The 121,896-nt window shown below is 43.5% G+C and overlaps 1 protein-coding gene across 2 annotated transcripts; it reads left to right on the plus strand.

The window, feature by feature from the left end:
* Positions 1-57,544: 57,544 nt before the first annotated feature.
* AHNAK (AHNAK nucleoprotein) lies at positions 57,545-118,188 on the plus strand. Of its 2 annotated transcripts, XM_077287526.1 has the most exons (6): positions 57,545-57,617; positions 86,309-86,386; positions 92,030-92,180; positions 99,234-99,421; positions 100,089-109,455; positions 109,804-118,188. In XM_077287526.1, exons 3-6 carry the CDS (start codon positions 92,030-92,032, stop codon positions 117,636-117,638), a joined length of 17,541 nt encoding a protein of 5,846 aa, XP_077143641.1. In that variant the 5' UTR covers positions 57,545-57,617; positions 86,309-86,386; the 3' UTR covers positions 117,639-118,188. The 2 variants fall into 2 exon arrangements, with proteins under 2 accessions (XP_077143641.1, XP_077143640.1); XM_077287525.1 differs by having other exon boundaries at positions 100,089-118,188.
* The last annotated feature ends 3,708 nt before the right edge of the window (positions 118,189-121,896 follow it).

Genomic DNA, 121,896 nt, shown 5'->3' on the forward strand with positions numbered 1-121,896 from the left:
GACTGAGGCAGAGGAGTCAGGAGTTAAAGAGGAGGTGGAGCTGGGCTGCTGGGGACTTTGCAGCGATGTAGAATTGTAGTTCTAATGATGACTCATGCAGGGAAAAGAGACTTCCTGTTTCTACATAGAGCTTAGAAGGATTCAGCGAGTCAGTTTTAATCACGTGATGTTATAGACCTAATGGAAAAGAGAAGAATTAACTGGGTAGAAAGGCTACTGTATGATATCTCTGGAAAGTGATGAATTATCTCTATACTATTGCATGCATACTTTTCTCACTAATTTGTTTGACTTTGTAAGAAAAAACTTATACTAAATCCAGATTCAAATATAATCTGGAAATATATGAAAAATACAGAAAAATATGCATTGTTAATAAACACCAAAACAAAGCTCATTGTGGTCCGATACAGAAGTAAAACTTTACAAGCCACCTGTTTCCTGCTGAATGGATCTGTGGTGGAAAACATATGCGGGCTTGGAAATATGCCCAAGCACGGAGCATCAAACAGGCAGTTATTGTCTTTTATGTTCTAGTCTGATAACAAGGTCCCATGGAATTCCTAAATGATTGTACCTATAGGAGAATCTGTTCACCAGTTCTCATAAATCCACCAAAAAGCAAAGTACAAACGCACATAAATAATTTCAGCAAAGCTTCCAAATGTGCTGCCAAACAGCAGAAAACGTAAATCAGGAGTTTGAACTTTACTTCACACCAAATATTGTTATTTATCAGTCATGTAATACGATATCCCTTTGTATTCTGCATCTCATCTCATAAAAGAGGATGAAGCTGCTTAAAAAGGGGATACTCTTCTAAAAGAGAACAGAGCTGCTTATAAAGGGTTAATCTCTTTAAATGGACATGACTAATTGCAAAGAGTTAATCAGAGTTTTTCACTTTATACACATAGGCCCCAAAGGAGACACAATGAACAGAGGCTATGACGGGTTTTACCTCTGTAGCTGTTTCTTCTAGCCTCCTACTTCTCCTTCCCTAGCTGCTCCAAAACATATAGGAATCCATACTACATTGGGCTGCACTTTGGCTCTGTGTAGCTTTATATAGCTGGAGTTCTGGGTTCAAATCCCACAAAGGTCAAGGAGTTTGAGTGGGTTCCCTCCAGGTTCTCCAGTTTCCTTCCACACTCCAAAGACATACTGATAGGGAATTCATACTGTGAGCTCCAATGGAGGCAGTGATGACGATGTCTGTAAAAAGCTGTGGAAATTAAAGACGCTATATAAGCGAGTAAAATGCATACATATTGCTTCCGATATGTTATAACTACATCCAACATGAAGTAAGAAAACTGCACACATTTGCTTTTATAGTATCTCACGGTTCAGAGTCAGGAAGTCTCACAGAGCTGAAAAAATAGTGAAACAACGGAGAGCCCGACTTCAGCCTCCCTTTAGTAAAAGTCAGCATTACAGAGGATATTTTTACTTTTTCTAATGATATGTATTTGAGAAATGGTTCATATTTTGCTCTCCTTTCTTATGTAAGGATGGGACAGGTCCTCCTTAAAGAAGCCCTCCTCCCATGAAAATTTTTATCCTCTTGCAGTTATCATATTATACAGCACTGTGTACTTACAATTGCTAATTTTGCATTCTACCCAATTAATTCTTCTATTTTTTATTAGGTCTATGACATCATGTGAGTAAAGACTGAGGAGCTGAATCCTTCTGAGCTCTATGTAGAAACAGGAATGAAAAAAAATTTCCTTTTCAGCTCTTGACTTTTGCAGTGACTTATGACTCATACAGGGAAAACTGACCTCCTGTTTCTACATAGAGCTTAGTAGGATTCAGCTAGTCAGTCTTTAATCACATGATGTCATAGACCTAATGGGAAAGAGAAGAATTAGCTGGGTAGAAAGGCAAAATGAGCAATTGTAAGTACACAGTGCTATATCATGTGATGATTGCTATATATTAAGAGGATAAAAAATTGTGATGGGAGGAGGAGGGCTTCTTTATCTATGCACTTATAATATGCACAACCATACGCTACACAGTAATGGTTTATTAATTTTCTATTTTGAGAACCAGAAGAACAGAACCAAATAGAGCAACAATGTCAGATTTTGTCTGTTGATTGCAAAGTCACTTGACCCTCATATGACTGTTTTGAAGTAAGAAGTGTTGTCTTAGAATCAGGTCTCTTCCTATATCTTATAGTTAAATGCTGCAGGGTTGTGTGACTTCTTTCAACTCAACTGAATGGTTATGATGCCGCAGAGCGCAGGGACAAAAGTTAGGGGTAGTTATTTTCCTGCAGCCGGATACTTTGGCAAGCACAATTAAATCCACTAATACATAAATACACTGCTCAAAAAAATAGAGGGAACACTTAAGCAACAGAATATAACTCCAAGTAAATCAAACTTCTGTGAAATCAAACTGTCCACTTAGGAAGCAACACTGATTGACAATCAATTTCACATGCTATTGTGCAAATGATATAGACAACAGATGGAAATTATTGGCAATTATTAAGACACCCTCAATAAAGGAGTGGTTCTGCAGGTGGGGACCACAGACCACATCTCATTACCAATGCTTTCTGGCTGACGTTTTGGTCATTTTTGAATGTTTGTTGTGCTTTCACACTCGTGGTAGCAAGAGACGGACTCTACAACCCACACAAGTGGCTCAGGTAGTGCAGCTCATCCAGGATGGCACATCAATGCGAGCCGTGGCAAGAAGGTTTGCTGTGTCTGTCAGCGTAGTATCCAGAGGCTGGAGGCACTACTAGGAGACAGGCCAGTACACCAGGAGACGTGGAGGGGGCCATAGGAGGGCAACAACTCAGCACCAGGACCGCTACCTCAGCCTTTGTGCAAGGAGGAACAGGAGGAGCACTGCCAGAGCCCTGCAAAATGACCTCCAGCAAGCCACAAATGTGCATGTGTCTACACAAATGGTTAGAAACTGACTCCATGAGGATGGTCTGAGTGCCCGACACACAGATGGGGGTTGTGCTCACAGCCCAACACTGTGCAGGACACTTGGCATTTGCCACAGAACACCAGGTTTGGCAAATTCGCCACTGGAGCCCTGTGCTCTTCACAGATGAAAGCAGGTTCACATTGAGCACAAGTGACAGATGTGACAGAGTCTGGAGATGCCGTGGAGAGCGATCTGCTGCCGGCAACATCCTTCAGCATGACCGGTTTGGCAGTGGGTCAGTAACGGTGTGGGGTGGCATTTCTTTGGAGGGCAGTACAGCCCTCCATGTGCTCACCAGAGGTAGCCTGACTGCCATTAGGTACCGAGATGAGATCCTCAGACCCCTTGTGAGACCATATGCTGGTGCGGTTCGCCCTGGGTTCCTGCTAATGCAGGACAATGCCAGACCTCATGTGGCTGGAGTGTGTCAGCAGTTCCTGCAAGATGAAGGCATTGAAGCTATGGACTGGCCCGCCCTTTCCCCAGACCTGAATCCGATTGAGCACATTTGGGACATCATGTCTCGCTCCATCCACCAACGTCACAACGTCACAATTGCACCACAGACTGTCCAGGAGTTGGCGGATGCTTTAGTCCAGGTCTGGGAGGAGATCCTTCAGGAGAACATCTGCCATCTCATCATGAGCATGCCCAGGCATTGTAGGAAGATCATACAGGCACGTGGAGGCCACACACACTACTGAGCATCATTTCCTTGTCTTGAGGCATTTCCACTGAAGTTGGATCAGCCTGTAATTTGATTTTCCACTTTGATTTTGAGTATCATTCCAAATCTAGGCCTCCATGGGATATTCATTTTGATTTACGTTGATACTTGTTATGTTTTATTGTTCTGAACACATTCCACTATGCAATGAATAAAAATTTGCAACTGGAATGTTTCATTCAGTGATATCTAGGAATATGGGATTTTTAGTGTTCCCTTTATTTTTTTGAGCAGTGTATATTCATAGAGCCATTGACTCATCATGTTCCTATCTTCAGGAGTGTGGCGCTCCTCTGGTCCCGGCTTCCTGCTGCCAGGGGTCAGTGCTCTCCTGAAGACAGAACTGCGGACCCAAACTGTGCATTCTCCAATGCTGCAAGCTGAGGATGCATTGCCTCTGCAGCATGGGAGAGGCGCACTGACATCAAAGCTGGCCAAATCCAGCAATCTGGCTAGCTTCAGAGCAGCACTTACAAACTGCATAGCAAATAGCTTGCAAGCGCACTCTCTTTGCATAGGAGACCGGCCACCTGCAAGAGGTAAATTGCAAGGGTGCTTGTTTGTACACGCATTTTCCAATTTTACCTATTTGTTAAAATGAGACAACCTCTTTAATTTGATAATTGTAATTGTGCATAACTAAGCAATCAGTGTCATTCAGTTCTCACAATCTAACATTAACCCTTTGCCAAATAAGCTCTGCTCCGCCAGACACACCCGATTCCTTCACTCACATTATGAAAAGGGAAAGTAGACTCCAATGAAGAACTTGTTATACCAGTCCTGTAATCTAGAAGAAATCTGCACTAATTTTGTACCATATTATGTGTCATTGTGAAAGGCGCCAATGTCCAATACTCACGGCATAAACTCCACAATTCAACTTTATAAACTAGCAAAAAAAAACAAAAACAAGCTGGAGGAAAAAACTATGGCACAGAATGGAGGGATGACACTTTTATATTGCTCTTGTAGGACTAGAATTACTGTCCTAAATGGCAAATGAAAATTCCATATAATGGCCACACTATACTGCCATTCTGTGATCAAATACTACAATGCCTAAATACCGTAACCAAATATTTACCAAAATAGTGCAATTTAATGTGCAAATAGAAGTACCGATCAGTGTGCAAATAATTGTCGTATAATGCCTAAATTGTGACTAGAGTCCCGCGGACCCCATGATAAATATTGGACCTGGCCCCCCATCATCACCACCAGCTGGTCAGATGTGCGAGCCATTGAGGCATTGCTAGAGTCTATAAAGTTATAAGTTTGCATCCTCATAAAGGTTTACAAATAACATATACAGTATATAAATCGTACAGAAAAAAAAACTATAAGATAAGATCGGCACCAAATAGCAATATTATCACTATACTGTCACCCAAGAAAACCCAGTTTGCCGAGACCAATAATAATAATAATATCACAATACAAGGTGCATATAATACCGCAATACCATAATAATATATTACCAGCGTATACAGTTCTACACAAGCACTCGGCACACTGGACTCTTCTCTGATTGTGGTCACTCATTTTCCCTTTTCTTCTCCGTCTGACCCAGAACGCTATAACTTCTTCCTGCCACGACAAGTCCATGCAACAGTTACAGCACAGACCTATACATCTCATTGCTTTACTAACACTATGGCCTTTTATCCTAACCTCTGAGCAAACTCTTTAGTACCATAGCCATGCATAGTGCCCTACACAGTAATAATTCATCATGCTGGTGGCTTACACAGTAAAAGTGACCCTGAACAGTAAAGGTACCGTCACACTAAGCGACGCTGCAGCGATAGCGACAGCGATGCCGATCGCTGCAGCGTCGCTGTTTGGTCGCTGGAGAGCTGTCACACAGACCGCTCTCCAGCGACCAACGATGCCGAGGTCCCCGGGTAACCAGGGTAAACATCGGGTTGCTAAGCGCAGGGCCGCGCTTAGTAACCCGATGTTTACCCTGGTTACCAGCGTAAAATGTAAAAAAAACAAACAGTACATACTTACATGCGTCCCCCGGCGTCCGCTTCCTGCAATGACTGAGCGCCGGCAGTAGCAGGGCACAGCGGTGACGTGTGCTTTCACTTTCACTTTACTGCGCTCAGTCAGTGTGGGAAGCGGACGCCGGGGGACGCATGTAAGTATGTACTGTTTGTTTTTTTTACATTTTACGCTGGTAACCAGGGTAAACATCGGGTTACTAAGCGCGGCCCTGCGCTTAGTAACCCGATGTTTACCCTGGTTACCAGTGTAAAATATCGCTGGTATCATTGCTTTTGCTGTCAAACACGGCGATACACGGCGACCTAGCGACCAAATAAAGTTCAGACCTTCTAGCAGCGACCAGCAATTTCACAGCGGGATCCAGATCGCTGCTGCGTGTCAAATACAGCGATATCGCTACCTAGGACGCTGCAACGTCACAGATCGCTGGCTATATCGCTGCGACGTTGCTTAGTGTGACGGTACCTTTATAGTGGCCACACATAGGAATAATTCCTTCTGTGTCTCCCCATAGAGTAATATTGCCCCCTTTGTACTCCAGACATTAAGAGTGTAACCTTTGGGCCCCATTGTCGAGTGATAATGACCTTTTTGTTCACCCATACAGAAGTAGTCCTTCTATGCCCCTCAAAATGTAATGTTAGTAATAGTTCCCCAACAAAGTAGTCCTCTTTGGTAGTATCTCACATTTAGTGCCCCACTTTATTAGTAGTCCGCTCATTCAATAGTGCTCTTTATTACTCTTTGGTCCAATAATGGTGCCCCAAACAGTAGCGTTCCTCGTTAGTCTCCTATCTATTAAAAGTGCCACTGTAATACCCCAGGTAACCGGTTGTTACAGTGATGTTGCCTTCCTTTCGGGGAGGGTAATATCATGCTTGGAGGCAAAGGGGATTTCCTTTACCAGGTAAACACCTACAAGCAACACATTCCAAATCCAGGCCAGAAGGGGGAGCTCTGAACCCGGATTCAGGGGAGCTTCCCTCAGATAGATATATCCTGGTCTGGAGGAGGAGTTAGTTATTCAGAGACAGTGGAAAAGAGAGGAGTGAGAGCAGAGAGTGGGGCCGTGCAGCCACGTGTGAGCTGCAGCTCCAGGAATGGAAGATAACCTGAAGGGTTGGAATGTTAGTGAACATCTGAGGAAAGAAGCACAGGAGAAGAAAGGAGCTTAGAGGGGAACTGTGACCGGGCACCCTCAGAGCCGAAGCGCAGGAACCGGGCATCGGGAGCCAGAGGTTGTTTTGAACTCTAGGTCGCACAGCAGAACCGGAGGACAAAAGACTTTATGTAATTTGTCCGCACCCACTCCTGAAGGTGCAGCAGTACACGAAGAGCCCGGGTTGTGATAGAGACCCTATAAAAAGGCTTGCACTGCCCACCATAAGGGTATCTGTCCCAGGACAGGAGAGAGAGGACTTCACCAGAAAGCCACAGGCAGCAAAGACCTCGCATATGAGCGTGAGTAGGAAGGCTTAAGGACCTCACCTGGGAGAGGGATCCACCTTTGCCTCCAGGCCGGCTGCACCATATCACCACCTCTTACTGGTTCCCTGGACTGTGACCTGCTACCACCAGTAAACCAGGTAAAGATGTTACAAACTTGTGTCCTCCGTTTATTTGCCGGCATTCACCACCCTTGCCATACACACCGGGAGCCCTGGGGACCCCACTTCACCTGTGGGAAGTGTCACCATCTTGCTGCCGTACCATCACCCCCAGAGGACCCCTTTAAGCAGCGTCGGTCCCCTCTGACCAAGAACCACAGGTGGCGTCACGACCTTTTACCGCTTTACCAATCCCTTTAAAGACTACCCCTTGTACTTGGGCACCCAGGGCCACGGACCGGGTCGCTGCTACCGTGACCACCCATTTAATTGCGACCGGACCAGGTACCGAGTACCCCTAGGCCCTGGCGGGCGACTCACCACCACTCATTGTCCTTCCTCCAACTATAGGAGGGAAATCAGACAGCCGTATAAATCGGACTGAGATTGGACCAGACTGGCCGGCGGTTCTCCCCACCAGAAAGTGGCAGCTACATAGAAATATATGAATCAGCCATGTTCAGGTCGGGAGACCTGCAGGCCAATCCTTGCATGCAGTCCAATCTAGGTCCAAATCTAGGTCCAAATCCAAGTCCAATCAAAGTTTCTACTTTGCAATTATAACATTGAAAATAACATCTGAATCACACCTTTCCCTGTTCGCTTGATAAGGTGCAGGATCTATTCTTATAGCTGGTGGCACGATATATTGATGGAGAGACTGCCCCAGGCCGATGGCTCTCTGCTCCACCATAGTCTTCAACTAGATTTGTATCCTGAGGACACATAGGCTGTTGAAGTAGTGTTGGCCAACATTTGGCAACCCTCCCCACCGACCCTCGCTGCACCCACTGCAACCATGACCATTACTCTGCTGAGACTGACAGTATATCATGAAGGAGTTAATACTAAAGTCCCCGATGGTCCAGGGCATTAAAGGTTTACATACTGAATTTTGAGGTTCTTGAGGGCCCCTAGGATTCATGGACCAAATTCAACTGCATAGTTTCCTACCTTCTTAAAACTAGTCATTTGATAAGGGTCTACATGTTTGCTTGTCTAAATGCAGAAAAAAATATTTTATGACTCTATTACCCCGGACAAAACAGGAATTGGTTTTAAACCTGGTTTCTCCAGTAAGAAAGCTCCATCATGGCACCAGCAGAATTCTAGGAAGGTAGATCATAATTTCACGAGACAGGGGCCCTCCTAAAAATGATTGGTGTCTGGAAAATCTTACAATTTCAGGGAAACTGTATGACCATCTAATTTCTATAGGTTCCTCTCAATTTGATACTAGGGAAAAAATACTGGGCATGTTGTACTTCAATGTCTGATCCTTCTGCTTCAGCAGGAGTTAAGCCGTCATGAGAGGTTTGTTATAGTCTCCGCATTGAAAATACATGCGTGCTCGGACAAACGGAGTGTGCATGTGTAGTGGGGAGGAAGGCGTTGGGTGAAATAGATGATGGCAAAATAAGCGACCTTAAGTGTACGAGCAACATTTCCCACAAATAGAGCAGATTGTTGAGACTCCTCTGGGAAAATGCACATTCCATATCTTATCAGAGGATTTCTAAACTGGCATGTGACAGGACATTTAGCGTTGCAAGATGACAGATCCTCTTGAAAGGACAAAGTAGCACTTTGTAAGGACATCCCTTCTTAGAGCTTTTTCAAAGTCTATGAAATTCATGGATGATACGTCTCTTAATTTGCAATGAAAAAGCTTATTTCAGGTAATCTGCATGTGAGGCTCACCTAGTGAGGTGGATTCTCTAAGCCTCATGTCCAGGTGGGCACATCATAACATGGACCCCGGGCACTCATGGGGCAAGCAGGAAGACACAATGACAGCAAGGACTTGGCACCCTCATGTATCTGAGGAGCAGCAGGACAGATGAAGTGGAACCCAGCAGGGATAGAAGGACACTATGCACAGATCGTTGAGCACACCAAACAGAGGTCTAAAATCTCAATGCCAAGACACAGGAATGTATCTAAATGGGCCTTAAATAGATTTAGTGGGATGATGTCATTGATTCACGCCGGGCAACCTGCAAAACAAGACGTGGAGCACAACAGAGGGCAGCGGACCCAGGGGAAGGAAGCAGAGCTCGGGATACCTGGGACAGGTGCATAGTTTCTTATACATTTAACCTCTTAAAGGTGTTGTTTGATTAAAAAAAACAAGGGATGTGTAGAAAATAGTTAAATGATGTATACATAATACTTATTCTAATCCCATTGACTCCAGCTCAGGCCACTCTCGTGGTCTCTGGTGGGGGGGTCAAGGAATAGATAGAGTTCTGTTCTTTAGCGACCTGACTATTGAAGTTCATAGTTGGCTGCAGCAGTTAGGTGACAGGTGGTACCTGGTGGAGCCCACATCAAAGGGAGGGAGTCCGACGTGGGCGTACTATTACGCCCAACGTCAGAAAGGGGTTAAAGGGGACTTATGCGCATGGCTTACATATGGAATTATATTATTATATAGGTGCTAGCCCTCCAATAAAAATGATACCATTTTTGTAGAGATCTAATGTGCTAGTCATGAGAAATGTAGCATAGAAGCCATATGCAAATTAGGATGGAAGTGCATTGTGGGCGTGACCATGCACTTAGAAGAAGCCATCTGCATGCACTGACACGTCCCAGTGCACTTTATTTTATGGTTTCTGCAGTATATTTCTCATGACTAGCACATCGGAACTCTACGAAAAGTTATCCTTTTTATTAGAGGACAGCCATGCCTTTACTTCCATCTGTAAAAATGTGCTGACAGCTTTGAAAATGTCGCGGAGCTATTAGTCATGTACTTGGAGTGGAAACAGTTAAGAATTTTCCATGCAGGACATAAAGAATCTGGCCGTGCAATGACGAGGAAGCTGGCTGTGTTATGAACAGGAAGCCAAAGTTGTTAAAGAAAGACTTGAAGGAGTGTTCCTATATCAACATCATTTTACAGCTGACATCCAGCAAGGAGCTGGGCATATACTGTACCTTTATTTATCCATCGCGCTGAGTTACAGCAGGTATTACAACACTTTTTTCATAAAGGATTGCAATCATCTTCGGGTCAGTTCACACTTGGTGCAAAATTTAAAACTTTTTCAACTTAAAGTTGCGGCGTGTTTGCATCTAAAGCCCAAATGTATTCTCTGCCCTTACGTATATGTTTTCCTGTGCATTTGTGATGCAGAAAAACAACAAAGGACACAATAGGACTTTTATGCACATAACTAACTCATAGGCCGGGATCACACACAGAGAGATACGGCCGAGTCTCGCAGGTTAAAACCAAGCTCTGGCACCGGCACTCCAGAGCGGAGTGCAGCGCCCCAGAGTCCTGGTCGTTGCAGTACTGTGGCTCCGCCACTATGGGGAGCTATGGTGCATCTGATGGCACTGAAGGAGTTCATCTGATCAGGTATCACAGACACCAATACATTTCACAGCCGGGCCTCCGGGGGGAGCTAAGGGTGCTATTCATTAGGCCACTCCCCACCATAGTGGGTAAACTGGGGGTCAGGCAGGAAGTTAGATCAGAAAGCTGACTGGGTTGGAACCAGGCAACACCTTGTGGCAGAGGGTGTTGTAGGGGAACATACAGTAGGGTCTCTGTCAGGGGTGGGATCCTGACAGAGGCTTGGCAACGAGAACGAACGTAACGGGACCGTGCCTGCTCCGGGTAGCGGCGGTGCCCAAGAAAGGATTAGAAGAGAGATAGATTGTGCTGAGTGAGAAACGGGATCACACAAGGGAGAAATACCAGTAGGAGTCGTGCTGTAAGACCGAAGCAACATCCTACTGAGGCGCACTACCGGTGGCCGGAACGCCGAGGGAGTAGAATAACATTCAGCTTCAAGCAATACTCCAAACAGCGGCAGGGCAGTCAGTCTCAGGCGGGCTGTCTAACTCAAATCACCTATGAAGTCTTGGGAGGCAATTGTGGGAGAGGGGCGTCTCTAGGGTCCCGGAAGAACTCCAGGCCTACCCGTCAAACGGGTGCCGTTCCTACCCGAACCTCAGGGAGGGACGGAGGATTAGCAGAACATCATCTAGTCGAGTTGTGAGGGAACATCAGAAACAGACACAACAGTTGTGGGGTACTTTCCGTAAGCACAGCAGGGAAGGACTACAACACATAGCGCTAGGGGGAAGGCACAGATTTCCTCCTGTGAAGAGAACTCTGGAAGTGTCATTGGACCGGCCGGACTTGCGCAGCCTGGTGAGCCGTATTCTGGATTGAGGACCCAGAGATCTTCAGTAAAGAGGTAAAGAGACTGCAACCTGGTGTCCTCATTATTTACCGCGACCTGCACCCCACAACTGCACCGTTACAACACCACTTATTGCACCGGACGTCCCCCACTGACAGGGCCACGGACCGGGTCTAGCCACCGTGACAACCCCAGGACTGAGATCCCAGAGGCCCGGCTCCGGGTACCCCTCGGCCCTGCGGCGGTGTGGGGGCGCTCCAACTTGGCGTCACGAACAGGATCTACTTAAGCCTGAAGAATCAGGTCATGTGTGCCTTGGAACTGTGATTTACTGTGCTTGGACTGTACTTTATTGCAAAGACTGTGTGCTGCGCCACTTGCCGCCAAAATCCGCCGCCATTGCAGCGCTGAGGAGAGCGCAGGAAGAGAAGAGGGGCGTGGAGTGGGCGTAAACAAGCTGGAGAGCGCGAACAACAATGGCCGCCCAGTCTAAATATTGTTGTGTCCTGAGGACGTGTCCGTCAGCAGTCGAGACCCGCCTCTTGATTTTCTATGCTGGGCGGAAACCGAAGAAACGAGACTATGACTCAGATGAGGTGGAACTGGAGACCAGGAAAGGCCTGCAGAAAAGAATGGCCCCGCATCAACCCCCGTCACCAGCGGATTATTCTGATATGCCCCCGCTGGAAGATTTGGACCCTTGGGAGCTGCCGATGGGGCACCCTGTGCCTGAATGGACTCCGGTCCGTACGCCTTCCCCAGGAGAGGAGAGCAGCGCCGGAGGAGGTACCGTGAGCGAAGGTACCCAATGCCGCGACTCCCGGGAAGGCCACCTCACCTCTGCGCACGACCCGGTCACTGCTGCGACCAGTGGCGCCCTGATGTCCCCGCCGTCTGGCACCAATGCACCGGGGGGGCATGACCTCAGGCCCTTCCCATGGCAGGAATATCGGAACCACCTGATCGCAGAGTTCCAGCGAGAAGTGGAGCAAGAGGCGCGAGGTGAGCTGCTGGAGGGCTCCCTGCCGAAGTGGGGCGTTGTGGTCGTCTACCTGCCCCAGACGGGAAAGGGCTTCGTGCAGGAGATCGGGACAGCCCTGAGAGTCCGCATCACCCGGGAAGAAGTGGAGCCCTGCCTGTGTGGAGACGGCGCCAAGTCCTCCCTGAAGCCGGGGGATGTGGTCACCTACCGCCGGCATCTAAAGGGGAGCGGCTGGTGGGCCCGGGATATGCAACGCTGCACCGCTGTTCTGGCGGTATCCCGTACCGAGGGGGAGGAGCTCGCCGCTGAAGCCGCTGCTGCCGCCGCTGCTGCTGCCAGCATCATCCATCGGCCCACACAGACCCTCATTGCAGCGCACGACCTGGTCGTGCAGAAGACCCGAACCCACGGGGTGCACCTGGCTGCGGGAGTGAACTTGGAGTCCGACCAGCCTGGGCCGCAGAGGGCCACCTGCCAGGTGAAGCCTCGGTGGGGGTTACCGAAAAATGAGTAAGCATGATCGCTTTAAAAGTGTAAATAGTTCTTCTTTTAACTGTTTGTTTACTGTTGCTGCTAAACCCGTTCAGGGTTAATTCCTTATGGATCCCTATTGTTTTTGGTTATTTTCTATTTTTCTACGTTACTTCAAAAACTGTGAAATCATGGACCGTGCATGATACGAACTTTTCCTTGTAAATAGTTCACACCTTATTAAAGGCGCTCCCTACTGGTTTTACTTAAAGAAGGACTCTTTGCGAAGATACCGCACTGGAACCTTTGCTGAGTATGGACTGGTAGCTTGAGAAGATACGCTACCTCATAGAGACTTGGTCCCCTCTTAAAGGGGATGTTCATTTGTTACGCTTAAACTGTGATATTGCTTTAAGACAGGAAGCAATAATGTCTTGACCAGAGAAAAGTGATGATAATGTTGTACGAGAAAGTTATATGTGTTTAATTAGTTAAATGTGAAGAAATACTGACGATGTGCTCTGAGAAGTAAAAGGTGAAAGAAAGAAGAAGGATGCAGTGGACCCGTAGGGATAGACGTGGTGTCCAGCATGCATGATAGAAAGAAAGATAATGAGAAGGCTTAATGTTCAGAAGAAAATGCTTGATAATGTTGATAGATAGTTAGGATAGAAGGTAAACCCTGAGTCCTCATAGGAGTCATGTAGAGATGGCTCAGTGCTCTTAAACTGAAAGTAATGTTATGTTCTATACTGTGTATAGTAGTTGAAAAGGCAGTAGGCCCTGGCTGAACGGGGCGGTCCTGTAACAGAAAGGAGAGGCAGTAGGTCTGGTGCCGATAGGACAGGCGGTCCTGCAGATTCAAAGAAGGAGAATGAAAAAAGTTAATTTACCTTATAATGTGATTATAGGAAGGTCTTTGGTGGATACAGAGTGTATGTCCTTAAAGGCAATGTTAAATTATTGTCCAACAATTTTGCACTTAGTAGAATACCCGGTTGGGTAACAGGAGTTAATTATAGCCTGTAATTTATAATGTTTAACCATGTTTTGTAACGTTCAAGTGTCCTCACCTCCCATAAAGGGAAGCTTGTTCAAGTATACTTATTGTTATTGCACTCAACCAAACTGTATGTCTTTTTGCTAAACTTGTATTGTTGTTTTCTTCCCAGTCCCGGAGTACTGTGTTTAACCAGGGGGGAGTGCAGCGCCCCAGAGTCCTGGTCGTTGCAGTACTGTGGCTCCGCCACTATGGGGAGCTATGGTGTGTCCGATGGCACTGAAGGAGTTCATCTGATCAGGTATCACAGACACCAATACATTTCACAGCCGGGCCTCCGGGGGGAGCTAAGGGTGCTATTCATTAGGCCACTCCCCACCATAGTGGGTAAACTGGGGGTCAGGCAGGAAGTTAGATCAGAAAGCTGACTGGGTTGGAACCAGGCAACACCTTGTGGCAGAGGGTGTTGTAGGGGAAGATACAGTAGGGTCTCTGTCAGGGGTGGGATCCTGACAGAGGCTTGGCAACGAGAACGAACGTAACGGGACCGTGCCTGCTCCGGGTAGCGGCGGTGCCCAAGAAAGGATTAGAAGAGAGATAGATTGTGCTGAGTGAGAAACGGGATCACGCAAGGGAGAAATACCAGTAGGAGTCGTGCTGTAAGACCGAAGCAACATCCTACTGAGGCGCACTACCGGTGGCCGGAACGCCGAGGGAGTAGAATAACATTCAGCTTCAAGCAATACTCCAAACAGCGGCAGGACAGTCAGTCTCAGGCGGGCTGTCTAACTCAAATCACCTATGAAGTCTTGGGAGGCAATTGTGGGAGAGGGGCGTCTCTAGGGTCCCGGAAGAACTCCAGGCCTACCCGTCAAACGGGTGCCGTTCCTACCCGAACCTCAGGGAGGGACGGAGGATTAGCAGAACATCATCTAGTCGAGTTGTGAGGGAACATCAGAAACAGACACAACAGTTGTGGGGTACTTTCCGTAAGCACAGCAGGGAAGGACTACAACACATAGCGCTAGGGGGAAGGCACAGATTTCCTCCTGTGAAGAGAACTCTGGAAGTGTCATTGGACCGGCCGGACTTGCGCAGCCTGGTGAGCCGTATTCTGGATTGAGGACCCAGAGATCTTCAGTAAAGAGGTAAAGAGACTGCAACCTGGTGTCCTCATTATTTACCGCGACCTGCACCCCACAACTGCACCGTTACAACACCACTTATTGCACCGGACGTCCCCCACTGACAGACAGGGCCACGGACCGGGTCTAGCCACCGTGACAACCCCAGGACTGAGATCCCAGAGGCCTGGCTCCGGGTACCCCTCGGCCCTGCGGCAGTGTGGGGGCGCTCCAGGAGCGTGCGGCCGCAGAGTAATACATGGAGCTGCACGCTCCACTCCAGAGTGCCGGTGCCAGAGCTTGTTTTTAACCTGCGAGACTCGGCCGTATCTCGCTGTGTGTGATCCCGGCCATACATGTGCAGCGCCCCCACTGCCGCAGGGCTGAGGGGTACCCGGTACCGGGCCTCTGAGTCTCTGCTCTGGGGTTGTCACGGTGGCTAGGCCCGGTCCGTGACCCTGCTGAGGGGCGCACAATAAAAGGTGATGGTATGGTGCTGATGTTATGGTGCGGTGTAGTGCCGGTCGCGGTCAATAACGAGGACACCAGGTTGCAGTCTCTTTACCTCTTTGCTGAAGGCTTCTGAGTCCTCAATCCGGAATACGGTTAACCGGGCTGCGCAAGTCCGGCCGGTCCGATGGCACCTCCACAGTTCCCTTTGCAGGTGGAAATCTGTGCCTACCTTCCTGCGCTTGTGTGTTGTGGTCCTCCCCTGCTGTGCTTACGGGATAGTCCCCACAACTGTTGTGTCTGTTTCTCGTGTTCCCTCACAACTCGATTCTGATGTTCTCCATCTACGTCCCCCTGATCTTACGGTTAGGACGCACCCGTATGACGGGGAGGCTCGGAGCTCTTCCGGGACTCCAGCGTCGCCCCACTCCTGTTGTTACCCCCCTGTGTCTTCCTGGGTCTGGGTGAGACAGCCCGCCTGTAACTGACTGTCCTGCCGTAGGTTTGAAGTTTGGCTTGGAGCTCTATACTTCCTCGGCGTTCCGGCCACCGGTTATGCGCCTCAATAGGATGTTGCCTCGTCTTACAGCACGACTCCTACTGGTATTCTTCTTGTTGCGTTGATCTCGTTTCTCACTCAGCACAATATACCTCGCTTCTTATCCTTTCTTGGGGTACCGCCGCTATATCGTGCAGGCGCGGTCCCGTTACGTTCTCTCTGTTTGCCAGGCCTCTGTCAGGATCCCACCCCTGACAGGGACCCCTCCGAATCTTCCCCTACAACACCCTCTGCCACAAGGTGTTGCCTGGTTCCAACCCAGTCAGCTTTCTCTCTAACTTCCTGCCTAACCCCCAGTTTTACCAGATTGTGAGGAGTGGCCTAATAAATAGAACCCTTAGCTCCCCCTGGAGGCCAGACTGTGAAATGTATTGGTGTCTGTGATACCTGGTCAGATGAACTCCTTCAGTGCCATCAGACGTACCATAGCCCCCCTTAGCGGCGGAGCAACAGTACTGCAACGACCAGGACTCTGGGGCGCTGCACATGGATAACAGGAATAATTAATCCTACTACACGGAGAAGTCGCACCCAAACCCTACTGGTCCCTGTACAGACTAGCCGCACAACTAAAAACACCACCTCGGATCTGGCTCCCTAAAAAGGCCATCAGCTGTTTTGCACTGATACAGCACAGGAAGAATAATGGAGGAGAGAGCTGATGGCCAGCACCCTCTTCCATGATTGCATCCATAATGCAGATACAATGGAAAGTGTGATGCCAGGTGGGGGAGCCCACTGTTGACGCTGGTACTGGACCCTCCAACTCACAGGCCCTATTGCGACGGCTTGGTCTGCCGCTATTAGCAGAACATCACTGACCCCAATGTAAAATCTAGAAAAAAGGCCCGAACTATCAAGGGTCTTTAATATTGTTGGTCTTGTCATATGGGTTAAAGAGATCTTTTTGGCTTAGCAATGCTCTAGGGAATTGGTGGAACAGCATCCCCTCCATACATTGCAATTACACCTCTGGGGGCAGGGGTTGCAGTTGCACCCAGGCCTTCCAGACTTTCATTTCCCCATGTGAGATAGTCAATACTATTAAAGACCCATGATAGTTTGGGAACTTGTTGGAGATTTTGCGTTAGGGTCCACGAGCTTCAAGTTTCGCCATTGGTTACATCTCACAAGACTTGATAGTTGGATTGAAGTGGTTATCTGGAAAACACATTTTGTCATCCACCTTACTAGAGAAGATGTGGATCCATTGAGTTGCTCAAGGACTAAACACCGGAGTCAAGTCTAAGAATTCCCTGGTATTTACAGTAAAACTCGAAACAGAGATCTAGATTTCATTGTGAGGAACCCTAAAGTAATCTCTTTTAGCAATAGTTGATGGGAAACTGAGAAGATGTCAACAGAATCAGCAGTCAGAGGATTCAAAAGCCTATAGTTCAGAACCAGAGGGGATTATTCACAACAATAGAAAAGCCAGGGGGCCGGGACTGGCAGCGTTCAGGCAACAATGGTAGACAGGCGGCAGGTCAGGACGCGTAGGACAGGAGGATGCAGTTAGATGACAAGTCCAGTCATAGCTGGGAATATGAATCAGGAGAACATCTTAGTAGCTTGTGGTACAAAATTGATGTCTGTTCAGGCACAGGAAGATAAGACTGCTGGGCATTGGCTAGAGAGAAATTTGGAGCTTGATGACCCAATCTGAGGGTCACCACATGCAAACATGGTGGAAAGCAGCCGAGGACCAAGGAGAGAAGAGATGGACTGATGGACATCAGGGATGGAGACTACAGTTAAGAGCAGGACAACAGGGCAGATGGCAGGACAGAGAGTCAGTATTGTGAGAGTAGGCTGAATTAGGCACTGAAGGGGTTGTAGCACGACAATAATAAAATTTGGATTGGCCATTATTGTGGGTGCCAGGTGTTTGTCTTCACAAAATAGGTAGGAGTTATGGAGTTTTCTTCACGTCACTAACGCAAAATCGTAGCAAAAATCTGTACCTGCCCAAAGATTCTGCTTATAATAGAGGTACGAAAGTCTTAGACCCACAACAGTCACACATACTATCACTCTGTTTTCCTTGAAAACAATTAGAACACCCTCCCCAGGAGGAGGATAGCCAACCTGCCCAATTTTTCCAAGAGCTGATGTTTTGTTTAACCTGCCCTCGGTGTGCACACACATACATGGATGTCTCCCTTGCAGTCAAAAATGTCACGCATTACGATTGTAAGATATGCTTCTTCAAGCAATATATCTTCTATGGTGTGTGCACACGGCACTTTGAACATCTGCAGCAGCAGATTTGCCCCATATTTTATTTTTGTATTTCATCTTTCCATGACAAAGTTGAAATCCATGGTTAAACCGTCAGCGTAAATCAACATGCTACAAGTTTTAAATCTGCAGCGCCAGTCAACTTCCGCTTTGGATTCTCATCACCGTAAAAGATACATTTTTCAAAATCTTAATCCACATTGCTCATATTATAACATTCATCAGTTTTTATGCCCCCCAAAATCCCAGGGTTTAAGTGTGAGCCAACAATTAAAGTAACGAGAGTGTGAAGAGTAGTGATGAGCGAATATACTCGTTACTCGAGATTTCTTGAGCATGCTCGGGTGTCCGCCGAGTATTTTTTAGTGCTCGGAGATTTAGTTTTTCTTGCCGCAGCTGAATGATTTACATCTGTTAGCCAGCATAAGTACATGTGGGGATTCCCTAGCAACCAGGCAACCCTCACATGTACTTATGCTGGCTAACAGATGTAAATCATTCAGCTACAGCAAGAAAAATTAAATCTCCGAGCACTAAAAAATACTCTTAGGACCCCCGAGCGTGCTCAAGAAATCTTGAGGAATGAGTATATTCGCTCATCACTAGTGAAGAGGACTGGAGCAGCGCTGGAAACGGGAGAAGACGGCGATCAGCAAGTATACTGTATGAACACACTTAAACTATAGTGCACACATTTACACAGGTTTAGCTGATAAAAAAAAGTATTAGAAATACTTTTTTCAGGGGGGAGGCTCATTTTTAGTATGCCCATGTGTCCTAAAAGGACATCCAGAGAGGGGTTGTCATCATGGGAAAAACGCTTTAGGAACCTTAAATAAGATCATAAGTTCTAGATTTTTTGGAGGAACGCTCTCTGTATATTATCAGCTGTGATAATATTTAAATTATTTCTTTGATATGCTTTTTAATGGTAAAGAGGGAAATCGGAAAAACCATGGGTTAAAAAGATTTCCTAAAGGTTCCAGTTTAGATCCAATGTAAAGAATATATTAGGGAATTACACACACAGCAGACAGCTGTAGCCTGGGACAAACTATGACATCAAGAGTCTCTGGAGTCCTAAAGATGATGTCATTTTTTCTACTAAGGCTGTAAATTGGATTTACAGTGATAGATTTTACCCTATTGTCAGCAGGATGAAATTGTAGCTGTCGGTAAATGAGAAAACAGTGCACATACTGCTTTATCCCAGTGTTATCCCATCTTTAATTATCCGTAACCCAAATTGGTAAAACGTGAAGCAGGTTACTGTGACCAAAAGCTGAAATGATAGAACAGTATTTATTGCAGCTACTAGGGAGGGGAGGAAACTCTACACATATTATGCAACTTCTATTTCCCATTTTGGAAAAGTAAAAAACAAAAAATTAGAGGAACTCCATTTTCAACAACTCAATTTTTTCCTCCATTAAGGAGAAAAGTTTTAAAATGCATTTACAGTGACCATAGGTAATTCTTCACCTTTCTCTGCCTTGCTAATATTAGTGCCTGGATATAAGATCGTTATTGCAATATGCTAAAAAAAAGAAAGGACGGCACCTCCAAAAATCATACAAAGGTCTAATGTCGCTAGGCAAAAATATACATAACTGAACATGAGGTTCTTAGTTTAACATTCCGATCAGACTGTATGAAGCCCACTGCCACGTCACAACAAACCTCGTAGTGGGTCCCTACCGCCGTAACAGAGCGGAGCCGCGTGACGACCATCGCCACAGCGGCAATGCACAGGCAGGGCAGACGGCCTGGTGTCTTCAGACCGCACCGCGCCACCAGCACAAAACCACAGCAACAATGGCCAACACACAGCACCAGCCCCAAATGAAAGGAGTCCCCATCGCCCCCACTGAGTCTTTTACAGTCTTCTCCAAGGGGACATGGTTCACAGGGTAATAATAGAAAGGAGCCTACAGACCCGCCCTAGAGGATCCTGAGAGCTACGCCCCCTTTAGAAAAGACCATTAAAAACTAGCAGTGAGTAAAAAGGCTCATATCATTATGAACATTGTAGCAGACTTAAAAAAAAAAAACTTTGGAAAACTAGTGAGCTAGCGGAAAAATCTGTAATAGGGTCCCCTACTGAATTTTCAGGTTTCCTGCCCTTTCTGCCTTTTCTCCGCCTGCTGCCTGTCTCTAGGTCACTCATGTTTCAGTCACCTGTCAGTCAGAGACATGGAATAGAGAGAGAAGCAGGAGAGCTGCAAGTGCACTATCCCTCCCATTGCACTTGCAGCTCATTAGCATACAATTTCAACTATTGATTTCTCTAAAACAGTATTGATTTCTCTAAAACAGTAAGACAGATTGCTACAAGAATGGTGAGGATGTACTCAGCATTAAAGAGCCTGTATATATGCCATTAGTTTGGGGTATGAAATCCTGATGACATATTGTCTTTAAGCTTTTGTCAGACCGAAAGGACAGATTCTTTGTAAAATTTCCATAGCAGATATTCAGCATCAAAATTTGAAGAGGCAAAATCCAAAACAAATCTTGTGGATTTTTGTTGTGGATTTTGTTGTAGAAATGCTGCTGATTTATTCCAGGTTTCACCCTTGAAATCTGCGGCAAAAATCTGCAGCATAAATTCCACATAAAGTCTATGAGGATGGCCAATTTCTGCTGCAAATGTTCTCCTCACCATGTGCATAATATTTTGTAAAATCGCATCCCCAATGTCTAGAGCTGTCACTTGTGCACATAACCTAAACATGTCCAGTCCGGCACCGCCAATGCCAGAAGACCGCTCTACTGCTATGGGTCCTGTGAGCTGAGGAAGCAACCCAGAACCAAACTGCCTCTTTGTTTGCCTGGTGCACCCATCTCTCCCTTCTCCTGTCATTCTCCATCTATGTACGACAGATGTTGGGAACACTGGACCCTGTTCCCTACCCGGCAGGTCACAGATGATTTATACGGCAGATAAGCACCGGTAACTGCTGCGACTGGAGCAAGCTCTGATCGCTGCAGTTTAATCCCTTAGCTGCCGTGGTGAACAGCCACCATGGCATCTAGGTGGTTAGATGAGGGAGAGAGTCTTCGGGCACACCATCAGGGCCGGACTGGCCATCTGGCAATTCTGGCAAATGCCAGATGGGCTGGTCCAGTCGAGGGTCGCATTGTCTGCTATGCTGTTAACAGTATTAGTGTCCTCAGGGTGCAGTTGAAATGGAGCATCAGGGATAGGAACAACATGGGCCTATGTGCTTTCAATTACCAGGGCTGAATTTTACTCCCAGTCCGTTCCTGGTCACCATCAATAGGTCTCCATAACAAGATTGTGGGAATTTATTGACAACTAGAGGCCCATGGAGGGAGGTTCAAATTCAGACCTTCGCTATGGGATCTCCTAAATTTCTATGTATGCCTCTGCCTTGTAGGGTATATCTTCAAAGTAGGGGCAAACCTTGGCTGTGTATTATTAAAGTGCCTTCTTATCAAAAAAGTGCCTCGTCTGTCAATAATTATAGAGCCCCATGACCAACCACATGACATGACTCAACGATGATGACGGACGATAAGGCTGGGCGGTCATCTGACTCCTTCATGTTCTACAGATCACTACCAAAATAATGCCCTAACTCCAACTTTATTATAGCTACTTAGAGGCACCGCAGCAATGTATTAATACGCCGGGAATAAATAATTAGGTCACCGTGACCCGGGCTCGCTTCACATCTACGTTCCTGCAGATGTGTTGGAGACAGAAGAGGGATTTGCCTGGTGCCATCGGATGACTGGGGATGCCCTCAGAATAGGAGATCCGAAATGTGTCATAACATGTTGTTCCTGCAAAATGTTTGTGATTAGGCACATGACGGAGGTCGAATTAGGAAGAAATTGTTCTGGACGGAGCTAGGCCTGACCGGCGGCCGCAGGGTTGGTGGTGTGCAGAGATCACACGCTGAGGCCTGACTCATGTACACACAGCGTGTTACCGGGTAACATCATAGCACCATCCCCCAGCTGTGGGACAAGAGGTTCCCCACCATGATGTATCATAGAGGACTGGGGATTCCTGAGCGCACACACATATACAGACGCACACACCCTCTGTGCAGCTGGTAACCATGGACACCGCTCAAAATACGGCAAAATACTTCCTGGCTAAACAGAGATACAAAAGCAAAAATAAAAAAAGGGCTAAAGATGACACTAACAAGCTCAGATACCTGGTAACATAGCAACACTGTCACCAGATCAAAGCGCTTTCTCCGCTTTATAGTGAATGTAAGCAAACAGCTGCAGCGTTCTCTCTCTCAACGCTCACAACTGTAGAAAGTTCTTTATCTGGTTCAGCTCGCAGGAAGCCAAGGATGGCTTCTGTTTCCTCCCTAGCATTCGCTCAGTTCCACGTGAAATATTCTGTGGGTACTGTATCTGATGATTAGATTGTAAAATGTGTCTCATGACAGTGTCACGTTATAGCCAACTCCTCCGGGTAACACAACATTTCTGCTCAGGGTATTGAAACATCCATATTTGTACTGGCACTATAGAGGTATTAAAGGGCTTGTCCAGGACTTTAATATTGATGGCCTATTCTTAGGATAGGTCATCAATGTCTAATCGGTGCTGTTCCTGCCGATCTGCTGTACCCGGCGTCGGCAGCAGATGGAACTGCACTGGTGTCGACAGAATAGGCAACCAGATTGTGCACATCCACCACCTGTTTATTTGAACAGAGGGGGGGGATATGTAGTACCCGGCAGCTGCCATCATACATTTGACAGAGTTGTGCAGCTTCACCACTGAGCAGTCCGACTGCTGCCAACATCAGGAACAGCTGGTCGATTGGGATGCCGGGTGTCACACCTTCACCGATCAGACATTGATGACCTATCCTACTTTCCTAAGGATATGCCATCAATGTTATAGTCTTGGACAATCACTTTAATACTGGTGGTACTTCAGGGGGGCATAGTTTGTCTTTAGGGAGATATCAGTGAGTATTATTACTGGTTTAGAGCGTGTAATATCTGCCCTGCCCCAAGAGCTGGCAACCTAAACTACACCACTGCCTGGATCAGTGGGACAATGTTGCATCAATCGCACATTCACATTTTAAACTGAAGCCATGATGCAGATATGACCAAATTCTAGGCGGTCGGGCTGGACTAAGCGGTGGGTGACAAATAATTTGGGCAATCTGTTCAATTGCACAGGGGCACAGAAGGTAAGGGGGCCACTTCTATCTCCAAAAAAGGTGGAATTGTGCATTTTAGATGTTATTAGACTGCAATTCCCCCTAATCGTTCTGTGTCCAGCACTGGGGTGATCGGTGTGGAAGCAGAGAGCACAGGAAACATTCTTCCATTTGTATAATTTATAGACCCTAATAATAGACCCTAAAATAAATATTAAAATCCCCCAAAACAAAAACAGACCCCAGATAAGAACCCAAAATCAAATATGGACCTTAGACCAGACCTCTCCGTAAACAAACCCCATATAGGACCCACACTTATCGGGACCCCCAATCCTTACTCACCCTTTATAAAGACCCCACACTAGACCCCTGATAATGCAATACACAACATGTTCCTTATTACCCATCCTCTACTTCCACAGAGGCCCAACCACAGCAATGTAGAGTGTGTGGTGCTAGGATCTGACCCTTAGATAAACCATATCTAACTTTTCATTAAAAAAACAACAAAAAAGAGGCTTTAACCCAAACTATTGTAGAAAAGTATAAACTTTATATTTCGGTAAACAATAGAACACCTATATTACAGAAAATATTATAATAAAGAATATATCTACAAGGAGGGGAAAATCACGGCTACGATGGACCAAGCCTTCTGTATTTTTAGGATTGTCCATTGTAGGCATGTTTGTTCCTTTTTGTAGATATAACTTGGATCCTAATTTATTCTTTATTATATGTGTATTATAATTCAGTTCCACTTGTATAAAACAGTTTGGACAAATAAACCTGGAACCCCATCCCTGGGCCCCCCAAAATCATCAATAACGTAAATATTGTTGTATTATGTTTTCTTTGTCGCAGTGGGAATTTTCCCATTTGACCATTTTTTTAATGTAGAGAAGTAGGAAAATGTTCAAAGCAGCAGAGTAGTGTTTATTCATGACCTCTTTGGATTCGTCCCACTAAAAAAGGGTCCTGATGACAGTATACGCAGGGGGTAACACAGAGCAATATACTGACTGCCCAATATAAGGAAAGACCACCACTTGGAAAAGTGTTAGGTGTGTTGGAGGACATAAAAAGAACACAGAAATTGAGCTTGACTTAAGTTGGTACACATGCAGCACATAAACGCATGTTCACATTGGCCACAAAACATATAAAACCTAGAAGAGAAAAAATGAGCAAAAACCCTGCTGTAAAAAAGTAAAAAGCAAAAAGTGCATTTAAATAACACAGATTTTTTAGCAATACTGTTTTTGATCAAAAATATAATAAAAGCCATCCCACCATGACAAGGTAACTCTGATCAGTATGGTCCTACACTATCTAATATTAAAACCTTACCATGTGTCAATGTTGACCTCAGTGTGAATAAGGGCAGACAACAGGCAACACCAGCCTGGGGGAGCTTTATATACAATCTCTAGCTCAGGAAAGGGAGGCCACACCCCGGCTTGCACAGAATGTAATAATACAAAGAAAAAACACAAAAATTGAGCTTCACTTGAGTTGGTACACATGTAGCACATAAAAGCATGTTCACATTGGGCCATAAAACATTATGCATTCTGTGCAAGCTGGGGTGTGGCCTCCCTTTCCTGAGCTGAAGATTGTATCTAAAGCTCCCCCAGGCTAGTGTTCTACTGGTTGGGCCCAGTCCTGTTGTCTGCCCTAATTCACACTGAGGTCAACATTGACACATGGTAAGGTTTTAATATTAGACAGTGGAGGACCATCCCGATCAGACTTACCTTGTCGTGGTGGGATGGCTTTTATGCTATTTTTGATCAAAATCAGTTTTACTAAAAACTGTTATTTAAATGCACTTTTTGCTTTTTACTTATTTACAGCAGGGTTTTTGCTCTTTGTAGGTTCTATTGGAGGGCATGTACAATCTCAGCCAGCAAGTCAACCTAGTGTTAGAATAGTATTAATGGAGAATGTGATGAAACTATTTGCTCCGAATTACTATATTATCCAATAACGAAGCGCAGCTATAGTACGTATAGATATTTCCAGGCAAAGGTGCACAGAAACCTCAGGATGCGCTTATGTCATTGCTTACTGTGTAATTGCACTAACATACCTGTCTATAATAGAATCACCCAGTTATGTAATATAATCATAGGTAATGCTGTAGGCTGTAATGTAATGATGCGAATGTTGGTCATATAATGGGCTACTGTTTCAGCTAAAGCTCATACTGTAATTGCCATAATTTGTCCCGGTCATGAGAAAATCTATGTCATTAGCCATGTTAGGTAACCTCAACAACTCAAGGATGTAACATCACATGTCTGACATAGGAGAGAAAGCAAACGGCTATTTGTAAGGGGGACCAAGAGAATATTAAAAATAAAGAATATATATATATATATATATATATATATATATATATATATATATATATTAGCTATTGAACTGTTCTAGCATTTTTATTGGTGCATTTTTGTGCTGTGTTAAAGGGAACCTGTCACCAGGAATAACGCTGTTAACCTGCAGATATGGGGTTAATCTGCAGGTTAACGGCGCTACGATGCTGTCCGGCGCCTCCCTCCATCATGAGCTGCACAGCTCCACCAATGGAATAGTGGCCATGGCAGGGTACTGCACACGTGCTATTGAACTGAATAGTTGGTGGATGTGCAGCACCTGGCCGCCGTCACTATACAATCGACAGAGCTGTGGATAAGGATAAGCTCCGTAACAGAAGTTCCAGCCTCCACGGGGAATGGATGATCGGCGGGGGTGCTGGGTTTTGTACCCCCACTGATCACACATTGATGACTTATCCTAAGGATATGAATATCAATGACTAACAAGAAATTCATACAGCACCAATAATATTCCCAGGCTTGGAACATACTAGCCCTATCAATCAAGTAATTTTATAAGGGGTGGAGTACTCCGAAAACTTTATATACCAAAGAACAACTAATGGAGTGACCGAAAACCAACAAAATAAAATGAATTTGTTTTGAGAAAATATTAAAAGCATCAAATATACGATTAAAAATGGTTTAAAAAATGAAGAACAAGATGAACTCCAACAACCCATAGTACATCAGGGAAAAAGCGATTCATATTAAATTCATGGTAATAGTTATATGGACCCAACCTCCGAAAAGTCCATAAAGAATAAATGATGCACAAATCAGTATCTAATACATAGCTTACCCATGGTTTCCCTTTTGAGACTATTTCTGATTGTATTCTGTATATAGTGTTTTTTGTGAATCTTCCCGATACTTGTCCTGTGTAAACAGGTTGCTGATCACCGAATGAATGAGAAAAATGCTTGTTCGTCGGGTGAAATGATCTTTTGTGCTGCTCAAAAAAAAATCGTCGTTCTCAGCAGCGCATCACCGATGTGAACAGGATGAGCAATGACAGTCTATGCGCACTGAACAGTATATGACAGATGGTTCAGCGCACATGGTTGACCTGTGCAAACAGCTATTAGATGAGCACCCATCAGCAACAAGTAGCAGATCGGTGGTGGTTTAATGCCCCGCCAGTTCATGCTCTTACTGGACCTCATCCTCAATCTTACCATTATTGTTACAGACTATAACTACCGTTTTTTTTTCCTTGTCCTTAGGTGTTTATTACCATTAATGCGATGTCACAAATATTTACTTTAATTGTATCATTGTTTGGTTTAAGTCTATATGACCATTTAAGCTTCTTCTAAACAATCACCAGCGACACAACCTTGAAATAAATCTTATCGTTGTATCTTTCTGCTAAATCCTCTCATTTATCCCAAGGAGCGGTAACAGCTGAAGGGTCGGTGGTGTCCGAGACCTTGGTAGGGCACATCAGGTGTCCGTAATGCCGTCACATTCAGAACCGATCCCGATCCCAGGTCTAATAACCCAAAATAACTGCTTCATAAGGATCTGTGATACTGTAAGTGCCAAGAATCAGATCCACTGTCCAGCAGGGATTTGTGACAGTAATTCAGATACTATAATGAGTCCTCTTTATGGCTGCCTGACTGAGACCTTGAAGTGTACCTGGTTCTTCACAGAAAACCTAGAATATAACAGGCTTTCCCTTGTCCCCCATAACAAGTCCAAACTACTTTTAGGGCATATACCAGTCTACAGTAATAAGTCCATGAACTGCCCAGATTCTCAGGCTCTGTAACTTGCCATCCTCTCACTTTGAGTGGGTTGCACCTCCTTAATCATATTCTGCCAGAACTGTAGGTGCTGGAACTTTTTTTTATCTCATTACCAAGCATGTATGGGGTAGCACCGTGGCTCAGTGGTTAGTACTGCAGCCTTGCAGCGCTGGAGTCCTGGGTTCAAATCCCACCAAGGACAACATCTGCAAGGAGTTTGTATGTTCTCCCCGTATTTGCGTGGGTTTCCTCCGGGTTGTCTGGTTTCCTCCCACACTCCAAAGACATACTGATAGGGAATTTAGATTGTGAGCCCCATCGGGGACAGCGATGATATTGTGTGCGGAATATGTTGGCGCTATGTAAAAATAAAGATTATTTATGTATGGACCTGACATTATGTGAAGGATTTCTCACCCTGGTACCTGAACAGAACTTTGCTCCTCCATCATCATATTCTACCAGCGCTATAGGAGCTGGAATTTTTTTTTTTTATCTCATTTCCAAGCATGCATGGGGCCTGACATTATCTGAAGGATTTCTCACCCTAGTATCCGAACCAAACGTCGCTCAAACCAGACGAACCGGGGCATCCATGGATCTGCTCATTCCTAGTCTCTACCTTCACTCTCACAGAGCCGTATACATATCCATAGACTTACTAAGGAACCCGTACACTGCTCTGTGCATGCAGCTCATGCATGGGGGTCTCAGGACCTGGACCCCCACCAATGAGCAAACTATGCAACACCTGTAATACAGTATATAAAAACTTTTTAAAAAAGTGTACCAATCACCAGTGCACAAGTTTCAAAGAAAGAAATTGCCAAGTGGTTGGCACTTTGAAGTGGGGCAAAAAAACATAAATTTTTAATAAAGTGATTTTCAGATTGTCTCTTTATCACATTACCTACATGGCCTACGAAAAATGTGTGCTACGCCAGGCTTCATTTCCACTTCCCATCTTTTTACAATGCCTTTTTGAAAACTACACAAACAATAGTGACCAAAAAAACCATATGAAAATGCAGCAGAATATGCAAAGCGAAGAAGCCATTTCCCCCTCGTAACCACTAGGCGCAGTTTCAAAACACTTTAAAAGTAAAAGCCACCGCACGTGGTTCTCTGTACACATAGGAAATACAGGCACTTGTGGTGTTTATAAACACACGACGTACAGATAAATCATAACTTCATGGTGATGGGGCCACAGTCTGTCCGTGATAGGTGTGTGATAATGTCTCACAGGAATATGGAGAGTGAACCGCCAGGACGTGTTGGGGAGGACGCAGATGTCCGTCCTTAGTGATTACATCTAGTATGTCCTGTTCTGTCCTAATTACTACAATATTACATTACCGGTTAATGTATGTGAAATTCACATGATTATTATCATTATTATAGTCCTTTTTAATGGAGATATGTCTCTTGAAATAAATAAGTCATTTTCTTTTCCTTGATGTAATTGCCGCTGTTCTCCTGAATTTTCCGCTGTTTTTCTTTTGTTCCTACTCCTCTCCTTTCCTGAGATATGGCCCCTTCTTCCCTACTTTTTTAGCCAACTGGGTGTGGCCCTCAACAATATGCCCACAGAGAAGAACTTTTATGGTTATGCCCACTTGTAAAAAAAAAAAACCAGCAACAGCAACTAGGTTTACATATAAGAAAGAGGGGGCTGTATCTCGTGAGAGGCGAAGGAACAAAAGAAAGACATCACTGGATTCAGGAGAACAACGGGATTTATGACAGGTAGAAATGTACATATTATGGCAAGTGATGGGTCTTCTTTTTAAGCTTCCAATCCGACTATGCATGGAAAAGCCCCAAAAGTGTATTACTCATTTTAATCCAAAGTATCATATCTCCTCAATTATTTTTAATCCAGTTTTCAAACCAATCTCGTAAAATTTGCTGTTAAGCACATGGATCATGGACCCACTGGCCATGGATGGTGGAGAGCCTGGAGGGGCGTAACTAGTCAACCACCTGGGTTTTCACTAGAGCACCAGATGGTGTGGTTAGACTTGGACCACAGGTGGACACCAGGTGCTAGATCCCGGTACCACAGTAGCTGACCCAAAGGATCAGGACTAGTGATGAGCGAATATACTCGTTACTCGAGATTTCTCGAGCACGCTCGGGGGTCCTCCGAGTATTTTTTAGTGCTCGGAAATTTAGTTTTTATTGCTGCAGCTGAATGATTTACATCTGTTAGCCAGAATAAGTACATGTGGGGATTCCCTAGCAACCAGGCAACCTTAGAACATTGGTAGAACAGATATAGGGCTAGTTCAGACAGGACTGGGTAGTAAGCACAGGTGCTAGTTCAGGTACCGCTGGAACGGATTCAGGTTTTTGTACGCCGGAGTGGTTTCAGGTTCAGGTACCACCAGAGCGATTTCAGGCAAAGGAACAACCAATGCGGTTTTAGGTACAGGTACCGCTGGTGTGGTTTCAGACACAGGTACCGCAAGTGCGGTTTCGGGTTTAGATACAGCCAGATCAATTTCAGGCAAAGGAACAACCGATGCGGTTTCAGGTACAGGTACCGCTGGTGTGGTTTCAGGTTCAGGTACCACTGGTGTGGTATCAAGTTCAGGTACCACTGGTGTGGTTTCAGGTTCAGGTACCACTGGTGTGGTTTCAGGTTCAGGTACCACTGGTGTGGTTTCAGGGTCAGGTACCACTGGTGTGGTTTCAGACACAGGTACCGTGAGTGCGGTTTCAGGTTCAGGTACCGCGAGTGTGGTTTCAGGTTCAGGTACCGCGAGTGTGGTTTCAGGTTCAGGTACCGCCGGAGTGGTTTCAGGTTCAGGTACCGCGGGTGTGGTTTCAGGTTCAGGTACCACTGGTGCGGTTTCAGGTTCAGGTACCACTGGTGCGGTTTCAGACGCAGGTACCGCGAGTGCGGTTTCAGGTTCAGGTACCGCTATTGTGGTTTCAGGTTCAGGTACCGCGAGTGCGGTTTCGGGTTCAGGTTCCAACGGTGTGGTTTCAGGTTCAGGTACCACTGGTGCGGTTTCAGGTTCAGGTACCGCTGGTGTGGTTTCAGGTTCAGGTACCGCCGGTGTGATTTCAAGTTCAGGTACCGTCGGTGTGGTTTCAGGTACAGGTACCGCTGGTGTGGTTTCAGGTTCAGGTACCACTGGTGCGGTTTCAGGTTCAGGTACCGCTGGTGTGGTTTCAGGTTCAGGTACCGCCGGTGTGATTTCAGGTTCAGGTACCGTCGGTGTGGTTTCAGGTACAGGTACCGCTGGTGTGGTTTCAGGTTCAGGTACCGCCGGTGTGGTTTCAGGTTCAGGTACCACTGGTGCGGTTTCAAACACAGGTACCGCAAGTGCGGTTTCGGGTTTAGGTACAGTCAGAGCGATTTCAGGCAAAGGTTTAGATAGTGATCAGACCTGACAACGGGCTTGCAGCTAACAGACTGCCAAAACTCAGGCACCTACCTATAGGTGGAGGTGCCTTAAGTACTAAATGGCTCAAAACTATCGGCTGAGTACACATTAGGATAGTGCGCACTGTCTCTTTAAGGTGCCGATGCCACAGTTGCAACTGTTTGCATTCCTGATTTTCTGGAGTCACATGATGTGACTGATAGTGTTAATTTAATTACCTCGCTATTATAGCGCCATTAATGTCTGCTGTAAGGCTCATCTGGTGAGCTGGATCCTCTAAGCCTCAGGTCCAGGTGGGCACAAGGCGTTCATGCAGCAAGCAGGAAGGCTCTTGGACAGCGAGGACTTGGCACCCTCAGAAATCTCAGGAGCAGCAGGATGGATGAAGTGTAACCCAGCAGGGATTGAAGTTAAAGTACAGTTTGTACAGAAGGTGATGCACACCCAGCGTAGAAGTCTAGAGACTCAATGCCAAGATACAGGTGTGTGTATTAATGGGCCTTAAATAGGTCTAGGGAGAGGATCTATGCCGGGCAACTTGCAAAACCTGACGTGGAGCACAACAGAAATAAACTTTAGACCCCAAAACTGAGTATAAGGTAAAGAATGACAGAAGCCATTTCTATCCGGCATTTCACAATTCTACGAGTGAACATCAGAAGCTGGGCGTGCGTTGGATTCGGAATCAGCGGACACGTGGCTCGTCGGCCCGCGCTTCTACATGTTCTACCTTTGTTATTCCACACTTTGAATATTAAAATTAAAAACGGTCGGACTGGGTGTCGCTCTCCTCATACTATATATATATTTTTTTATTCTTTATTCTCCCATAATTCCTTGCCGCACAAGGAGCGGCTTCATTTGGGGGCAGGTTTGACTTGCGAATCTGTGTGTGAGGAGCCCGAGGGGCTTTACAGACCTGTAATTGTCACTGCGCAGAGAGAGCAAATATGAGCTCACTGCTCGGGATCTGACAATGCCGCTTTTGTGCACGTAGGAGAGGTTTTACAATACTGAAGTGTAATGACATGACTACTCAGGTGTCTACAAACATTCGGGGATTCCCTTAAACCCTTTACATACAGACATATTGCTAATCTAGACTAAACAGCTCCATAACATATTTCATTCTCCAGCGTCCGAAAATGGGAGAATAGTGACATGTCTAGTGATAATGTACATTAACATTATTAACCAAGAAACAATTCCTTTCTATGGTTTCACACCTTTTATTCCTGACCCCAGGGGCCACACACAAAAATACAGAGAAGTATAGCGCTGCCAAGGCTGTCCACAGTACCGAAACCCCCGATTAGAATTGGGCGGATCGATTCGCGGGACTCAAGATCCATAGTCTCTGGCTTGTGATCCCTACCCCTGCGCAGCTTTTGATTAGCCAGGTTGGCGCAGCATTTCCATTATGGCGTGATGCCCTGATGATGTCAATCAAAAGCTGCTCCGGGGATACCAGAAGGTAAAAGATTCACGAGCCAGCAGCCCTGCGGCTACAGACTACCGACCTTGTCAATAATCTGGAGTCCCACATCAATCTGCCCGATTCTACCCCCAATACATACGCGCCAATAACTTCATTGGGTAAATAATGACATTTAAAGAGGATCTAACACTTGCCATAAATATGCCATTTCTTTACCCAGTGTAAATGCCGCTGTTCTCCTGAATCTGGCGTAGTTTTTCTTTAGTTTCTGCGTCTCTCCTGTCCTGAGATATGGCCTCCTCTTCCCTGGATATAAATCTATTCATTTCAGCTAAGTGGGCGTAATCCTCAACGCTTCTCTGAGCATTTTCCTGTGGAGCACGCCCACTTGGCAAATAAGAGATTTACCATACTTAAAAAGAAGAAAAGGCCATATCTCAGGAACAGAGAGGAGAAGGAACAAAAAAAAACAATGCCGGAATCAGGAATGACATATTTATGGCAAGTGACCGTATTTTACCAACCAAGATGTTGGTATGTACTGGAAACTTTGACACTGTGGACAGCACTGGCAGCATTCCTCTTGTCCATTTTTGAGTGTGAGGCCCAGATTCAGAGGATCAGCTTAATTTACCACACGGTAAAAAAAAATAATGCATATTTATGGCAAGAGACAGGTTGTTTTTAAAGGCCCCGTCTCACTTAGCGATTTACCAACGATCACGACCAGCGATATGACCTGGCCGTGATCGTTGGTAAGTCGCTGTGTGGTCGCTGGGGAGCTGTCACACAGACCGCTCTCCCCAGCGACCAACGATCAGGGGAACGACTTCGGCATCGTTGAAACTGTCTTCAACGATGCCGAAGTCCCCCTGCAGCACCCGGGTAACCAGGGTAAACATCGGGTTACTAAGCGCAGGGCCGCGCTTAGTAACCCGATGTTTACCCTGGTTACCAAAAAAAACAAACACTACATACTCGCCTTTCGGTGTCCAGGTCCCTTGCCGTCTGCTTCCTGCTCTGACTGAGCCGCCGTACTGTGAGAGCAGAGCGCAGCGGTGACGTCACTGCTGCGCTCTCACTTCTCACTGTACGGCCGGGAGTCAGTGAGAGCAGGAAGCAGACGGCAAGGGACCTGGACACCGAAAGGCGAGTATGTACTGTTTGTTTTTTTTGGTAACCAGGGTAAACATCGGGTTACTAAGCGCGGCCCTGCGCTTAGTAACCCGATGTTTACCCTGGTTACCAGTGAAGACATCGCTGGATCGGTGTCACACACACCGATTCAGCGATGTCAGCGGGGCCTCAACGACCAAAAAAAGGTCCAGGCCATTCTGACACGACCAGCGATCTCGCAGCAGGGGCCTGATCGCTGGTACGTGTCACACATAGCGAGATCGCTATGGAGGTCGCTGTTGCGTCACAAAACTTGTGACTCAGCAGCGATCTCGCTAGCGATCTCGCTATGTGAGACGGGGCCTTTAGTCTCAGCCCAGGAAATGAACAAAACAAAGGAAGAACATCCTTTTTTGAAGAGGTTAAGTAAATCTCAGCCCCTTTTCAGATTGGAACATGCCTTATTATTTCCGAAATTCAAGACAGCCCTGGCAAATGTGGGACTGTTGGCAACTATTCCAGTAACAGTGCTCATGGTCAGGGATCCACTCCACCTTCCAGCCTCTTCAAGAAAGTTCACTTGTACCTCTATGTTCCCCTGCCATTTTTGCATAGTGGAAAGTTTTCCTGGGTGAAATAGGAAAGAGGCAGCATGTCATAAAAAAATGGCATTTCCTTCCAAATTTTTTGACACCTTTTCAGGACAGAACTTCTTTTCAAAATCTAGGGGGCACCATTGTGACCTCCCCTACAGTTTGACAAGCACTGTAACGAAGCTGCTTACAAAAAGCAGGTTTTGCTGAGGTTTTGCTGTGTTTTGATAAAGTTAAGTGGCCCAACAAAAAGCCTGATTTAATTTCCTTAGGTTTTTGCACCAAAAACGCAGCAGAAACTGATATCTATATATATAATTGTCTAAGGGTTTTTCTGTCTGTCTGTCTGTCTGTCCTGGAAATCCCGCGTCTCTGATTGGTCGAGGCCGCCAGGTCTCGACCAATCAGCGACGGGCACAGCATGGCGACGATGATGTCATAAAGGTTGCCTCGACCAATCAGCGACGGGCACAGTCTGCCGCGAATTCGCCTCGACCAATCAGCGACGGGCACAGTATCGACGTAGATGTCATAATGGTTGCCATGGCGACGATGATGTCATAAAGGTTGCTTCGACCAATCAGCGACGGGCACAGTCTGCCGCGAATTCTGGAATCATCATTGTCCATATACTACGGGGACATGCATATTCTAGAATACCCGATGCGTTAGAATCGGGCCACAATAAGGAGCGGCCATTTTGCTTAAAATTAAAATTTGCTTAAAATAAAAAATGATGTTATACTCACCTCTCAGCGCTGCCCGCGGCCGTCCGGTCTTCGGTTTGCTGTGCGAGCAGGACCTGTGGTGACGTCGCGGTCACATGACCGTGATGACGCCTCGGTCACATGACCGTGACGTCACGAAGGTCCTTCTCGGCACAGCATCTTTGGAACCGGACCGCCGGGTGCAGCGCCCAGGAGATCCGGACATCGGAGGGTGAGTATAACCAATTTTTATTATTTTTATCATTACTATTGATGCTGCATATGCAGCATCAATAGTACAGGAGTAATCCCGCAGCGGAAACCGCGGAACAAACCGCGATAAATCTGCAGGGATAACCGCAGCGGTTTTGCCCTGCAGATTTATCAATTCCGCTGCGGGATAAACCTGCAGAGCACACCGCAAAGTGTGAACATGGCCTTAAAGGGATTACATGTACACACCCATCATATACTGGAGCATTATTAGGGGCCATCATATACTGTATGGAGCAATATATGGGGTTCATTATGTATGGAGCATTATATGGGGTCCATTATACTGTATGAAGCAATAGATGGGGCTCATTATTGTGTATGGAGCAATATACACTGCCGTTCAAAAGTTCAGGGTCACTAAGAAATTTCCTTATTTTTGAAAGAAAAGCACAGTTTTTTCCAAAGCTAACATTAAATGATTCAGAAATACACTCTATACATTGTTAATGTGGTAAATGACTATTCTAGCTGCAAACATCTGGTTTGTAATGCAATAACACTTTTTTGTTAAGTATATAATTCCACATGTGTTAATTCATAGTTTTGATGCCTTCAGTGTGAATGTACAATTTTCATAGTCATGAAAATACAGAAAAATCTTTAAATGAGAAGGTGTGGCCAAACATTTGGTCTGCACTGTGTATATATACATACAGTATCTGTAGAGACAGATATGCATTGGGTTGTTGCATACAACATTGTTTGGAAAAGATATAGAAAACTATGGAATCAGACTTTAGGCTGCAAATCTGCAGTCATTCTATGTGACTGCAGACTAGTGGATCCTCACTTCGTGCACTGCTCGCTGTGAGGATTCTCCTGTGCTGACACTGGGAAGTCATGTGAGTGCAAATATGCGATATGCATAGTACTGGCCATATGCCGACTAAACTATTCCAGCCTGGCTCAATACACTTGCATTGAGCAAAGCTGCACATGTCTAGTCGGCATGCAACCACATGTATGAAAATCATATACTCATGGTCAAGTACCTGCCTGCTTCTGCTCCTGGCACTGGAGAATCCGGACAGTGAGCAGTGCGCGCAATGTGAGGATTGACAAGTCTACAGTCACATAGAGTGACTGCAGACTTGTAGTCTAAAGGTACCGTCACATTTAGCGACGCTGCAGCGATCTAGACAACGATGCCGATCGCTGCAGCGTCGCTGTGTGGTCGCTGGAGAGCTGTCACACAGACCGCTCTCCAGCGACCAACGATGCCGAAGTCCCCGGGTAACCAGGGTAAACATCGGGTTACTAAGCGCAGGGACGCGCTTAGTAACCCGATGTTTACCCTGGTTACCAGTGTAAATGTAAAAAAAAACAAACACTACATACTTACATTCCGATGTCTGTTGCGTCCCCCGGCGTTCTGCTTCCCTGCACTGTGTAAGCGCCGGCCGTAAAGCAGAGCGGTGACGTCACCGCTGTGCCCTGCTTTACGGCCAGCCGGCGCTGACACAGTGCAGGGAAGCAGAACGCCGGGGGACGCAACAGACATCGGAATGTAAGTATGTAGTGTTTGGTTTTTTTTTACATTTACACTGGTAACCAGGGTAAACATCGGGTTACTAAGCGCGGCCCTGCGCTTAGTAACCCGATGTTTACCCTGGTTACCAGTGAAGACATCGCTGAATCCGCGTCACACACACCGATCCAGCGATGTCTACGGGAGATCCAGCGACTAAATAAAGTTCTGGCCTTTCTTCTCCGACCAACGATGTCACAGCAGGATCCTGATCGCTGCTGCGTGTCAAACACAACGATATCGCTATCCAGGACGCTGCAACGTCACGGATCGCTAGCGATATCGTTGTTAAGTTGTTCACTGTGAAGGTACCTTAAGGCTGGACCAACCTTTGAGGCTCCCATGCACTTTAGATAGCTGACAACAAAATTAACATTTTGGCTACACTATCTCTGACAAGTGACTCCCCAGTACATAGAATCAGCCGACTCCTGGCTTATCTCCGCACCAAACAAAATAATTAGCCATTAAAATTCCAATGGCCAGATATCGCTCTCTCCCAATGGACAGGCCGCATATATGTTAGACTGATCCCGCAGATATCAAAGGGTTTGGCCGACTTTAGTCTCGTGTGTATGGGGGCATGGAGAGGCTCTCCCAACTTTCTGCAGCAGTTTCGTTGCGCCGTTCTCTGTGCCCTGCTGTCACGGAGATGGAATCCATGAATGCTGCTGCGCTGCTTACATACATTCCTGGCACGGCACATGCTGTTCTAAGGACACATTAAACAGCATTTGTATTTGTACTTTCCCCCTGATTTTTTCCTACTGCATGGACAGTGAAATAATAGACCGATTGTTGCGGGACAGAGAGTGGAGAGAGCCTTGTGAGTAGAGGTGGAGCAAGTCAGGAGGAGGCAATTTCACAGATCATGGAAATACCAAAAACAGATTTGTTTTATTAGTATCTTGTGCAAAAATTAAAAAAAAGTGCCTAACCCCTTCCAAAAGGCTAAGCCAAACCCACATGGAAATCTATGGATCCAGAACCCACCCAGTCCCTTAAGTAATGTTTATCAAATGATACGTTCCTCTTCGAGACAGTGCTCATACAAGGTGTCACGGCAGCCAGATTACTGTATCTTTTGGCTTTCTAGTTTGGTGTTTGGAGCAGCTGCTGTGTGATATTTTTGTATTTTTTTTTTTATAAGGGGACTTTACTTTCCAGTGTGAACCCATCCAGATATAAAAGGAGGATCCTTCTGTGTGAGGAGGGAGTAATGTCATGCATCGTCCTGCTGAATGTACTAGTATAATCATATCTATGACACATTTTCATTAATTCATGTGTAAGATGAAAACAACAAAACATTTTTTATAAACTGCTTTTAATGGTGTTAAATAACAAAATACATCTTACTCACCTTACCAATTGTTTGCTGCTCCGTTGCAAATGTTTTCTTGGTCCCTGACAATCTCTGTTCACCGGGCTTTAATGATGGCGTTTCGATCCTCGAAACCTTTGGAACGGACGAGCAGCTCTTATTTGACACGGAAAAGTGGCATTGGTGCAGCAGAGCAATCCTGTTGGAACAATGGAGGCAGATCTAAAGCAATGGCAACTAGAGGAGCCAAGCTAGAATCATCAGAGATGAAATGTGACCACTATATCCAATCATTGGCTGCAGCGGTGACCTCAGTGGTGTTGATACATTGATTGCCAGTCGTGTTATCTTTGGAGCCTGGTGACCAGAGAACATTATGGGACAAAAAAGGTGGTGTCACAGGAGTGGTAAGGGATAGGTAAAGTAATTCTTATGCTATTTGTTAAAAAATTCACAGGGTTGGACATCCCCTTTAACGTGAAAATAATCAATTCATTGACCATTAAAAGGGATGGCCTTGCATAAGAATATAATGCGGAGAACCCTTATTAGTGATGACACATAACTTATCAGTGGCCTGACCAGTTCAGTCCAGACATTTGCAAATATAATGTCCTGATCTGTCCAAATATAGTTTGTAGAAGGAACACCCATTTCTTTGTGGGATATACCCATTCACGCTGTTCAGAAATGATATTGTTATCACGTATGTTTACACAGGACTTTTCTACCATGGCATTCCAAAAGGCAAACATTGCAAACCAGAACTCCTATAACCAAGCAGCAGCTTACTTAATAAAGACTGAAATAAGTATGAAACAAGTATGTAGTGTCTTCTTTCATACATTATTATGTCACCTGGCATCTTATGAAGCACCCGGGTTAAAACATAATTTTAGGATCTAGAGTTATGGTCACAGAATGATTCCTTAGAGAGTCATCCTAGGGCTTCCATAAAGGTGAAGGCGAGCTCCATGGTATATCTATATGTCTTCCATTTTATGCAAGGATACAGAGGTATACAAAGGTGTCATGCTCTTTATGTTCTCCATAGGTAGGTCTGTATTCACCTCTATAAGTATCTCATCTTACCTCCTGCTGCCCCCAAGTCCCTCTTCAGGTTGTCGCTTTTGTGACCTCACTTTCTTGGGCCAGGCTCAGGCAGCATAATGCCACCTGAGTAATCAGGTAGTTGGTGTCCACACCGCCTCACCTAACTCCTGTCCCTACTATGATGACACTTCTATGGTCCCCTGATGGTCTCTTTTCAGCTAGCTCCAGAGATGGTGCAGCTGGCAATCACTTATTGTAGCACTGGTGTCCACACCACGGAGGTCACTGCTGCAGTCAATGATTGGATAAAGTGGTCAAATCTCAGCTCTCCAAAAGAAGAAAATGTCCAGCTTCACCGAATCCGTGAAAAAAGTTTTCTTTATTCACAAACTTAAACAAACACAAACCATATGGGTAAGAATCTCAACGCGTTTCTGGAGACTAAGCTCCCTTAATCATGACCATGATTAAGGGAGCTTAGTCTCCAAAAACGTGTGCTGAAGTTTGTATCCTCCATGTTTAAGTTTGTGAATAAAGAAAACTTTTTTTCACAGATTCGGTGAAGCTGGACATTTTCTTCTTTTGGATTCTTGTTATGATCTGGTGACCTTGGAGCCGCATGAGAGACTTTCTCAGGGTGTAGGTGGTACCTGTACTGACCGCAAACCCTAATCTAACACCGCAACTAGAAGTAGCCGTGGGATGTACCTAACACGTCCTAGACATCTCGACACAGCCGGAGGACTAAATACCCCTATAGGTGGAAATGGGAATTCTATCTTGCCTCAGAGCAGAACCCCAAAGGATAGGCAGCCCCCCACAAATATTGACTGTGAGTATAAGAGGAAAGACACACGCAGGCAGAAAAACAGGATTTAGCAAAAAAGACACTTCTAGCTAAATAGAAAAGGATAGGACAGAATTCTAAGTGGTCAGTATTAAAATCCTAAAAACATCCACAGCAGATAATACGAATATTCCACATCTAACTAAAGACATAGAAAGTATATCTGCATCTCCTGATAATCCAGCATGACTGAAAAATCCAAACAAAGTCTAAGCTGGACAAAAACACAATAAATTGCACTGAATTGCAAAGCACACTGCATGTGTGCACAGAGACAAAAAAACAGACACTTATCTTAGCTGAATTTGCAGCAGGGCATGAGGAGCCAGAGAGAGATGCAATCCCTTCAAGTACAATGGACAACTGGCACAGACTCATGGATCCTGCACACCTAAATACCTAATAGAGCTGCAATCAGCAGAAACACCTGCCCGGATTACAACCCCAAGACAACTGCACTACCACCAACAACCACCGGAGGGAGCCCAAGAGCAGAATTCACAACAGTACCCCCCCCTTGAAGAGGGGTCACCGAACCCTCGCCAGAGCCCCCAGGCCGATCAGGACGAGCCAGATGAAAGGCACGGACCAAATCAGCAACATGGACATCAGAGGCAAAAACCCAAGAATTATCCTCCTGGCCATAACCCTTCCATTTAACAAGGTACTGAAGCCTCCGCCTCGAAAAGCGAGAATCCAAAATCTTCTCAACCACATACTCCAACTCCCCATCAACCAACACAGGAGCAGGAGGATCAACAGAGGGAACAACGGGCACCACATATTTCCGTAATAAAGATCTATGGAAAACATTATGGATGGCAAAAGAGGCCGGAAGGGCCAAACGAAAAGACACCGGATTGATAATCTCTGAAATCCTATAAGGACCAATAAACCGAGGCTTAAACTTAGGGGAAGAAACCTTCATAGGAACATGACGGGAAGACAACCAGAACAAATCCCCAAGCCGAAGCCGGGAACCAACACACCGACGACGGTTAGCAAAACGCTGAGCCTCCTCCTGAGACAACACCAAATTGTCCACCACATGAGCCCAAATCTGCTGCAACCTGTCAACCACAGAATCCACACCAGGACAATCAGAAGGCTCAACCTGCCCCGAAGAAAAACGAGGATGAAAACCAAAATTACAAAAGAAGGGCGAAACCAAGGTAGCCGAACTAGCCCGATTATTAAGGGCAAACTCGGCCAATGGCAAGAAAGCCACCCAATCATCCTGATCAGCAGACACAAAGAATCTCAAATAAGTTTCCAAAGTTTGATTAGTTCGCTCGGTCTGGCCATTTGTCTGAGGATGAAATGCGGAAGAAAAAGACAAATCAATGCCCAGCCTAGCACAAAAGGCCCGCCAAAACCTAGAAACAAACTGGGAACCTCTGTCAGACACAATATTCTCCGGAATACCATGCAAACGAACCACATGCTCAAAAAACAACGGAACCAAATCAGAAGAGGAAGGCAATTTAGGCAAAGGCACCAAATGAACCATCTTAGAAAACCAGTCACAAACCACCCAGATAACCGACATCCTCTGGGAAACGGGAAGATCTGAAATAAAATCCATAGAAATATGCGTCCAGGGCCTCTCAGGGACCGGCAAAGGCAAAAGCAACCCACTAGCACGGGAACAACAAGGCTTGGCCAGCGCACAAGTCCCACAGGACTGCACAAAAGAACGCACATCACGCGACAAAGAAGGCCACCAAAAGGACCTACCAACCAAATCTCTGGTACCAAAAATACCAGGATGGCCAGCCAACACAGAACAATGAACCTCAGAAATCACTCTACTAGTCCATCTATCAGGAACAAACAGTTTCCCCACTGGACAGCGGTCAGGTTTGTCAGCCTGAAATTCCTGCAGAACCCGTCGCAAATTAGGGGAAATGGCAGAAAGGACCACCCCTTCCTTCAGAATGCCGACCGGCTCAAGTACCTCAGGAGAATCAGGCAAAAAACTCCTAGAGACGGCATCAGCCTTAATATTCTTAGAACCCGGAAGATACGAAACCACGAAATCAGAACGGGAGAAAAACAGGGACCATCGAGCCTGTCTAGGATTCAGCCGTTTCGTAGATTCGAGGTAAATCAGATTTTTATGATCGGTCAAGACCACAATACGGTGCTTGGCTCCCTCAAGCCAATGTCGCCATTCCTCAAACGCCCACTTCATAGCCAACAACTCCCGATTGCCGACATCATAATTGCGTTCAGCAGGCGAAAACTTACGGGAAAAGAAGGCACACGGTTTCATCAAGGAACCATCAGAATTCCTCTGAGACAAAACGGCCCCTGCCCCAATCTCAGAAGCGTCGACCTCAACCTGAAACGGAAGAGAAATATCTGGCTGACGCAACACCGGGGCAGAAGTAAATCGGCGTTTAAGCTCCTGAAAGGCAGAGACAGCCACAGAGGACCAATTCGTTACATCAGCGCCTTTCTTCGTCAAGTCGGTCAGGGGTTTAACCACACTGGAGAAGTTAGCAATGAAACGGCGATAAAAATTAGCAAAGCCCAAAAATTTCTGAAGGCTCTTCATGGATGTGGGCTGAATCCAATCATGAATGGCCTGAACCTTAACCGGATCCATCTCTATAGATGAGGGAGAAAAAATGAAGCCCAAAAAAGAAACCTTCTGCACTCCAAAGAGACATTTAGACCCCTTCACAAACAAAGCATTGTCACGAAGGATCTGAAATACCATCCTGACCTGTTTCACATGAGACTCCCAATCATCGGAAAAAATTAAGATGTCATCCAAATATACAATCATGAATTTATCAAGATAATTCCGGAAGATATCATGCATGAAGGACTGAAAAACAGATGGAGCATTAGAGAGCCCGAATGGCATCACAAGGTATTCAAAATGGCCTTCGGGCGTATTAAACGCAGTTTTCCATTCGTCACCCTGCTTAATACAAACAAGATTATATGCCCCCCGAAGGTCAATTTTAGTAAACCAACTAGCCCCCTTAATCCTGGCAAACAAATAGGAAAGCAAAGGTAAAGGGTATTGAAACTTGACCGTGATCTTATTCAAGAGGCGATAATCAATACAGGGTCTCAAGGAGCCATCCTTCTTAGCAACAAAAAAAAATCCCGCTCCCAACGGTGAAGAAGATGGCCGAATATGCCCTTTCTCCAAAGACTCCTTAACATAACTCCGCATGGCGGTATGTTCCGGCACAGACAGGTTGAAAAGTCAGCCCTTAGGAAACTTACAGCCTGGAATCAAGTCAATAGCACAATCACAGTCCCTATGCGGTGGAAGGGAACTGGACTTGGGCTCATCGAATACATCCTGAAAATCAGACAAAAACTCTGGAACTTCAGAAGAGGAGGAAGAGGAGGTTGACATCACAGGAACGTCATTATGAACCCCCTGACAACCCCAACTAGTCACAGACATAGACTTCCAATCCAACACAGGATTATGTATCTGCAACCATGGAAACCCCAGCACAATAGCATCATGCAAATTATGCAACACCAGAAAACGACAATCTTCCTGATGGGCTGGCGCCATGCACATGGTCACCTGTGTCCAAAACTGGGGTTTATTTTTAGCCAAAGGTGTAGCATCAATGCCCCTTAAAGGAATAGGGTTCTGCAAAGACTGCAAGGGGAAACCACAACGCCTGGCAAATTCAAAGTCCATTAAGTTCAAAGCGGCGCCTGAATCCACAAACGCCATGACAGAAAATGATGACAATGAGCAGATCAAGGTCACAGATAACAGAAATTTAGGTTGTACAGTTCCGATGGTAACTGAACTAGCGATTCTCTTTGTACGCTTTGGGCAGACTGAAATGACATGAGAAGCATCGCCACAATAAAAACACAACCTATTCTGACGTCTGAATCCTTGTTGTTCCGTTCTAGACAGAATCCTATCACACTGCATAGGCTCAGGCATCTGCTCTGAGGACAACGCCACAGCGCGCACAGTTCTGCGCTCCCGCAAGCGCCGATCGATCTGAATGGCCAGAGACATAGAATCACTCAGACCAACAGGTGTCATGATCTCTGCAGGCAGAGATCATAGCTAGCCTATAGAGGGACAAGCTCTCGGAAGATGGAACTATACTGACCATGAACTAAGCCTGCCGCGCAACTAGAAATAGCCAGGTAGCATTTCCTATTTATAGCTAGATGCCCAGCTCTGGCCTAAGACCTAAATAGCTAGCAGAGGGAAATATAAGACCTGGCTCACCTCTAGAGAAATATTCCAAAGAAGACAGTAGCCCCCCACATATAATGACGGTGAGTTCAGATGAAACAACAAACGCAGCAGGAAAATAGTCTTAGCAAATTTGAGGTCCGCTTACTAGATAGCAGAAGACAGATAGTATACTTTCATGGTCAGCAGAAAAATACTAACAAAACACCATCCAGAGATTACCTTAAACTCTGGCATTAACTCATAACGCCAGAGTAGCAATCCCTGATCGACGAGAGCTTTCCAGACACAGTAACAAAACTTCAGCTGCGAACTGGAACAAATAGGCAAAACAAAACATGGACAAAAGTCCAACTTATCAGTAGTTGTCTAGAAGCAGGAACAAGCACTGAGAGGCATCAGATAACATTGTTGACCGGCAAGAAACCACCAGAGAAATGAGCTTAAATAGCGACACCCACTACTGATGGAATCAGGTGAAACAGGAAAGAGGATGACAAGTCCAATTCCACAAGCGGCCACCGGGGGAGCCCAGAATCCAAATTCACAACAGTACCCCCCCCTCAAGGAGGGGGCACCGAACCCTCACCAGATCCACCAGGGCGACCAGGATGAGCCCTATGGAAGGCACGAACAAGATCAGAAGCATGAACATCAGATGCATTGACCCACGAATTATCCTCCTGGCCGTAACCCTTCCAGTTGACCAGATACTGGAGTTTCCGTCTGGAAACACGAGAGTCCAAAATTTTCTCCACAACGTACTCCAACTCACCCTCAACCAACACCGGAGCAGGAGGCTCAAGAGAAGGTACAACAGGTACCTCATACCTGCGCAATAACGACCGATGAAAAACGTTATGAATGGAAAAGGACGCAGGGAGGTCCAAACGGAAAGAAACAGGATTAAGAATCTCCAATATTCTATAAGGGCCGATGAACCGAGGTTTAAACTTAGGAGAAGAGACCCTCATAGGGACAAAACGAGAAGACAACCACACTAAATCTCCAACACAAAGCCGAGAACCAACACGACGATGACGGTTGGCAAAACGCTGAGTCTTCTCCTGTGACAACTTCAAATTGTCCATAACCTGCCCCCAGATGTGATGCAATCTCTCCACCACCGCATCCACTCCAGGACAATCCGAGGATTCCACCTGACCGGAGGAAAATCGAGGGTGAAACCCCGAATTACAGAAAAACGGGGACACCAAGGTGGAAGAACTGGCCCGATTATTGAGGGCGAACTCTGCCAATGGCAAAAAAGCAACCCAATCATCCTGGTCAGCAGAGACAAAACACCTCAGATATGTCTCAAGGGTCTGATTAGTCCGCTCGGTCTGGCCATTAGTCTGAGGGTGAAAAGCAGATGAAAAAGACAAATCTATGCCCATCCTAGCACAGAATGCCCGCCAAAATCTAGACACAAATTGGGTACCTCTGTCAGAAACAATATTCTCAGGAATACCGTGCAATCGGACAACATTCTGAAAAAACAGAGGAACCAACTCAGAAGAAGGCAACTTGGGCAGAGGAACCAAATGGACCATTTTAGAGAAACGGTCACAGACCACCCAGATGACAGACATCTTCTGGGAAACAGGCAGATCTGAAATAAAATCCATCGAGATGTGTGTCCAAGGCCTCTTAGGAATAGGCAAGGGCAACAGCAGTCCGCTAGCCCGAGAACTACAAGACTTGGCCCGAGCACAAACGTCACATGACTGCACAAAGACTCGCACATCTCGTGACAGAGAAGGCCACCAGAAGGATCTTGCCACCAAATCCCTGGTACCAAAAATTCCGGGATGACCTGCCAATGCAGAAGAATGTACCTCAGAGATGACTCTGCTGGTCCAATCATCCGGAACAAACAGTCTATCAGGCGGACAACGATCCGGTCTATCCGCCTGAAACTCTTGCAAGGACCGCCGCAGATCAGGAGAAACGGCCGACAAAATTACTCCCTCCCTAAGGATACCTGTAGGTTCAGAATTACCAGGAGAGTCCGGGTCAAAACTCCTAGAAAGGGCATCTGCCTTAACATTCTTAGAACCCGGTAGGTATGACACCACAAAATTAAAGCGAGAAAAAAATAAAGACCAGCGCGCCTGTCTAGGATTCAGGCGTCTGGCAGTCTCAAGATAAATCAAATTTTTGTGGTCAGTCAATACCACCACCTGATGCCTAGCCCCCTCGAGCCAATGGCGCCACTCCTCAAACGCCCACTTCATGGCCAAAAGCTCCCGATTCCCAACATCATAATTCCGCTCTGCGGGCGAAAATTTGCGAGAAAAGAAGGCACAAGGCCTAATGACGGAGCAGTCGGAACCTTTCTGCGACAACACTGCCCCAGCTCCGATCTCCGAAGCGTCAACCTCAACCTGAAAAGGCAGATTCACATCAGGCTGACGCAACACAGGGGCAGAGGCAAAACGGCGCTTAAGCTCCTGAAAGGCCTCTACAGCATGAGGGGACCAATTAGCAACATCAGCGCCTTGTCTGGTCAAATCAGTCAGTGGTTTAACGACATCCGAAAAACCAGCAATAAATCGGCGGTAAAAGTTGGCAAAGCCCAAAAATCTCTGAAGACCCTTAAGAGAGGAGGGCTGAGTCCAGTCACAAATAGCTTGCACCTTGACGGGATCCATCTCAATGGAAGAGGGAGAAAAAATATACCCCAAAAAGGAAATTTTCTGGACCCCAAAAACGCACTTAGACCCCTTCACACATAAAGAATTAGACCGCAGAACCTGAAAAACTCTCCTGACCTGCTGGACATGAGAGTCCCAGTCATCAGAAAAAATCAGAATATCATCCAGATATATTATCATAAATTTATCCAGAAAATCGCGGAAAATATCATGCATAAAAGACTGGAAAACTGAAGGGGCATTAGAAAGACCAAAAGGCATGACCAAATACTCAAAGTGGCCCTCGGGCGTATTAAATGCGGTCTTCCACTCATCCCCCTGCCTGATCCGCACCAAATTATACGCCCCACGAAGATCAATTTTAGAGAACCACTTAGCACCCTCTATACGAGCAAACAAATCAGTAAGCAATGGCAATGGGTATTGATACTTAACAGTGATCTTATTCAGAAGCCGATAATCAATACATGGTCTCAAAGAGCCGTCTTTTTTTGAGACAAAGAAAAACCCAGCTCCCAAGGGAGAAGAAGATGGACGAATATGTCCCTTTTCCAAAGACTCCTTTATATATTCCCGCATAGCAGCATGTTCCGGCACAGACAAATTAAACAAACGACCCTTTGGATATTTACAACCCGGTATCAAATCTATGGCACAATCGCACTCACGGTGCGGAGGTAACGACCCAAGCTTGGGTTCGTCAAAGACGTCTTGATAATCAGAGAGGAACTCAGGGACTTCAGAGGGAATGGACGACGAAATAGAAACCAAAGGTACGTCCCCATGAATACCCTTACATCCCCAGCTCAACACAGACATAGCTCTCCAGTCCAAGACTGGGTTGTGAGACTGCAACCATGGCAATCCCAGTACCAAATCGTCATGTAAATTATACAGCACCAGGAAACGAATAATCTCCTGGTGATCCGGATTGATACGCATGGTTACTTGTGTCCAGTATTGTGGTTTATTATTAGCCAATGGGGTGGAGTCAATCCCCTTCAGAGGAATAAGAGTCTCCAAAGGCTCTAAATCAAAACCACAACGATTTGCAAAGGACCAATCCATAAGACTCAGAGCGGCGCCAGAGTCAATATAGGCGTCCGTGGCAATGGATGACAAAGAGCAAATCAGGGTTACAGACAAAATAAACTTAGACTGAATGGTGCCAATGGAAACAGACTTATCAAGCTTCTTTGTACGCCTAGAGCATGCCGATATAACATGAGTAGAATCCCCACAATAGAAACACAATCCATTCTTCCGTCTAAAATTCTGTCGCTCACTCCTGGACAGAATTCTATCACACTGCATACTTTCTGGCGTCTTTTCCATAGACACCGCCAGATGGTGCATCGGTTTGCGCTCCCGCAGACGCCTATCAATCTGAATAGCCATTGTCATGGACTCATTCAGACCTGCAGGCAAAGGGAACCCCACCATAACATCCTTAACGGCATCAGAGAGACCTTCTCTGAAAGTTGCCGCCAAGGCGCACTCATTCCACTGAGTAAGCACAGACCATTTACGGAATTTTTGGCAGAAAACTTCAGCTTCGTCTTGCCCCTGAGATAGTGCAATCAAAGTTTTTTCTGCCTGAAGTTCCAAATGAGGTTCCTCATAAAGCAAGCCCAAGGCCAGAAAAAACGCATCCACATCGCGTAACGCAGGATCCCCTGCTGGCAATGAGAAGGCCCAATCTTGAGGGTCACCCCTGAGCAAGGAAATCACAATCCTAACCTGCTGAGCAGGGTCTCCAGCTGAACGAGACTTCAGGGACAAATAAAGCTTACAATTATTTCGGAAATTCTGGAAGCTAGCTCTATTCCCTGTGAAGAACTCCGGCAAAGGAATTCTCGGCTCAGATACCGGAGCATGTACTACAAAATCTTGTAAATTTTGTACTTTCGTAATGAGATTATTCAAACCCGCAGTTACACTCTGGAGATCCACCATTGTCAGGTGCACACAGAGCACACAGAGATTAGGAGGAGAGAGAGAAAAAAGACTGCAGCAAGGCAGACTGGAGGAAAAAAAAAAAAAAAAAATTCCAGCAGACTTCTTATAACTCTCCTTTCTCAACCTGGGTCTTTAACACTTTACTGGCCGGTCAAACTATCATGATCTCTGCAGACAGAGATCATAGCTAGCCTATAGAGGGACAAGCTCTCGGAAGATGGAACTATACTGACCATGAACTAAGCCTGCCGCGCAACTAGAAATAGCCAGGTAGCATTTCCTATTTATAGCTAGATGCCCAGCTCTGGCCTAAGACCTAAATAGCTAGCAGAGGGAAATATAAGACCTGGCTCACCTCTAGAGAAATATTCCAAAGAAGACAGTAGCCCCCCACATATAATGACGGTGAGTTCAGATGAAACAACAAACGCAGCAGGAAAATAGTCTTAGCAAATTTGAGGTCCGCTTACTAGATAGCAGAAGACAGATAGTATACTTTCATGGTCAGCAGAAAAATACTAACAAAACACCATCCAGAGATTACCTTAAACTCTGGCATTAACTCATAACGCCAGAGTAGCAATCCCTGATCGACGAGAGCTTTCCAGACACAGTAACAAAACTTCAGCTGCGAACTGGAACAAATAGGCAAAACAAAACATGGACAAAAGTCCAACTTATCAGTAGTTGTCTAGAAGCAGGAACAAGCACTGAGAGGCATCAGATAACATTGTTGACCGGCAAGAAACCACCAGAGAAATGAGCTTAAATAGCGACACCCACTACTGATGGAATCAGGTGAAACAGGAAAGAGGATGACAAGTCCAATTCCACAAGCGGCCACCGGGGGAGCCCAGAATCCAAATTCACAACAAACAGGCGTGGGAAACCCCACCATAACATCTTTAACAGATTCAGAAAGACCCTTTCTGAAAATTGCCGCCAAAGCATCCTCATTCCATTTAGTCAGCACAGACTATTTTCTAAATTTCTGACAATACAATTCTGCCGCTTCTTGACCCTGAGACAGGGCCAACAAGGTCTTCTCCGCTTGATCCACAGAATTTGGTTCATCATATAATAATCCTAGAGCCTGAAAAAAGGCATCTACATTAAGCAAGGCCGGATTCCCAGATTCCAGGGAAAAAGCCCAATCCCGAGGGTCACCACGCAGCAGGGAGATGACAATTTTAATCTGCTGAATGGGATCACCAGAGGAACGAGGCTTCAGAGCAAAAAACAGTTTACAGTTGTTTTTAAAACTCAAAAATTTGGACCTGTCCCCCCCAAAAAAATCAGGAGTAGGAATCCTAGGCTCTAAAAGCGGAGTCTGAGCAATATAATCAGAAATACCCTGTACCCTAGCAGCAAGCTGGTCTACACGAGAAACTAATCCCTGAACATCCATGCTAGCACAAGACTCCTCAGTCACCCAGAGGAAAAGAGGGAAGAAAAGACAAAACAGGCTACAGAAAAAAAAATGGCTCTTTCTTCCCTTCTTCTGAGATGCATTTAACTCATTGTTGGCCAGTTGTACTGTTGTGATCTGGTGACCTTGCAGCCGCATGAGAGACTTTCTCAGGAGTAGGTGGTACCTGTACTGACCGCAAACCCTAATCTAACACCGCAACTAGAAGTAGCCATGGGATGTACCTAACACGTCCTAGACATCTTGACACAGCCGGAGGACTAAATACCCCTATAGATGGAAATGGGAATTCTATCTTGCCTCAGAGCAGAACCCCAAAGGATAGGCAGCCCCCCTCAAATATTGACTGTGAGTATAAGAGGAAAGACACACGCAGGCAGAAAAACAGGATTTAGCAAAAAAGGCACTTCTAGCTAAATAGAAAAGGATAGGACAGAATTCTAAGCTGTCAGTATTAAAATCCTAAAAACATCCACAGCAGATAATATGAATATTCCACATCTAACTAAAGACATAGAAAGTATATCTGCATCTCCTGAGAATCCAGCATGACTGAAAAGTCCAAACAAAGTCTAAGCTGGACAAAAACACAATAAATTGCACTGAATTGCAAAGCACACTGCATGTGTGCACAGAGACAAAAAAACAGACACTTAACTTAGCTGAATTTGCAGCAGGGCATGAGGAGCCAGAGAGAGATGCAATCCCTCCAAGTATAATGGACAACTGGCACAGACTCATGGATCCTGCACACCTAAATACCTAATAGAGCTGCAATCAGCAGAAACACCTGCCCGGATTACAACCCCAAGACAACTGCACTACCACCAACAACCACCGGAGGGAGCCCAAGAGCAGAATTCACAACAGATTCTACACGCCTGGACACAGCGGGTCCGTGCTCCCGAAACTCAGCTTATGCATCACGGGTGAGCTGGTTTATATTCCTTCTCTTCAAAATCTCAGCTCTGCCTCATTGGCTCCCATGGTGCCAGGGACACTACTATGGCCACATCTGCCTGTATTGTTCCAACTGGATTGCCCTGCTGCACCAAAACCATTTGTCTGTGCTGCAATAGAACTAGTTATGAAGAGGAGGTCTTCAGATGGTGATGGTTTGTAAGTAGCCCTGTACAGAAGAGCGGATCCGCATATACTGGCAGGTGACAAAGGGAAAATAAATAACTATTGTAAGCTGGAGATATGATGATACCAATAGTAAGACCAGGTACTTGAGGCTAGACAGCAGTACTGTGGTAAGTGTGCACAATCGTGGTAAAATGGAAGCACTTGGATGTAAGTGTACTGTCTACATAGGAGTAGGGCCAAGATCTCAGTTTGCTTTCTGTGGGGAAGCTTACATCATTACATCGGTCATGGTGGGTTCTTAGTGTCACTACTGTTGGTGGGTTTGGTTGGAGGTGGAAGACGGATGTGACTTGGGACCATCTCCTAGAGCAGAATGTGGCTCTCAAGGTAAAAAAGGTTGGTCTAATAGATAATCTGTGAAACATCTTCATAGCTCCAAAACAACTTCGAAAGAGGTTGTCTTCTTCTGGATCTATGGGTTCTACTGTTATACCAGAACATGTGCCCACAGGAGAACGCACTAGAACTCAAGGTAAAAAAAGGTTGGTCTAATAGATTACATGTGAAGCATCTCCATAGCTCCAAAACAACTTCGAAAGAGGTTGTCTTCTTCTGGATCTATGGGTTCTAGTGTTGTACCAGAACCAGTGCCCACAGGAGAATGAACTAGAACTCAAGGTAAAAAAAAGGTTGATCTAATCGATTGTATGTAAAGCATCTCGACAGCTCCAAAACAACTTCGTAAGAGGTTGTCTTCTTCTGGATCTATGGGTTCAACTGTTCTACCAGAACCTGTGCCCACAGGAGAATGCACTAGTACTCAGACCCTCTGCACATGTACAGTATGTAGAGATTTCTAGTAGTTGATGCTTTGGCTTTGTGGTTTTATCTGTTAAATCCCCTCCCCCATTGAATTTGGCTAAGACTAAGAAGATAGCAATGTGCAAGAAAGGTATGAAGCAAACGTTTAGAATGCCCAGAGGACAACAGTCAGAAAAAAAAATCAAAACGTACAATTGTAACTGTATATGTTCCGTCAAATATCCCATTCTGGGATGATAGCCAAGTTTCTGAAAAGGTAGCTTGTAAAACAGCACAAACAAGTAGTGGTGTAGCAACTCTGTATTAGAAGAAGGCTCTATATTAGCCATTGAGAAAGTGGCCACTGAAAGTATGTTCATCTTAAAGGGGACCTGTCATGTTAAACATGCACTCCGATCAGTGGCCATGATGTAATAGAGCATGAGGAGCTGAGCCGAAATATATATAATTTTCTGCAAAAAGATTCAGCATAACCTGTATGTTAGTCATATAAACTAGTGCTTTTTCTATACTTAGGAGTCAAGTGGGCGGTCCTACTCAGTGATTGATAGCCTTCTTTGAATCAGTGTGTATACAGAAATAGCTGTCATTCCATGAGAAGAATCACCCTCTTGAATTCTTGTCTTTTCCCACAAAAAAACCCAAAATATTAGTCTACAGAGATATTGTCAAAATTAATTCACAGTTGTTATTTTAATGAATGCATTAAATCATGGTGGCATCAAGCTTGGTAACAGGCATTTTTTAAATGCTATAGTATTAGATTGGAGCTGAATGAGCGTGAAGAGGAGAAGAGAACTGTCTGAGGACTTGAAAACCAAAATTGCTGAACAATATCAATAATCTCAAGGTTACAAGTCCATCTCCAGAGATCTTGATGTTTCTTTGTCCAGGGTGAGCAACATAATCAAGAAGTTTACAACCCATGGCACTGTAGCTAATCTCCCTGGACGTGGGCGGCAGACAAAAATTGATGAAAGATTTGCAACGCAGGATAGCCCGGATGGTGGATAAACAGTCCCAATCAAGTTCCAAAGAAACTCAAGCTGTCCGCAAGGCTGAGACCAAGATAGAGCTTTTTGGTAAAGCACATCATTCTACTGTTTACTGAAAGAAACGAACACAGTACCTACAATCAAATATGGTGGAGGTTAAAAGATCTTTTGGGGTTGTTTTGTTGCCTCTGGCACTGGGTGCCTTGACTGCGTGCAAGGCATCATGAAATCTGAAGATTATAAAAGGATTTTTGGTCACAATGTAGTGCCTAGTGTAAGAAAGCAGAGTTGGCGTCCAAGTCATGGGTCTTCCAGCAGGACAATGACCCCAAACAGCCTTCAAGAAGCACCAGAAATGGATGGAAACAAAGCGCTGGAGCGTTCTGAAGTGGCAGCAATGAGTCTACATATAAATACCACTGGACACCTGTGGAGCAAGGATAAAATTTTTGTTGTGAGAAGGCGCCTTCAAATATGAGAGACCTGGAGCAGTTTGCAAAGAATAGTGCTCCAAAGTTCCAGGTGAGAGGTGTAAGAAGATTGCTATAGGAAGCGATTGATTGCAGTTATTTATGCCAAAGGGTGTGCAGCCAAATATTAATTTGAGAATGCCAACAATTTTGTCATGCCCATTTTGGGGGTTTTGTGTGAAATTATGTCCAATTCGCTTTTTCTTCTTTGCTTTTTTATGTTGTTCAAATACACACAAAGGAAATAAACATGTGTATAACAAAACATGTGTAATTGGAATAATTTTCGGGGAGAAATACTTAATTTTCTCTAACAATTTAAAGGGTGCCAACACTTTTGGCTAGGACTGTATTCCTTCTGATTAGCTATGTCGCTTACCCCACGGTTACGACCACTAACACCTAACTAACCGTCACTATATGAGAGTTCATAACCATGCATACCTTAGCTACTGCAATGCCCTGCACACGGGGTAAGCAACAAAGCTAATCAGAAGAACTACACTACATTTCTAATTAGAGGTATTTGCTAATATTATTATTTTTACATTATCTTGCAGATTGGGAATACCCCTTTGAAGTCTCAATTTTATCTTTAGCCCTGTATCAAGATACAATAAGCAAGAAAGAGTGTCTTGTCCTTCACCCATCCCCAACCCCACCCAGCACAATGCCCCATCTAGCCTCTGCCTGGATCTGTTATGACTAAATAGATCTTGTAGTCTTGATGATACTCGTGTACTTACCATGTAAATCCATGTCAGAATGGCTCAGTGCATTGTTAAATGCCATGGACACTACTCTAATACCTAAATAACAGTTTGCCTCTGCATTAAAGTACGGTATGTGTGATCTAATTTCGTGCCCCTTGTACAGACATTGCAGAGCGGGTTTCACAACTATTAACCTCCTTTTATGTTTTCCTCCTCCATTATAAAAGTAGCAATGGTATCCAATGTGCCACCCACAGGATCCTTTTATTTGGCAAGGTCAGGCTTTAAGTAGATGCAGATTGGGCTCTGGGTCAAAGTCACCTAGTATGCTAATTTTTCAGTAAAGTGCAAATTTTATTTAAGTAACTATTCAGGGGTTAAAAAAAACCTGATTACTCTCGTTGGCGTTTTGTGGTACCCCCATTTAGTGAAACTTATCTTCTGCCCACCATAAATGATTAAAGAGATGACCCCTTTAAGAAAGGAACCGCTGCATGAACCTGTTTTATTTTCCTGATAAAATGACAGACTCCATGATAGAAACCCGACGGATCCCAGGATTTGGAATTTTTTTTTACAGGAATGACCCATCACTGCCATCATCTGTACTCCAAATGTGTTTGTTCGATTAGCAATGAAGCTGAAGTTAGGAAAATAGACTGCGGAAATTCCTCCTGGCACAAAGGCTGAGGTAGCGGTCCTGCTGCATCGTCAGGGATAACAGCAGGACACAGAGGATGTTAGTATACCCATTGGCAATGCCCTGCCATCTTTTCATTATAGGTACACGGTGCTGTGAATGCTCTAATTGCCTCAAACAGTCCAATCCATGTGAGAACACCAGCATGTTTCCGAACCTTGAAACAGGTAAAAGAGGTGAATGACCGGAGATGAAACGCGCACAGCAATATCACTTTGACATTGCTGTGCATTATGTTCATTTTATGGGGCTCTTTTCCTGCACTTTTTCAGGAGTATTCCCAGTCGAATCGGCCTAAAAAAGATATATTGCACACATAGCGTTTCCTGAGACAGTTTCCACTGGAAAATCTTGTGGTTTTTTAATGTCAGAAAATTCTGTCTGCTCGAAAACTGATCCACAGTTGTGAACAAGGCCAAATACAGATTCCTATGTAATCATTGCAGTTGATCCATAAAAAACAGCTGCCATATGGATAGTGCCTGTATGACATCCGTTTGTGGTATGCACTCAATGAGTTTTATGAGCGTATGATCTAAAAAATAGATTAGAATAGTGCATGATTTTTACGCATGGACCATCTGTCTGTGTTAAAGCATGTTAGCCCATTCACGTGCATTTATCCCTGTGTTGTCTGTTTTTACAGCATAAAGACTGAAAATAGGTTCATCTGAACAAGCATTAAAGGGGTTGTCCATGCTTGGGCTCCAAGTCTGGAGTTACTCTCTGTGACTGAAGGCTTGTGAATCCTCGCCGTGCAGTTTGCTGTCAGGATTATCTGGTGGCAGCGTAGGGAGCTGCCGGGCGTGTGATTGCAAAAATACAATTTACAGACATGCGGACACATGACAACTAGACTTGCACGACAAGTGAATTGAATAAAGCCAGATACGTCACAATCAGAATCACGTGACCCCCATTCTCAGTGCCGGCATCACATAATCCTGACAGTGCGCACTGTGTGCACTATGGGGATTCACAAGTCTGCAGTCACAGAGTGACTACAGACTTGAGCCCCAAGCATGGACAACCCCTTTAAAGGCTACCATACACAATAAAGGTGGCCAAATTCCTATATTCCTGTGAATGGCTCCCCATGACAGATAATGATAAGGGCAAAAAAGCATCAGGCGGTGTGAATTCAGATACCCGATCCTTTCACTCTCCTGCAACTTTTTCCCACTCAAAACGCATGAAAGCTCAGCCAAGCCAAACGTTCATGAGTATTGTGGAATCGGAAGAGTAAGTTGTCAGCAAAATAGCCACGGTCAGGTTCATATCACATTTTAGCCACATGTAAGTACTCTGTTGGGGCCTCCATCTGAAGACCTAAAAATTCTGGATTATGCACCGACAGTCACTGGCTTTCATGGGAATCTGTGAGTAGGACCAACCCTCCTAAGTCGTCTATATGGACATGTAGGTCATAGGAAGCTGAATAAAATAATACCTTGATATCGGCAATCCGATGTCTTAGTCCAGAGAAATGCAACTTTTTCTTAATATGTAAATGAGCTGTTAAGATCTCTGGGCCGGACATAGATCTCCTTGAAAATCTGCTCCAGAGATTATTTTAAATGAAAGGGGAGTTACCAGCGTGAGACATGTAGATCAGGAGAGCATACGTTTAGTCGTTACATGTCTCACACTGGTAATGCCTCATTTTATTTAAAATAAGGAGACATATTCTCAGGGAGATCTATGTCCAGCCAATAGATCTTAACAACTAGTTTGCATGTTAAGAAAAACTTGGATTTCTCTGGAATTAAACATCAGATCACAGATATCAAGGTATCATTTTATCCAGCTTCCTATGACTTACATGTCCATATAGACGACTTGGGAGGGTTGATTCTACTGACAGATCCCCTTGAAGTAAGTAGTCATTTTGTGCATCATCTGATCTCATTTTCGTCAGTGTCTGCCTTTTTTTGAAGTGGGCACAAAAACGTGTAAGGGGTGGAAAACTTTGCAAACTGTATCAAAAGTTTACACATGGCACGATAAATTTGGCCGAAGCGCCGGTTGGGCACATTGATCTTCCTTGCACCACCTTTGGGTTGGCATACATTTCTATGCACCAGAATGCTAACTGGAGCAGCTTTTTATTACATTATTTGGCACCTTTTTTTTTTTTTTTAACAGCTCTTCTCGGCCACATCCTGTTTCCTAGACGACTTTGAAAATGGTTTAGGTAGATGCAAAAAAAAAAAAAAAAAAAAAAGTCTAAAATACAATAGATTATGTAGTCCATCATTTTTGGCACAGAGTTGTGGCAAGTTTGCTTCCAAAAGTAGCTAGTGCCATCATTTATTTATTTTTTCCATGTCTGATATATTAAAAGTTGTTACAACTGTTTAGAAAACATTTTCTAGAGTAGAAAGCTCTGAAAAAAATCCAAAAAAACAAACTAGAAGGCCTTCAGCTGGTGGCCAGTTGTGCTCCATAGGTGCTGCTCCATAGGTGGTGCTCCATAGGTGCCCAGTGAGAGGTTGCTCGCTCTCCCAGGCAGGCAGCAGGCTTGTAGCCCTGGGCAGGGCAGGCTCAGCCTACTCTCCAGGATTGGACACAGACACACCCAGCCTGTGCAGTATAGCAGCCCTGCCCTGCCTGCTCTCATCACTAGCTCTGCTTACCCAAGGCAGACCAGAGCCGCTGGCTCCCTGCACGTCTTGTGCCAGCCAAGGACCACACAGGTAACCAGCCTGCATGCTCTTCTCTGGGCTCAGGAACTCTCTGCTTTTGCTTTCCTCCTTCTAAAGTTTTGCAGGACTTTTTTTTTTCTTTTGTAATCTTGTGCTTTTACCTAGTGTGTTGCCTCTGCTTTTCTAGAGGATGTTATATGCGATGCTACTGTATATAGAGGATCTGAACAAGTGTTTGTTTATTTATTGTAAAAGTATCAGTTTCTCCAGAAGTGTAAACAACTATGCGCAATCCAGATATTAGGGGGAAAGTGAAGCTGTCTTGGGGATTTCTTTACTTCCCTGTATAGTTCACCCCCTACATCACCTATTGTATGCAGGATAAAGCTGGTCTCTGCCTTTGCATTATTGGCCATGTTTGCTTTGGACTGGATTCTGTGGCTATTACAACACAGAAGTTGGAGGCACCACACCCTCCCATGGTGGAGATTTTGGAATGGAGAAGGGGGAGAGTTAGTGAAATATCCTTATGAACTACACATTATGTATATCTCTTGTTTTCTGTACCAACATTTTGATATCATTTGTGGAGAATGTGACTTATTTACTAAGCTTTATACTACATTTCTGCCTCCTTTTTGTATACTTTCTCCTTCACTTTACTTTTAAATGCTCTCTCTAGACCTATAGTATGTTAACAGTGTAATTAATAATTCATTAAATGGCAGTTACAATAATAATGCTGATGTGCACCTAAAGTGCCCAGCATGTTCCCCTTTTGGAAGGGAGGGCTTCACCCTCTGGATTCTGATTGGCAGGAACCTATCCCTCCAAAATTTGGGGTGTGAATGCCATGAGAACTGTAATCAGAGGAGAGAAAAAAGGTGTGGTGCCTACTGAGAAAGTGCCTAAGGAAGTTTTACTTTTTCCTCCACCTTGGTCAAAAGAAGAGATCTAGGAAGTTTTCTGATGGTAGATGAATTCTGTGCAGGCTGGTGAAGTTTAGATTTGAAGTTCAGAGCTTCTATGTTTAACACATGCATTAAAGAGTTAATGTTTTGTGCAAAAGCAAGCATTTCTATAACTATGGGGGCCTGTTTAAAAAAAAAAAAAAAAAAAAAAAAAGTTATTAATGAGAGTTGCTGTAACTATGGGGGCTCCAATTTGTTCAAAAAAAGTTTTAAACTTTTGTGGAAAACAAAGAGTTTCTGTAACTTTGTATCGAGTTAACGTTTTGTAGAAAAGCAAGAGTTCCCATAACTGTGGGGGCTCAAATGTGTTCAGCAAAAAGTTATTAAAACTTTTTTTTAAAAAGTTATTTGGATCCTTTTTGGCCTCCTAAAATTGGGTATGTGAGGGTTGCAGTTGATGATAAGCTTGAGAAGGGATGTATTCGCACTGAAAACATTCCTTCACCCTCATAAAACTTCTTGGCAACTGGTTCTCTGGTGGAAAATAGGGGTGTGCTAAAAGGAGGGGGGAGGTTCAGGCTAAAATAAATTTTTAGTCTGTATATTTCTGTAGTCATGATGTGACTAAAAGCTCAGCGTGAGTATTGGTTTCCTCACTGCTCTGTATATTATGGCTCTCCTCTGTATATTGCAGTGCTCTGGGTGTGTCTGGAAGTACTGGCCCCTGTCCAGAATCCTTCAGGAATGTTGGTTTGGGAGCAGAGTGACTCACAGCAGTTCTGTAGTCTGAGAAGAGAAGGGAGGGGGCATGAGGGAGAAGAGGAGGAGGGGCGGCAGGAATTCACATGGGGAACCCACTCTGGGGCTGCACACGTGTATGTCACTATAGGTGTAAATATATAGCTGCTTCTATTTTCTACCCTGCCTTTAAGGGTGACCATAAGTCAATGGGTAAGAACCTGAAGAAGCTGTTATCTTGCCTTATCTTTCCCTGTAGAAGAATTTAAAGTGCTCTTCAAAAAACCATACAGGTGTGTGTATAGTGTATGCTCAGTATATATACTCGATTCATACAGTTATCCCATAGTGTAAAAAAAAAAGCCACTAGTTTGGCTCATGAAAACATACAACTTAATTCTTTAACTTTAATTTATTGTATAATATACATTATATGTGGTCATTACTCCACACCAAAGCTGTTCCTGTAACTAACTTTTTTTAAAAGAATATTTATTATGCATTGCTTATATAGCACCATCATATTCCGCAGCGCTTTAGACATTATCATCGCTGTCCCCATTAGGTCAACAATCTACATTTGCTATCGGTATGTCATAGGACTGTAGAAGGAAACTCACCCAAACACGGGGAGAACATACAAACTCCTCGCAGATGTTGTCTAGGTGGGATTTGAATCCAGAACCCCCAGAGATGCAAAGCACAAGTGCTACCCACTGAGCCCCCGTACAGTGCTACCCAAAAAAAAGAATATGACTGGCACCCGCACGCTAATTCGGGTCAAATATAAGATGTTGGCACTGAAAACTTTAGCAGTGTGTACTTTCAAAAAGAAGCATCCAGTGGCACGTAACTTCTCAGCACTAATCTGATAATCCTGAAGAAGGGGGAAAAAGAAAGATTCAGGGTGTGGTTCTGCCAATAGCTAAACTGGAGATGAGTAACATCGTGGGTTAAAAATCTCACGTTACAAGTACACGTCTAATGGGATATTCCATTTGGCCGAGTGACTGGAGTCATAAAGTCATCATCCTGCTGGACGTTACTCAGGCTCTGAATCCATCCAGTATATGATATAATGAGGTCTAGTGTAATATCCCCTCCCGCATCACCAAACTTTTATAAGCACCCGTGAAGTTAATGGAGCAAACTTCTGCTTTAGCATCAGCGTTTAGCTGGATACAGTGTCCTGTGTTTTATTTTATCTTTGAAATGAGACACTACTGTTCATGAATTGGATATATCACAAGGCTATAAACTATTACTAATGTATAAAACTGCAGTGTTTCAATGTAAAACCTTGTATGACGGTCTATAGCAATGAGTCACTCCGCAAGGGTGAATGGAGCCTTAATTTGAGCATTGTTCTACCTCGCCCTCGGTAAATGCAATAACTCGAATTGCCTAATCCATATCTTTTTCTTAATTCCTCCAGTGCTTGCTTGCAGGATTGTTCTTGTTGCGAGCCTCTTATCTGATAAACCATAAGACAACAGCTCTTATGTGGAATACACACACGAGATATGGGAGAATGCCTCATTGTTTCTCCTCTTCAAATCGGTTACTTATCGGTGCTGGTCTCACCTTGACCCTAAATTGAGCAATCTACGAAAGCTTTGTGTGTTGAGAAGCAACAATGTGTACAACTGGATATTCAAAACTTTTTCCAATACAATGCATTCGCGAACAGATCCTAAAACTCTTCTATGAGCCCCCGATAGATGTGCGGTGTGGACATCAACTTCCAATAAATGGAAATTACGCTGCTATTTCTTAAGTAACTTCTGCACGTTTTGTTGTGGCTGTTGAAAAGCTCAAACACATTTTTCGAGCACACCGAAGTCACTCGGTCAGCACCAGAGCATGCTCAGATAACACCTTATCCCAGCACATTCACTTATGCATCTTATATTCTATGGTGCTGTGCACATGACGGATTGGTCACGTGTCTAATTTTTTTTTTTTTCATCCAACGGGTGGGATCAAAATCTGTGACGGAAGTCTATGGGTCTGTGAAACAAATCTGAACCCACTTGGGTGACATTGAAATGCAATCTGTGATAATGGAGAAGGTGGAGATATATATTTTTTTTTCTTTCTTTCCCTGTATGAGAATAACTGATGCCATTCAGATCAAACTCTGATCAGAATGATTGGTCTGTTGTTCATGTATGACCCACCCTAGTAAAGGCTGACTGGCAAAAGTAACTTCGAAAGACGTTTGGTCACATGGTGGAAAAAAAAAAAAAAAAAATGAGTCAGTGGTGAATGCCTCTTGCTAAACACTTCAGATCTCCTGATTTCTAGATGAAAAATTGCACAACTCTGCAATCATAATGGGTTATTGTCTTTAGCCTCAAGCTACCTGATTTATTTTTATTTATTTATTTATTTTTTAAAATTTTTTTTACATATATTCCAGAATTGCAATGAAATGCTGTTATGCATATGGCGAGTGAGGTCAGGTTGCAAAAATATAATTTTCTCGGTTCCCTACAAAGACTATGATGCAGGTATATGTAACATTCATTCTAGAAAGTCAAGAAAAAAGTTAATTTCCATACCTATTAACTTGGGATAAAAAATGGTTTCCCAATCTGTAGGATAAGGGATAATTTGTTGATTGCTGGGAGCTCTATCACTGGCTTTGTTGAGTTGTCCTATAGACAAGGAGTTGACTAGAGGTCAGCACATGCGCACATCTGCTCCATTCAAGATGGTGCCCCAGTACCCGTTCTCTAGATTGCTGGGCCGTCAAACTCCCAGCTATCGGCAATACATCGATGACGTGCAATTTTGAGAAAACTCCTTTCGGCAACGTTCCTCTGAGTTTTGGGTGAATTTTTTATAAAATAAAAAAAATGCAAGTAACATATTTAACTTAATGGGTGCAGAATGTCTGCCACATCAAAAACTCCCCAAATCGGCTCACCGTGGGAACGTAGCCTTGAAGAGACTTAACCTTGCCATACAGTTCAATGTGAGCTTTCATTGAAGGAAAAAATGTACGTTTCAATGTGATTACACACAGGAAGCCCGCAAGATCCATGAATGGTGTCTTTCCAGAATGTCATGTCTTTTGGGCTTCCAGGATTCTATGTTCTTGTTACCCGCCTTCCGGATTTCTGTACGCTTCAACCTTTATTTTCCAATGAAGTAGGCAGAACACACATCAAAATAGTTTCAAAGAAGAAAAAGTGCCTTTTTTGCCCAAAGCAGTAAAATCTAGTTCCGCTGTGTGCTCTGTATTATACATGGGATACTATTGTTCAAGATTGTGGTTTTTTTTTTTTTTAAATAATAATTCTGTGAAGAATGTCCTATAAATACTAATGGCTGCTCAGGGAAACTTCTGCAGCCTTTGGTTTCAGGCTATTCTTTCGTCTTCTATAATAAACCCTTTTTTTTTTTTTTTTTTTTTCTCTTTCCCTCTGATCCGTTAACAATTATTTTTAACTACCGCCTTGTGTTTTATTGTTCCTTTTTTATGTTTATATTTATGGTGAACATTTTTTTTTTTTCTCATTTCCATAGTAACATATTTACAACATTGCGCATCACAAAGACTTTGTTTGACCTGCTTGTTAATACGTACTGTACCTGTTTTCTACCATTTGCAATTTTCTGGTACTTTGACCAGAAATGAAGCCGTTCTTCCCAAATCAGAGGATCTAGATAAGTCACGTCCTAAACTTGTGTCGAATATCTATATGGGCTCTTGCATAATTTCTCAAGCCAATGAACACTTTCTAATGTTTTCTTTGACGGATATAATCTTAGGACTTGTAACGTTTAAATATACAACGACGAGGTATCAATGTGCTCCGGGATCTGGAGCGACTTGTTGGGGCTTTCTCACATTTAGGTGGGGCTGAATTTTGGCTCAGGATGTTTCTTGGAAAAGAGAATGTTAGAAAGTCAGTATGTTGTAGTGAATTCCACGGACTGGGTGCAGCTCGGCCATACCTTGAGGCCCTTCAAGGGTCTATGGTGTTTGAGAAATGCTGTTGTAAGTTGAGAAACACTTTAAAAGTTGTTACAAATCTTTAAATTCTGAAATCTTTTCCAGTACAATTTCTATACTGCCCCTTATCCTAGATGTGCTCATTTTTTTGGGTTACAGTAAATCAGAGACTTTTTCATCTTTCCTTCCCCTCCTTTCTTACAAATTGCTTATATCCGGAGGACATGAGCGCTGCTGCTGATCTCTCTTCCTTCAAATGTATGTGATTCGTCTGAAGGTGGGGAAGTGAAGTCGGCACTGATTGGCTGCAGAGTTCGCATGACATCACAGTGTTAAGCAATCCCTGGGAGAGACTGTGCCGAACCGCTGGAATGGTGCCTGCACTGGAGGCGAGGAAAAGTGTTCTTTTTAAAGGGGTAAAAATATACCAATTGAGAAGGGGCTGTCCAAATAGTGGACAACCCCTTTAACAGGTGAGTGATCCTTAGGAGCAGTAACTACTATGTTTAGGTTACAAAAAACAGAGGCTTGTAAATGGGACAGTGTTATCACTGGAGAATAACCATAAATCAATGTGGGAGCTATAGGGCCAAGGGTCATAGAAAGGACATGATTGGGAAAACAAACAGACCTTCCATCCCTGATGGCAATACCTGTGTCTTGTTAGAAAAAATAACTAAATAATAAAATATATATATATATATATATATATATATATATATATATATATATATATATATATATATATATATATATATATATATATATATATATAAAGCTGAATGTGTGTGTGTGTGTGTATGTATGTATGTATGTATGTATGTCCGGGATTGGCATCTGAACCGTAGCAGCTACAGCCACAAAATTTTGCACAGTCACACGTCTGGACCCCGAGAGCGTCATAGGCTATGTTGTGAGGTGAAATTTTAACCCCGCGCTTTCCAATTCACCAAACAATTTTGCCCCTATCTACATAATGGGGAAAAAGTGAAAGGAAAAGTGTTGGAGGCGTCGCAGCTACAGGCACAAAATTTTGCACAGTCACACGTCTGGACCCTGAGAGCGTCAAAGCTATATTGTGAGGTGAAATTTTAACCCCGCGCTTTCCAAGTCACCAAACAATTTTGCCCCTATCTACATAATGGGGAAAAAATGAAAGGAAAAGTGTTGGAGGCAAATTAACAGCTGCCAGATGTGAACAAGGGGGACTTAAAGAATGACAGCGATGGCACCAAAGAGTATATACTGTACAGTTGCTAAGGTGGGGCCCCAACATGGGATAATCACACCACCACGGGGATATGAACACACACACAAAATGCGCCACACACTACCACGTGCTCGAACACATATACCACCCTCAGTGCACATTTCACCACACATACACCAACCTCGCCACATAAAAGTAGAAACACAAAAGTCGCCGCTCAAAACTCGCCACGCGCAAAACTCTCCACATGCAAAACTCGCCACACGTGCAAAACTCGCCACACGCAAAACTTGCACACGCAGAAAAATTGCCACACGCAGAAAAATTGCCACATGCGCAAAAGTTGCCTCACACAAAACTTGCACATACTCAAAAGGCACCACACATAAAACTCGCCACGCGCAAAACTCGCCATGCGCAAAACTTGCTGCACACAACTTGCTACACTAACCTGTCACATGCAACTCGACACACAAAAAGTTGCTACACGCATGTCGCCACACAAAACTCATCTCACAAAAGTCCCTACATGCATGTCGCCACACGCAACTCAACACACACAACTTGACACACGAAACTCGCCCTAAAACACACACAAGTCTGGTATCCTTCAAAAATAAAAATCTGATTAATAAGCAGACAAACTACAAGAGCAACAAATGTACCATATAGGAATCCGGCAGCTGTCAGTCACATGACCAGTCTATTATGTGTATGTGTGAGCTAATATATACTGCCAGGGGGTGGGCTTACTGTTGGCTGGGGATTTATCAGGCTGCCATTTTAGCTTACAAATACTGAGGTAAAAATACTGACCAAATAACGTGTGAACGAGGGCTAATACAGGAGGAGATGGCATACAGCTATATACTATATACAGGAGATGACACACAGGTATATACTATTTACAGGGGAGATGACACACAGGTATATACTATATACAGGAGGAGATGACACACAGATATATACTATATACAGGAGAGATGACACACAGGTATATACTATATAGAGGAGGAGATGACATACAGGTACATACTACATACAGGAGGAGATGACATACAGGTATATACTATATACAGGAGGAGATGACACACAGGTATATACTATATACAGGAGCAGATTACCTACAGGTATATAGTATATACAGGAGGAGATGACACAGGTATATGCTATGTATAGGAGGAGATGACATACAGGTATATACTATATACAGGAGATGACACACAGATATATACTATATATAGGTGAGATGACACACAGGTATATACTATATACAGGAGATTACATACAGGTATATCTAATATATAAAGCTGAATGTGTGTATGTATGTATGTGTGTATGTCCGGGATTGGCATCTGTACCGTCGCAGCTACAGCCACAAAATTTTGCACAGTCACACGTCTGGACCCCGAGAGCGTCATAGGCTATGTTGTGAGGTGAAATTTTAACCCCGCGCGTTCCAATTCACCAAACAATTTTGCTCCTATCTACATAATGGGGAAAAAGTGAAGGGAAAAGTGTTGGAGGAAAATTGACAGCTGCCAGATGTGAACAATGAGGACTTAAAGAATGAGAGCGATGGCGACAAAGAGTATATACCGTACAGTTGCTAAGGTGGGGCCCCGACATGGGATACTCACCACACACGGGGATATGAACACAAACACAAAATGCGCCACACACTACCACGTGCTTGAACACATATACCACCCTCAGCACACATTTCACCACACACACACACCAACCTCGCCACATAAAAGTCGAAACACAAAAGTCACCACTCAAAACTCGCTACATGCAAAACTCGCCATATGCAAAACTAGGCTCACGCAAAACTCGCCACACGTGCAAAACTCACCTCATGGAAAACTCACCTCATGCAAAACTTGCACACACAGAAAAATTGCCACATGTACAAAAGTTGCACCACATGCAAAAGTTGCCTCACACAAAACTTGCACATACTCAAAATGCACCACACATAAAACTCGCCACGCGCAAAACTCGCCATGCACAAATCTTGCTGCACACAACTTGCTACACTAACCTGTCACATGCAACTCAACACACAAAATGTTGCTACACGCATGTCGCCACACAAAACTCATCTCACAAAAGTCGCTACATGCATGTCGCCACACGCAACTCAACACACACAACTTGACACATAAAACTCGCCCTAAAACACACACAAGTCTGGTATTGTCCTTCAAAAATAAAAATCTGATTAATAAGCAAACTACAAGAGCAACAAATGTACCATATAGGAAATACGGCAGCTGTCAGTCACATGACCTGTCTATTATGTGTATGTGTGAGCTAATATATACTGCCAGGGGGGAGGGCTTCCTGTTGGCTGGGGATTTATCAGGCTGCCAATAGCAACCAATCACAGCTCAGCTTCTATTTTGCTACAGTTAATTAACCTGAGCTCTGATTGGTTAATATAGGCAACAAAGACATTCTCAGTATAACAAAGCTAATATATGTTGTGAAATGCTTCTATTTGCTTAGTTTTTGCCTTTTAATAATTACATTTCTATCTATTTGTTTTGTGGTTTTTGTGTGCAGAATAAATTTTTGTTAACACATTCTATTTTGCTAACAGCAGTCATTAACCCGGGCGAAGCCGGGTAGTACAGCTAGTATATATATATATATATATATATATATATATATATATATATATATATATATATTTTCTAGATACATTAAATCCCCATTCTATTGGTGACTGTTATCTTATTTGTCACTTGGGTTGGATTGGTTGCTTGACTTGGCAGAATGTTCAATGGTATTTTGCAATGTGCTTTTAGTGTATTTGTTTGTTTTTTATCAAATCCATAACGGTATGAATATGGAGTAATGTAACAATACAGTTAGTTTGCCAAATACTTTGACATCTTTCCTATGTTATTGATAACTGTAAACTTTGTTTTCCAAAAGCAACATTTAAAAAAAACAAAAAAAACAAAAACAAAACAGCATCTTAGCTGCAAGTCTTGTATTCTGCAACTCATAAAGAATTTATACACAGGGAAAACTTCTTTGTGGTTCATCAGATCCTCCATACATATAGTTGGGAGGGATCTGATTCAAAGATGGTCACGGAACGTTTTTCTGGATGGCACCATTCAATACGGTTATCATGTAGGTTTTCTTATGACCTGATGAAGAAAGTGGCGAGCCATGGAAGTGCATTGTCTTTATGAACCTATAGGAACCTACACAATCAGTGTGACCGTGAGAACTACCACTACCTCTGGATCCGGTGGGCGCCCATTTACATTTTTTCTTCTGCCACTTCGGATCATTGAAATCAAATGAGCTTCTTAAAATCGCCCCCATAACTGTTGGCCAAGCCATCATGTGGACGACAGCTATCTCTTCCAACTCTTTTACGCACAGGACTGCTTGATCCAGCCAAGTGTTCCTTTGTTCTCTATGAGAGGGCCGCTGCCAGATTCTTCTGGCAGCAGCTATCTCTGAGACAGCAAAAGTTGCCGGATCCTTCTCTTCCCTCAACATAATCTGTTGGGAGATTTGAGAGACCCCAAATACAGTAGACTGCTCTGCTGACGTTAATCTGTGTGTGGGCCATAGTGTGAACCTATATGCAGCATTGATTGAGCCTGATGGACTGGGATAATAATAATTAGTAATCATCGAATATTATTATTAAATCTCCATTAAGATGGCTTGATATCTAGTGCTATTTTAAAACATGGTTGGCTGGATAATAGAGAAATTCCCTATAAATGAGCACTTGTACCCACAAATTTTGCATGTTTATTGCTATGGACATAGAGGGGTAAGTACAGTGTTTTCCCAAAAATTACACCTACCCCAAAAATAAGCCCTAGTATGATTTTCCAGGATATTTGGCGTATGCTTGAAATATAAGCCTTAGTTACAATCAGGGCCGGTGTTAGTGAGAAGGACATTGGGCAATTGCCCCGGGCCCCGATTGTTTCTATTCCGAGGTTAAGACTGTTTAAGGACCTTGCAGGATGTGACTGTGATATCACCAAAGGTCCTTAAACTGTGGGAGGCTTGGTATGTACCGTGTGTGATGACATGATTTATATTTAAATACTTTTTTAATTTTTTTTTTTTTTTGTCGAGAATTAATGTGGATTGTTCATGGCAACAACAACAAAAAAAACATCCCCTGAAAAAAAAAAAAAAAGCCCTAACCCATCTTTTGGAGCCAAAAAAATAAGACCCTGTCTTTATTTTCAGGGAAATATGGTAGCCACCAGGTATCCTAAAATTAATCCCCCCGATGGCAGATTATTTGGGACACTTTGGTTGCAGCCATTCACTTTAGATCCAATCCACACTCGAATGTGTCTTACCCGGCGTTACAAACGTACAGTATTATGTATTTGTTGCGATAGATACTTATAAAGTGTTATTCAAATGTTTGGCTGAGAAGAAAGTTGTTAGAAGTGTGAAAGATCATGGGATAGAGCTGTGTGTACAGCGGGAGTGCTGATAAATGTGCCTGATAGCCTATCTCTCCAATTGTGTGTGTTATGACTTGTGCAAATAAACGCACACCCTCTTGACACCCGGCTCGCTCATGCCTGTCCTGTCTGTGTGCATGTCACTGTAAAATATATATATATATATATATATATATATATATATATATATATATATATATATATATATATATCTCAGATCTGTCTCATTATCATATTTTTATTATAAATATTATCTTGTACCAACTTTAAAAGTCCAAAAATCTAAAAAAAAGTAAAAAAAAAAAAATTGTAAGTGCATTATTTTTTTTAACAATTGCATTGACAAAATATAATTAGTACCCAGTACATTACAATCACAGGTGGTTGTTTTTTTTCTCACCCTATGTCGGGACCCCGTTACATCTAGATTGTCTGTGTCATCATCTCGTCTTCTCCATTCTGATATATCCGTATTTATCAGTCTACTGCTGTATGCTCGTAGGAGGAAAATAAACACCAGACATGGAGGCTGTAATGTGTGCGCTCAGGAACTCCTCGCTCATGTTTGTGTTTATACTGGAAACCCTTGCTCCCTTGCTTAAAGTCACCCTCCGGTCCAGGATGAAGATTTCACGTGACACAGGAAATGAAAAGTTAAAAGTACCTGGTGTCCTTGTTTTGCTTCTTTTCCTTGCTGGGCCACTGATTCCAGGTCTCCTTAGCATTTATCTGCCATGGCCGCCAGTGACTTTCTTCAGTGCAGTTTTCTTTGGTAGCTGGAGACACTTTCCTTCCTTCTCTCTGATTGACAATCAATGCTAGTGATGAGTTCTGGCCAATCCAAAAAGAAAAGGTGTTATCTGAGCATGCTCAGGTGCTAACCAAGTGTCTTCAGTGTGCTCGAATAATATGTTCAAGTCTTCACGGCTGTTAGACAGCCACAACACATGCAGGAATGGTCTGTTTGTTAGGCAATGTCTCCCAGCCGCATGCCAAAGACACTCGGTTAGCACCCGAGCATGCTCAGATAACACCTTATCGCAGCACGTTCGCTCATCACTAATAGGGTTGTCCAAGACTGGTGGCCATTGTAGATGGATGCAGAATGAACCAGGAATCGGCACATCCACAAAGCGAAGGCACCTGGTACTTTAACCTTGCACAATGTCATGTGAGAAGTTTATCGAGAAATGGAGGGTCATTTTAAATACACCCTTAAACATTGGTTGCTTAAAGGGGTTGTCTGGCTCTTATGTGACTGCAGACTTGTGAATCATTACAGCGCACTGTGAGGGTTCTCTGAGAGTGAGCGGTCATGTCATGTGATTTGCATACTTCCCGGCACATTCCGACTAGACTTATCCATCTTCATGCAGTACACTTGCATTGAGTGAGGCCGTGCACGTCTAGTTGGCATGTGACTGCTTGTATGCTTATAGTCACACGCCTGAGTTTGGCACCGGAGAATCCTCGCAGTGCACACAATGTGAGGTTTCACAAGTCTGCAGTCACATATTGAGTGAAATAATGGCCGATTGACCACATAGAAGCTGATAGGCAGCCGTTTAGCTTAGACATATTGACAGTACTTCCATGTGCACAGAACGATCGTTAACAGGATATTCTGTCATTTTTCTCGGTTGCACATTTTGTTTACCTATGACAATGCTGGCGAGGACTATGTTGTTGTGTTTATTTTTTATTTATTTTTATAGAAAGCTTAAATATAATTAGCTCAGATTAACGAGTGAATTACTTGTTCATAGAGATTGGCGGATTGTTTAGACAGATCAGTAACTGGGAAATGAGCGTTCCTATGGATGCCAGAACCCGACTATCGGAGAGTGTAATAAGAGAGCTGTATAATGGAGCATTTACAATCGTTTTATTGACAGTAGATTACATTGTAGGAATAATTATTCTCCAAGCAGAAATGATAAACATCCAGTGTTCAAAGCGACCCATCGTCCACAGACCGAGGCAATCCTGGCCGACCCCTGCAGACTGCCTCTGTTCTGTGGTCCACACCCTCCGCTGCAATTCCAACAATCTGCGCTGCCGTCACTCAGGAGGTGAGCTGTGTGTGGCAGGGAGGGGACGGAGAGGCATTGGGTTTTTTTTTTCTTTATTTATTTATTTTTTTTACCCTTCTCTTTCAAAAGTCAATATAATCCTGCTGATTTCAGAAGTTTAGGAATTCTGATTTTTGCCTAGCCCCATCCACTCCCATATCACCAGCAGTAGAGTCCGGCTTTAATGCAATATTTTAATAGATTTTATCCTGAAATGTAATTATTATGTCACGTGAAGCACATATAGAGCAGCCAGGCTGGGTTCTTCTTTCCCTTCAAATAAGTTTTGTTTTTCTAGGGATCAGCGATATTGGGGATTTCTTGCACCCTCTTGTCATAAGGCCTCACTCAGACGTCCCTTCATTTTTGTGTTCCATTTTTTTTTTTTCCTATGCAAAAAAAAATGTTCCAAGCCTCTTACCCATTAAATGGTTAAAAACAGATTAGACATTTTGGATAAAACATGGATGGCATCCGAGTGCTATCCGCTCCCTTTTTCTTTTTCGTTACTGACCCATTGTTTTTTCTTTACTCATTCCACAAAAAATGAACACTATAATGACCTGTCTAGACGACTGCATTTTTGGTCCATGTGATCTGTCAAAACATAGTACCAAATATTGAATGGGCCGTGCACATGTCCACTTTTTTTTTTTTTCCTAAGAATAAAAAAAGCTGTATGCCAAAGTTACATCTGATTATTGTATCACACACGGCCATTCATGTCTATGGGTCCAAGAAAAAAAAATTAGACTGCACTCTGATGACATCCGAGTGCAGTCCAATTTTCACACTCAATGCTGAAGGTAGAATTTATTTTTATTTTTTTTTCCTCATCCAAGAAAATTGGATCACAGTCTTGGGGTCTGATAAGTGTGTGATTAGCATAATCTGCCTGTGTTCTATCCTTAGAAACCATAAAGAACGGCCATGAAAAATGGCATAATGGAGGGATTTGGCATGATATCTTCATCACTTCTGTTTGATTAGATTTCTATGCGTATGGTAACGACTAAAGACTGCAGTATAAGTACAATTTGGCCTTTTGATAAGAAGGTCGACAGTAAATCATTTTAATCGACGCAGTCGCTGACAGTGTGATCAAGAACATCAGCAGCGGTGCGGTTACCAAAACTATTTTTTGTTGACTTGAAGACAGACAGTAATTTGTTCTAGGAGCTGCGGTGCGCCTCTCTGGGGTTCCCTGAAATGGAATCGATGATAATTCTCTGTGGTCTCCTATAAATGAGCTGGCGGAGACATCGCACCACGTGCGGCTCAGCTGCCCGCGCCATGCTGTGCCGTCATGCCTCGTGCATGGGTGCGGTCTCTGGAAGAAGTACCGTAGTTTATTGAGTTTGTCTTTTTTTTACAATGATGGGCGCTGACGATCCGTCAGATGGGGTATGATCGTATCGCGATTTCTTTGGATACATTGTAGTGTAATGCTGATACAATGTATCTCCGGATGCATAGATCTTTTTTTTTTTTTCTAGTCTGGGTATTGTGTATGGCTTTTGTGCTTTGTTCTTGTATCGGTTATCAGGAAATTGTGCTTTCTTCTGATGACATCTGGAAATGATTCTGGTCCGGGTCACAAACAAGCCCCTTCCCCAATCCAGGAAACCCTCCCTTACTCGGAGCTGCTATGATGCATGTGCCCATGTTGTGCACACAGAACAGTTCTGCGCTTTCGCCTTTTTGGGTGCGCCCGGCTTTGGAAATCTGTGGGTGTATCTCGTTCTGTATGTGTAGAATTGTACGTGTCTTATTTCCTAGCTGTGTATTAGTGAACCTATCTTTCTTTGTGTGTCTCCAGGCGTGTCCCCTTTAGGCTATACACCTTTTGTTGCCACCATGTGTGACCTTGCCACATGCGGAAGTGACAGTAAATCTATTCTAAACAGACTGTGTATGTAATGAAGGAGCTTGCTCGGTGAGAAAATGTATATATTCTGGCCAGACCCTTTCGATGGCTCTCACTCAGGCTTGGACTGGCCCTCTGGAGAGCAGGAGAATCCTCTGGTGGGCCACCACCCTCTTATATGAGCAGCACATGGCACTACCAATTAAATCACTATGGACAGACAAAGGCGGCATCTAATTCATTTAATGATCTACCCAGTTTTTTGTTGCATAAATTTGTGATTCAGGATAATGTCACATTTGCATGTAGCTGAAAAGTGGGGCCCTGGAGATGGTTACTGGTGGGGCCTTGGTCCGACACTGCGACTCTCCCTGAATGTTCATTCAGCTTTCGACTATACCTCCAGGCTCCTCCATACACATGCGCACTCTGCTTCCTTGAATGTGCATTTGTTTTTTTGTTTTTTTTTTTGTTTTTTTTTCATTGAGGTGCACATAATGAACTGCAGCCAGACACATCTAGTAGAGGCTTATTTTCTGCTTGGGGGGGGGGAATCCAGCTTATTGGAAATTCAACATTGCCAATCCTTTCAAACGATGTCATATTTTGTCTGGTGACCCCAGTACACATTAAATGACTATCTAATCCTCCTTTAAAAAAAAAAAAAAAAAAGTGCGTAATGCCAAAAGCTGACATATTGTAATTTGCAGTGTTAAATTAATGCAAATTTTACAGTTTACTGTGGTGACAGCCTTGGTATTACTAGAGTGACATTGCTTTTGCTATAGTGGGCTGTTTTTAGACGGAGCCAGCTGAAAAGTCTGGCTATATGTGCACATGGAGTGGGTTGTTTTTGTTTTTTTTTGTTTGTTTTTAAGCATAAATCCTCCTCTAAATCTAAAAACTTGAAGCTTTTGCTCCAAAAACTTTAGCTAAAAGACTGCGAGTGCACATCACTTTGTAGGTGTCTCCAGGTAAAAGCATTGTAGGAGAAGACAAACGGTTTCCAGGATGAACAACTTTGTAGAGTTTTTATTAGTATCCTACTGTTTTTCTGTGTACAAATGCCATGCAAAACTATATGTTTCTCCATAGTTACAGTATACAAACAAGCTCTGTTTTGCTCGGCTCTGCGGTCATGCTTCCCTCCATCTATACCATACAATCTATGTCCACTAAAAAGTTAAACAATTGGAGTTTTTACTTGCTGGTGAGCCAGCTGCTCAAACACATGATGGAGTGTTTCGGTTTCGCCGGATATTTTGTGTATTCAATAGAGGAGGAAAAAACATCTTTAAGAGCATCTTCTCTTAATAATAATAATAATAATCTTTATTTTTATATAGCGCTAACATATTCCACAGCGCTTTACAGGTTGCACACATTATCATCACTGTCCCCTTTAGGGAATTTAGATTGTGAGCCCCATCAGTATGTCTTTGGAATGTGGGAGGAAACCGGAGTACCCGGAGGAAACCCACGCAAACACGGGGAGAACATACAAACTCTTTGCAGGTGTTGTCCTTGGTGGGACTTGAACCCAGGACTCCAGCGCTGCAAGGCTGCTGTGCTATCCACTGTGCCACCATGCTGCCAGTCGGGAATTTTGAAGAGTGACAAAACTTTGGGGAAGTTTTCATATTTGGCAGGCACATGAATTGCTTGCAGATCGGTAGTGATCTGTATCTTAAGACTCCCACCGATCGCTCAATAGACCTACAAACTATACGCTACCCTTTTATACAAGAGTGTAGACGCGGAGTGGGGCGCGGATTCAGTAGATTCTCAGTCAGGGAGTCCCCGTACTTATCAGTCCTGCAGAAATAGGCCATCTCGGCAGCTTTTTGTCGTGTGTGTGTGTGTGTAGGCCACTACATTAGCTGTAAACTCATTGATGCATTATGCCTTTATGGTACATAAGCCAAAATAAATGTTTAGGTGTAGTAGACGGCAGACTTTCAGATTTGCTCCTGTTGCCAGTTTGCCGAAACCACAAAGTATTTCTTACCTCTGAAACTAAAATGTGCACAATCTCTCTGCAGACTCCGCGACTACAATGCCCTTGTAGCCTGTTACGTAATATTTAGCATTACGGTAATTACAGGTATAATTTAAACTGTGTTCTCGTGTGTATTTATCTTTTGTTTGAGGGAGCTACGTGCCCCAGCTTGCCCCTTTTTAGTATGCCATGGTAAAGGGGTGGGGTCCGGACCTTGCTATCCTTTTCTGCCCTAGAGCTGGTCGTTGACTAGCACAAGTTCAAGAATGTGGTTTACCTGGCTTAGAAGAGAAGTTTCCTCCAGGGCTAAATACTCTGCTACCATGCCGTATGAGGGTCATTTTGGGCATGCACCGATCACGTCGTCAGATCTTCAGATTAGTTTGTATTTCTCTTTTTTGAGTTCCAAACAACTTGCCTATTAATCATATGAGAATAGTCACCTAGGTATGGCTTGTAATGTAGGAAAAAAACTTGCCCCACTGCTCATCACCTCTGTGGGTCATCTCAAGTGGACTATTATATGAATGCTGTAAAGTTTAAGAAAGTCATTTATCCAGGCAGGAAGGGTGTCAGAGACACTCACGAGTACACACTCCCTAGTAGTTAAACAGCAGCTGCAAGAGAAATGTAACCCTGCGGAGGGGCCGAGGGTGGATCCTACCCAGGCCTGTATACTATATACTTGTTACGGTACCATCTAAGGAACATTAGTGGCCATTGAGAGTTCACTTTCTACCACGGTTGCATCATGGAGGCATTAGTGTCCTATTTCTTATGACGACCTCTACTTAAACTAGGTCTTTTCGACACTGAGTACAACCAGACCTTTTAAAAGTAATGTTGACCGTTCACACAGATTTCTAGCATGTGATCGTAGGCAGATATATGCTCTTCAAAATGCCCTGAAAGGTTACATAGCTGCTCCTCAATCTCTAGAATACCAATCATACCCTCTTTAGGGTATGTTCACACAGTATTTGTGCTACACATCGGTGGTTATTTCAGGGGCTAAAGTCCTGAATAGTGGGATTCTGGCTTAAACCCACTTTACTAAGGCAGTCACATTGTGCATTGTCCGGCCTCAGTTTCTGCAGTGTCCACTTTTTAATTTTTTTTATTTTGAGGCCGTCACAATTGCATAGTTGATCATGAAGATCTGGTCTACAAACATATGTTGATCATGTAATGTCTATTTAGGAATGAGATCCTATTTTGATTTTATTATTATTTTTATTCAAGCTTGTGATACATTCGGGATTTCAGATGAGTTCTCTCCAAAATGGTCACTCGTATTTCATCTTTGGACGATTATTCCATCAGTTAAGATGACAGATCTTAGATTTGTGGCCTAGTTTTGGATTCCAATATTGGGATATGGACCTATTTTTGGGCATAGATGGATTTTCAATAATTGGTACAAAAAATAATCCAAATTGTTAGATCAACTGTTCGGCAAATATTAGGTGACATTGGTGATGCCCATTCATGTCCCCAAAATAAGTCAGAAGAAAACGGTGTAAGACTCAGTTCCCGCATGTGCATTGTTTATTGGGGATTTCCACCAAAAACCCAACTAGAGCGCTTCACTCTTATGAGGCCGACGGGATCACTTTGAATGCTTTCTGGCCTCTGTTCTGGTAATGTACCTCTATTTCAGACCTGCACTAAAGTGTGGAAGACTTATGTTTTGTGGATGTCAAAAAAAAAAAAAAAAAGACTAACATTGCCGAAGTGCCCAAAGTGACACCATATGCCGCTTAATAGCTAATGGCTCCATCAGGGTTTCTGTTGGAATTCTGTTTTTCAGCGACTACGATGGAAACCCTCAAGCATAGAACATTACATATGTGTCGACTTACCTGAAATCTGCCCTTTTTTTTTTTTCTCTCATCCTAAATCTCAAGTGTATGGCCATCTTCACTAAGAACATAGACCATGTTTCACTCTAGAAGTCCCAGGATGACCATACATCACCCAGTGACTTCGGTGTTTGCATTTTTTTTTTTCCTTGAAATATATAGTCTTGCATAGCATATAGTCCAGCCGGTACAACTTAAAACCTCTTCACTCTTACATTTTCCGAAAACCTGATTCATATGAAGAGCGATATAGAAAATAAATCCGGGCATTGGCCAATATGTTTCAGACAAATACTAACCCAATACTACATTTCCCGAACAGGAGTGATATGAAGCACTTATGACTTTTCTCCAGGACTCCAGGTCATTAAAGAGGTTGGCCACTTTTTTTTTTTTTTTTTTTTGAGGGCCATGGACATCTGATCATGGGGTTGCGACATCCGGAGCTCCTGCCCATCAGCTGTTGCTGGCTTCTCACGGGGGTTTCCAGATGATGCTGAAACATAGAAGCTGTGTCATCTCCATAGTGGCCACCGCCAGGTACTGTAGATCCACTCCCATTCACATGAATAGGGGTTGGATCTGTAGGACTCTGTCGCGGCCGCTATAGTTTTGATGGAGATGCAGGGTTTCTCCAGCACCTGAGAACTTCTGACCGGTAACAGATCAACTGGGAGGTGGGCCAGATGTTGCATCTCTATGACCAGATATTCAATAAAAAAAAGTAGTGGCCAACCTTTTTGATACTGCTGTATGAAAGAAGCTAGTTCTTGGTGTACAACACCTTCCGTCAGCTGTTTAAAAACAAAAATTTAATAAATTAGAAAATACTCATATTAGTATTTAATACCTTCAACCGGAAACGATAATCAGATAATAATAATTGCTGGACTTGGCTTCCTCGGCAGGCAGCAGACTGTTCTGTTTTCTCCCAGGTGGATGTAGACATACAGTAAGTACTCAGGAAGCTCCGCAATTTCAAGATAATGATGTAGCTACGAGGAAATGAGTGGATCGTAGTCAGAGCCTTTATTTACCGATGACTTGCCGCATGCTGTGATCAGGAAGAGCGCTCAGATTAGATGCATTTTCCTGGGAATTAATAAAGTGCAGGTAACAGTTCATTTAGTGACTGATTTCAGGGAAATGGCGTCTTGCAGAACTTGGATCTAGTGATGCTAAAGCCCCTTTCTAGTAACTGCGATGCTGACTGACCGAGAGAGACATCTTGTGTGTGACACCTGATGTCCCTTGAATGTCTCGTGGTCATACAATCCCGGTGCCCCCTGTGCCCTAAAACATGTGACTAAGATGAAAATAGCGTCAAAACATTCCGCGGAGCATTCCGCCTCTCACATTACCTGGAATCCAGCAACGATGGAGCGCGGCTCTTACACAATCCACTCCACTTAAACAACCCCTTTCATCTCGCCCCCAAGCTCATGGTCATAAAACTCTTCTAATTACACTTTAAGGGGACATCTTTCTGGAGAGTGTGGACTTGCTTGGACCTAGAGTGGTCAGTATGGCTGCTAGATTGTAAAGTATGCAAATTAGTTCTCCTCCAAGAAGGAATGAAACGTTTTCTAGTGGAGGTCGATCTGCAACCCGTGAAGGAGCCAGAGCCATTAGATTAAAGTCAACTGATGAGCCAACAGTCTTGTGTATGGGGGCCTCCTAGCTCCACCCCAAAAAAGATGGTGGGTGGAAAGGGTTCGTTTTGCTTAATTTTGGTGGCTGATCCTTTTGGTTTTCCTGGAGATAAGTTGCGACCAGAAGAGTCTGACCACAACTCTCTCATAGAGAACACAGGAGCGCCAGACAGAGGCGAAACAGCGCCAAACAGAGAATGGTGGTCAGTAGAAATGACTGTCTAATGTATATAGGGGAGCTTAAAACTCTATACTATCTGGAGATCCCCCTTTTCGAACCTTTTTAAAGGCCTGTCATCCTACTGGTGCCCTACCCTGAACAACTCCAAGAAAGGTCTCAAGATGTTTTGGTTTCTCAAATCTCCCTAGTCATGTTCAAGGCTTTTTTTATGTATGGATTCGACATTGATTACAAGTAGCACTAAAGAAAATGTATTTCCTTCTGGGGGAGACCTAACTGTCATACTAACAACTCCACGTCTTAAGTCAACCATACATGTTAGGTGGCTATTGGCAGCATGATGCTTTGACTGATCATTCGGCCCGCAGCCATCTCAACTGACTTTCCCATACACAAGAACGCTAGCTCGGCTAGTGATTTTTCTCTGAGAGAACAATGCGGTCGGCAGTCCGAAATCGGACATACGCCATAGACTTCTTCCCCGACCATTAGTTTACTGCTGCTACCATACACATTAGTCTGTCACCCGGACCCGTCAATATCAACAAGTTCATCCCACATTGGTCTGTGCATGGGGTTCTTGGGTCCATACCCATATATGACATTAGACAGTCTTCTTACTTTCTTACTTCTGGTGTTAAGCAAATTTTATTTGCTTTTTTTTTTTTTTTTTTTTTTTTAATCAATGGAGCATTGTTGGATTTCTGTTTTCTAATCTGTCCTTTTGTGGTCACTGGTTCTCTTTACTACGTTCCTGTTGGGTCCATGTATTATGTCACAAACCTACTATGAATATAGATAAGTGTTCTAGCGACGACTCATTGTAAGGTTGAACTTTTCTTAAAGGGAGTCTGTCGGCACAAAATGACTGTTCAGACCAAGAACAGGTGCTCAGTGCCTCCTTGGCATGGTTGAGCAGCTCATTGCATCTTTCCATCTACCTGGTTTCCAACTATCTCCCTCCTCATCTTGATTGCCAGCTTTAAAAGACATAGGAAGATGGGAAAACAAGTAGGTGAGAAGATGTACTGAACTGCTCAGCCACAAAGAAGGTGCTCGGAGTGCCTGTGCTTGGTTTGACTAGTCATTTTGTGCTGACAAACCCTTAGAATAGTGTTTTTTTTTTTCCGTTCTCTCTTCTACCATTGAAACGTGATACACAAGTACCCATGACTGAGACGCACATGGCGGTAGAAACTGTGTGCCAAGTACTGAATACTTGGTCTCCTTTTTGGAATGTTGTGTAGTGGTGAGGTGGTTGGAAATTATGACTATTTTTTTTTTTTTTCAGTTGGAGACCATGTGTTGCTATTTTTTTTTCTTAAAATATAAAAATCCTAAAATGAATAGTAAGTTAATTCATTGTCTTCTGCATAATGTCTTTAGGCGGGTGCCACATAATTGACTTCTTCAGGCCACAATATGAAAAGGGGTTTCACTATATAGCTGCATTTAGCGAGGTTGAGGATGGCAGCATTTGTGTATGAACTCACGGCGCTGTGTTTCTACAGTAAACTTAATGCGCTAGCCTCGGGGCATTTGGCGTGATAGGATGTGCTACATCGGTGTCGTTTAGGACGCGCCTTTATTTTGGAACAGCTTGGTCTTTTGTGGTTGTCTAATTGTGCCAACCATTTCAACTCGGCACTTCTCCCTGAAAATTGCAGAGTCATAAGTATGACTTTTTAATAACCATGTAGAATTTTATAAACCTTTTGTCAACTTGATATTTCCTAAAACAATCAGAGAGAGATTGTCAAATCCTCTCAAACTGTATCCTATAAAAAGGACCTGACATGTCTGTATATAAAAAATAAATTATATATATATATATGTATATTTTTTTTTTATTTTTTTTTTCCCTGCAGATTCTGATATTGTTCAATCAGAATTGTCAGTGTTAGCATATCCAAGGATGTAGAGAAGGCTGGAGAAACAGTTGCAATAAGGTCTTCTCCGGTGATGAAGGACAATGGGGTGTGACACGGTGCTGCTCACCTGATGAGCTTGTGTGATACATGACTGATGTAGCTGAGTGTCGGCTGCCAGTGGCGTAACTAGAGTCCGATGGCCTCCGTGCAATATTTGGACCTACCCCTCTATCCTCTCACATGTTGATTAGATGAAATGTACGTGCCCCTATAGTGTTATAGATCCAAAAAAGACATAAATATCCCCCCTACCCCATTATATATTGTCCCCCATCCTGCGCCTATCCTAGTATATATGCCCACTGTTCTTTAACACACAAAAAAATAAACCATGGCACTCCTCTTCCCTCCGCTCCCCCATGGCACGGCATCGTCTTCTGTAGCCAGCAGCTGACTTCTGCGTGCAAGCGATGGGCAGCACATGATGTCCCTACCATTGCACCCCCAGCCTCGGGCATGCCGGCGTCCGCTGCCAGCCTCTGATTAGCCCGAGGCTTGTAGAGCAGTGCAGGAACCTGGCAGTCATACGCCCCTGTCATCTGCTGAAGGACCCACCGGTAAAAAGCGGATAAACAATTGAAAAAAGCATAAAAACGGGTTAACTACACTGCTGATGGAAAAACCAAATGAAGATTCCAGGAGACAGGATAAATTGCGGTAAAAAGTACTTGTGGTTTGTCCTTATGAAGAAGTTGGACGGCTTCAAAATGCGTTGATGATAAACCGCACAGCAATTTCTCCTGGAATCTTCCTCTGGTTTTTCATCCGCAGCGCAGTTAACCCATCTTTATCCTTTTCGATTAGAATTTGCAAGGACACACGTCCTTGACAAGAGGAATGGTAACTCCATGTTGTTAGTTTGTTCATGGAGTTCCTAGAGGCGTGACAGAGATGACACAATGCACCAGAATGGCATTATGGAATAATAATTTTTTTTCTTCAAAGGAATCCAAATTTTTTTTTTTTCACTTATCAAATTGGTGAAATTGCAGAAACCGATAACTTTTACAATTTGGCTCTAACTGAAAATCCTCTCCTTCTCAGAGGTGGACGGTTTCCTAGTTAAGGAGCGAGCACTTATTTGCGAGTGCTGCTCTGAAAGTGGCCGTGATCGCTGGATCTGACCAGCTTCAGTGTTCTTGTGCTCCTCCGAAGCTTCCTTCTGTCGGCAGTATGGAAAGTGCACAATTTGGATCAGCAGTGCGACTGTGCTTCCAGCTCAAACAATCAGGTTGCTGACAGGCAGAAGAGCAGTGTGCTCCTGAAGATTTAAAGTGAGACAACCCATTTAATTGAAACAGAGAATTGCTCTTGTGCAGGAGGAAAAAAAAATCTTCTTTTCGTGAAAAGATGATCTATTCCTGCTGTTTAGAATATTAGCATAATCTCAATGGAAATTGAGACTATTGAATTACTGTCGGGGGGGGGGGGGAGCCATAAATAATACCATGGTAATGATCCTACAGAAAATATCTTGCGTAAGGAAGCGAGGTTTGTAAAATCATTGGCCATTAATAATTCTAAGAATGTGGGATATAAAGGGGATTTCTAATCTGAGAAATATTTTCCTTCCATTAGAGACTATGGGGGAGGGAGTTTATCAGCTGCAGATGTTGTAGACATGTACTGAGGGCAGATTCCCTCCTCTCCCTGTCTGTAATTGGAGAGGTATATGTGGCATTATACATGGATGAACCAGCTCTGCTAGATCCTACAGCCTCCCCTGCATGTCTCTGCATGGCCTCCCTGCATTCCTGTACCTCAAAGCCTCTCTGTTCTCAGAACACAACAATCTTGCTTTGTTTCTAAACCCAGTCATCTCCCTATTTTTTTTTTTTTTTATTTTTTTTTTAATAACCCCATATATTTTTTTTTTTTAAAGTTGAATTTCTGCCAAACAACTTTTTCCCTTGCCCCCTCTCACACCCCGTGCTCTGTCTCTGCACGTCTCCGCACTTGACGGCCCCTCCTCGGTCATGTCTGATCAGAAATCAGATGACATGATTGTTCTTTTGAAAACAACACATTTTGTTTATCTGGATAAATAAGCTGGAAAAGGCAGAAATGTCAGCAAAAAAAAGGTTTGGCATATAGTGGAATTGCTATATCTTGGCACAATGGGGATCAAACTATCACAGGACGGAAGTGCTCAAATTGTGTTCATATTTTATTCCCGCTGCTCCCCTGAATGTCCCATTTTTTTGTTTCTTTAAAATCCACCATACTGTTCCAGAGATATGGGTCTGTTTATTTAGTGTTGTTGTTTTTTTTTATTTGTACAAAGGGGGTGTGGCTAACAGGCCAATTATGCAGAGCAGTTTAGAGACACGCCCCAGAGGAGCCTGTGAGCCACACCCACTTTGTCAAGATTAAACCTTAGATCTAAATAAAAAGGCTCATATCTCTAGAATACTAAAGCTGATTAAAAAAAAGCCCTCAATACTCAGTGGACCAGCTACAATAAAATTAATATAAAACATTGCCATTTTTGACATGGTAGGCAGGAGGACTTGCACTTGTTATAGATATATAAAAATTACATATTTTTAACATAGTGTAAATGCCCCATTGTAAACGATAGCATTGTTTGTTTGTTTGTTTTTCTCTTTTGTTGCTGTGCCTCACTGCTCCGGAGATAAACAACCCACTTATTCTTCATAATCGCGATGGGAAGGACCCACTAGGGTGGCAGGAGCCAGCCCCCTTTTCTAAGCAGAGTTACTATTCAAAGCTAGCTACAACTACCTGGCACCCTTATGATTTGGCACTGGCTCGGTGAGACAATGCACCCCATACAGATTACCATGACCTCTGGTGTGTGCCTCTCTCTACCATGACTGTCTTTAGATTCCAGTGAAGAACTTTGGCAATGACCACTGAGTTCTTGGCTCTTCTCACAATCTCAGAGACTTTCTAAATGGATATACCTTTGGTTTTGATTGTGCAATCTCTAATGTGAATAAAATAAAATTAATTTGCATAGTGATTTGGGGGGGTGATGGCCTTTGATAACTTTTTGAGAAGAGTGAAGGATGTTGTATGTCATCCAGTTGATAAGGGATCGAAATCTCATAACAATGTTGACTCACAAGTATACAATGACCATATCGTACTAGAAAAAAAATGGCTGCAACAGAAATCTGATCTCCTGGTTCATCTGGTCTAACAGAATCTTGCAGGTGCTTGCTGAGCACTTTTGAGGCCTCCAGCACTTGGAATGGTCTGTGCTGGTTCCCGAAGCCTCCAGCCAGTTTACATCATTGAGTTCTGATAGGGATTCTGGCAGGCTGTCTAGGTGAGGTGCAGTAGAAGGCCTGTCTGACCAGTTGGGTAGTATTGGTTGACAACAAGCCTTAAGGCCGACTTAAAAAGGCGGACAAGCCCGAAAACCATCTGATGTGTATGAGGACCTCCTGTCTCTCCCCTCATCAGATATCTGATACCTCTTTGTTTTCAGGCAAAGTAATTGTTGACATAGCGTTCTCTCTGTGCCTAATGAAAGCACGTGAACGCTCAGCCGTGTGTCTGCTGAAGTCAGGAGATAGTTGGCCAAACAGCTATGTCATGTTTGGCCGGCTTCAAAGTTCTGAGGTCCGACACAACAAAGTCTCAATGTTGGCTAGGAGTGGCCAACCCTCCTTTATGTATTGGGGCCTCCTGACTCTCTCTTAACAGATGTTGGGAAAAGAAGGATCGGGCATATTGAATTTCAACTACACATCCTTTCCTTCTCATGAGAAATAAGCCACCTCCAGAGGTGGATGCCAGCAGCTTCCTCCCTTCTCCCCAATAAAAACTTGTCCAAACCAAGCAGGCTTATGTATGGGGTTTCTCCAAACAAGCATTCGTCCGACAGCTGTTAAAGATTTCATAGGCACCTATAGGGTGTGAGGTATTTTTGCTGAGTTCAGAGTAAAACCTCTCTAATCACTACTAGTGTTTTTTTGAGAACTTCTGCTCCAAAAACTGTGTGAACACACCCTGCCAGTATTGTGCACCACATTTTTGAGGCGGTCACAAACTTTGGGTCACGTTCCTTCTCCGGAAAGTTTTTGGAGGCCTTCCCTTTTTTTTTTTTTTTTTTAGTGCTTTTTTTCTTCTCGTTGCATTTTTACAGCCTAGTTTTAAAACATTTTGTATCAGGAGCTACTTCAAAAGAGTGATGTGCAATTTCTCCTACCGTAGTAAACATGGATATTCCACGCTGCTGTTAGGTAGAAATTCAGACCCAGGATGCCCAGAAGTAAATCTGCTGTTTTTATTAGGCTACGTTCACATTTGCGCCTTTGGGCGCAGTGTCGTCAACGCATACTGACGCATGCGTCATGCGCCCTATCTTTAACATGGGGGGCGCATGGACATGCGCCGGTATGCGTTGTACTGCGTTTTACGACGCATGCGTCATATAGACGCACAAGACAGGGCGCAGGGGACGCAACATGTTGCAGTTTTCCTGCGTCCTAATTTAAAAAAAAAAAAACGCATGCGTCGCACTTGCGTCGTAAATGCGCCAAAAAAAACCATTAGGGTCTATGGAAAACGCATAGGGCGCAAGTGCCTGCGTCGTCCTGTGTTTGACGCATGCGTCTTTTGATAAAAAAAAGTGGTGTCAATTTCATGTAACGTTGGACGCATGCGTCACAAAACACTGCGTTGTGCATGCGTTTTGCGTTGCGTTGCCGACGCTGCGCCCAACAACGCAAATGTGAACGTAGCCTTAGTCAACGCGTTTCGAAGTTTACATTCTTTTTCCTCTGCAAGTAACCACTTTATGAAAACTTCAAAACACATCTACTAATACGCAGAAGTAAATTTGTGTTTTTTATTAGTCGATGCGTTTCGAAGTTTTCATATTTCCTTCCCTGGACATAACAACATATTCTGAAAAGTTCGAAACGCGTCGACTAATGAAAAACACAAATTTACTTCTGTGTATCCTGGATCTGTGTTTTCTATCAGGAGCGCCGAATATCCACATTCATTCCCTTCTACATATTACTGGTCAGATGACCCATGGACATGCAGCAGCTGTAATTCTATCTATGCCTTTACATTGTTGTGTAGACACAATTTTACCAGGTCAGCAAAACCTTTTTAACTTTTCAATCTTAAACCGGATAAGACATATTTGCGTTTTTTTTTTTTTTTTGCTCTTCAGCTCCTTTCTTCCACTAGGCATTCTTCTTCAATCAAAACCTAAAGTGGAAGAAAAACCCTTTTAAATGACTGATCAAATAAGCAGCAAAGTGGTTTAACAATAGAAATGAATGTTCTTCTTTCAAGTGCTTTTTTGTGCTAATTTTGGAGAAAACAAGCTTCAAAAGACCCCCCCCCCCCCCCCCCCCCCCTCCAAAAATGTGTGGGCACCTACCCTTTAGTGATACCTAGACAGTAACATGTACTTGTCTATTAGTATCGGTATCGCTCCATCACAAAAAAAGCAGGTGTCCAGCGGTGATGCCTTTGATTGCAATAGTGAGAGTGAGATACATTGTTTCCTAAACGAACTTTAAACATTTTCCTCTTTACTTGTTGAACTGGTGACAGCCTTGTGCACATCAGGCATTTTAATCCATTCGTGCTGGAGATAGAAGCGGGTGACCCAGCCGGGCTTTATACAGAGTCCCAGTGTCTAGTTAATGTGGGACGTATGGTCTGTTTATATGTAGTGAGAATCATGGGAGAGGGGACTATCGTGGACTCTGTGTAATATTTACACAGGGAGGTTTGTTTAGTGTCACATGGCTTTTATGGATACCCACGTTTTCTATAAAAGTCCTCGCCCTGCCTTGTCTGTATCTAATATACACAAGCATATTTCGAAAACCTATGGTTTTATAATGGGTGAGAATATGTTTTTAATGCTTTATTTTTCTGTCCCAACAGCCTGAAGTCCTCATGCAAACAACCGTGCAGACAGAGCCAGCAAGGTCTTGTAGAAGGTAACAGACTCAAAATATCAAGGTAAATCCTCCTTCCTGCTCCTCCTTCCTGCTCCTCCTCCCTGCTCCTCCTCCCTGCTCCTCCTCCCTGCTCCTCCTCCCTGCTCCTCCTCCCTGCTCCTCCACCCTGCTCCTCCACCCTGCTCCTCCACCCTGCTCCTCCTCCCTGCTCCTCCTCCCTGCTCCTCCTCCCTGCTCCTCCTCCCTGCTCCTCCTTCCTGCTCCTCCACCCTGCTCCTCCACCCTGCTCCTCCACCCTGCTCCTCCACCCTGCTCCTCCACCCTGCTCCTCCACCCTGCTCCTCCTCCCTGCTCCTCCTCCCTGCTCCTCCTCCCTGCTCCTCCTTCTCCTTCTTTACTGGACCATAATCTAAAATTTATAACCATCTATTTCAGCCCTGTAATGGGAAAAGTTTTTAACGATGGAGCCAACCCATCAGATTACTGGGTACCATTTCCAAAAGTGTCCAGTTTAAAACTACAAGTCTGCAATCAGTCTGTGACTGTAGACTTGTGACTCCTCACATTGTACACTGCACGCTGTCAGGATTCTCCAGTGCTGGCAATCATGCGATATGCATATCCCTGGCCACATTCCTACTGGACTGTTCCCTGCCTCGCTCTCTATACTTGAATTGAGCGATTTCGCTCCCGTCTAGTCGGAATGTGGCCGGAGGGTATGCAGTGTGCGCAAAGTGCGGATTCGCAAGTATGCAGTCACATAGACTTGTAGTTTTAGACCGGATAACCGCTTTAAGGGAATCTGGCTGATTTATAGGCATCTTCTCCTAATTTCCCAGTTTTAATAAGTTGTCGTTTAAAAAAAAAAAGGCACGAAAGCTAAATCTGGAAGAATTCAATCCAAGGCAAATCTGCATTTTCAGATGCCGTTTTTGTGTTTCTTTTTAACTAGGGCTTCTGGGCGTGCCCTAAATCTCCTGGGACATCGAATTTCACAAGAAAATAGGGTAATTTGTAAATGATAGTAGCTTATTGCAAGCTGCTTCCTGTATAAAAGGGAAAATTGCTGTTTATCAGAAATCCCCTCTCTTATTTAAAAGCAGTCTGTCGGCAAAGAATGACTGTCCACTGGTGAAGAACGAACGTACCCTGATAAGGTGTTATCTGAGCATGCTCGGGTGCTAGCCGAGTGTCATTCAGCGTGCTCAAAAAATGTTAGTCCCTGCGGTTGTATGTCTCGCTGCTGTTCCGAAGCCGCAAAACATGTAGGGATTGCCTGTTGGTTAGGACAGCCGTGAGACATCCAGGTGCAGGGACTCGCAAATATTATTCGAGCACACCGAAGGCACTGGTTAGCACCCTCAAAGAACAACTTTATCAGGGCACATTCGCTTATCACTACTGCTCACACCAAGCTCTGTCCACCCTTGGCTTAGCTCAGTAACTCGGTGTAATTTCCCTCTTGCTAGTTCCAAGTAGGTGACAAAGAGGAGGACTGAACAGTTAGGCCACACCAAGGGTACACTGGACGACTGTGCTTGGTTTGAACAGTCATTTTGTGCTGATAGACTCACTTTTTAAACATTGTTACATGTTTCTTGTAATGGATATTCCTATTGAAAACGTTTATCACCTATCCGGAGGATAGATAAAAGGGTCCCAGGGAAATTATTATTATTATAATAATAATAATAATAATATTTTACATATCTTCTTACCAATGCACAAGTCCAAATCTGCCTCCAGAGCTCATTATAAAGAGGTTGCCTTGTCTTAAAATGCAAGTCTGCATTCACAGTGTGACTGGAGACTTGTGAATCCTCGCATCGTGTACACTGCGCACTGTCAGGATTCTCTGGTGCCCGAACCTTAAACGGGTAGTCATGTGACCATAGGTGTGCAATATGCATGTTCACGGCCACATTCTGACTAGACATGAGCAGCCTCTCTCAATTCAAATGTATTGAGCGAGACCATAAACAGTCTAGTAGGATTCTGGCAGGGAGTATGCATATCGAATACTTGTAGTCATATGACCGTCCGTTCCCAGTGCCGGCATCAGAGAATCCTCATAGCGAGCAGTGTGCGCGACTTGAGGATTTACAAGTCTGCAATAACGGTGTGACTGCAGACTTGTACAGCAGACTATCCCTTTAAATAAGGCCGGCGTCACACTGGCGAGTTTTACGGACGTAAGAGCGCAGAAACTTCGTCCGTAAAACTCGCATTACATACGGCACAATTATTCTCAATGGGGCTGCTCCTATCAGCCGTATATTACGGTTCAGTATTATACGGCTTTCTACGGCCGTACAAAATCGCAGCATGCTGCGTTTGTCAGCGTATTGCGCTAATAATACGCCAATGAAAGTCTATGGGGGCGAGAAAAATACGGATTCCACACGGACCTGCAGTGTGACTTGCGAGAAATACGCAGCGGTGTTAGTGAAAAGTCGGTAATTGAATTACCGGCTGTTCACAGATATCGCGCTGAATGAAATCTAAATACAGAATATATATATATGTGTCTCAATGACATATATATATATATATACTGTATATATGTTTTCCCGAACATTTGGCACATAAATCCATTAGATGTCGGTTTTGCAAGCCTGCGAGAAAATCTCGCAGTACGGATGCCATACGGATTACATACGGAGGATGCCATGCGCAAAATACGCTGACACACCCTGACTACGGATCACTATTTTGGGAACATTTCTCCGTATTACGGCCGTAGTACGGACGTAAAAAACGGACCGTATTGTCTTACGCCGAGTGTGACGCCGGCCTAAGAGTGTGCGCGACAGATGAGGAGAGCAGACTGTCTTCAGTGAATACAGATTTATTTTTCCCATTACTAAGATGGGAGATGATCGTTGGTGCTCATAAAATTCTATGGAGGGAGGAGGAGATGCTTGGGTCAGACATACATTCTGTTGTAAGTTTTCCTGAAGCAACAGTTAATTTAAAGTAAAATCAAATTTGCTGAAGACAGATTTTACCTATGAATTTAGGATGAGAAATCATGTTCAGGAGAGAAAGAAGCCGATCTCCCTGATTAGATAAATTACAAAGCTTCTTATTGTCATGTGTACTATCAATTTATGAAATAAAAATTAAAACTTGTGATGAACGGAACATTCGCCTGTTAAGCAAGGGAAAGCTTTTTGCTTAACAATGGCATACATTTTAAGAAGTTTTTATAAAACTTTACCGGTAGTCCTAGCTTCATATTCGCATGATGAGTCAGACGCCGAACCTCCATTTTAGATCTTCAATAGTTTTGTATACGAGCCGCGAAATGTGCTCATCACCAACGTGTGCAGTATATATGCTCAGAGCACCCCCCCTGCTGGTAGAATAGAATACTGCTTCTTTTTTCTTTTTCTTTTCTAAAGGTACAGTAACTGTTTTTCTATTGGACCTATCTGACAAATTGAAACGGCTGCAAAAATATTCTTCTTTGCAACCAGTTTAGAGATGGAGAGAGAATCTAATTTTATACTTTTTTTGGGGGGGTTTATTAACCTAGATAGTGGTTATTATAGTTGTACAGTAGTAAGTTTTTGAAGTTTTTAGACCATTTGTTTGAGTTTTAACTTATATTTACTGAAATATTGTGAGTTCTATTTGATGAAAAAAATTGAGACCATTGTTTTGGTGAACAAATTGTAACTTTAAAGGGAAGCCATCATTGGAAAATCAGCATTTGTTGTTTTTTTTTTTACATGCATTTATTAAAAAAGGCAGTGGGTATTTTTCACATATCACAATTTTGTGCAAAAATCTTGCAGTCTTCACACTGGCCACTGGGGACTTTTTAGGATCTTGCTGTCTGTTTCATGAAATGCACATTAGCAGCAATAGCCTGACTCAGACCCAATCGTTTGTATTGAAGCGTCTAATGAGCGTGTGCAAAGGTCATCATGAAGGGAGGGGAGGAGGGTCATCTGCGACCTCGTCTATTGTTATTGGTGGATCCTGTGTTATCAGCTGTGTCATTATAATCCTGCCTCTGACGATAATGAGACTACTGAAATTTTTTCCTGAAAGAACAGGAAATAAGAGTCTAAAAAAAGAGTCCCAGTTGCTATTGTAAAAATTGCAAGGTTACCCATTGTTTTATAATAAAGATCAACACGTTTAATAAATCTACGTAAAACAAAAACCCAATTTAAAGAAGAATTCATTTTCTGATCTGTTCCCTTTAAACATCAGTAAGTTGCTCCAGATGTTAAAACAATTATGGGAATATTGTTCCTGATTTTCTCAATTTAGTTCAATAGGCAAGTCAAAATCGGCAACAAACCCCAATTGTTGTGGATTTTGCTATGGAGAACCCCAATTAATCCAACATTTCTTTAACATAGCAAATTTACCCCACTTCGAACCTGTTACGCATTGCTTGGAGTTTGTTTTTGTTTTAGGTTTCTTGTTTTTTTTTTTTTTTATACAGGCATTTAGTTTGTCCACAGTTTTTCTTAGGCCATGTTCACACGTTCAGTACTTTACATCAGTATTTGATTTTGGCTTGCACGTGTGAACATGGCCAGATTCTGCTCCAAAATCCAACATGGGGGGGACTTTTCCAAAAATTCGAATCCGTTTCCTATTCACATAACGAGAACACATGCTTTTAATGCACATGGTGCTGTTTTCATTTTCATTTTCCTCCACATGGAGATTCTTGTGATTTTTCTACAAATACAATGTTCCAATGTTCCAAATTTGACCAATAAATCAATTGAAACAGATAAGAAAACACAAACCCATTTAAAAAACGTTCCCCCCCGCCCCTCCTGACTGAATTAGAGGGACGCCGTGGAAAACCACACCATACACTTCTGGTAATGTGTTATTGTCTTATTTTACGGAGCTTTTACTCTCACATTTACCACTTTAGTCATAAGGGTTTCTTGCACATTTTACCATATGCCGTAACTGCCACAGTATATGACAGTCTAAGCTTTAGACATGAATTAATTATATGGCTAGTATGGGCTATGGTATTTACCCTACTGGATTCAATTTGAGGTCTTTTTGTGTGGTATCTAGCTCTTTTCATATTTTGTATTCAGTCACACCATAGTGTTACAGAAATCTGGTGGTTTTCCTATGGTTGTATTGTCCCTCTTTTATTGGATTTTGCACTTTTTTGTTATTGTATGTTGATTTATGTTTTAATTTATCTTTAATAAATGATATTTTATTTAATAAGCACCACTTGTTTTGGGATTTACTATATAGTGTAATCACCAAAAAAATGTGATTTATGTATTTGGTATCTAGTGGTACTTGTTTCCCTGTTTCAGGGGTATTCTATTAAGGGCAACCTTTTGTGAGTTGAATTAGAGAACTGTAGTGTTTTTTAAAAAATCTGCAGCTTATCACTTTTCAGCGCTTTTACAGCTTTTTTAAAGCTTTTTTTTTTTTTACCCATAGAAAGCAATGTTCTGTAGATGACAGAAAAGTTGCAAAAAATGCAGCAAAACCTACATTTTAAACAGCATTTTTGGCTGCAGAAATAACCGCTGTGTGTGAACATAGCCTGAGAACAACCTTGTGTCTAATATGACAAACGAGTCGAGTTTTAAATAAACTCTAGTTCTTGGGGCAAATGTTTTTTTTTTTTTTTAATCTTTAACTGGAAAAAAGATGACTTATTTCAAGAGTGACTTATATTTTTATTTTTTTCTAGATGGAGGAGGAGGATACCAGGGAACTTTTGTTACCCAACTGGCAAGGAAGTGGGACTATGGGTCTCACCCTTGACCAAAATGAAGGAGGAGTTTTCGTCAAACAGCTAGTACAGAACTCGCCAGCTGCCAAGACAGGAGTTGTTCGAGAAGGTGAGTGGCTCCTAGGCTTTTGTGATGTTTCATTGCCATATATAATAGATATTACTCCATCTTGTCACACAAAACACTGCACTGATGGTGATGTTTTAACCTCATAGTATTACTTAACTAAAAAGCCAAAAAACAATATAAAACAAAAAGGTCCTTTGACCAAAAACGTCTAAGACTTGCTAAGAAGACATGCCATAAATATCATTTTTGAGGGGTCCAGCACCTAGTTAGCCTAAAAAAAAAAAAAAAAAAAAAAAAAAAAAAATGGAAATGTTCCCATAATGAGTTTTTGGTGAGTTTTTTTTTTTAATTATTATTTTTTTTATTTTAAGGCTGCATACTTTTGAAAAAAATGCAAGTAACGCATTATACTTACCGTATATGCTCAAGTATAAGCCAAGTTTTTCAGCACATTTTTGTGCTGAAAAAGCCCCCCTCGGCTTCTACTTGAGTGAGGGTCCCACAAGATGGAGAGGGAGCGGCAGCAGCCGGCTGCTGTGGCTAACTCTTGTGCCTACTGCTAAAGAGAAATGAATATTCACTGTGCTGTCAGTGAATATTCATTTCTCTGTAATAGTGTGGACAGTGTCAGTTGGAGCCGCCAACTTCCAGCAGTGGCTGGGCAATCTCGAGTGCGTGCTACTTAAGGGAATGAATATTCCCTGCCTTCCACACTGCTATTGTGCCTTACTAAATAGTAATGAATACTCATTGCTCTCCATGCACATAGTGGAGAGAAGGGAGTATTCCGGCAGCTGTCCTCTGCTTATATGCAGCACATGACGTCACTGCCATTCGCTGTTTACAAGCATGAATCAGCTACTGGCATCGGAACAAGATGCTGTGAGGAAGCGCAGGGAAGTTAAGTAGGATATATTTTTTTTTTTCTGATGGGGATGGCTATTCATACCGGGATGGGGGATGCCATGCTTACCGGGATGGGGGGATGAATCGATCAATTGATTGATCCACCCTCGTGTACTGGGGATGGAGGATGAAGGGATGCCATGCTTACCGGGGGATGGAGGATGAAGGGATGCCACGCATGGAGGGGGAGTAATACGTTCCCGGGATGGTGGGGAGTCACGTGTACTGGGTTGCCATGTGTACCAGGATGAGGGATAGAGGTAAGCCCATGCGTTCCCGGGATAGAGGATGTGGGGAGTCACGTGTACTGAGATACCATGTTTACCAGGATGGGGCTGGAGGGAAGCCATGCGTACCAGGATGGGGGATGGGGGATGGAGGATGGAGGATGAAGGGAAGACGCATACCAGGATGGAGGATGAACGGATGCCAGACATACTGGGATATGGGAGGGATAGAGGGGGAGCCATGCATACTGGGATGAGGGATGGAGAGATGAGGGGAGCTGTGGGGGGGGTTGGGTGAGGGATGGAGGGGAGCCGCGCGCGTGGGGAGGGAGAGATGAGGGACGGAGCCGCGCGCGTGGGGAGGGAGAGATGAGGGACGGAGCCGCGCGCGTGGGGAGGGAGAGATGAGGGACGGAGCCGCGCGCGTGGGGAGGGAGAGATGAGGGACGGAGCCGCGCGCGTGGGGAGGGAGAGATGAGGGACGGAGGGATGAGGGACGGAGGGGAGCCGCGCGCATGGGGAGGGAGAGAGATGAGGGACGGAGGGGAGCCGCGCGCGGGGAGGGAGAGAGATGAGGGACGGAGGGGAGCCGCGCGCGGGGAGGGAGAGAGATGAGGGACGGAGGGGAGCCGCGCGGGGAGGGAGAGAGATGAGGGACGGAGAGGAGCGTACGAGGATGGAGGATGAAGGGAAGACGCATACCAGGATGGAGGATGAACGGATGCCAGACATACTGGGATATGGGAGGGATAGAGGGGGAGCCATGCATACTGGGATGAGGGATGGAGAGATGAGGGGAGCTGTGTACGTGGGGGGGGGGGGTTGGGTGAGGGATGGAGGGGAGCCGCGCGTGTGGGGAGGGAGAGATGAGGGACGGAGCCGTGCGTGTGGGGAGGGAGAGATGAGGGACGGAGCCGCGCGTGTGGGGAGGGAGAGATGAGGGACGGAGCCGCGCGCGTGGGGAGGGAGAGATGAGGGACGGAGCCGCGCGCGTGGGGAGGGAGAGATGAGGGACGGAGCCGCGCGCGTGGGGAGGGAGAGATGAGGGACGGAGCCGCGCGCGCGTGGGGAGGGAGAGATGAGGGACGGAGCCGCGCGCGCGTGGGGAGGGAGAGATGAGGGACGGAGCCGCGCGCGTGGGGAGGGAGAGATGAGGGACGGAGCCGCGCGCGTGGGGAGGGAGAGATGAGGGACGGAGCCGCGCGCGTGGGGAGGGAGAGATGAGGGACGGAGCCGCGCGCGTGGGGAGGGAGAGATGAGGGACGGAGGGGAGCCGCGCGCGTGGGGAGGGAGAGATGAGGGACGGAGGGGAGCCGCGCGGGGAGGGAGAGAGATGAGGGACGGAGGGGAGCCCCGCGCGGGGAGGGAGAGAGATGAGGGACGGAGGGGAGCCGCGCGCGGGGAGAGATGAGGGACGGAGGGGAGCCGCGCGCGGGGAGGGAGAGAGATGAGGGACGGAGGGGAGCCGCGTGGGGAGGGAGAGAGATGAGGGACGGAGGGGAGCCGCGCGCGGGGAGGGAGAGAGATGAGGGACGGAGGGGAGCCGCGCGGGGAGGGAGAAAGATGAGGGATGCGTGTGGGGTCAGGGAGAGGAGCTGTGTGTGGGGTTGGGTGAGGGAAGGGGGGGAGCCGCGCATGTGGGGAGGGAGAGGAGGGGGGAGCCGCGCATGTGGGGAGGGAGAGGAGGGGGGGAGCCGCGCATGTGGGGAGGGAGAGGAGGGGGGGAGCCGCGCATGTGGGGAGGGAGAGGAGGGGGGGGAGCCGCGCATGTGGGGAGGGAGAGATGGGGGGGAGCAGCGCGCATGTGGGGAGGGAGAGATGGGGGGGAGCAGCGCGCATGTGGGGAGGGAGAGATGGGGGGGAGCAGCGCGCATGTGGGGAGGGAGAGATGGGGGGAGCAGCGCGCATGTGGGGAGGGAGAGATGGGGGGGAGCAGCGCGCATGTGGGGAGGGAGAGATGGGGGGGAGCAGCGCGCATGTGGGGAGGGAGAGATGAGGGACGCCATGCACGTGGGGAGGGAGAGATGAGGGACGCCATGCACGTGGGGAGGGAGAGATGAGGGATGGGGAGGAGCTGTGTGTGGGGTTGGGTGAGGGAAGGAGGGGAGCTGCGCATGTGGGGGGAGCCGCGCATGTGGGGGGAGCCGCGCGCGTGGGGAGGGAGAGAAGAGGGGGGGGAGCGTGGGGAGGGAGAAAGATGAGGGGTGCGTGTGGGGTCAGGGAGAGATGAGGGATGGAGAGGAGCTGTGTGTGGGGTTGGGTGAGGGAAGGAGGGGAGCCGCGCATGTGGGGAGGGAGAGAAGAGGGACGGGGGGGGAGCCGCGCACGTTGGGGCGTTGTGTGAGGGAGAGATGAGGGGAGCTGCATGTGGGGGGTGAGGGAGAGATGAGGGACGGAGGGGAGCCGCGTGGGGGGGTTGGGTGAGGGATGGATGGATGGATGGATGGAGGGGAGCCGCGCGCGTGCGTGTGTGTGTGGGGGGGGTTTGGTGAGGGAGAGATGAGGGACGGCGGGAATTGTGTGAGGGAGAGATGAGGGGCGTGGGGGGGTTGGGTGAGGGACGGAGGGGAGCTGCGTGTGTGGGGGGTTGGTTGAGAGCGAGGGACGGAGGGGAGCCACGTGTGCGGGGGGTTGGGTGAGCGAGGGACGGAGGGGAGCCACGTGTGTGTGGGGGTTGGGTGAGGGAGAAACAAGGGACGGAGGGGAGCCGTGCGTGTGGGGGGGGGGGTTGGGTGAGGGAGGGACGGAGGGGAGCCACGTGTGGTGGGGTTGGGTGAGGGAGGGACTGAGGGGAGCCACATGTGGGGGGGTTGGATGAGGGACGCCGTGCGCGTGTAGGGGGGGGTTGAGTGAGAGAGACATGAGGGAGCCACGCGCGTGGGGGAGAGATGGAGTGGAGCCGAGCCGTACGTATGTGGGGGGTGTGTGAGAGAGAGATGAGGGACGGAGTGGAGCCGCGTGGGAGGGGGGTGTATGAGGGACGGAGGGGAGCCACGTGCATGGGGGGGTTGGGTGAGGGAGAGATGAGGGACGGAGAGGAGCCGCGCGTGTGGGGGTTGGGTGAAGGAAAGATGAGGGACGCCACGTGCGTGTGGGGGTTGGGTGAGGGAGAGATGAGGGACGGAGGGATGCCACGGGCAGCAGGGGAGAGATGGAAGGGATCCCATGTGTACCAGGGTGGAGGATGAGGGAAGCTGCGAAGCTGGAAATGAGGGACGGAGGGCAGCCGTGTGGGGGGGTGTGAGGGAGAGATGAGGGATGGAGGGGAGCCACGTGCGTGGGTGTGTGAGGGGATGGAGGGGAGCCACGCGCATGGGGGTGAGGGAGAGATGAGGGATGGAGGGGAACATACATGTACTGAGATATGGAGGAGGTGAGATGGAGGGAACCATGTGTACTGGGATGGAGGATGAGGGCTGGATGGGAGTCATGTGTAGAGAGAAGTAGAGGAGCCCACGCGTACCGGGATGGAGGGGAGCCACGCGTAGTGGGGATGAGAGATGGAGGGGAGTCACGTGTACTGGGATATGGAGGGAGCCACGCGCATTGGGATATGAGGGGAGATGGAGGGAGTCATTCATACTGGGATGTTGGGGGGGATGTAAGGAGCCACGTGTACTGGGATATTAGGGGGGAATGAAGGGAGCCACGGAAACAAGGATATTAGGGGGGGAATGGAGGGAGCCACGCGTAATGGGAATATTGGGGGGGGGGGATGGTGGGAGCCACTCATAGCGGGATATTGGGGGGGGGGGATGGAGGGAGCCATGCATACCGGGATATTGGGGGATGAAGGGGGGGCTACAGAGATACATACCAGGTTTATACTCGAGTCAATACGGTTTCCCAGGTTTTTGTGGTAAAATTAGGGTCCCTCAGCTTATACTCGAGTATATACGGTAATTGGTTCAGAAAATCTACAAAATTAAAAACTCGCCAAAAGCTCATTAAGCAAACATGGTCTGATGTGCAGGATAAGCATCACCTGGCTACATATTTGCCTTAAAGAATTGTGGGCTGTTGGTCAATGTTGAGGCTGATCTAACGAAACAAGTAATTGTTTTGCAGAGATCATCTCGAAAAGACTAAAAAAATGTATGACAAAAAAGCAAATAATCTAATATCTAACGGATGCTACATTAACGCCATTATTGATGCCAAAGAAAGCTGCTCTGCCTTCCCATGAGATGGGAATGATAAACAAATAAAGGGGGGGACCCTATAAAAAGTCTAAAGACCACCAACCTGGGACCACCAACCTGGAGGTTATTCAGACCTGACCCATGTGCATGAGACATTTGAAGGGTTATTAAAGTTAGCATAAGTGATCACCTATCCACAGGATATGTGTAAACTAGTATATCGGAGGCAGACCGACCACTGAGATCCACTCCAATCGCAAAATCAGGGATCATGTGTCCCCTATTTGAATGGAGCAAAGGGTGAGGAGAAGGTTGAAAGGTGCACATAAATGTCTGGCCACACCAATGATACCCTGATTACCCTGTACTTTGTCTGAACAGTCTTTCTGTGCTCACAGACTCTTTTTTAATTGCACCACAACCCCTCCATTGAAATGGTAGACACAAGTCTACCCTGCTGGGTTCCCAAAAATTCGTTCTTGACCAATGTTGTAGTTATCACAAGTCATCTCTTGCTTTAACATGAATACCCCTTTAAACAAATGAGAATTCAGTTTTAATCATGGCATAGGCATCTGTGTGGTGCACTTTGTTTACTGAGAGCATAGTGATGACTTTAGCATGCAGCCAATATTCTGCCATTTGTTAGCGGTTATGAAGGCCTAATAATCTGGAATCTTTTAGCCCTGATTGCATGAAAATTGGGCTCCGTACACCGTTTTTGGCACTGTTTTTGAAAGTGTCTTTCTTTTTTCAAATCTGGGACTGGATTCAAAACCGAGGGGGAAAATAAGTTATTCCTTTTATTCTTTTTCCTTTTATGATTTTAATTATTGTTTAGGTTGAGGGGAAACAAATCACAAATGTGATACTTTGAGAAAAAGGAGCTTTAAACACTCAGTCTCATACTCCAATAGTAAGGCTATGTGCACATTACCTCTTTTAGATACCTACTTGCCTGCATAAATTTTCCCAAAATGTCATCTTTGATGTCCTTTGGGTCGTTTTTGTCGTGGTTTCGCAAAAATAAAAAAAGATGGCACATATGCACAGCAATTCCTTTTGGCAGTGCGGTGCAGATGTGTTTTTTTTTTCTGGTATTTTGTAGCACTTTTTAAGGCGGGTTGCAGGAGGAATCCGCCTGAAAAAGATGTAGTGTGAAAATGCTCTTAAAAGTGTGTTCACTGAGATTTTTTTTGTTAAGGATCGGAAACTCTCCAAATCCTCCTCTTAAATTCAGAACTCCTTAAAAACATAGTTTTTGCTCCAAAAACTCTGCAAAAAGACTTTTTTTAATTTACTTTTTATTTTCTGCCAAATTGATTAAAAATAAGTTTTCTAGTAGAAACTGCTTCAGGAAACACTCCATTCTTTGAGCAGTTTTTGGAAGTTTCTTCTTTTTGTTTCCTGAAGCTGTTTCTGCTAGAAAATTTGAATTCTTTTAATTCCTCAAAATCATTTTTTTTTTTATTGGACAGTGTCTAGCTTGGAGCATTTTCCATTAGAAGACACTTAAAAATATTTTTTTTCCCCCCACCCATTTTTTTTAAACCTTGAAGCAGGAAAACAATGCTCAAAAGACTGGATATATGGCCATCAAAATGACTTTATGGCTTTACAATAGAGATGAATAGGAAGATTCTTTCAAGCATTTCTGAAGTGATCTTTCAGACATTTTTCTGGAGCAGAACCACTTTAGGAAACAGATTGCTCAAAAACCACCCTGTGCACATACCCTTTCCCTAAAAACTTTAAAAAAAAGACCACTTGTAAAAAAATGTTGGTCTCTGTAATTAATATATTGCATTTATGTTTAGGTGATCAGATTGTAGGTGCGACTGTCTACTTTGACAACATGTCATCTGAAGATATTGAAAAGCTTCTGTCGAATGTAGGGCAACACACTGTGGGCCTCAAGCTACAGAGAAAAGGGGATCGATCCCCTCTGCCTGGTGTGACCTACTCACATGATGTCTTCAGCCTAAAAAGTCCTGATGTTGTTCTGGTAAGTGATCTCTGAATTTTGGTAAGAAAAACAATTGTGGTTTTTGTTGTGCGTTTTTTTTTTTTTAATTAATAAAAGCACAGTTCCTTGCAAAACAATAAATATATATAAAGGCAAAGTTTAAGGTTTCTTATTTTAAAGACTAAAATCAGAAATATATATAAGCAATATCCCAAATATGCAGTACCTATAACTACAGTGTCAGCCTAGAGTGGTAATGTACCTCAATGTGAATGGTGGGCCATTGTTTAGCTACTTGCAAAATTAACCTGACCCTAGTACAGAAATTTATTTATGCTTTTATATATTAAAATGGGTGATTTGCCCTTTTATAAATCATGCCTTTATCTATACATATTGAATAAAGTAATTTAGAACTGATGCTCATAAACAGTTCTTCACAGGGGCCCACCGTGAGATTCACCTGCTCCCATGCTGGCCAGACCGAGTCTGTGTGGCTAGTTCTAGTTTTGCCTAAAGAAAGTTTGGTGGCACAGTTCAGCCACCCACATCTCCCATGAGTTTGTCTTCATATGGATATATTTGTATATCACATTTTTCATCAGAAATTGTCTATATGTTTGGAGAACCCACCTAAACTGTTTTGCACGCATGTGTCAATTTTTTTTTTTCAGTTAGTCCATTAAATAACTGTATTTTTTTCCAGAGTGGAGATGATGAAGAGTACAGACGAATTTACACAAAAAAAATTAAGCCGCGTCTGAAGTCTGATGAGAGTCTAGAACCAGAGACCCAGACAAGGACCATCACTGTTACCAGGAAAGTCACTGCTTATACTGTGGATGTGACAGGAGCAAAAGACTCAAAAGAGATTGATATAAGTAGCCCTGAATATAAAATCAAGATTCCACGTCATGAAATAACGGAGATTTCAAAATCCAGTGTGGAGACAGAAGAAGGTAAAACCATGATTAGAATTCCTGGAATGGATGTGTCTGGGAAAAGCTTGCAGACAAGTGGAGAATACAGTGTCTCCATGCCAGGAGATTCTTCAATCGTTCACACCAGCACTGTGAGATATAAAGGACAGGGCGGTGCCCAATTTGAATTTCCAGAAGGTGAAAATGTTGCTGATTTTCAATTTAGTAGACAAGCATCTGCTGGTATGCATGTGCCTGATATAAGTGTTTCTGGACCAAAGTTCCAGAGTTATGAAAAGAAAATTGATGTCAAAATGTCCAGATTTGGTGCAGAACACGAAATTGGTTTTAAAGGACCTGAAGGTCTAAAAAGCTCAACCACAAGTGTTCGAACACCTGAAACAGACATAAACATTTCTTCGACACAGTCCCAGTTTATCAATATCACTGGAGATGAAAGTAGTAGATCAAGAGACATAGTGCTACCAGGTGCAGACATTAAGATGCCAAAATTTGGATATGTGGGACCAAAAATAGACAGTGAATTCAAGCTCATTCAGTCTAGTCATGATGGATTTGGTACTGCTGGTACTCATGTGGACATCACCCCAGGGCTTGAAGGAAAATCAAAAACTTCAAAAGTTACCTTAACAGGACAGAATGTGGATTTAGAAAGAAATGATATAGAGGTTGAAAATTCTGCGGGGAAGATCAACATACCCTCGTTTAAAGTACCAAAATTTGGTTTCTCAGAAACTAATGAAGGGATTGCTCAATCTGACTTAAAACTTAAAGGATCAACTTTATTGGAGGGTAAAAGTGAAACATGGGGTGTTAATGTACCCAAAATGTCTATGCCTAATGTAAGTATAGATACTGAAAGGTCTAGTAGGAGGGTGGAGACTGGGATTTCAGGTATTGAACTTGAACATGATTTAAAGCTTGGTGGTAAATTTCCGGAGGTTGTGTCTAAAGATGTGGGAATTAAAGGTTCAAAAGTTTCTATTGAGGGTCAGCAGAGAAATGTAGAATTCACAGATGTGGAAGGCATAGAAGGAGGGCTGAAAATGCAAAAAATTAATTTGTCTAAATTTGGGGTGTCAGAATCGAAATTGGGAGGAATTAATCTATCAGGCCCTCAAGCCAATTTTGAAGGGGAAGGTGCCATCAATGTGAAAGGCCCCAATGTTGAAGGAGGTCATCTTTCAAAGCAATCTATTAGTGTCTCTTTGCCAAAAATTTCTGAAGGAATAGATATTTCAAAGCCAAAAGTAAATATTCAAGGTCCCACAGTTCACATGGAGCCTACAGATATAAATGTTGGTGGGCAAGTTGAGGGTGTCAAATTTAAAGTGCCATCAGTGCAACTCCCAAAGCCTGAAACTAATTTTAAAGGCCCTACAGTAGAAGGGAATTTGGAAGGTCTCAATTACGGTATTCAAATGCCAAAAGTTGACTTTGTAGCACCAAACATTGATTTAGATGCATCAGAAGGTAAACTAAGTATGCCGAAATTCAAAATGCCTAAATTTGGAATTTCTGAGTCAAACTTGGAAAGTCCACATGTTGATGTAAACCTACCCAAAGGTAATGTAAGTACCATTGATACAAATATGGCTGTTGGTGGGACTAAATTTAATACACAGTCTGTAAATGTCAGCTTATCAAAAGTGCCTGTGCCTGAGGTTGATCTCAGCCTTAAGGGTCCTAAGGTGGATGGAGAGTTGAAAGCTCCTTCATTTGACATAAAAGGTCCAAAAGTTGACCTAAATGCTGCAGATATTGATTTTGATCTGAAAGGACCTAAGATTTCAGGTGATCTTAAAGGAGTTGATCTAAGAGGTCCACAACTGGCAGTAGAGGCTCCAGAGGCTGACTTGGATGCGCCCGATATTAGTCTTAAAGGTATGCAGGGAAAATTTCAAATGCCCAAATTCAAAATGCCTAAATTTGGAATTTCTAAGACAAAAGTAGAAATGCCAGATGTAGATGCAAGTCTCTCCACAGGAAAAATTGATATACCAGGACCAAATCTAGATTTTGCTGGTCCTGTGGTGAACATTGATCAACAATCAACAAATATAAAATTACCAAAAGTATCTGCACCTGAAGTTGACCTTGATATTAAAGGTCCTAAATTTGAAGGAGATGTGAAAGGACTTAAAGTTGATATTAAAGCCCCAGACGTTGACATTCAGACTCCAGATGTAAATCTGGATGGAAAAGTGAAAGGTCCAAAATTCAAGATGCCTTCCGTAAATCTTCCAAAAATGTCCATGCCCGATTTTGATGTTAATTTAAAAGGTCCTAAAGTTGGAGGGGATCTAAAAGCCCCTAAAGTTGACATTCGTGCACCAGAGTTAGACCTTGAAGCACAAGATGTAGACCTTGAGGGGAAAGTGAAAGGGCCTAAATTCAAGATGCCGTCTGTAAATCTTCCAAAAATGTCTATGCCCGATTTTGACGTTAATTTAAAAGGTCCTAAAGTTGGAGGAGATCTAAAAGGCCCTAAAGTTGACATTAGTGCACCAGAGTTAGACCTTGAAGCACCAGATGTAGACCTTGAGGGGAAAGTGAAAGGGACAAAATTCAAGATGCCGTCTGTAAATCTTCCAAAAATGTCTATGCCCGATTTTGACGTTAATTTAAAAGGTCCTAAAGTTGGAGGAGATCTAAAAGGCCCTAAAGTTGACATTAGTGCACCAGAGATAGACCTTGAAGCACCAGATATAGACCTTGAGGGGAAAGTGAAAGGTCCAAAATTCAAGATGCCGTCTGTAAATCTTCCAAAAATGTCTATGCCGGATTTTGACGTTAATTTAAAAGGTCCTAAAGTTGGAGGAGGTCTAAAAGGCCCTAAAGTTGACATTAGTGCACCAGAGTTAGACCTTGAAGCACCAGATGTAGACCTTGAGGGGAAAGTGAAAGGTCCAAAATTCAAGATGCCATCTGTAAATCTTCCAAAAATGTCTATGCCCGATTTTGACGTTAATTTAAAAGGTCCTAAAGTTGGAGGAGATCTAAAAGGCCCTAAAGTTGACATTAGTGCACCAGAGTTAGACCTTGAAGCACCAGATGTAGACCTTGAGGGGAAAGTGAAAGGTCCAAAATTGAAGATGCCATCTGTAAATCTTCCAAAAATGTCTATGCCCGATTTTGACGTTAATTTAAAAGGTCCTAAAGTTGGAGGAGATCTAAAAGGCCCTAAAGTTGACATTAGTGCACCAGAGTTAGACCTTGAAGCACCAGATGTAGACCTAGAGGGGAAAGTGAAAGGTCCAAAATTCAAGATGCCGTCTGTAAATCTTCCAAAAATGTCTATGCCCGATTTTGACGTCAATTTAAAAGGTCCTAAAGTTGGAGGAGATCTAAAAGGCCCTAAAGTTGACATTAGTGGACCAGAGTTAGACCTTGAGGCACCAGATGTAGATCTTGATGGCAAAGTAAAAGGTCCAAAATTCAAGATGCCTTCCGTAAATCTTCCAAAAATGTCTATGCCTGATTTTGACGTTAATTTAAAAGGTCCTAAAGTTGGAGGAGATCTAAAGGGCCCTAAAGTTGACATTAGTGCACCAGAGTTAGACCTTGAAGCACCAGATGTAGATCTTGATGGCAAAGTAAAGGGCCCAAAATTCAAGATGCCTTCAGTAAATCTTCCAAAAATGTCCATGCCTGATTTTGACATTAATCTAAAAGGCCCAAAGGTTGAAGGAGATCTAAAGGGCCCTAAGGTTGACATAGAAGCACCAGATGTAGATCTTGATGGCAAAGTAAAGGGCCCAAAATTCAAGATGCCTTCCGTAAATCTTCCAAAAATGTCTATGCCTGATTTTGACGTTAACTTAAAAGGTCCTAAAGTTGGAGGAGATCTAAAAGGCCCTAAAGTTGATATTAGTGCACCAGAGTTAGACCTTGAAGCACCAGATGTAGATCTTGATGGCAAAGTAAAGGGCCCAAAATTCAAGATGCCTTCAGTAAATCTTCCAAAAATGTCCATGCCTGATTTTGACATTAATCTCAGAGGCCCAAAGGTTGAAGGAGATCTAAAGGGCCCTAAGGTTGACATAGAAGCACCAGATGTAGATCTTGATGGCAAAGTAAAGGGCCCAAAATTCAAGATGCCTTCCGTAAATCTTCCAAAAATGTCTATGCCTGATTTTGACGTTAATGTAAAAGGTCCTAAAGTTGGAGGAGATCTAAAGGGCCCTAAAGTTGACATTAGTGCACCAGAATTAGACCTTGAGGCACCAGATGTAGATCTTGATGGCAAAGTAAAAGGTCCAAAATTCAAGATGCCTTCCGTAAATCTTCCAAAAATGTCTATGCCTGATTTTGACGTTAATTTAAAAGGTCCTAAAGTTGGAGGAGATCTAAAAGGCCCTAAAGTTGATATTAGTGCACCAGAGTTAGACCTTGAAGCACCAGATGTAGATCTTGATGGCAAAGTAAAGGGCCCAAAATTCAAGATGCCTTCAGTAAATCTTCCAAAAATGTCCATGCCTGATTTTGACATTAATCTCAGAGGCCCAAAGGTTGAAGGAGATCTAAAGGGCCCTAAGGTTGACATAGAAGCACCAGATGTAGATCTTGATGGCAAAGTAAAGGGCCCAAAATTCAAGATGCCTTCCGTAAATCTTCCAAAAATGTCTATGCCTGATTTTGACGTTAATTTAAAAGGTCCTAAAGTTGGAGATCTAAAGGGCCCTAAAGTTGACATTAGTGCACCAGAATTAGACCTTGAAGCACCAGATGTAGATCTTGATGGCAAAGTAAAAGGTCCAAAATTCAAGATGCCTTCCGTAAATCTTCCAAAAATGTCTATGCCTGATTTTGACATTAATCTAAAAGGTCCTAAAGTTGGAGGAGATCTAAAAGGCCCTAAAGTTGATATTGGTGCACCAGAGTTAGACCTTGAAGCACCAGATGTAGATCTTGATGGCAAAGTAAAGGGCCCAAAATTCAAGATGCCTTCAGTAAATCTTCCAAAAATGTCTATGCCTGATTTTGACGTTAATCTAAAAGGTCCTAAAGTTGGAGGAGATCTAAAGGGCCCTAAAGTTGACATTAGTGCACCAGAATTAGACCTTGAAGCACCAGATGTAGATCTTGATGGCAAAGTAAAAGGCCCAAAATTCAAGATGCCTTCAGTAAATCTTCCAAAAATGTCCATGCCTGACTTTGATTTAAATTTGAAAGGTCCCAAGATAGGAGGAGATGTAAAAGGTCCTAAAGTAGACATAGAAGGACCAGAAGTAAATCTTGAAGCTCCAGATGTAGATCTTGATGGCAAAGTAAAAGGTCCAAAATTCAAGATGCCTTCAGTAAATCTTCCAAAAATGTCCATGCCTGATGTTGATCTAAACCTGAAAGGCCCAAAACTTCAAGGCGATTTGAAAGGGGAAATTAAGTGTCCAGATTTAGATGTTATGGCTTCAGAAGTTGAGTTAGAAGCACCGGATGTTAATCTAAAAGGTGCAGAAGGAAAGCTTAAGATGCCAAAATTTAAAATGCCCAAGTTTGGATTGTCTGGTTCCAAAGGTGAAGGGAGTTTAAAAGGTCCTGAAATTGACATTAACTTACCTGAAGTTGAAACTGATCCTCAAAATGTTGATTTGGAGGCAAAGACTAAAATTAAAGGACCCAAATTTCATATGCCAAAATTTGGCTTTTCTGGTTTTAAAACAGAAGGTTCAGGAGTTAAACTACCTAAAGGTGAGATTGAATTAAGTGGTCCCCATCTAGACGCTGATATCTCGGTACCAAAAATTGAAGGAGAAGTAAGTGTGGATGCTAATGTTGAGGCACCAGAAGTAGACATACATGGACCCGAGGGTAAAATAAAAGGTCCAAAATTTAAGATGCCCTCAGTAAATCTTCCAAAGATGTCTTTGCCAGATGTTGATTTGAATCTAAAAGGTCCTAAGCTGGAAGGAGATGTGAAAGGACCTAAAGTTGACATTAAGGCACCTGAGGTAGATCTAGAAGCCCCACATCTAGACATTGAAGGGAAGGTTAAAGGTTCTAAATTTAAGTTGCCATCAATGAATCTTCCAGATGTCTCTATGCCTCATATTGATTTGAATTTGAAAGGCCCAAATTGGAAAGGAAGTGCTGAAGGGTCTTTGCCTAAAGTAGAAGGAGATTTAGAGGGACATAATGTGGACCTAAAGTTACCAGAGGTTGACATTGGAGCTCCAAGTATGGAGATTGAAGGTCCAGAAGGAAAACTGAAAATGCCTAAATTTAAAATGCCAAAATTTGGTTTTTCAGGGCCAAATGTTCAAGGTCCTGAATGTGATATTAGTCTTCCAAAAGCTGACCTTGACCTGTCTGGACCAGAAGTAGATGTTGAAACTCCTGAAGTTAAGGTGAAGGGTTCTAAATTTAAGATGCCTTCTATGAATTTTAATCTACCGAAAATGTCTAAGCCTGATATTGATCTGAGCATAAAAGGTCCCAAGATTGAAGGAGATTTAAAAGGCCCTAATGTTGACATTAAAGCTCCTGAGGTTGATTTTGAAGCCGGTGATGTAGATATTGATGGTAAAGTAAAGGGGCCAAAATTCAAAATGCCATCAGTATCCCTACCAAAAATGTCTATGCCAGATTTTGACGTTAATTTAAAGGGCTCTAAGCTGGAAGGAGATATCCAAGGTCCTAAAGTTGACCTAAAGGGACCCGAGATTGATCTTAATGCTCCTGAAGTAGACATGGATGGAAAAATAAAAGGCCCCAAATTTAAGATGCCTTCAGTTAATTTTCCAAAAGTGTCTATGCCTGATGTTGACTTAAATATGAGAGGCCCAAATTGGAAAGGAGGGACAGATATTTCCTTACCCAAAGTTGAAGGTGAGCTAGAAGGACCTAATGTTAACTTAAAGGGACCAGAGTTTGATGTAGAAGGTTCAGAGGGAAAAGTGAAAATTCCCAAATTTAAAATGCCAAAGTTTGGATTCTCAGGAGCCAGTGGAGAATCTACTGAATTAGATGTTAATATTCCTAAAGCTGACATTGATTTATCTGGACCAGAATTAGATGTTGCTGTGCCTGACATTAAAGTAAAAGGCTCCAAATTTAAAATGCCATCAATGAATTTTAATCTACCCAAAATATCTAAGCCAGACTTTAGTATAAAAAGTCCTAAAATTGAAGGAGATGTCAAGGTCCAAAAAGTTGACATTAAGACACCAGAATTGGACATAGATACCTCAGATGTAGATCTTGATGGCAAAATAAAAGGTCCAAAATTCAAGATGCCTTCAGTAAATCTTCCAAAAATGTCCATGCCAGATTTTGACATTAATTTAAAAGGTCCTAAAGTTGAAGGAGATCTAAAGGGCCCTAAGGTTGACCTAAAAGCACCAGAGGTAGACCTAGAAGCGCCAGATGTAGATCTTGATGGCAAAGTAAAAGGTCCAAAATTCAAGATGCCTTCCATCAATCTTCCAAAAATGTCACTACCTGATGTTGACTTAAATTTGAAAGGCCCCAAGTTGGAAGGTGATGTTAAAGGTCCCAAAGTTGATATTAAGGCACCAGAGGTAGACCTTGAAGGACCAGATATAGATCTTGATGGCAAAGTAAAAGGCCCAAAATTCAAGATGCCTTCTGTAAATCTTCCAAAAATGTCCATGCCTGATTTTGATTTAAATTTGAAAGGTCCCAAGATAGGAGGAGATGTAAAAGGTCCCAAAGTTGACATTGAAGGACCAGAAGCAGATCTTGAAGCACCAGATGTAGATCTTGATGGCAAAATAAAAGGTCCAAAATTCAAAATGCCTTCAGTAAATCTTCCAAAAATGTCCATGCCAGATTTTGACATTAATCTAAAAGGTCCTAAAGTTGAAGGAGATCTAAAGGGCCCTAAGGTTGGCCTAAAAGCACCAGAGGTAGACCTAGAAGCACCAGATGTAGATCTTGATGGCAAAGTAAAAGGTCCAAAATTCAAGATGCCTTCCATCAATCTTCCAAAAATGTCACTACCTGATGTTGACTTAAATTTGAAAGGCCCCAAGTTAGAAGGTAATGTTAAAGGTCCCAAAGTTGATATTAAGGCACCAGAGGTAGACCTTGAAGGACCAGATATAGATCTTGATGGCAAAGTAAAAGGTCCAAAATTCAAGATGCCTTCTGTAAATCTTCCAAAAATGTCCATGCCTGATTTTGATTTAAATTTGAAAGGTCCCAAGATAGGAGGAGATGTAAAAGGTCCCAAAGTTGACATTGAAGGACCAGAAGTAGATCTTGATGCACCAGATGTTGATCTTGATGGCAAAGTAAAAGGTCCAAAATTCAAGATGCCTTCAGTAAATCTTCCAAAAATGTCCATGCCAGATTTTGACATTAATCTAAAAGGTCCTAAAGTTGAAGGAGATATCAAGGGCCCTAAGGTTGACTTAAAAGCACCAGAAGTAGACCTAGAAGTGCCAGATGTAGATCTTGATGGCAAAGTAAAAGGTCCAAAATTCAAGATGCCTTCCATCAATCTTCCAAAAATGTCACTACCTGATGTTGACTTAAATTTGAGAGGCCCCAAGTTAGAAGGTGATGTTAAAGGTCCTAAAGTTGATATTAAGGTACCAGATGTAGATGTTGAAACACCAGACGTAGATCTTGATGGAAAAGTAAGGGGCCCAAGATTCAAGATGCCTTCAGTAAATCTTCCAAAAATGTCCATGCCTGATTTTGATTTAAATTTGAAAGGTCCCAAGATAGGAGGAGATGTAAAAGGTCCCAAAGTTGACATTGAAGGACCAGAAGTAAATCTTGAAGCACCAGATGTAGATCTTGATGGCAAAGTAAAAGGTCCAAAATTCAAGATGCCTTCAGTAAATCTTCCAAAAATGTCCATGCCTGATTTTGATTTAAATATGAAAGGTCCCAAGATAGGAGGAGATGTAAAAGGTCCCAAAGTTGACATTGAAGGACCAGAAGTAAATCTTGAAGCACCAGATGTAGATCTTGATGGCAAAGTAAAAGGTCCAAAATTCAAGATGCCTTCAGTAAATCTTCCAAAAATGTCCATGCCTGATTTTGATTTAAATTTGAAAGGTCCCAAGATAGGAGGAGATGTAAAAGGTCCCAAAGTTGACATTGAAGGACCAGAAGTAGATCTTGAAGCACCAGATGTAGATCTTGATGGCAAAATAAAAGGTCCAAAATTCAAGATGCCTTCCATGAATCTTCCAAAAATGTCATTACCTGATGTTGACTTAAATTTGAGAGGCCCCAAGTTAGAAGGTGATGTTAAAGGTCCCAAAGTTGATATTAAGGCACCAGATGTAGATATTGAAACACCAGACCTAGATCTTGATGGCAAAGTAAAGGGCCCAAAATTCAAGATGCCTTCTGTAAATCTTCCAAAAATGTCCATGCCTGATTTTGACATTAATCTAAAAGGTCCTAAAGTTGAAGGAGATCTGAAAGGACCTAAGATTGACCTAAAGGCACCAGAGGTAGACCTAGAAGTGCCAGATGTAGATCTTGATGGCAAAGTAAAAGGTCCAAAATTCAAGATGCCTTCAGTAAATCTTCCAAAAATGTCCATGCCTGATTTTGATTTAAATTTGAAAGGTCCCAAGATAGGAGGAGGTGTAAAAGGTCCCAAAGTTGACATGGAAGGACCAGAAGTAGATCTTGAAGCTCCAGATGTTGATCTTGATGGCAAAGTAAAGGGCCCAAAATTCAAGATGCCTTCAGTAAATCTTCCAAAAATGTCCATGCCTGATTTTGACATTAATCTAAAAGGTCCTAAAGTTGAAGGAGATCTGAAAGGACCTAAAGTTGACCTAAAGGCACCAGAGGTAGACATTGAAACACCAGATGTAGATCTTGATGGCAAAGTAAAAGGTCCAAAATTCAAAATGCCTTCCATCAATCTTCCAAAAATGTCATTACCTGATGTTGACTTGAATTTGAGAGGCCCTAAGTTAGAAGGTGATGTTAAAGGTCCCAAGGTTGATATTCATGCACCTGAATTAGACCTAGAAGTACCAGATGTAGATCTTGATGGCAAAGTAAAGGGTCCAAAATTCAAAATGCCTTCCATCAATCTTCCAAAAATGTCCATGCCCGATTTTGATTTAAATTTGAAAGGCCCCAAGATAGAAGGGGATGTTAAAGGTCCTAATGTGGACATTAAAACACCAGAAGTCGACGTTGAACTACCTAGCAGTAATATAGAAGGACCTGAAGGGAAATTAAAAATGCCAAAATTCAAAATGCCAAAATTTGGGTTTTCTGGCCTTTCAGCAGAGGGACCTGATGTTTCTATGCCTGATGTAGATTTTAATGTAAAAGGACCCAAATTAAAAGGGGGACTAGGTGGACCCGATGCAAAGATTGAAGCAGATCCAAAGATAGAAATTAAAGGCCCCGATTTAGAGGTTTCAAGCCCTTCATTTTCTGCTGAATTACCAGAGGGTAAAGTTAAAGGGTCCAAATTTAAGCTGCCATCATGGGGATTTTCAAAACCAAGTGTATCCATACCTGATGTGGATCTTAATCTAAAAGGGCCAAGAGTTAAAGGCGACCTAGATGTTACAGCTAAGGGAGGAAGTCTCAAAGGTTCAGAATTAGGAGTTGGGTTACCTGAAGTAGACATTGATGTACCCGAGGCAAAAGTAAAAAAATCCAAATTTAGACTTCCAAAATTTAACTTTTCAGGTAGTAAATCAGGAAGTGTTGACATAAAGGTTCCAAAAACTGACATTGATGTTAGAGGACCAGAAGTGGAAATTCCTAATTTGGAAGCAAAGGGAAAATCTCCAAAATTTAAAATGCCATCATTAAATATAACAAGCCCTAAAGTGTCAGTACCGGATGTAGAATTAAATTTGAAAGGACCTAAATTTGAAGGAGATTTGAAAGGGCCTAAAGTTGACATAAACAGCCCTGATGTGGAGGCACCAGATCTGGATATTGATGGAAAAGTTAAAGGTCCCAAATTTAAGATGCCATCAATGCAGCTTCCAAAAATGTCCATGCCTGATGTTGATCTAAATCTGAAAGGTCCTAAACTTGAAGGAGATTTAAAAGGTCCCAATTTTGATGTTAAAGGTCCAAAGTTGGATCTGGAAGGACCAGACATTGAATTAGAAACACCAGATGTGCATTTGAAAGGCTCAGAAGGAAAGTTCAAAATGCCCAAGTTTAAAATGCCCAAATTTGGTATTTCAGGTTCAGGTCCTAAAATGGAAGGACTAGATGTAGATGCTGATATTTCTGGTGCTAATGTAGATCTAAAAGCACCAGAGATTGATATTGAGGGCCCAGAAGGAAAGCTGAAAGGTCCAAATTTTAAGATGCCATCAATGAATATCAATTTGCCTAAAGTATCCATGCCAGATTTCGACTTAAATCTGAAAGGCCCAAAAGTTGAGGGGGATTTGAAAGGACCCAAAGTTGACATCAAGGGTCCAGAAGTTGATCTTGATACCCCAGAAATAGATCTTGATGGAAAGGTCAAAGGCCCCAAATTCAAGTTGCCATCAATGCAGCTTCCAAAAATGTCCATGCCTGATATTGATCTTAATCTGAAAGGTCCTAAAGTTGAGGGAGATTTGAAAGGGCCCAAAGTTGACATAAAGGGTCCAGATGTTGATCTTGATGCCCCAGAAATAGATCTTGATGGAAAAGTCAAAGGTCCAAAGTTCAAGTTGCCATCAATGCAGCTTCCAAAGATGTCCATGCCTGATGTTGATCTAAATCTGAAAGGTCCTAAACTTGAAGGAGGTTTGAAAGGTCCTAATATCGATATTAAAGGTCCTGAGTTGGATGTGGAAGGTCCAAACTTTGAAGTAGACACACCAGATGTTAATTTGAAAGGACCGGATGGAAAGTTTAAAATGCCCAAGTTTAAAATGCCCAAATTTGGTATTTCAGGTTCAGGTCCTAAAATGGAAGGACTAGATGTAGATGCTGATATTTCTGGTCCTGATGTAGATCTAAAAGCACCTGAGATTGATATTGAGGGTCCAGAAGGAAAGCTGAAAGGTCCAAATTTTAAGATGCCGTCAATGAATATCAATTTGCCAAAAGTATCCATGCCAGATTTTGATTTAAATCTGAAAGGCCCAAAAGTTGAGGGGGATTTGAAAGGACCCAAAGTTGACATAAAGGGTCCAGATGTTGATCTTGATGCCCCAGAAATAGATCTTGATGGAAAAGTCAAAGGTCCGAAATTCAAGTTGCCATCAATGCAACTTCCAAAAATGTCCATGCCAGATTTTGACTTAAATCTGAAAGGTCCAAAAGTTGAGGGGAATTTGAAAGGACCCAAAGCTGACATAAAGGGTCCAGATGTTGATCTTGATGCCCCAGAAATAGATCTTGATGGAAAAGTCAAAGGTCCGAAATTCAAGTTGCCATCAATGCAGCTTCCAAAAATGTCCATGCCAGAATTTGACTTGAATCTGAAAGGTCCAAAAGTTGAGGGTGATTTAAAAGGACCCAAAGTTGATATTAAAGGCCCTGAATTTGATCTTGATGCCCCAGAGATAGATGTTGATGGTAAAGTCAAAGGTCCAAAGTTCAAGATGCCATCGATGCAGCTTCCAAAGATGTCCATGCCTGATGTTGATCTAAATCTGAAAGGTCCTAAACTTGAAGGAGGTTTGAAAGGTCCTAATATCGATATTAAAGGTCCTGAGTTGGATGTGGAAGGTCCAAACTTTGAAGTAGACACACCAGATGTTAATTTGAAAGGACCGGATGGAAAGTTTAAAATGCCCAAGTTTAAAATGCCCAAATTTGGTATTTCAGGTTCAGGTCCTAAAATGGGAGGACTAGATGTAGATGCTGATATTTCTGGTCCTGATATAGATCTAAAGGCACCTGAGGTTGATATTGAGGGCCCAGAAGGAAAGCTGAAAGGTCCAAATTTTAAGATGCCATCAATGAATATCAATTTGCCAAAAGTATCCATGCCAGATTTTGATTTAAATCTGAAAGGCCCAAAAGTTGAGGGGGATTTGAAAGGACCCAAAGTTGACATCAAGGGTCCAGAAGTTGATATTGATGCCCCAGAAATAGATCTTGATGGAAAAGTCAAAGGTCCGAAATTCAAGTTGCCATCAATGCAGCTTCCAAAAATGTCCATGCCAGATTTTGACTTAAATCTGAAAGGTCCAAAAGTTGAGGGTGATTTAAAAGGACCCAAAGTTGATATTAAAGGCCCAGAATTTGACCTTGATGCCCCAGAGATAGATGTTGATGGTAAAGTCAAAGGTCCAAAGTTCAAGATGCCATCGATGCAGCTTCCAAAGATGTCCATGCCTGATGTTGATCTAAATCTGAAAGGTCCTAAACTTGAAGGAGGTTTGAAAGGTCCTAATATCGATATTAAAGGTCCTGAGTTGGATGTGGAAGGTCCAAACTTTGAAGTAGACACACCAGATGTTAATTTGAAAGGACCGGATGGAAAGTTTAAAATGCCCAAGTTTAAAATGCCCAAATTTGGTATTTCAGGTTCAGGTCCTAAAATGGGAGGACTAGATGTAGATGCTGATATTTCTGGTCCTGATATAGATCTAAAGGCACCTGAGGTTGATATTGAGGGCCCAGAAGGAAAGCTGAAAGGTCCAAATTTTAAGATGCCATCAATGAATATCAATTTGCCAAAAGTATCCATGCCAGATTTTGATTTAAATCTGAAAGGCCCAAAAGTTGAGGGGGATTTGAAAGGACCCAAAGTTGACATCAAGGGTCCAGAAGTTGATATTGATGCCCCAGAAATAGATCTTGATGGAAAAGTCAAAGGTCCGAAATTCAAGTTGCCATCAATGCAGCTTCCAAAAATGTCCATGCCAGATTTTGACTTAAATCTGAAAGGTCCAAAAGTTGAGGGTGATTTAAAAGGACCCAAAGTTGATATTAAAAGCCCAGAATTTGACCTTGATGCCCCAGAGATAGATGTTGATGGTAAAGTCAAAGGTCCAAAGTTCAAGATGCCATCGATGCAGCTTCCAAAGATGTCCATGCCTGATGTTGATCTAAATCTGAAAGGTCCCAAACTTGAAGGAGGTTTGAAAGGTCCTGAGTTGGATGTGGAAGGCCCAAACTTTGAAGTAGACACACCAGATGTTAATTTGAAAGGAGCGGATGGAAAGTTTAAAATGCCCAAGTTTAAAATGCCCAAATTTGGTATTTCAGGTTCAGGTCCTAAAATGGAAGGACTAGATGTAGATGCTGATATTTCTGGTCCTGATGTAGATCTAAAAGCACCTGAGATTGATATTGAGGGTCCAGAAGGAAAGCTGAAAGGTCCAAATTTTAAGATGCCGTCAATGAATATCAATTTGCCAAAAGTATCCATGCCAGATTTTGACTTAAATCTGAAAGGCCCAAAAGTTGAGGGGGATTTGAAAGGACCCAAAGTTGACATCAAGGGTCCAGAAGTTGATCTTAATGCCCCAGAAATAGATCTTGATGGAAAAGTCAAAGGTCCAAAATTCAAGTTGCCATCAATGCAGCTTCCAAAAATGTCCATGCCAGATTTTGACTTAAATCTGAAAGGCCCAAAAATTGAGGGGGATTTGAAAGGACCCAAAGTTGACATAAAGGGTCCAGATGTTGATCTTGATGCCCCAGAAATAGATCTTGATGGAAAAGTTAAAGGTTCCAAATTTAAACTGCCTTCAGTACAGCTTCCAAAAATGTCTATGCCGGATGTTGATCTCAATCTGAAAGGTCCTAAACTTGAAGGAGATGTAAAAGGTCCCAGTATTAACCTTAAGGGTCCAGAATTGGATGCCGAGGCTTTAGATGTTGACTTGCAGGTACCAGATGTGCATTTGAAAGGCCCAGAAGGAAAGCTTAAAATGCCTAAATTTAAGCTGCCCAAATTTGATGTCTCTGGTCCAAAAGGAGGAGTGGATGTAGATATTGGACCGCCCAAAGGGCATGTGTCAGGAGATCTAGCCCTATCTAGTCCTAAGATAGAAGCATCAGTATCAGAAATGGAACTTGAAGGTCCTGATGGTAAAATCAAAGGATCTAAATTTAAGATGCCTTCACTGAACCTACCAGATGTATCCATGCCAGAAATAAGTTTGAAAGGAGCCAAAATAAAAGGGGATGGAGATTTTTCTGGTCCAAAACTAGGAGGAGACATAAATCTTAAGGCACCAAATCTGAAAGGAGATATCGATGTCACTGGACCAAATTTAGAAGGTGAAATAAAGAGCCCTGGACTTAATATAGATGTTGACATCCCTGAAGGTAATTTGAAAGCACCAAAGCTTAAGAAGCCTAAGTTTGGTTTTGGCAGTAAGTCACCTAAAGCAGAAATCAAAGCCCCTACTGTAGAGGTTGCTGGTCCTGAGGTAGACTTTGATCCAGAAGGGCCTGAAGTAAGTGTCAGCGGTAAGGGGAAAAAGGGGAAATTTAAAATGCCAAAAATTCACATGAGTGGTCCAAAAATAAAAGGCAAAAAGGGTGGATTTGATGTAAGTGCACCTGATATAGATAATGACCTAAATCTGAATGCCCCTGATGTTGATTTAAATGTATCAGGTGGAGATGTTGGAATGAAGGGAGAGATTGGATTAAAAGCACCTAAAACCCGAAAACCATTATTTGGAAAAATTCATTTTCCTGACGTTGAATTTGACATAAAGTCTCCAAAATTAAAGGGTGATGGTTCTCTTCAAAGCCCTAAAGCAGATATAAGGACTCCAGATTTAGATATTGGTGGTGGAGTAAAGATGCCAGAAGCTGATTTAACAGCATCAGGAGTTAGTATTGAAGGTCCAGATCCAAAGATGAAGAAAACTAAATTTAAGCTTCCAGGTTTCAGTATGTCAGGCCCAAAAGTAGAAGTACCAGATACAGATCTGTCGGGCCCAAAAATTGATATGAAAGCCCCTAAACTAGATGTCAAACCTGGTGCAATGAATATTGAAAGTGAGTTACCCAATCTTTCTGTCAGCACCTCCGCACCAAAAATTTCTGTTCCAGATATTGATGTGAATTTGAAAGGACCAAAAGTTAAAACCGTGGGCTCTGTAAATGTTGACGTAAATCCTCCCAACATTGACATTTCCGGGTCAAGTGGCAAAATTAAAGTGCCAGAATTTGGTATTTCGGGCTTCTCTACAGGTGCTTCTGATGGTAATTTTGATGCAAAATTCAAAACCCCAAAGCTGGATGCCAACCTCCAAGGGCCTGCAGCTGACATTTCTTTGCCAAAAGTATCTGGGCCAGGCTTTGATATGAGTTTAAAAGGACCAAAGATTGAAGGAGATTTTGGAAGTTCCGCTGGATTTGATTTACCAAGTATGAATGTGAAAGGTACTGGCACTCAGGTAGGATTGTCTGGTCCCCAACTTAAGTTACCCAGTGGAGAATTTTCTGTAGCTAAACCAGAAGTTGAGATTTCTGGTAAAGCTGGCGTTTCAGACTTTAATATCAAAGGACCTTCCTTTCAAACATCATCTGGAAGTAAATTTTCTGTTCCAGGAACTAATGTTGGTGGGCAAAGTATAGACTTGAAAGGAGATTTGTCAGGATCTTTAAAAGGACCTGATGGTCTAAGAATAGGAGGAACTAAAATAGAGGGTGATCTGACTGGTCCTACAGTTGAAGGAGGCTGGAATGTGAAAAAATCAGATTTTAATCTAGAAAGTTCTGCTGGTAAAATTACGTTTCCCAGACTTATGATGCCAAAATTTACAGCTTCCGGACCTGAGCTCTCTGGAAGAGAGATGGGGGTTGATGTGGACTTTCCTTCTGCGGATGTCAAGTTTGCTAAGTCTGGTCAGGCACATGTGGATTTAGACGAAAGCGACATAAAAATTAAAAAGTCCAAAATAAAAATGCCCAAGTTGAACTTTAAATCTAAATCAAAAAGTGATGCTAATCTACCAGAGGTTTCAGTGTCTGGGTCAAAGGGTGAGCTTCAAAGTTCAAAGGCCAGTTTAGGCTCTGCTGAAGGAGGTTTGGGGTCTGCTACAGTTGAGGTGGAGAAGGGTGCAAAGTATGAGTTTTCATTGTTTACTAGCAAAAAGACGAGACACAGATCTTCCTCTTTAAGTGAGGAGAAGGATGAATCGGCACACTCGTCACCCAGTGGCACATTAGAAGCAGAAGGATCCTTGGCGGTAGAGGGTGGGAAAAAGAAGGGAAAGCATTCTAAAATCAAATTTGGCACGTTTGGTGGCTTGGGATCGAAATCAAAGGGTTCTTATGAGGTCACATTAAGTGATGATGAAAACGTCCAGGAAAGTGGAGCCTCTCGTAAGTCCAGGGTGTCTTCATCCTCAAGCAACGATAGTGCAACAAAAGCAGGTGTCCGTCTTCCTAAAGTGGAACTCACCGTTGCTAAAAAGAAAGAATGAAACTTCTCTTTATAAACTGAGCATGTATATAAATATATATATCTGTGTGTTTGTACATACATTTTGCAGCCTTTATATAATGATTCTTTAAGTGAAAAAGTAGAGATACACCAAAAAAAAGTGTTAAACTAAAAACGGACAAAAAAAAGTCTAAGTCGTCTATTAAATTAAACACTCGCATTAACCCTTTCACTACCTAACCAATTTTTACATGCATACATGACTGGCAGTGAATGGTTTAATGGGCCTGTTTGGAGAATAAGAACTGTACATGGAAATATATTTTTCCATATTATTTTTTTAACTCGCTTTTTACAGTCTGTTTTCTTTTGTGGGGGCTTTACAGATAGATGCAAAAAGATTTATTGAGAAAAGAAACACTGTAAATTGCATTGAACCAAAGGGTCAGCTAAATTTCAGGGAATGCGAAGTGATAATAGAAACGCCATAGCAATAACACTTTTTATAATTTTTTTTCTTTAATTTTTTTTTTTAATTATGCAAAATAAAAAAAAGATTTAACAACGTCCTGTTTTATCAATTTGATAAAGTATTTTGTCCAAATTGTGAATATAATTCGATAAAAATCGGTCAATATTTAAAGATTACATTGAACTTCATCTTGTCATCTTTGTTTTTTAGCAGCCAGTGGTTCAATGCTTTATTTTTTTTTCATCTGTATTATATGATTTTCTTCTTTTTATTGTCATACCTAAACTGCCGCTTGGATTTTGTTGGACATAAATAAGATTTGCTTTTATTTCTAGCAAATATATGATTCAAATAAACCGTTTAACTTCAGAAATCTGTAAGCACTTCATTAAGAAATGTGTTTTATGGTGGATTGTTCAAGACAAAAATAAAGCTTCTAACCTTTATAAAAATAACCTGTGTCCATGCATTCTAAGTCTGCTGCTTTTTCTTACCGTTGTCTGTGATGGTTCTAGAATGTTTGTGATTAAAGGGCTATTCCCATCTCCAAGATCCTATCCCAATACGTAGTAGGTGTAATAATAGCAAATACCTCCAATTAGAAATGTAGTATAGTTCTTCTCATTCTCTGTCTCTTTCCTCATGTGAAGTACCTTAGGTATCCAAGGTTACGTCCATTGATGAAGTGACTGTTAACTAGTTGCTAGTGGTCATAACCATGGATACCTAAGGTTCTGCAATGCCTGCACATGAGGTAAGAGACCTAGTGAATCAGAAAAACTATACTACATTTCTAATTGAAGGTATTTGCTAATATTTATTATTATTATTATTATTATTATTATTATTATTATTATTATTACACCTGCTACATATTTTTATAGGAACTTGAAGATGGAAATGCCCCTTTAAGTCTTTGCTTCCAACATTTCTCGTTCCCCTTTAGTCTACATACTTCCATGCAGCTGATCCTGTACTGTATTGCCAGGTGACAAAAGCATTTTAGTTCATGAAAATCAAGAGAAAACAAGCTGACCCAGGCTCTAGACGTAGTGAAGAGCGGAATCCAAGGTATAAATGATTAAAAAAATTCCAGCTTAATAAAATTACTATTTTTATTTAGAAAAAGTCATACAAAATGTTTTTATTCATATCACAGAGGCAGTGATGCATTTAAGCACACACATAAAATGGCTGCAGAACATTTATAAAGCCAGGCGCCAATGATTGCAAATTAATCAATGAAACAGTCACATGACTAAAGGATATAAAATCAAAATTTGCAAAAGAGACAATTATATATGCAAGAAATATATATGAACAGCAAACCAGATATGTTAGTAATAAAACATTAATTCTCTGCGCATATTTAATCCATTCAGATTAACACAATCCTACATGCAGCCAGCCACCTCCCAAAACTCAATATCGAGGCAACCCCGGTTGAGGAGTTGACCAGAATCAAAACGCAACTGTAGCGATATAAATAAGCTTGATGGTGAAAACGCTTTGACACCTGGCTATATAAATGTTCCTCAGTCATTTTATATGTAACTCTGACAAAGAACGCAATGTACGTTCGAAACGCATCGCTGAATCTGTAATATCCTGAAAAAAATTTTAGTTTAATTTTTATAAATAAAAATCGTAATTTTATGAAGCTGGAATTTTCTTTGCATGCACAATTTGCCTCCTGTCTATGGATCTGTGAAAAACATTAGACCACACTCAGATGAAATCAGAGTGTGGTACGATTTTCAAGGACAGGCTGGATGGAGAAGATGGGGAAATTTTTATTTTTCTCGACCTCTGACTCCACTCTGATCACACTCTGATCACACTCTGATCACACTCTGATCACACTCTGATCACACTCTGATCACACTCTGATCACACTCTGACCACACTCTGATCACACTCTGACCAGAGTGTGATTCGCATAATCAGGCTGATTTTTTGAGGATGGAGAATATACGGTCGTCTGCACCTGCCCTAAAACAGACAGAACACAGTGGGATTATTGCAAAGTCCCCTCTTCTCCCACACACATTGGAAAGCTGTTGGCCATATGACCGTTCATCCGACAGCTATATCTACTGACTACCCACAGATAAAAATGCTCAGCGAGCACTCTTGTATTCTCCATGAGAGAGCCTCTGCCAGACTTATCTGGCAGCAGCTCATCACCAGGGAGAATTAAAGGATCGTCCGTTGAAATTCATCATCAACTGTTGACATTAGACTGTGGCTGATCAGAACAGTATAGGTGGGCTTGGCCAACTTTAGTCTAATGTGCATGGAGGACCCAATATGGCATGGGTCAACAATTCCTAAACAGCAAATGTTAGTTGATAGAAGAATCAGGTATGCTTGACTTCAATGTGCTCAATCCTTTATTCAATGAGAGATAACCAGGTGATGAATGTCTGCATTTTAAGGAAAGACAGAATGTTTGCTAGCTATCATGGTAACTAAAGTGTGTCGACACTAACGAGGACTGTATATAATCTGCAATGTGTGCAGTGAACATACATTCATGCCAGCAAAAGTTGCCTTAAATGCCACAGTATCCTAATAAGTGATAGTATTTGCTGATGTAGATGGCACAAGCCACCATGCTTGGTGATTTGCTGCAGTGGTAATGTGAGCTGTCATCATGACCTCACCAATAATACTACAGAAGACAATGCGCCAGCCCTGGCTAATGAAAAGCTGAGCCAAACATACCGAAAGGTAAGAGATTCGCGAGCCTCCCGTCCACCGACCAGATACCACTGACGTGGGTGCTGGACTGGAGTCATGTGAATCAATCCGCTCATCTCAAGTTCCAACAGTCCCGGACAGGGCAGGATAGTCCTGGATTTGGGTCTACACCCTGCAGTCTTGGGCGTCTGTTTAATGTCACTCACTCCCAGCTCCTGCCTGTGTAGAAATAAATGGTAAATTGGTATGGCTAGGAGCGTGGTTAAAGCTTGCCATGACACGCTTCACATAGTTTGTCCTCTTTCGGTTCCGTAAAAGTTTGGATATATGTTTCTACTGCTTCAAGTGGATACAAGAATCTTCGCTCTTGGACCTGCGAAACTTGGCGCTCCTAATAACTGATCAGCCTGGCATCACATACTATAACCCTTTAAAAGCACTGCTTTCCGGGAGGAATCGGAGGCACCATGGAAGTCCAGGAAGTTTCCACATTTTCTAGGAGCCTCCCAAATATTTCAGCAAAGTCAAAACGTTTGATATTGGATCCAAAACCAATTTTGAATTATTTACAAAGATCCTAACTTTCAGTTAAGTTTTGCACACATGAATGATGTAACAGCCACAAAACCCACCAGAGTGTGCCAAACATACACCACATTTGTGTAGGACACCACATCTGAGTCATTCTGAAGGCTTTTAGCAAAAACAGGGAATAATTCATCAGTAGAAGAACACATGCAGATTAATGCCTCAATCATCTTCTGCCAAAGCCTTGACTGCTGGCCCAGAAATGTCTACAGATGGGAAACACATGTGAAACCTTTTGTGCATATTTCAGAGCATAGAAAATGGTGCGCAAAGATCTAGACAGATTATTTCTTGCGAGCATGTGAATTCCATAAAACAATCAGAAAATTAACTTGAATCGGAAAATGCAGAGGTCGCTGTGCAGGATGAGGAGAGGACCTTTAGATAAACACTAAAAGCCCCATATATTTCAGACTAAAGTCAGCAGAACATGGTCAAATGTGTATGTGGGCCTCCCGACAATGAAGTCTGGGAAAGAAGGCGGCACTCTTATGGAGAACACCAGAGTGCTTGGCACATAAAGGGAATATGTTGC

This window comes from Ranitomeya variabilis, chromosome 2, assembly GCF_051348905.1.
Source record: "Ranitomeya variabilis isolate aRanVar5 chromosome 2, aRanVar5.hap1, whole genome shotgun sequence".
Classification (NCBI taxonomy): domain Eukaryota; kingdom Metazoa; phylum Chordata; class Amphibia; order Anura; family Dendrobatidae; genus Ranitomeya; species Ranitomeya variabilis.

Bases quoted from the DNA above. Each gene is read 5' to 3' on its own strand.
- AHNAK (XM_077287525.1), top strand. From the start codon at position 92,030: ATGGAGGAGGAGGATACCAGGGAACTTTTGTTACCCAACTGGCAAGGA. The intron at 92,181-99,233 runs GTGAGTGGCTCC...ATTTATGTTTAG, and splicing joins GACAGGAGTTGTTCGAGAAG to GTGATCAGATTGTAGGTGCG. The intron at 99,422-100,088 runs GTAAGTGATCTC...ATTTTTTTCCAG, and splicing joins AAAGTCCTGATGTTGTTCTG to AGTGGAGATGATGAAGAGTA.